The sequence below is a fragment of the Cyrtonyx montezumae genome, unplaced genomic scaffold, assembly GCF_038088225.1.
Source record: "Cyrtonyx montezumae isolate F1298 unplaced genomic scaffold, pur_monq_1.0 scaffold_7, whole genome shotgun sequence".
Taxonomy (NCBI): Eukaryota; Metazoa; Chordata; class Aves; order Galliformes; family Odontophoridae; genus Cyrtonyx; species Cyrtonyx montezumae.
Window position 1 is genome coordinate 14,968,298 of NW_027072078.1, and position 144,179 is coordinate 15,112,476.

General features: G+C 40.1%; 1 protein-coding gene across 2 annotated transcripts; it reads left to right on the plus strand.

The window, feature by feature from the left end:
* Positions 1–17,077: 17,077 nt before the first annotated feature.
* UBE2E3 (ubiquitin conjugating enzyme E2 E3) lies at positions 17,078–77,317 on the plus strand. 2 transcript variants are annotated; one of them, XM_065750489.1, is made up of 6 exons: positions 17,078–17,333; positions 18,411–18,613; positions 20,762–20,812; positions 71,231–71,363; positions 73,119–73,266; positions 74,884–77,317. In XM_065750489.1, exons 2-6 carry the CDS (start codon positions 18,420–18,422, stop codon positions 74,979–74,981), a joined length of 624 nt encoding a protein of 207 aa, XP_065606561.1. In that variant the 5' UTR covers positions 17,078–17,333; positions 18,411–18,419; the 3' UTR covers positions 74,982–77,317. The 2 variants fall into 2 exon arrangements, with proteins under 2 accessions (XP_065606561.1, XP_065606560.1); XM_065750488.1 differs by lacking the exon at positions 17,078–17,333 and adding an exon at positions 17,756–18,031.
* The last annotated feature ends 66,862 nt before the right edge of the window (positions 77,318–144,179 follow it).

A 144,179-nucleotide genomic window follows, 5' to 3' on the forward strand; every position in this document is an offset into this window, starting at 1 on the left:
ACAGAACTATTTAGGGAACACTTCATAGAAGAGGATGTGCAGAGCAGGGTAAATAGGTGTGGGTAAATAGGAAGTGAAGATAGAAATACCCTTTAAGGTTGTTTACAAAACTTATGTGTTGTATGACATCATTTCATGCTGGATTAAAGCAGCCTAAAACAAAGGGGCTAGTGTCTTCAGATTCTTAAGCTTGTTATTAGTACTGACATTATAAAACCATTGCACAAATTTGCACAGTTTTTCTAAGGCTAGGTACTTAGCTACTAATACAGTATCTAGTACAACATTGCTATAGCAACAAGAGTTATCACTGAGAAGACATTTTCTAAACCTTTCTACACAGGTGCAGGTAACTTCAAAATCTTTTGGAAAAGCTTTAAAATATTCTCTGGTTCAGCCGTGATCAATACAATAGCAAACAATTCAAAAAAGTTTTCTGGGAAAGGAAATATGCTTGGTGAATTAGGGCATATAAATATCATATTTCTTGCACTGAGAGAGAGATTCAAGTGATCAGACAGCATTCAGTGTAAAGAAAATGTTGATGAGTATGGCTGAAAGTTTACATAAATCTAACTTGGAAAATGAAAAATTAGGATATCCTCAAGACATGTAATGCTGCCCTGAGCACAAAGATTAACATACTAAGCAGTACAAGCATTAAACAATTAAACAGCATATACATACATATACAACAGCATATACAGCAATATAAAGCACTAGGTAAGCACAGAATAAGGGTATTTTGGGAAAAAACATCCTTTACTCGTGTTTATGAAACCTTATGCTAGCATAGAGCCAGATTTATTCTTTGGCAGAAATGCAGCAGAAATGACAAGAAAGTCCATAAGTCTGTCCTTGAGAAGTTTTTCCTCTACAGGTTACTATCACTCAAAAGACACAAGTGTTTTCAGTTACAGACCTATATGCAAGTCCATGGATTAGCTCTAGCTCTTCTTGGCCGCTATGGGTCTAACTGGGCTCTCTGGAATTCAGGACCAGAGAGGTCCTGAATGGAGAAAGCCTTGAAGGAAGTCTGAACAGAACTTTTCTATACTTCCAACTATGAAAGGCCCTCTAGAAAAGGTGAAGTATTCCATGAAGCCTTCAGTTTTTTCTTTCCTGTAAGTATCACCAAAAATTGTAAAACAAATCAGAAATTCTCATACCTGATGTTTTCATATATGGTTAAAAGAAAGAAGTCAAAATTTCCCTCAAAGTACGAATGCCTTACTTATTTTTCTTCTTCAGTGTTGAATAATGCTGTTCTGGTCATGATGAGACAATCGCGATTGAAATCACATGAATATATTTCCCTACTCCAGAACAGAATTAAACTATTTCTGATGGATATTTTCTCTAACCTCTACCCAGAAATCCTCAATTCACAATCTCACAAGACAACCTACCCTATTTTGTACCACACTTAGGGCAAGGAAGTTTCTCATGATGCCTGATATAAACCCCTCTTCTTGCAATTATGCTGAACTTATCTATTGAAGGTAAAGTATTATGTTCAGGAGGAGGAGATGTGTGAATGATGATGTGGTGACTTGTAAAGCTACATCATCACTTCTCACTGAGATACCTTGTAAGGACAGGCAGTTTATATTTTTACTTTAGTAAAAATTAGCTGAAATAGACACTTCCTCTCATGGGGAAGTCCAAATTTCAATGCAATCTCACTGTTACTATTTAGTTTTTCAGTTCTGTGCAGGAGACAATATATCTTGAGAAAGAGTTCTTAATGGAACATCTTTTTTCATATAACAGAAGTTAGATATTGAAAGAACTTCAGTTATTTCATTTGTGAACTTTTTTGTATGCATAGAACAACCGATAAAAAAGAAGTCCCTTACAAATAGCAGATATATGATAACTGACACTAAAGACCAGACAGTTCTTTAAAAAATTCATACTGCACAAGTGTCTTGATTCCTGCAGAACACACCTAGACAAGATGCTACTTTCATATCATTTGTTAGCAGAAAATAATGATTTCCTAGTTTAGGTTAGTTAGATACTTTCCATTTCTTAAAACTCGAAGCACAGCTGTTTCTTGCATAATTAGAGAATAAATACAAATGGAAAGTACACCAGCTGAGAAATTGTGATTCCTTCTTGTTAAGTGAATAGTAGAAGTCTTACTAGCTGTACTTTACACTTTTGGATACTGATTAAACATGACAAACAATATATAGAGAAGGATATACCAGCCAGCTCTGCTCAGTTGTCAATGAGAAAAGATTTCAAAAGTAAAGGGTTGAAAGGCATTCATACTAAAGCAAATTTTTACAGCAGAAACAGTGAGCTCAATTTGCACACTACTCTTCAAAGAAAAGAGTAATGTAGGTTTGGTTGGAATAGAGCGGATGTGATCAAAGACAACAACTTGTGTAGGATGAATATAGAAGTAATGATCACAATCTCATTTTTCATAAAGGTATTGAAGTTGCTACTCCTGAATTCTTCACTGTCACAACAGTCCAGAGGGATGATTAACAGTGTACAACACTGATATAGTTAAGTAAAATAAAGCTGGAAAATCCCAGGAACAGAGCTACATTTCCACATTGAGTCAAGTTGGAAATTTAGTGTCTCCAAAAGCTGACGAAATAGGAGACAGCTGCCACATGTCACACCAGAGAATCCTTGGATGTAAAATAGCTCCTTGGATGTACAATAGTTCATGGCATCATCATTACTTTCATTTCCTTGCTAAAATGAAAGAGGATAAGAATTCAGCTCATATTGTAGTCAGCCAGTAGCCCTATTAAAACAGTAATATACTGTGGCTTAGTTTTCTACATCAAACAGTTTACATAGCTCTTCCCACTGAAAACGAATTCTCAGAGGAAAAGCAACCCAGGGATTAACTGAAGTAAGGGGCTCACAATGTGGTGGGTGCGTATTAAAAAAATAATAAATAAATAAATAAATAAGATTATATTTGCAAACACCTGAATTAACTACTTAGTTAACACTGAATCAGAATGTGACATGTTTTTTCCCACTCAGAATCTAGTCAATCTCTTTTTCCCTGCAACCCTGTCCACAAATTTCTATGACATTCAAGAATTTTTTCTGATCTTTTGCTTTTTGGCAAAAAGTCAAAGACAGAGAATACTTAGGAATTAAATTTGATAACTAGTCACTTATTGTGAAGAGGGTTATACCGAAATATGTTTGCTGTCAAAAGTGCTCATTTATCATTTACATGACACCTAGGGGACAGAAGTATGCTGAAGCATGAAAATGATACACTCAAAACATTTGTTGCTTCTTCCATTTCTTCAAACCTTCACGTAAGATAGATGCTCTCGCTATTGAAAACCTATTCATATTTGAAACAAACTCAGGTCCCTAAACCATGTTTAACATATTCTAGGAAGGGGAAAAGATAATAAGTAAATAAGGAAAGTCATTTATTTACCAGTCCCCTGCAGCTACTGTATTATTTATCCCAATGCAAAGTGTTACTAAATAAGAATAGTGACATCCCACACAGGTGTAAATGATTAATTATACACAGGCACAGAGCATACAACAGATTGCATGGGATGCAAAAAAATGTTCCCATTCTTACTGAGAGTCATTTTTAACTGTCACTAAATCCACCGAAGGACAATTTTCAATTTTTTTTTTCACCTCTTGTTTTTGGGAGTTTTATCTCTGTGTAATTATTACTCTTCGAACATTCTAGGAAACATAGCATGGGTTACATAAGTGCACCAGGATTCCTTCATGAACAACCGCACAAAACTCTTTATAAATCCCCCTTCTTCTCCCACAAAACAAAAACCAATAAAACAATGAACAAAGAAACAAACACACACACACACACACACAAAACCAACCTTATAAGCACAACAATCCACCATTTAAAAAAAAGAAATGTTTTCAGATATTTTTATATAATATATATTTTTTCTTATAATAATATATAAATATTAATGATAATATTATAATATTAATAATATAATTAATGTTATAATATATATATATTTCTTATAATTATGTGCTGCATAGCTACTTCAGTGTGCATTTTGTCTTTTCAAATAACTTGTCTGTTCTCTGTTTTGATTTCAAAGTTCTGTATTTCTGATAAAAGTTTGTATTAAAAATTCCATAGCATCAAGTTAAAATGGGAATACTGCAAGGATGTGTTGAGGAATCTTCAATTTACCAATGTTAAAAAGCAGTGCAGCTAAACACAATTTTTTGTTTTTGTTTTTAGTTTTCCTAAAACATACTAACCACATAGAACTATTTAAATATTACAACAACATTTTGACTGTGATCACCGTTTACCATTCCAATAAAACATAGTAGTCAAAAAACAGAGGTGAACCCTATCCCGAATATTTATTATCTAAAGAGACAATTCACAGAAGTAGATTAAGAAACAAGTACTATAAAACAGTAATTCTGTGAATATCAGATTCCACGAGGTCTTCTTTTTGTTGATGTTTTACTTTGTGACTGATGGTTTTATTATTGAGTAATATTAATACACATGAGTTTACCTCTCATTGGAAAGCAAAGAATACACACAGGAAATAAAAATGTTCAGGGCTGTGCAACTTTGGAAAAAGCTGAATCAGATTTTACATGTGGAGAGAAACTTAGATTGAAGTTCTAACAGTTGGCTCTGACTGACACTCTAAATGCTCTAATAGTGTAATATCTAACACAACGAGAATACCACAGTCCTCTTTGTGATTTTTATATTGTCTAGTAAGAATAAGCTCCACCTTTGTTCTTTCTTTTACAGAGGCCATGGAACCCTTTTTCTTCTATGTGGTCACCTTCTTCAAAAAACAAGTCACTTTAAATCCCCCCACTCCTCTTCCAAATTTGCCAAAGGTTGTTTAGGGTGAAGGATAAATACATGCACTCATACAGTATAATTACAGACATTTTATTTTCTCTAGAAACCAGGTTGAAAACAGGATGAAGGAAGCACTAACAGGGATCAGTTGTTTCTCTAGGGTAACAGGTGACATGGTTGGACAGGCAGGCTTTCAAGAATGGGAAGAGAGGATCTAAAGTCAAGTGAGGCAGTGAAAAGAGAAGCCAGCCTATCCAATGAGAAGTTGTGGAGATGAAAACAGACAAATGAAAGGACTGGGAAAGATGAGAATTGAAATCAGAGGAGAGAGTGAGAAATGAATGAGAACAGGATAATGGATGAGAATACAGAAAGTAATTAATATCAGGTTTGTTGGTTTGAATAGCTTGACTTAACAACTAGTCCCCTCTGGAAGACATTTTCTCAAATTACTTGGAAGTACAAATTCATTCATCTTAATGCAAATGAATAATGCAAGCCATAGAACCTACAAGAGGAAAAATGTATATACTTCAGATGGCATGAGAGATGGCAATGATCAGAAGTTCTGGATTTCATTTATACTCCACAGTACGGAACAGAAGGAGCAAAAGAAAGAATGTTCCATGCTGCAACCCACAAGAATCAGAATTCATTCAGCACAGATATTTGAATGATATTTGAAAATAAACTTCAGCAAAAGAAGGCTTGTGCTCTAGGAAAAGAGGTCATGGTGAGAGAAGTTACAGAGCTATGACAGCTGAAAACTAGTAATGAGTAACTGTCTGTAGCCAATGATATGATAATGGGTTTGGAAATGTTATAAAAATGGGAATAATTTTAAAGATTAAAATTAATCTGGTTGGAAGATGAAAAGGTCTTCAGTTTTATTTAGTAATTTATTGAGGGTTTAAAGTTAATTTAAAGCCTAGAAATGCAACTGGATGATTTTAATCCTTTCTTGAAACAGGCTTAATGAAGGCCCAACTGTCTTATTGGCTCTGGTACTCTCCTTGGTAACAGAAGTGCTGTGTTGGCTGATGCTGAAGATAAAGCAAAGGGCAACAGTCTCCATAACTGCCCATGTCCACCACGCAGTTCAGAAGCACTTGACATTGGTGCAGATCACATCCTGCCTAACCATGGAAAGGCAGGCAGTTTTGTTTGCACCATCTAACCTTAAAGAAATGAGGCCTTTCCACTTCTCTCTATATGTTCTCTAGAAGGAATACCATAGTGTGATTTTCCCTATGACAGCAGGAGTGAACAGCCCTTCTACAGAGCTAAAAATTTCCATGATATGGATGGAAAAGACCAAGTTGGCACCTTATTTTCAGCTCTTGTAAAGAAATGGTCTCATGCTTTCAAAAGAATGTGCCAATTTTATTTCCAGAGAACAATTCCACAAGGAGTCTGAGCAGACTCTGAGGCCTGCTAGTGCTTGGCGGGAATGTATATGTGTGGGGCATGGGGAACAGGCAAAGAGCAAACAGGCAAGAGAGTGCATCAGCACTGCTCCTCTGTTTTAAAATTAGATTGGTTTTATTACACCTCTCACTTTTCTTTTTTAAAGTTAATCAATTTCTAAGAAACTCTGAATTTCCAATACTTGTCTATTAAATAAATTTGGCAAGAGTATAATGAGATGAAGTAGACAGCCCAGAAGAAGCAGGTTATTCTGTGTTTCCAAGTGGTGGTTTCAAAGAGCCTAAACAATAAGCAGCAATTACTGCTTTCAGGGGCTTGAATTGTAAATAAAAACAATTCTCATTTTACAGATGAGGAAATTCAGTCACACTGTAGCAATATTATCTATCTCATCTGTCAATCTCTGCTGCTCTTTCCCAGGGTATATGATCTTTTCTCAAGAAATTAATAACTAATATTACTATGGGCCACAAGCCTAAATTTGCTCTTTCCTTTGCCTAGACAGGGGCTTATCTAACTTATTTCCTCTTTTCACTCTTCATTCTGACCTTTTCTGCTTTTCTCTTTTCCTCATTGCTGCTTTGTGTACATGGCAAGGATAGCATGGCTAAAATGACATGTTACACTTTATCCTGAGGGCTGTGAAAGTTGTGATCATTCTTATCTATTTCAGCAAAGAGTTCAGAAGTCTTCTTTACTGCCAAGAAAACTTTATCTTCTACTGTCATGAGACCTACCCTTGAGGTTAGGGGAAGTGCTGTTCCTAAAGTAAAGTAGATGGCAGGAAAGAACATTGTCAGAAAAAGAGCTGCTTTAGGTAATAACTTGGAAAACAAAGCTTTTAAATTTAATAATGCTATTCTGATACTGACCCAAATTCCATGGAGAGACAGCCTACAGAGGGAAACAAACCCCTTAGATCCCAGGCAGCACGGTAACTATTAGTGAGCAAGATATACCTGAAGACAGAATAGAAATCTTCCCTTTCTGGTGCTAATGGAAAAATACTAATATTATTTCTTACCTGGAAGATCTGGTGTATGTAGAATTATTAGGACATATGGTCTAACATGAGCAAGGTACTGAACAGGCACTGTTTTGCCTCTTCAAATATGGTCCTAACAGCGTCACAGCTCCTTTGCCAAGGCCTGAAGCATCTTGCAACAGAGATGGACAGGCAACATAGAAAATTACAAGTAAGCATCAGTTTAATTCTACATTTCAGTGAAATGCCTTTTCCCAGAAATTCGCTGACATCTTTGCAGGATATCAAGGCCTGTGCTTGGCTGCATGACTACCACCTGCCAAAGATGATTGGAGTGTTATTTTAAGTATGCTCCAGTTTCTTGAGAGTGCAGTCCTTTTTCCACAGTTCACTATGTTTAGCCTCATGTTAGAAATTAATCTACCCCAAGATACCACAGAGAGACAATTTTTGTACTGTGAAAGTCTTAGTGAGAGAGTTTATCTGCAAGTATTATAATACCTCCAAACTACAGTGTGTTCCACTGTGCTTTATTCCTGATATATCTGACAATGCCAATAAGAAAATAAGAGAGAGACAGTACAAAAAGTGAAATAAAACTAAAATGGAAAAATGCAAGAAAGACCACATTATAAGAGAAAAAGAAACAAACAAACAAAACAAAACAAAGCAAAGCAAAACAGTAACAACCAAACAAAAAAACCCAGATCATTTTCTCTTCGGTGGAGATTGTAGAGCATCTGAGCTGAAAGATTTTCAGTTTGAAGTGCAGACACACCAGGGCAGGTGAGCAACTCTTTTTCAGGCCTTTCCTAAGTTTATAATTGACTTTGTGATGCAACCAACACACGCCAAGCTAGTTACGCAAATAATAATCATGTAACTGATTGGAAAGATAATTTGGGAATGTCTGAATGCAGTCTGTGTGCAAAATCTATAAGCATCAATTTGGAAACTCTCTCTTGTGTGAAGATCTGACAGCTGGCTTGATGGCAGATGCATTCAAATGATATTGCTGCCATTTTACAATGTGCGGCCGAATAGTATAACATACCTTTTCTCCCTGCCTTTTCAAACCTGGTGGACTGAGTTAGGTTGGCTGGCATCATCTGATCTAGTTTTCTCAGTGCAGGTCAGGGCAGAACAGAAGATCAGCACAGAGGTCAAAATTCAGTAGTTCTTGATTTTGCACTCAACGGCATGAATATTCTTTTAATATAGTACAAAAAGAAACATATAATCAATTCACAAATAATTACTTAAGAGAATGGTGCATTTTTTTGACTTCTGTAGGGTTTTTTACATCAAAGTATAGTAGAGGAAAATGCTAAAGGAGATACATCTAAATACTGTGGAAGAGAAGATAGATGCTTTCTCCCATTTGTTTCTCACTTTCTTTCTATTTCTTACATCAGAGCAGAAATTTGGCTTATCAACTGCTAGTCCCAAATATTAGCTGTCTTTTCTTATTCTAAGGGACAGTACTCATACAAAAGATGCTTGTTTGATTGATACCATTGATATAATCAGTGACCCCATCAATAACATATTAAAGGCACAGAAACAATGCAAAAGGAAAAAAAAGTTAATTTGCACTATGAAGTCTCTTTTCTGTAGGGTAGGATTCTCTGAAAGAGAAATTTTAGGATGTACTTTGCTACTTCCTCGTTAAAATAATAATAATAGTTTTATTGCACAGGTTTTTGTTTGCTTCAGGAACATTTTGAGTCATATATCCAGACTATCAAAGTTTAATAGCTATTAATTTGATAAAATGAATCTTAATGTCACTGTATTTCTTCAAAGAAGGAAGTATATATCACATCACAGTATATATCACACAGGCATTTCAGTTAGAATTGTGTTAGCACCATACTATTTCAAAGTTAATATTGAGAAAGATAATTAAATAGAAAAAGAATGTACTCTGGAGACATAAAATGCATACTGCAAAATGTCTGTTATTAAAATAGATATGCTTTAATCAATTCATACTACCAGAATCGCTCTGATTCTCTGTCTCCTTTCTCCTTGGTTTGATGCTGAGATAGTAAAGTATCGTATCAGAATATCAGATATCTCTACTAAATATTACAAGATTTCATAGGTGAAGTATTGGTAGGAGTTACTAGTTCGTTGTTTTTTTTCTAAAACAATCTGGCCACTTGTTTATGTACTGGGTATTAAACACTAGGATTTAGACACTTCACTTTAAATATCTGTGTCTCGATTAACAGTAAATTAGATGAATTTGATTTCATTGGCTAGGTTCCCTAAACAGAATTTCCTTTTTCATTAGCAGGATTACTAGAGTGTACTAGAGTACAGTGTACTAGAATTACTATTTAAAATCACAATCGAGCTGACAACAAAGGCCAAAAATTCATTTTCATACACAGCTGAAACAGGGACAAAAATAAGCAGAGCCCTGGAATGATGATCTCCATTTAGCAAATTAATTAAAACAACATTAGGTAACTTAGGAATAAGAATACCCCTGAGACAGTTTTTTTTTATGGCTTTCAAGATCATGGACACAGTACAAAGTAAAAAAATCTTTTGATGTTAGATGTGTGGAAGCAGCTTCACTGGTATATTTTTTCTGCTGTTTTGAAGTTAGCTCCACATTCTGATTTTTCCTGGCATAGCATGGTCACCTTTGTTTTTATTTAACCAGAAAGCACTCTTGATGACACAGTATATTAATATTCACACTAAACATAGTAAGAACATAGTAAAGAGAAAGTGAAAAATGACTGTTAGAAATTAAAGGATGAATAGGCAGTGCTACAGGTAGACAAATACTAGCTAAGGTGGCATGAGTTAAATTCACTTTTCCTAGTTCTTCTCACTAGTGTTTCACAAAACACAGAAGCATCATTTTAGCTTCACTCAGGTTGGAAACACTAAACACTTTAAAGCTGGGCTTTAACTGACCCTTTGGTTGTGCTAATTGTATTTCAAACTTGCATCTAAGGCTGCTGTCCCTCTAAACTGCAACTTCCTCATGAACAGCGTGCTCAGTGATAGAGAAGTGCAGGTATACAACTCCTCTACCTGAAGAGTGAGTTAATTTTCATATTTATTAAACATCATAAGTACAAGCCCACACTGTAGTGTCATGTTGCATTACAAAGGAGGGCTCCAGTAGCAGCTGGAATGACTGCTCTGGAAAACACACAACACTCAATCTGTTGACATATATGTGAATCAAGGTAGGGAAATGACACTGTGGGTCTCTGAGACAACAGCCACTTGAGGGATAACTGCATTTGGCAGTGCAGCTGTGCTCTGCAGGGCATGGAGAACATCCTTGATCTCTCACTCTCTGCTGGGAGTGCAGCACAGACAGTGCATGTGGCTGCCAGGATGGACACATGCCCATCAGACGCTACCTTGCCAGTTGAATGAGGCTGCAGAGGGAACCTGGTTCAGTTTTCACTTGAAAGTACAACATTGCTCCAAAGTGTAAAATAGAAATGCTGATTATAAAAAGAATCAAATGGTGAAACGAGAGTTTGCAGCTGGCACCATGGACAGAAATCAGACTGGCCTTACAACTGCAAAGCATAGCCCCTTTCCTGTACCAAGATTTCTGGAGAGTGTTGCTTGAGGAGCCTCTTGAAGACAGTTGCATCTTGACATCACACTGATAGGGGTGATAAAAAATGACTGTAACTCTAAAGTAGCTTATTTCAAAGTCTGCACCACTTAACTACTCATGGGCTTCTGAGGGAACTTTCAGCATACTCAATGACAAACATAAGCCCTTCCCTACCCTTGAAGGAGTCAATTAGTTATTGTTCTCGACTTTTCCCAGCGTTTCTTAGGACCTGAGTTTCCATGTCTGATGGCTTTAGCTACCAGTATTTGAGACAGCACCACCAAGCTCCCTGCTTGGGTGTGGCTGCTCCATCTGGGGAGGTTTAAGAAGCAAACAAAAGGAAGCTTTTCAGCTGTGGCTGCACTCTCAGCCCTCACCACCACACTGGGGATCCCTTCCTAACACATTTTTGTTCCTGCTATGATTGCTGCAGGAGCATCTTCCACCCACTTGGGCAAAAGGAGACTGTCGTATAGCAATACCTTCTCCTATTGCAGAGACTGTGAAGGAGATCAGAAATCCAGGCTGTGGAGGATCAGACCTGTCCAAATTGCAATGGTAATTCATGACAACAGGGCCTTGACTTGTCTTTCCTGTCTCTCTGCAGAAGGTTAGGGCTCCCATAGAAGAAAGGGAGTGATAAGTGCAAACAGTAATGCTCCTAGTCAAAAAACAAGATGCCACAATGCTATTCTACTGGAGTTTTCAGTAATCCTGATCTGTAGAGGCTTAAAAAGACATTGCTTCTTTACTGTACAACAGGTGATCAGCCAAGATGGCATTTTATCCATTGCAGATACTGGGAAATACATGTGGGCCATACCTCGTAAGTGTCCTAGGCTTTCTAAGCAGGCAGATGTAAGGCCCTATGACTCATTACTAAGGGGTGTGACTGCTCTCAAAGATTTGCAAGAATTTTTCAAAATGCTGACCAGTCTCTTCCTCTTTGATGGGATGGCAGAAACAAAAATAGAAGAGCCTGCTGAGGGCCAGTGTGTCAAACTGCTCTCTGGGTAAGCCATACAGAGCTGCTTGTGCTAAGTGTCACCAGTCTTAAAGGTGACAGAAAAAATCATTTATGCACCCACTCTCAGAAAATGATATTAACCAGACTGAAGGAGCTGTCCAGGATCCTTTTGATTTTAATCAGCCAATTTAGTCCTATAAATTTTATTATGCAAAAATAAATAAATAAAAATAATAATAATAAAAAAGAGAGAGAGAGAGAGAAGGGAAAAAAAAAAACAGCTATCAATCAGCTTACAAGTAATGCCCTGCTCCATGTGTATGTGTATGTTTCTTTCTGACCTCAACTCGGTCAGTGAGCTTGACTTTGTAATTATCTTGCCTTCTTCTGGCTGGCATGAAAGAGGATATTAGCTGTATTACTACCAGCCTATTAACTTTCTGCTTTCACTCACACAGCACAGGCTGGTCTTTTGGAGCCAAAGGTTTTATGAAGCCAAATGTCTCCAATCTGAGCAGTCTGTAGATAGCACTAATATCTAAGCTTGTGTATATAGTTAGAGATAATTTAATCTGAAATAGTTTAGGGGTGGAATATCTCTGTAATGGGGAAATGAGAACTTTATGAGGGCTTCAGCATTGTTTACTACAACAGCTACAACTTATGCAAAAAAATAACAAACACTGAAATGATGGCATAATTTTACGATGCCCCCTGTGCAGAAGAGGGGGAGATTCTCAAACAACATTATCTGAGAATGGTCGTCTGCCAGGGTTGTACCTGAAGAGCTATGTTCTTCCTAACTTACAATTTACACTTTACTCTTTCGAACCCAAGAAGAGTTTGCTGGAGTTAATGAAGTGGCTTGTAGATAAATCATTCACACACTTTGCTACACATAAATGTCTGACAACGCTTGCATCTTACTCTACTATAGTCAAACATTCGCAGTACTATACCAAAAACTGAGCCTGTGTTAAAGCAAGCTGAAACTATCAGCTGAAGTACACCAAAGCTTTTTAAAATAACAATTTCAAGGAAATAAAAATCATGATATTTCCCGTGGACAAACACTCACTGAAATTATGCCGATTTACAAAGAAAAAAAAATACCCTTATGAAGTGCAAATTACTACTGTACAGTTTACACACTAATCCCACCTGGATTTTCTTTCTCTTTAATCTTTCTCCATTTTCTCACAGCTTTCCAAGTAAAATAACAACTCTATAGGTTGGAAACTGTTTAACACAAGCTACTTGCAAGAATAAAAAGTATGGATTTTTTTTTTTAAAGTACTGATTATGATTTGACACGCACAAACACTGGATTATTATGAATGATTTCAGAAACTTTGAAAGGTCCATTACAGTTTTTTCTTGCATCAGTAGTACTCACACAAAGAGAGAATTTACACAACAGAATACAAGGATTAATGGGAACACTGAAATTAAGACATTTGTGCTACAAAAACACCCATGTACATTTTTAAAGTGCTTAATGTTAATCTGCCTATTAAAACCTAGTACCCAACAGACAGCAAAGTCTGAGTGTAAAAAATGTTTGCCAACTACAGTGCATTCCATGCAGGAGAACTTGCTAACTATTTCAGTGGGTTATAATGAAGATTAACTAACTCAAGGTTTTCCATGGATTTAAGTAGAGCAGTTAGCTAACCTGTTAATTCCCATGCTAAAATACAGTTGGTCACATTATTTTTCTCATGGCATTATTCAAGCATGTAAGGACCCAGAAATCTCCTTTAAGTGTCCCAAATGCTAGGCCATGCGGCAGTCTGCCTTACAGCAGTCTCAAGACTATTGCTGAACTACAAGAGAGCTTCCAAAAAGCCACTCTTCGAAGAGGAGCGACTGAAGCACAGCAGGGTTCTGGCTTTTGCCTTCATTTTTTCCGCTCTCCCTGCCTCCCTCCTTTTCCATCCATCCTCCACCACATTCTCATGTCATGATTTGGAAGATGGCAATGCAAAACCAACAGATGGGCTAAACACAGGCTGACAAAGAGACTGAGAAGTGGTTTCCGAACAGTTGGATCCTGCCTACATTACCTCTACTTGTTTTTTTGTTTTGTTTTGCTTTTGTAGATTCTTGAGAATCCAAATGAATTGAAACATAGTAGGAAGATTGTTCTTTAGGGGCTTATTTTTCATTCATAAACCCAAATAAACCCATAGCATCACAACATAAAATAATCCTATTTATTGTAGTGATTTTAATTTTAAGGCACCACAGGATGAACTGTAATTACTGACTTTGTAACAAGCTTCCCGCGCTCCATTCTGCAAGTTGTTAAATCTCTTCCTGGCTCAAGGTTTAACTTTTATTATATCCTATTCTACTAGCTCTACCTGATAAAGTTGTAAATTATTTGAGGAAAAGACACACTGGTTGTCACATGAGCTCCAACACAGAAGGGCCAATAGTTGCTAATACAGAAGTGATTAATAACAAAAAACACAATCTAAATTTTGACAAATCACATCCACTTAGAAAAAATAAATACTACATTTCTGTGCTCTACAGTTTATGCACATTCAGCTGTAGCACCACAGTAGAGCTCCAATATATACTTTAGCAACACAGCCCAGTATGAGAACACACACAGGACAGAAAGATGCACTGCTAGTTGGATATATATTTACAGTCAGGAAACAATGATTTTGTGATAAAGAAGATGTAGTATATGACTGTAAACATTAAGTAGTATTTTCAATTGATCTGCTCTTAATTACAAAAAATGTACGCTGCCTTTATTTTACCGTCTGTACACCCTTAAAATGGTAGGGGCAAGGAGATCAAGCAATGATTTTCCCATCCCTCATAGTTTACTTGTGACAAGCAGCAAATGCCTTCACCCTAGTTCTGGTGCCAGGCATTGAGTTGTCTGCTATCACAGCATTTCACATCAGACAGGGAACACTGAATTGTGAATTCTTCCTAAATCCAGAAAAATATTTTCATATGCCTGTGCAGCTCAAAGCAGCTGTTAAACCTCTGCATGCTAACAGCAACTTCATACCTATGCTCTGATAGAACAAAATTCAGGACATACCTAAGAGACACCAGGCTTCTGCAGAAACCACCAGTACTTGCGCTCAGGAAAAATAATAAATAAATAAATAAATAAAGGCACCTGACTGGGGTAAAAATAAAAAAATGGAGGCCTCACCCATTCCTGAGTGACCAGGACCATCCAGATGAATCTGAATGTTGGAAGGCTCAGCAAGGCTCTTTACCACACTGGTTGAACTTTCACATTTCAAGTACCCAAAAAACTGGCAGAGGGAAAAAAAAATAACTGATAGGTACACCAGTTAGAATTACACTGATGTTAAATCACAAGGAATACAAAAAGTCACAGAAGTTGTGATATGAAGCTTTGTTTCTATGGCTATTGAAATCAGCATTTTATCTGCTTCCAACTGTACTATATCTCTCAGTGCCTTAGTTTTCCGGCAGTTGACAAGACAACAAAGATACTTTAGGAAAATACAACCCTGTAAGATGGAAGTGTCATCCTTCGAGCCTTGATGTCAAACAAATGAATATTAATTCAGATAAACACCTGTCATACCCACAAGTTTCTGTAGTAGATCTGTTTTAATAAAATACAAAGGTCCAGGGGAAAAAAAAAATCAAATCTGGACTAGCTTTCAATTAGCCTCTGTAAAATGGGCTGTATTTCCATTTTGTTTCCTAAAAGCCACAGAAGCCACAACATGTAGCAGCTGATGTGGTGAGCAGTCCTTGACCAAACTACTTACATTCATTCTGTGGACGCATGCTCTGTTAATCATTTATTTTTTGGATAGTTGTGTTGATGTTCAGGTGAAACAAAACAAAAGTTGAACACTTAGTCCTGACCCCTCAAAGCACCTGCTAGTCCCATTTTGAGCATCAATAGGGGGGAAAAAAAAAATAAAAAAAGCTTTTACTGCTGGCTGATAGATTTTTGATACTGCCATACTTCCCTTTTACTAATTATGCCGAGATTGCTCATCATGCCAGATACTGTTTACACTAAGAATTTTCTGCAGCATACCTTAGGGGCAAATTGCCTGTAGAGGTGATCTGGGAATCCTCTGCAGCCTACTTCAACAAACAAACCTCCGGTCTTCCTCCACACCATGTCACTCAGTGCATCCCCCAAACCTTCAGCATACTTTTCAGCTGAGGTAACTCCAGCTAACAGTAGACCCGAATTCCCTGACACATTGTTCAGTTCCTCCAGAGCAGAGTGAGGACCCTGGGGCCTCTCGATCCTGCTAGACTTAAGAAAACAGAGACTTGAAGCCCTTAGGCTGCTGGTAACGAAAGTCCTCGAGGTGCACAATGCTGAGGTGAAGTCCTGCTGCTGGACAGCGGTTTGTGCCTGGCTCTAAAACAGAACTGAACAAGCATCGTTCATTCCCCCTGTGCCGAAGCCAGTTATCTGCAGCACATTATCACAAATAGTTACGCTCCTTTTACAAGTGGGATTTACTGCTGGCAGGACCACTTTGGAATACTTCCACTACTCCAATTTGTGGATGGCTTTCACTGCTCTGCACACTCCAGCGGTGTGAGGAGCTCCTCAGCTGCAGTTCTGATGGGGCAGGAAAGAAATCAGGCCTCCATCCTCCACCGCCTTCCCGTGGTACCTATTGCCACTGATCCTGATCATTCCCTTTTCTCCGTGAAACAGTCAAAACTTGACATTTAGATTCTTAGGAGCAACTCCTAATTCTGTTTTCGATCTGGAGTAAACCGCAGCGATGTGCTCCCGCACGCATTACTGGTCCTCGCTTGGAAAGGGGCCGCGAGGTGCGGCACAGGGTGTGAGGCACGAGGCGCGGGACACGAGGCGGCCGCGGTGATGCGGCTTTAAGGGCCCCAGCAACGCCGGCAGCCCCCGCGGGAGGCGAAGCGCAGCCGGGACAGCAGGCGGCGGGCACCGGGCTGCCGAGGCGGGCAGGAGCTGGGCGTGGATCGTGTGGTGCCGCCGTCCGCTCCCCCCCGACGCGCGCCCCCGCTTTGTCCTTGCCCGGCCCGGAGCACGCGCGCCCTCGGCCGCGGCGGGAGAGCGCCTGCGCGCACCCCAGCCCGGAGGGGGGCGCGCTCTGCCGGCCGCCAGGCGGGAGCGAGCGCCCCCTCCGCTCTCCCCTCCCATCCCCCGATCTCGGCAGCGCGGCGGCGGGCGGGGGCCGTCGGTCCCCAACTCCCCCGCCCCCGGCGGCGCGCGCCCGCCGCCCCCCGCCCCGGCCCCCCGGCCCGCCGCGGGAGCCCGCGCCGCAGAGCGGGGCCCGCCAGCGCCACCCGCCGGCCGCGGGACCGCACCGCGCCTCCCCCCGTCCCCCCCTGCTCCGGCTCTCAATGTTCCACACCGCCCGGCCACAGAGCCGCCGCCGCCGCCGTAGAGCCCCCCGGCCGCCTCCGTCCCCTCCTCGGGCGCCGCGGGCCCGGCCCGGCCCCCCGCCATCCCGCCCCTCCGACCCAGCAGCGGGACAGGACGCCGGCGAAGGTAAGCGAGAGGCGGGCGAGGCGGCTGCGGCGGCGGCGGCGGCTGGGCGAGCGCGGTGGGGGGAGGCGGGGAGGAGCGGGGGGGCCGCCGAGGAGCTTTGTTCTTGTTTTCGGCGCTCGCTGCCTGCCGGCGGCCGGGGGCGCGGGGCCGGCCGAGTTCACGCCTCACTTGGTGCACACACACGCGCGGCGCCGAGCGGGGCCGAGCCGAGCGGGGCCGGCCGAGCCGAGCCGCCGCCTGCCGCGCCGCACCGGGCTCTCCCCACAAAGCGCGGCCGCCCCCGGCCCCGCCGTGGCTCCCGATCGCCGGGCAGCCCCCTCCCCCCCGCCGCCACCATGTCGGAGCGGGGGGGGCGAAAGGGCGACGCGGAAGGTGCGGGAGGCGGCGGGCTGCCTCCCCCCCGGCGGCCCTGCGGGGGCCCAATGCGGCTCTGCCGGCGGGCAGCGGGGTTGCCGCTTCCCGAGTTGCTCCCGACGCATCTTCTGCGGGTTCTGCGGGGGTTTTCCTTTAAAAAAAACAACCCGCGTTCTCCCTTCCCCCCCCCGCCCAGCCCTTTAAATGCACAGAGCAAGTGTACGCTCCGGTCTGGGAGCAGCCTGAGTCTCATTGGCAATGGAGCTCCTCTGAAAGAGGGGTTGAGGGGGGATCTGGCGTTTGGACCCAATAAAACGCTCTGCTCCAGTGTAAATATTTACAGGGTATCGGTGACTCCTTAAAAAACATTCCCGGGGAGGTCTGTTATTTACAATGTGTCATAAGTTATTAATGCGCGTTTCCTAAGTGCCCTGCTCAATCTGTCTGTGCCTCAGAACCAAGCCGACAATTGGCATATTGTTTGAAGCATGACAAAAATGCGAGTGGGTTTAAGAATGGGAAATACCGGTGTTTTCCAAAGTGTAAACGTTGCGGTGTGGCTGTCAAGTTGCAGCCCTGGCGGATGAGACAAAGAAGGGGATCCTGGTGGATTTCTCCATGCAATAGAGTTGCTGCCAACCGAAGTGTTCTTTGGAGCTCGGGACGGCAAGGGGTGACCTGCGTGCTGTAGTAACTCTGCCTCTTCTCCTCCTTCCCCACAAGTTCCCCACGATGTCCAGTGACAGGCAGAGGTCGGATGATGAGAGCCCCAGTACCAGCAGTGGCAGCTCAGATGCTGACCAGAGGGATCCCCCGGCACCTGAACCCGAGGAGCAGGAGGAAAGGAAACCTTCTGCCACCCAACAGAAGAAGAACACCAAACTTTCCAGCAAAACTACTGCTAAGCTATCTACTAGTGCTAAAAGGTACTTGTGGCATCCAGCATCCTGTAGTGGCTTTGCACAGTGTGTGGACTCGCAGTTGGTGCACTGCACTTTCCGAGGCAGAGGGATTGCTGTAAAGCCACATGGAAAATAACGCAGTACAAACGTCTGTGGCCTGCGGGTCTGCTGGGAAAGACCTTCAGCAGTCCAAGTCCTCTGGGGCAGTAATATGCAGGCTGGCCACATTTCTCTGGAGTTGTTGGAGAACTTGGTAACTTACAGGCTGGTCAGGGGGCACCTGTGTGCCTTTCATATTTGTAGAAATGAGCAAGAAAGCATCAGCTCTAGTTGTCTGCTTTGCAGAGGGATTTTATGTCCTTCGTTGGTGTAGGGTGTATCCTCCTAGTGTATTTCAGTGCAGGCTGCAGGGCGATAACAAGCAGTGCGCAGTGCTCTTTAATTACAGAAGTCACAAAAGCCCCGTGGCTTCTGCAGGCCTCATGATTGCAGTAAATCCCAGCACACCTAAAAGTCACAGTTCTGTCCTGCAGTGCTTTCAGGAGAAAGACAGGCAAGTCTTCTCCCATGGGATCTGTGGATTCCAACTATAGGGTTCTTCAGGTGTAGCCTCCAAGTCTCAAAATCTCAAGAAACCTTGTCTGTTTTTATCTGCTGCATGTTTATTTACACACAAGGTTACTGGCAGTCCAGCTCTCAAGACATGCATGCTAATTATTTTCTGTAAGTTCAGCTGTATGAAATAAAGCAAACTTTAAATCCCTCAATCCCAGTTGTCTTCTGAGATGAAACACAACTTTCAGGCTTTTCCCTGGAGTTCCTTTTCTTTACAAACATTTACAAATACTCTGTAGCAAGAGGAGCTGTGCAATAGCCATGGTAGCTTTGAGTTTTGCTTATCCAGCCTGAACACAGTAGCTCTAACTTCTAGGAGTGTTTTAGTCATTTTGCATGGTACTTAAACTCAGTAAATACATTTTTGCAGTGTCTTAGAATTATTACAGAATACAACCAGGTAACTGATGACTTCTGTTTTCATTAAAGAAACTCTTTAGAATAGGTCTTGGCTGCAGAAGGAAAAGCTCTGGAAACAGTGTAGACTTCACCATTTATCATTAGGTTTTGGGGTTTTTTTTTTTTTGTTTTGTTTTAAATGCCCAACATGCATCACATAGAGGCTTATGACTGAGTTAGCCCCTCTTTCCTTTGTTTTGGTTAATCATTGTGAGCCCAGTTCCATACATCTCCAGTAGTTCAGTAGTGTGGTTGGACTTAATGAGAACGGTGCAAGAGTTTTCAGGGCAGACCCTGTTAGCTCATGCTCTAACACTTGCTATATGTGTGGAAAAGGAGACTTGCTCGTATGGGTTTTCTTGTGCAGATTTTTTTTTTCATTTTGAAGATCTGCCTTGAGTCTTTAAAAGTTACACCTCCTATTCATATGAACAAATGGTGAGATTAAGTTTTCAGTGTTGCTTTTCTGGACCGTAACATCTTGGGAGCGATTGTTACAATGTCAAGCTAAGCACAGATTATTTCAGGTTATTATGTTACTCTTTATGGTTTAAATGCAGTTCCTGCAAGGCTAGGGGAAGAAAGGCAGCAGAAGGTGAGGAGCAAAGTTGATGCAGAAAGATGATTCCAGCGTCAGAGGCAGCCAGGCAGATCTGCAAACCTACTTTTTAAACATCCTGCAAAGCAGGGAGTAGAATATTGCCAAAAGAATATATTTGCTGACAGCACAGCTCGCTTCTTCAGGCTCGATCACAGCTCTGTAGTGCTGGTTTAAAGTCATTGTCAAATGTGCTTGTACAGCCCCCCCTCCCCCCCCGGCTCATTTGCATATTAGCTTGAAAAGAAAATCTCCCTGGCAAAATGTGCTCGGATACAAAAAAGAGTTACTGTTCTGAGTACTTGTGGGAGATTCCTACCAAACTCGGCTGTGAGCGTTCTGTTTATACACAGGATTGAGCAGGAAAAAAGCTGCAAAGTTTCTCAGCTGTGGGATTTGGGTTATACCTCTGAGAACAAAGAGGAAGCAGCCATGTTAGCATTACTGAAGGCAAAGCCAATCTTGCATTTAACTGCATGGTGGTAGAGGGCAGTGTAATTCCCTGATTTATTCTATAGACTATCTCAAATGCTTTGTGTCTGTTCTCATTTCACCAACAGAATCCAGAAGGAGCTAGCTGAAATAACTCTTGATCCTCCTCCTAACTGCAGGTATGTAACAGCTTCTTAAATCGTGGACAGTGCTAGGAGATTAACGTGCTCAGGCTAATAAATGGGAAAGTTCATGTTTACAGCTGGTGACTATTAGACAACAATTGCGTGCAGCGGGTTGAACAAGCAAAGGGAGTGTTTGGTATTTCATCTGCATGCTGTAGGGGTAGTCATTAGTGGTTGATGTACATAGTGAAATGTATGCAGTTTGTTTTATGTAGCTGGTCACTGCCTTTGTGAAACATTGATTATATGAACTTCAAAATACACTGAAGCCTGTGATGTGATGTTTGCATGTAGGCTGAACTGTCTTTTGAGTGCTAGTTTAGAGTTACCACTTGATTCTGAGGCAAAAGTGAAGAACTGAATGTGATTTTTATATGCCTTCTTAGTGTGTTGCTTAACAGTTAGATGAGAAGTGTTGCCTTCACATTTATGTGCCTGTCAGTCAAAGCTACAGTCCCTTGATAAAGGATGTTTTTAAGGAGGTTCCCAGCTTGAGAGATGCTTCTGTTGGTTTTTAGAAAATGAAATTGTAAGCTTGGAACTCTGAGTGATACCATCTTAGATAAAGGAGAGGTATCTGGAGTGCTTGATCTGTAGGGAAGTTAAATAGTAACAGAGCTGGCTAATTTCTTTCAATCTTTATCATGCTTTACTTTTGTTTAAAAGATGCATAAAATTCTCATTAGCTGTGAGCATCCACTGATCAGACTTACACTAAAACAGCATTTAAATAATGTTGTTTCATTTGACACATCTCAGCATGCTTTCCGACTATAAGATTTCTTCCGATTAAAGCTCATGTGTAACAGCAAGCAGTGGGCACACTAAAAAGTGCTGGAAGTGCTTTCTGATTCTGTGTGAGAATTGCTGGGCATTTTGAACAGTTTGAAAGGTTGGTGCAGGTTTTGTGAATTTGGTAAGATGTGAGTTGCTCTTATTTTCTTAATAATCCTGGAGAGGCAGAGACTTATCTAGCAGTGTTTATTGAATTTATGGTAAAGGTGTCTCACCTTGAGAACGATGCTGTGGATTGCATCTGGCTGTCTGATATATCTGCATGCAGGGTTGGTGGTTCTCCCTTCTTCACACTGGCAAACTCTGTAGAAAGAGAGAAAATGGTTTGCTTTGTTTTGTTTGTAAATTGTTTAACAACTACCCTGTTACTGGGATCTAGTTCTATCTTTGTCATGTATTTTAAGCCTAACCCCCCTCTACACCTCCCCCCCCTCCAGATGGGGCATGGTAGGAGAGAAAGTATCTGAAGGAAATAAAACATTAATGCCCTGCCTTATAGTTAAATGCTGAAAATATTGCTGGAGCAGTTTCAAGTACACAAAGAGAAAACCCCCATGCTTCTCATGCTTACCAATAGCATCTGATCTTCAGCTCCTCGGGAAAGCATGCTTTTCTGGTATTGACACAAAAGCACTGCAGAGAACCCTTGTGAGCTGTACTACCAGATGTCCAGGAATGCCATTGAGAATGATGAAACCTCCCCACCCAAAGTCTCTAAAATTATTTAAGCTTCTCTCCTATGGAGTGCAAGGGAAAACATGATCATTTTTGTCAGTGAGGAAGTCAATGCTTCTTTTTCTATAGGCACTTTTGTACAGGAATTTACCCTTTAATCAAAAGCAACAGTACGATGACTGTATTTTTACCTTATGCAAAATAAAAAGTACTTAGAAAGCGGCATTGACATCTTCAACACAAATTATGGCTTTTCAGGATGGGCAGTTTGATTGCCCAAACCACAACATTCCAACCTCTTTTTCAAGAGGAGCCTTTCTGGTATAGGGAGGTAAATGCAGCTGTGCCTATTCGTGTGTGCTTTAAAAATGACAAACCCCTCACATCTTAAGTTCTCCCAGAGAGATTTCTTCATGCCAGGTTAAATTTCCCCTGGTTCAAGAGCTGGCCCTTATCAGTTGCAGAGTTCACAGCAATGAAGCCAATGGCCGATGCTCTCAGATCATGGCAATCCTTCCAGTTGCCCTCTTACTAATCTAATTAAGAAAACCCAGCATTTTTTAAAATAAAACAATGCACATGCAAGCAGTAAGTGTTAATTTCATGGGATGCCCTTTCCTGTGTTGTGGTAAACACTGCTGCTGCTTCTCACCTGCCAGTGAGTTGCTCCCTAACCCACTTACACCAGACAGATCTGAGTTTGGTTTAACAGCTTAAAAATGACAGCAACTTGTTGTGCTGCGATTCTTACACTAAAAGATGTGTATGTATCCTCAGCAGTGAAATTCCACACACTCACAGCTATTACTCTAACAACTGTTTTATAAAAATGCCTGAGTCCCAGGAGGGCCCCATTCTTGGGTGTGCTGAAGAGGCCTGGGCTGCACATTAAGTTCTATTTTAGGCACTGGAGCAGCCCAATAGCAGGCACATTAAAAATGTCTAAAAAGCAGGTTTTTTTGCTTGCTTATCTCAACAGTATAGTTTGCTTTATAATTCTGTTTGGCTAATTAGACAACGATCTATCAGAAAAGTCACGTCTGTGTTTGTGAGTGATAAAGGGGCATCCTAGGAGGTATCACACAGAAAATCTTAAGGCTGTTAGCCATCAACTTTAACATACATTAATATCCCACATTCTTTTGGGTTACAGTATGATTTCCAAGAAAGATAGAGCATCAAAAACAATGAAATTAGATTTGATCTTAAGCCATTAAAGATTATGGGAAAGAAGTTAAGCACTGCTTTCACCTCATGTTTTTTTCCCATCTGATAGAAGGGCCTGAAATGAGTTGGTTACTGTCCAGCTGTAACACCACAGCAAATAGGTAGGCTGAGGACACAGGTATCCAATCCTGTTTTTTCTTGCTTTTGCTAGCTTAACTCAAAGCTATACTACTTGATGCAGTGTGCAGTATTTAATTTCTTTTGTGCTTTTAATAGCATAAAGCACAGCTAAAAAGGTCTTGGCCCTATTGCTCCTAGGCAGCTCAATTTCAAACCACGGCCAAGTATTTCTAGAGGCTTCAAGGTACAGAAGTATGCCAAAACCCACTGTTCTACATTCTCAGAAAAATGTTGCAAAGTTCTTGCACATAATGCATGGTAAATTCATATGCAGAGATGCTTTTAAATAAGTTTAAGATATCTGGAATGGTTTTTCTCAGTTTGTGGTATAGAACTGTTCAGAACAGAAGTCAGCACACAGGAGCTGAGGCTAGATCTGAAGCTGCTGCATTGACCTGGGCAAATTGGAGGCTGAAGGGCACAGCAGGGCTCCCACCCTCAGTGTGCTTCCCAGCTTTTAGGGCTGGCACAAGAGAGGCCATCCATTCCCAAGGGTACTATGATTTATAACAGTTTCAATTAGTTGCTCCTAGCTGCTGTGCCGATCCCCAATAGCAAAAAGATGTGCCTCGGTGTCTTTCCTTGATCCTCCTCCTTTCTACTCTAAATTTAATTGTTCAACTTGATGAGAAAGTTTTTGAAGTTCACTCCCCTATTAAAAATAAAAGTTAGTAAAATCCATGCCAGGGTATTTTACAGTTTACATTGTTTTACAACAACTTCAATTTGGTGTAAACTTTGGAGGAAATAAAAGCAAACACTGAAATCAGTGTATCCACTGAGAGCTTAATCCATGTGGTTAAGAAAGGAGTGAGATAAGATAATGTGTCTTTCCCATGCAAGTGTGAGAATCGGAACATTTTATGGTCTAGTCTGTCAGTTGGACTTAATCACCTCTCTTTGTTAAATTGAAGACTGAAAACAAGCGCTTCTAAAGGCCAGACAAAGCCACGTGCCTTATAACCCCAGTAAGGGGCAGCTTTTCTCCTTCATTGCTAGTGGGAAATAGGATTTCTTACCAATACAGAGATTCTTGGATCACCCCAAAGACTCTCAGCTCTTTTTTTGTCTCCTTAGTGAGCATCTGAAGCTAAACCTGATCAGGCCACTGAGAAGATTTTTCTTAGAGATTACTATCTATTTATTTTCAGACCTTGTACACTAATAGATACTAATGTGAACTATTATTTTTTTTTCAAGCTGTGCTACAGGAGGTAGCAGTGGTGATTTTGCTATTAGCCTTTCCTTGATCCTCCTCCTTTCTACTCTAAATTAAAAGGTGGCAGGCACATTCATAATTTGAGTGATTTGCTTTAAAATTCCTGATTTTAAAATAACACTGCAAAATACATGTACTGAGCACAATGGGAAGAAGACAAGTTGTGGTTTTGTTTTAGTGCAAGATTCTTATGCTTCCAGAGGACTGTATTTGTCCCTTTTATTACAGCTACTTCTTAGGCTAGTTCAGAGCTGTGAAGTTTTGCAAACTCAACCCTACAGTGTATGATACAAAGAAGAATGCCTGCAAAACCCAGACAAATGCTTTCTCTGGTTTAGTTACAGAGCCATGAATCTAGATGTTTGTAACTGCTTCACTGTGGTTATTACCCCATCAGTGAGGAAGTACTGCAGTATGTATTTAAAGCAATATTCTACAGGTATTCTTCAGAGCAGCAATTTAAGCTTCTTCAATTGAGCTGTCTGAAGCAATGAGCAGCAGTGAATGATTGTGTTGGTCATGCAGGTTCCTTGGCATGCAGAGGTAGCTCTGGATTGAGTACCCTTCCACGTAGCCACGTGTTAGTGAGGAAGGTGCTACAGATAAGCTACTGGAATCTGTCCTTTTTGTTAACATTTTCTATATGCAGTAAGATTGTAGGCAAATGTTTACTCTGCAAACAGTCATGCCTATTGAAGATGTTACTACACAGCTGTGGTTTGCTCCAGTTGTTCTTTAGAGGTGGCAACTCCAATAAGCAAGTGAAGGAGGCTCATCAGCTAGCACTGTCCGTGGGTGGGGGGGGAGAGGGGAAAATATCCACATTTGCTTACATGGCTTTAAATAGATGACACAAATGAACTCCGCTGGACTTTTCCTCCCTTTCTTCAGAGTAGGCATTTTTCACGTAAAGCATTTTGTCAGATACATCAGGATATGAATGAGTCAATCCATTCCCTTGTCTCTCAAATTCCATTTCCCCTTTGTCAAAAATAGGCCTTTATTTTAGTACCTTCTCAAGATCAGCAGGAGAAAGAATATTCTGAAACTAGTCAAACACAGCAGCACAAGCGTGCGCCCAAGTCTTCACATGCACCAGGCATTTTAATTTCTTCCCTGTCAAGCTTCTGACTTTTTGATCACTGGCAGTCTCCCCGCTTTTGCATTTATTCAGTTCATTACTTATTGGGTAAGTGTCTTCATATTATTAAATGTTGAATTTCATTTAAAAAAACATCAGTTTGGCTTGTTTACACCTCTGCAATAGAAACCCCCAACTGTAAACATTAAATAGTTCAGTACAGAAGGAGCTGTTGATTAAGGTATGTATATATTAGGAATATGTGGAGAAGTGCCCATGCTAAAACTGAATGAGCAAAATTAAAAAAAAAAGTACAGCAGCACCTAATCCTGACTTGATAATGCACTTCTGACAGACATTTTACTTTTTATTCTGACTTCTCTTGCCCTAGCACTTGCTCTCTATTGAGTATAATAAATCCATTCAACAAAGAAAGAAAGCTGAGGTTTGCAGAATGGTTCTGAAAACACAAACCCGTGCAATTATTTCTAACACTTCACTTCCTGTACAAAATTTTGCTGTTGCAATTACAAAAGCACAATTAAGAGGGTTCAGAAATCCTGTAATACTGTGTTTGAAGTAGTTTTCAAGTGAACACTCAAATACTGCTTTCTAGTATTGTCCAGCTCTGTTCACTTGTTGTTAATCTCAGGACATAGATCAGTGGATCACAGAAAATTAGAGATATGTTTATCTAATGATAACCTCAATTTACCTAGAGTTATTTCTTCTGAGCAGTTTCTCCCATGCTCTTCCTCTTCCCTACAAGAAGGGCCTAGTCTAGGTCAGGCTAGCAAGGAGCAGTAGAACAGCAACCAGAAATCTCTGTTGCTTAGTCCCTTTGTAGTAAGGGTCTTATTCTGCAAACTTCACATGGACAGACTGGCTGTCACCTTGTTTGCCAGTAGTAAGTGAAGCTGCTTAAGGAGTAGGGGTGAAATACAGAAAGGTATTTTGGTAAAATGTTAAAGTGTCAATTTCCACTGGAGTGTCCTGTCATTTAACAGGCTTCTGTTAAAAAAAATGCAACAGTGGAAGACAGCACAACTCCTAAGTAGTTTTTTTAATTACTTTCTTTTCAGGTGAGCGTGGACAACAGATCCACTAACTCAAATTGCCTCAGGTTTGTGGTTTTTTCCACCCTGTGTTAGCATTGACCTCATTCAAGCTCAAAACCATGGATGAGTTTTTGGTTATAGGTTGGTTTTTCTTCTCCCTCCAAACCTCTACACAGTGGATTTCTCACATGAGTAATATGAGCAGTGTAGTTAAGACAAAGTTTTGTAGTACAAGTCAATATATACACTCATAGAAATAAGTTCCTCTGTCTACAAATTTGCAGCTTGGACCCAAAATGCAAAACTTTGTAACATAACAGAAAGTACACAGCAATGCCAGCAAGGTCCTAGGTTGCAGCAAGTAAGGATTTGATCAAATACAACAACCATAGATGCAGAAATAAAGGAAAGCAGCTGCTTACCTTCAGATAGCCTCAGATACACAGAGATGTCCAGCAAGCTACCCTTCTCTACTGTCAGCCCTTAAATGAGGTCTGGGAAGGGGTGGATCCTGGCTCACCCCTTCCGATCACTCAGGTGCATTGCATCACATGCACCTGAGTTCCCCTGTGTTGGCCCTGCCTTCCCACCAGGTGCTCAATCACTGCCAAGCTGTAATTTAGCATTGTTGCTACAGCCTGAAACTTGTAAAATCTACAGTGTGTCTTTAGACTGAGGACAAATTTGCTTTTTAAATATCCATTTGTATAGCTGAAAAAAGCTCTTTTCAGACTCTGTCATAAAACTAATTTAAGTATGCTATATATATGTGTGTGAGTGTGTGTATTTGTTTTCAAGCTGCATTGCTGACAACTGTCAACCTGTAATTTAGTTTGTAATAAGCAGTGTATGTGGCAGTCCTAGCACACTGAGCATCTCCCTATCAGATCAATTTGTCTGTGTGTATCAGTTACACATCTTTGACTTGATCTTTACTTTTATAGCCTTGGGATTCCTAATTTTAACTCAAATTAACAAAATGAAAATGGAAGATAATCAGCTAAATGATATTAAACCTTTTATTTAAAATGGGCCAACTACTTCATTTAAAATTGATGTGTGGAGGTTTCCTGCACCTTGTATAACTCAGATTTGCATGTATGTGGAACATTCTGAAACAAATAGTACAGGCATCTTGAAAAACATCTTGAGCTTGTTTCTGAGTTAAAGGCTAAGTAGGCAGTAGCAAGGATATTCAGCTGCCACCTAGGACAGGAGCATGCATTCCACTGAACTAGCCAAGATCTACGCTGAGGCTTTAAAATGGTGCTTAGTTTTGAGCCAGTAACCACAAGTGATAAACAAGTCCTAACCTACTTGTGTTAATTTGGATTAGCTCTCTGTAGTGTCCTCCTGCAGAGTGTACCATGTACTAGTATCAGGTTCAGAGCAGTGGTTGGAACAGTTGTTAATTTTATAATGCTTACTGTAAAACAGAATATTTTGGGAACTCAGATAAAGATTTACGTGACTGATGTAAACGTCACTTTCAGAAACAGTGGAGAGACTGCCTTGATGAAATGCCACTGAGATCTGTTAGCAGTAGCTCACTTTCATGTTGGGAATGTTTGTAGATAGGGTCTGTAGAGGACCATCCTGCAGTAGTTTATGACTGATGCTTTTTTTTTTAATTAGTGACTGATGGAGGTGTCCGAGAAACATGCAGATGTGGCACTGAAGGACATGGTTTAGTGGACATGGTGGTGATGGGTTGATGGTTGTACTAGATGACATTAGTGTCTTTTCCAAACTTAATGATTCTATGATCTTTAGTGTTTAGATTGATACAATGGTTAAAGTTGAGCATATAATATACAGTGCTTAAATGAATTGTTGTGAGCTCAACATGGTGTTGAGAAATGAGATTTCTGAGACCTGTGTGGAGCCAGGAGTTGGACTCGGTGATCCTTATGGGTCCCTTCCAACCTGAGATATTCTACGTTTTCATTATTGACCTGGATACAGGACTAGAGCATATAAATATTAAATTGCAATTAACAGCAAAGAGAAAAATGTTATAGGCACACTGGAGGACAGAATTAGTGTATTTGTCCATATCACTTTGGATTCAAAGTGACCTTAAATTACGTGCTCCTGCATGAAGTTAATGAGAAGTTTGCCTTGGCATAGTGAGCTTTCACAATACATGGGCAAAAAGGGTGTAAGGAGTGCTTCTTCAGAAAAGGTGTAGCAGATCTGAGGATTTTATACCTTCCAGGGATATACAATACAAGGCCAAAGAACAGAAATAAATAGAACAGCAGTCACAGTAGGGGGATATATTAAAGCATTGGAGACATGGTATGTAAATTCATCCCATTCAGTACAGTGCTAGTAAGGCCAGCTGGAGTACCTTATCCAGTTCGAAGTGCTACACTGCTAAGTTATATGGGCTAGCTGGAAGAGGAAGAATTAGAGGAAAGAAAGAACAATCTTTGGTTATAGAAGAAAGTTGCTGCCAAGGAAATATGACAATTACTCCCAGACCTGTTAGGTGGTTATGGAGAGCAACTTAAATTTCAGTTAAGGAAGGTCTGGGATAGATGTTTGGAGTACTGAGCTACAAAGACAGTAATATGTGTAAGGAGGTTACACAGAGATTTTTAAGAATAAAAGTTAGACAGATTACTGTCAGGAGCTGTTTGGGTATAACTGATCCTGTGTTGGAAAAAAAAAAAGCTGGAAGTGAGCTCAGTGACTGCTTGAGGACTAGTTTCACCAAGCAGTCCCTGGTACCAGATACAAATAACGATATTAAAGGAATACTCCTCAGGAAGCGATTTTTTTCCCTATTTAAAAACTCTATTTTAATAATGAGAGTTTTGTAGTATAATCACTCAATGAAAATATATAGGTTCTGTCATTCAAATAACAGAAGTAACATCAAATATTTAAGAGGTCACTAGCAGTGTACAGTTTTAGTCCTGTTGTCAGTTGAAAAAAAAGCAATTTTTGGTGTGTGCTTTTTGTGGTGTTTGGATTGTTTTTTTTTTGTTATTGGTTTTTTTTGTTGTTGTTGTTTGTTCATTTGTTTTCCCTTTTGACTTCTTATTTAGGGCCTAATTCTACTTTCCTTGCACAAAGTTGTTTCATTCTGCTGATAACTAGAAGTAAACTAGGCACGTGTCGTGTTCCCCAGAGGTGTATCATCCCTATGAGAAACTAACAGTGCTGTTGTATAGTAGATCTTAATTTGGCTACTCCATGCACTATGTGCTTGGATTCTCTGGTTTTGTACCTCTAACACACATAAATAAGAGCAGGGGAGATTTTTTTTTCCCTGCTAAGCAATTAGCAGTGGATAGGCAAGCCCCAGTGCATCTGTGCATGTGCATAAAGAATGGATCAAGTACATCAGAAAACTGACCAAGAGTCTGCAGTGGATTCTATCTCTAAGCACCCTCAGGAGTCAGGGCTCAGAAGTCTGTAGTGAAACTGTAAGCAGCCTGGCAGGTTTCCAACTGATGAGTTAATGCTGCTATAAACTTCAGTAGTTCCTCTCTGAGGCATGCAGAAGGGTGCAGACACTGGGAAAGTAGCCAAGAAAGGCAAAGAGCAGACAGCAAAGCTAAAGGCCAGCCTCAAGGATCCACAACACTATTGTCTTGAAGGTGCTTTCCTCCCATGCCAGAAACATTCTCTGTCACTCCAGTGGCAGCACTGGGAATCAGTAAGCAAATTAAGGTGCTGGTCGGCAGCACATGGTGCTGTGGAAGGCAGTGGATTCTTAGTCATGCCAGGGTAGTTCATTGAGCTTGGAGCTGCTGCCTGGAAGTTTAAGTTTTAAGTCGGGTTAGTGCTTCCATCTCAAGCCTAGACAGGAAGTCACTAAAGCACTGAAGACCAGGTAAGTCAGTAGAGCATCAGCAGGTCAGATCATGGAACAAATGGAAAACAAACAGCAAACAGAAACATTTGGTTTTTCTTTTTGCTTGTAGGGAAAGGTAGCAGCAGAAAGCTATTTTTTGTTTGCAATTTAAGTGAAGCATTTAGCTCATAAATATTTTGAGCAGAGTGAGTATAGGAAAAAAAAAAAGGCGTTGCAATGGATTATAACTACGCAATAGGAGATCTGTTCAGCTGATGATGGTTCTTGCTGAGAAGCAGCAGCTATTGTAGCAGACAATGGGCAGCTAGATTCCTCCCCATGCACATGCACCTCTGGTAACAAAGGAATTGGCTGCTGAGAAGTCCCTGCCAGGGCTGGGCTTGCAATTGAGCTGGCTTTTATCCTCCTTGGGGCTCAGCACCAGATGGGGCTGTGTGCACTGCAGGCTTGGCATGGGATGGTGACTTGGCATTGTGTGCCATGGTGCTTTTGTTACACGTGCTCAGCCTAACTTCTTCACAGGCAACCAGGCGTGTACCTGGGCCAACTGCAGTGATACAGCTATCAGGAGCTGTAGTGGGACATCCCAGCAGCACCTCCTTCAGCAGGAACCTAAGAGCCCCTTGAGCCATATACCAAAGTCCACTTAAACAGTTTTGTGTTCAGTTTTGAACTTCAGCATCTTGGGAAACAAATGAGATTCGGTTTAATTTCTAGTCCATAAAGCAAAAGCAAGGGGAATTCTTAAGAGACTAAAATCTACTTGTAATGAGCACTGTAACAAACACTGTATTCCCATGGAAGCAAATTTAAATGATCTAAGTTACCCAGTGCGACCTCCTGCATATTAAGCATAGTCTGACTGATTAAACAGAGTTCTTATGCCAAAAGAGGGAAACAGTGTACCAACTAAAGTTCTACAAGTACGATTAAACAGTAATCACATTTGAGAGGGTAATCTTCATGTGGTGACCTGTTTGAAGAGCAGCCTGTGGCAGCAGATGTGTTTGCCTGCCTGGAGCAGATCCCTTGTAGGAAAGTAAGATCCATCCAGATTTTATATGGTCAGGTAGTGCTGAGCTCCATGGGGCTTTCTCTTCTAGCAGAGTGCTGGGGTGCCTGTAGTTAGGAAGTGTTGAAATAGCAACCTTGTTGCCCCTTTTCCAAGTTTGGTTTGCTTTTATTTGTTTATTTATATGAAGTAACAGAAAGCCATAGTCACAGCTGGTGTACTTAATTTCACCAGAGCAAACATATAGTAACTCAAGTTACTTAAAGAAGAAAAAAGTTACTAAAGTAAAAGGGACATCAGAAAAGCAGGGCAGTAAGAGTGCAGTAATTCATTTGGTAATATAAAGTACCAAACCTTAAATAGATCATATGAAGAAAGATCAATTACTTTTCAATACAGTGAATATTATTTTTCCCAAAGTATTCCAATTGACTGTTCTTCATAAAAAGAATACAGAGTAGCTTTTTTGTTTGTTTGTTTTAGGAATAGCAGAAATTAAATAATTTCTTATCAGCCAGAAGGCAAGCTAATAGTAGCAGTTGTTGATACTAAACAGCCACTGGGGGCTGAGCACCACATGGTTCCCCTAGATATAAAGGGCATGCTGGGCAAAGTTCCCATAAAGTGGGTGTGCCTTATTAGAAATTAGTGCAAATGGGGGCAGAGGTGGAGAAAGTAGAGATGGGAATTGTATTAATTGTGTATGTTTTTTGTCATCACTTGATTTTCTTTATGTAAAACAAGCAAGCACTGTAAGAATAGGACTGCAGTTTGACGCTGACAATTCTCAACTGGGCAGAAGGAATTGAGAATGAGTATCTCTTAGGAACTACACGCGTCTTTTGTGTGAATGTTCTGTGCATTGCCTTAAATGTCACATGAAAGCTAGAAACAATGAGTTGCTGAATTTGGTCTGACATTGTGTGATGGTGATTTGCAGTGTTCTATGCAGTACTTTAAAGAAGGTAGAAAAGAGGAGCTGGTGCTGCAAGAAACACCTGAAGGACACATTGAGCTTTTCTGTGGAACTGTGGTATAGCACTGAGGATGTACATAACCTGACTATGTAAAGCTGCCTTTATTAGTAGATTCTTAATGAAGGTATTAAAATGCTGAAGAAAAAAAGATGTTGTTTTGTGTGTGTGTGTGTGTTTATTGTTGGTTTTTTTTGTTTTTGTTTGTTTGTTTGTTTGTTTTCTGGAGATGGTGGCAGATGAATCTTTGCTACCCTAGATATCATAAGCCAAAATCCACCTGTCCTCACACATTCCTAGGGTGTATATAACAATCAGAAACATCTTTGGACTTGGAACGCAGCTCGGAGACTATGCAAGGATCCTGATCTGGGCTCCCTGGCTGCCCACTGCCGTGGCTGTGGGCACGGTGCTGCTCCTAGTGCAGAGCTCTGGGCTGGGCTGCTAGGGAGGCAGCCTGAGTGCAGAGCTGAGTGCAGAGACAGAATGTGGCTCCTTGTCTTCTGGGGATTCCTTCAGCCATTTGTATCTCCTCTGTGCTGCTTTGTGTCCTTTCTCCTTGTTGAAATCTGAGGAGCAAGCAGTGTGATGCTTGTGCTCTACATGCTTCCTGCCTACTTTTCGCTCAAGCAGGAGTGTCTTCTAACAAAATCGGTTTTGAAATTCTACCAGAATAGCAGCATTACATACAGGTTTGGCAATACCTGATATTTCTTCACTCCTGTGTTCGGATTGAGACCTTTTAAGTGTATTAATAAAATCTCTGATATGAATTGTCAGACTCAGCTGTGGCTTGCACTTTCTTTTTGTTCGTCAACATGGGAGTAATCAGACAGGAGTGACGGTGAGCAACCTCTTACTGTGCCTGAGATAAGCTGCAGGCCTCCCCTTTCAAGTCCTCCAGCCAGGCAGGAAGCTTTCCAGGGAAGGTGGCACCTGCCCACCTCACAGCTAGCTTCAGAGGATAAGGAGGTAAGGCTGCTGTTCAAAAAATACTAGTGCACCAATGGAAATACCATTTTAGTCTTCTGCTTCTTAAATGTCTGTGAAAAAGAGCAGATACTCAGGGGAGATTGTATTGCCCCAGGTCTTGGCCCAGTCCAGTTCATGTCCAGAAGCATTTCAGATTTGTTAACTTTGAAAGATCCATGGACTTTTGAGGTCTGAAGGGAAAGGAGACAACAATTGATCACATAGAGAGCTATCCATGCAGTATAGCAAATGTTTCTGAAAGTAATTCTACTATTGTTTTCTGAATTTGGCCACTGATGACAGAATGGAGGAACCTGTACCAGGTAGTTCTGATTCAGGTGTCACTAGAGGTGTGTGCTTGGAGAGTGGTGGCTCTGAGATGCTGTGCTGGAGCTGGTTATGCCTTTCATATGCAGAATCTCTGTTAGGTACAACATAGGATGACTGAGTATCCAGCTCTGAGAGTCTTCCTGGCACTACTAGAGCATGTAGCCAGCTAGTAGAAGCCAGATCCTGGAACGTATTCACTTCATATCCAGAACAGGTCAGAGAAATACACCACTGTGCTCTTCAGTCCTAGTACTGTTGTGGGCTGTATAAAATTGTGCTATTTTGAGTGCTGCACCCATGATCCCAAATGACTTCAATCTTGAATAGGAGCAAATGTTTTACTAAGGGTGGCCAGTTGTGCTGCAGAGCCAACCTATTCTTGCTGGTGAAGAGCTCTGTTAAAACAGCATGCTCTGCTCAGAGTATTGCTCAGTGTGACCATGCTAGTTGGTGGTGTGCCTCAGACTAAGTCAATAGTTGCTGTGATTTTTCTAGCCTTGTGCTTTAGTTTTGGTGCTGGAGTCTGCAATGTCATTAAAATAGGTGTTTGGGGAAAAAAAATCTTCCAAAGTGAAGTTTGAAAGACATTAGCTTTACTTTAAAATCTTTCTGTTCTAATTTTTGGAGTCTGCAATAAGTTCTTCCCTGTATTATTAATCCTTCTGGCAGGTGGAGTTAATTTGTTTGTGTGCTAGTCTTCAAGCTGCTGGATGAATTATAGATTTAATTATGATCCAGGTGCTCAGAGCTTTGCTGTTCATCTAGAAGTGAAATATAAAGGAAAAGTAAATCGGAGTAACTTTTTCACTTGTTGATTAAATGTAAACATCAGGAAACCACGTCAGGGCATAAATAAAGAGATTTATTTCACAGAGAATGTTGTTATCTACTCCACTTGGTGGGAGGATTCATGCTCTACATTGCACTGGGCCACATCTTTTATGGCTACTGCTGTTCCCAGCAAAAGCTTAACAACTTTTACCGATGATTTCCTGTGCTTTTAGACAAAGTTTCTTCTGCGATTACAGCCAAAGACTCATGGCCAAAGGTTGAAGTGAGTGAGCATAGTCATGACAAGAAACTCTGCCTGGATTCCCTGACAGGTGGAGATAAGCCACCTACTACTTGTAATGTTCATCTCTACATTTTTGCTTGGCACAGTTTCATTTGCAGTCCTCGAATATTTTCATACTGCAACACAACTTATTTATTTATATTGCTTTCTTGTCCTAAAACAGTTTTCCAACATACTTTCCTTTAATGTGTATGAAAATTACCTTTTGGGGTGACATTTAATTCCATGAGAGCTCCTTTCATAACTTCCTGTTCACAGTCGGGGAGTAATATACAATCCATGGAAAAGTGTAATTTCTGCATTTCTGTAAATTCTGTGAAACATATGTTTTTCTGGCAGCTATGGAACTCCTTCAAAAACCTGAATTGATGCATTATCCCCACTAGCACCGGTCCTTTCACATAAGATTCTTGGATCCTGGCTGTCTGAAGTCTGTTTTCTGATTCAAGTTTTAAATCTTCTCTTTGGAAGGTAGCTAAATGCCAGGAGACCAGAGTTTTGCTCTCTGTGAAGGTGGAGCTGGGTGGCTGTTTCCTGCTCTGTACCTAAGGGCAGGGCTGCAGCAGCACACAGCTCCCTGTCCAAGTAGGGCAGTGCAGGCAGGGACACGGCACTGCAGCTTCTGTGTGTGTATGTGAATGCATGCATGCTTACAAATAAACTGTGTATTTATACTGTGAGGAGACATTTTCCTTTTACTGAGATTTCAAAGGATATTTGGTTGAAGGGCAGGTGTATGAGCTATGCTAATTCATTTGGGCTCACTCATTTTCCTCATGTTTCTACATTTTTAATTGCTCTGTGGCCTTCAGTCAGAGAAAGCACACCTCACCTTCCTCACCTTTTCTAGGAAAGCCCTTGTGCGTGTGAGTGCAAGTGCTTTTCTGAAGGGAGTATGAGTTGGCCCTGTGTCAGCTGCTGTGGGGCATCACTTGGCAGGGCTCGTGGAATAATGCACATGTATGTCTGCTGCAGTACACGGGGCAACAAACAAAAGCAATGTTTTTTTAATTTAACTAGCTGTTGTACTATGCCATTATGCTTGCAATAACATGAAATTTTCAGATGAAGATTGGGTGCTTTCACAAGATCAATTTATCCTTGCAATTGTCCCCTTATACTCCTTTTTATTTGGGGTATAGACAAATCCATATCGTGGTTCCATTTTTCTTTTTGGTTCTGCATAACATGTACCCTCAGGAGTCTGATGTTCCCCATAGAGAATTAATGTATTTGATGCGTCTCCCAAGGAAGCAGCCAAAAGTACACGCTCTGACCTCATCTTTCAGCTTTTTCATTTCCTTTACTGGCACTTAATGAAGTTACCAGCACAACCATTAGAGATGATTATGTAATTATTGCAGTTTCTTGTTCTTGTTTAAGCGTGAAGTACTGATGCTGACTCTTCATTTTGTCCTGGTATGGCCATGGCAGTTTGCTCTGGTTGTCAGTTGTGAAGTGCATTAGATATTGGAAATGATAAGGAGCTTGTTTTGGAGGGGGAAAATCTGCATGCTTTATAGCAACTTGATATTTTGCTTTGGCGCAAGAAGAAATTAGGTTAGTTTATAGGTATCACTTCTTAATGTCCTTGTATTTTCATCGCTTTCTGATGCTCAGTGCATTTCCAAAAGTTTTGCTACTGTTACTGGATTCATTTCTGCTTTGCACTCTCTGTGCAACTCTGTTTGTGATGCCAGTGCAGCTAGTGGCTTTTTGAGTAAAGCCTTACAGATTTTAAGTTTTCTTGGTATGTGGCAGCTTTTGATTGGGGAAGGTGTGCATTCTGTTTCTTAATTTGCATACATCTTTAATGTGGCTATGTTTAGAATAAGATTAGGAAGTAAACTTTGTAGGGATTTTCCTATTAGAGAGCCTAAATTTAGCTTCTCTTTTATGTAAGGATCGTTGTTAGATCATAAAATATCTGTGTTTTGTGGGAGGAGGTTTATGAATGAGTGGAATGGGCTTTGTCCACATATAGGCTTTTAAGTCCTTTACTAGAAAAGGAAATGCAGCTGGTAGCAGTATGTTGGTGTGATGGAGTGCTGCACAGGAGACTCTGTGTAACTGCTGTCTGATAGCTTAGAACCACGTCTTCATCTGGTACTTTTGTTCAGTGTCCTGTCCTTAGGTTATTTAATAAAACATGTAATGTAACAGTAGAAAAGCTCCTAGACTTTGTCTTCTGAACAGCTACTGCTGTCAGTGTTAAGGTTCTTCATGTCTTAAACAAAACAGTCCTCTTTTCTTGACAGCAAAAGTGGTTATGAAGAATTATTTACTGTTCATGTGATACTATATATTTTTATTTAAAAACTTAATTATATAGATCAGACCTTTTCCCTTGGTTGGAAGCCAAGTGGAGTGTACTGTAATTTCTGGAGATAATAGTGTTTCTGTATAAAATCCTTCTTGATATGTTTTTCTCTGCTTTTAACATTAAGATCATGCCACACTCTTCAAATTCCCCTTGTTCCTAGTACTGACTGTTCTTAGTGGGCTTGACACGTTAATTTCTGCATGTGGTTGTGAGTTGCTGCTTATAGTGGTGAGGTATGTTAAATGAGGTTGGCTTTGCACCACTGACTTGTGATCCTAAACAGTGCTTCACTGTAAGCACATTCTAGATGCCCTCTCCCTAGTGCTGAGGAAATCTTTCCTTGAAAATCGTGTGCCTTTTTAATGTGTCATGGCTCAATTATCACGTTGGGTTTTGGCTGCCAAAATAGCCGTATATATTGTCTAGCAAGTGACAGCCTGGGCCTTTCTCTCTCCCTGGCTGTTTGCCAGCTGTTTAATTGAAGCCCTGTGTTTGCTGTGTGTCACGTCTTATATTGGTCTATTATACCCAGCTAAAACAATATTTTGAAAATATTTCATATGTAAACTAATTCTGTGAGAGTTTGCATCCTGTTATTTACATGATCTGCTAAGGACACCATGTAGGTCATTTTTGGGGGGATGCAGAAGATGGGGATGCAGAAATGTTATCCCATCCTCATAAGAGAAGTAATTAATGATGTACGTTCTCCGCGTAATTTTTCATTTGTAGTTCCAGAGTCATTTTTAAAGCCAAATATTCTCTTTCTTCTGCCCTTTGGAAAAGAGCACCAACGTACAGCTGAGATCCCAATGGAGTAGCAAAGCCTACTTTGTTTGAAACTGTGTTTCTCCTCCAACAGATATACTCTGGGTGGAAGTGGCCCTGGGTTTTTAGTGAACAGTGCCAGAGGCAGGGAAGGATGAGGCTGCCAGCATCCAGCATGTTGGGTTCAACAGCCACCGGCTTCCAGTCAGCAAGGACTCAAGGTTTACATTGCTTATGGCAGAGCTGAACTCCAGAGCTATGTCCCAGCCCCACACAGCTGGGGGTAAAGCACATGATGTGACACTTCAGTGTTAGGAGAGAAGCACTCCATCGTGCCTGAGTAGGGGATCCTTGCAGTAAGTGTGGATCTTAGAGAATTTTCCCTGCTCATCTTTGCAGAACTATTAATCTCTGTCTCAGTCTCTCTCAAAAGAGCGTCTAGGGGAATTATTGCTCCTGGGTGAGATTCCTTTGCCTTAGCCTCAGAAGTCATGAATGTACATTAGCTGACATTCTTGACTATGTAGATATTTTTGGCAGAAACATTTCTGCTGCTTTAAGAAGAAATCGGGATTTGTTCTACTGCTTGTTCAGTAAGAAGACTGTCTGTTTAACAAGAAAAAAATGATAAAAGTCTAAGGAAACAGCTTTACAATTTTAGGTCAGAGGAGAACAGAGCAGAAAAGAGCTTAAGAACGGTTCCATTTTTCTGCAGAACAACAGAGTTATAATTGAGTAGTGAGTGCTGGCATTTTAAAAAAGGAGAGGAAAAGATAGCCTTTAGGCAGGCTTAGATCAACAACATTTTTTGTCTTCTTAATTAGAGGGGAAAACATCCCATCTGGATAAAGCCATCTAGCATTTGGAAAGAGACTTGTTTTTAAAATGCATCTGTATAAAGGGAAGTGATGTTGTTGGAGTTAACAATGTCAAGACTGTTTTGTGGAGAGTGGTATTGTGTGTGTGCATAATATACTTGAGTGTATGTTTTATTCTGGCAGATATACTCCCACCTTTGTCTGGCCTCTTTAGGTAGGGCAATGGCATTAGAAGACACCTGGGAGAGTGCTGTGGTATATGGGGCAGTGCGGGTGTGAATGATTGTGGCATTTCTGCTGCGCTGTATTGAGTGTATCTTATGTGTGAGTTTCTTGCATGTTTTAAATTGCAGTACTTTTTTGGGAGCCTAGAGACATCATCAACTAACTTTTATAATGTACAGATCAAGTTGGTGCTGAGATGTAGCTTGGCAGAAGTTCTTTCTGTGTATGTACCACCACATTTGATAAGGCAGGCATGTGTGCGTGCTGCCAAAACAGAGAATTTGGGCAGCCTCCTTATGCGTAGATTTAAAGGATTTGTTAAGAAGCTTTATTCTGAGTCTCTGACTTTTCACATCTTGTCCTTCCCTCTTCTATCTCCTCAGTTGCAAGGTGGAAATAACCAGGGCCGAGCACTGGCTCTTCAGGTGGTATACAGGCTGTGAGTTGGTAGTTGCTTTGAAGAAATTAGACTTTCTCTCCAGGAAGGTGCAATGTTCAGGGCTAAAGCTGGCCATGAAAGGGACACTTCCCTTTCTGTCAAATTGGCTTTGGTTTCTCGGATCCATTATGCTGGAATGCAGCCCTGAAACACCAATTTTCTTGTAAGGAGGAAGCAGATCCAATTGATTTAAACTTCGAGTTGCGTCTGCTGTCGATTTCCAGCAGCAGCTAATTGCAGCCAGCAGCTTACAGCAGCAGGTGACCGAGCTGTCCCTCCTCCTTTCTTTGGAAAACAGGGAGCTTAAATCTGCCCATGGATTTTTTCCTTTTTCCCCTTGAGATTGTAAGGCAGAGGTTAAATTCTTCAAGTGGGCATTTACACGTGTAAAGAGATATCTTCCAAAATTAGGTAAATAATTTATTGTGCAGTTTCTGTAGCTGTTCCCTTGAACTGGAAGATAACTTGCAGGGCTTTGCACTGTATCCCTGTATTGTTTCAAGCCTACATTATGTGTATGCTTAAGTTCTGATGTGAATACCCAGCTCTCTCCTACTGTTGGAAGTTCCACAAGTTACTCCAGGGCAAATAAAATGGTGGAGACCTTTCTTCTGAACTGAAGCAGTAGGTTTGAAAATGCTTGCAGGTACTGAAAATTTTACACTTCTCGAAATTGTAGTACCACTGACATGAATTTCCTTCTGCAAGAGCGAGCCTTTAATGAAGGGCAGGACACTTTTTTTCCAATTCCCATCACTAGATGGCGGTGCTTAGTAGCCTAACAGTTGGATGTTGTGAAAATAGCCAACGATAATGTATATCGACAGAGCAATTCCATAATATTTAAATCTTTCTGTGTGTTTGTCTTTGCTTTCTTCATTTCCAAATCCCACTTATAATTGCTCAGGAGAGACTGCCTCGTATACGAGTGTTATTTCTGCAAGTAGAGCTCTTGGGCAAGCGGTCTGCTGTAGTTCCTGATGTTCTGCTGCCTTCCTTGCCTCTCTTGGGAACTTGTGGAGGTCACTGCCTGAGGGACAGAGGCTCAGCAGGACCCCGTGCCTCAGGTGACATGTGCACCACTAACCTCTCCTTTCTGTGCACTGAAATGTTAACAGAATGGTTTCAGGGATGGGGTTAGCCTGGACAACAAGCCACGCCAGTGTTACTTCCTGCAAAGCTCCTTGGAAGATGTTTTTCTCAAGTATGATATCTACTGTTATTATGGGCAATGTGAAATCAGTGAAAGTTTTGTTTGGTTGGGCTTTTTTTCTGTCAATCGTGTGCGCTGGCTGCCAGGTGCTATTTTTCCAGCTGGTTTCCTGAGCTGTCCCAGTGGTCAGTCGTGTTTCTTGGCTGCATTGCTGGCATGGCAGCACTGTGCCATGTGTGGGTATGGCCCTGCCTTGTCTGGCTCTTGTGCAGCTTTTCCCCAGGCAAGGCAAGAGCAAGCCTGGCCATAATGCCAGCTGCCTCCTTTAGCAGAGAGGCATCAGGAAGGTGGGCTCCTTCAGGGAAGACATTAAGGGGAAAGATAAACCCAAGCAGCTTTTGTGCAGTGCTTTCTGTGCAGCTTCATCATCTGCCTCTTCTAAAATGTAAGTGGAAATTCGGCATCATCTGCTCCCTTTTTTTTTTTGTTGTTCACCAGCACTTAATTTAAATTCACAGTTATCTTAAATATTTAAAACTAGAATTATTTTTAATTATTTCGTAACTCATTGCAGTCGCCTGCATTAGTCTACTACAAACTGAAGAATTGTTATTAGCTGGAATTGGTATAACTTGCTAGCTTTTTTTTTTAGCTAAATAATAGTTCTTACCACTTTGTCAGAAATCTCACGTTTAAATGTAGAGAGCATCCACGACCCTGGTTACTCTAACACCTGTAATTACAAAATGGTGTATTAAAATGTTTATAGTGGAGCTTCAGTTGTAGGATGATGTTGCTGATTTGCCCAAGCAGCTTGGAGACCTATAGAACAAAGAAGTACTGTTTACTTCACAGATGTGAGGCTGACTACCAGACCTTACTTGCACAACTTCCTGAGCACCCCTGCCATTCATTTCTGGAGATTAAGCTGACATCTCACAGTAGAGCAACGGCAAATAAGTCTGGGGGAGAGCAAAGCTGCTGGAGAGCTCTGCAGAGTGGTGGCTGAGCCTCCTCATGTGGTGTGAGGGTGGTGTATGAGTGCCCAACAATGCAACCTGTAATCTCCTCATACTTATCAATATGTTTAGAAGTAGGAAAGAATGGGAGTCTCGCTTTGAAGTAACTATCATTTGTGGGTGGTTTTTCATTACTTTACATGGGGTGATTGGTAATAAAGGTACAAAAGTTACATCAGTAGCAGAGGTCTACATTCATTTGAAGACCCTGTTCAGAATTGTATAGAGGCCTGTGCATATCTCCTTTTGAAGCAGTGAGCACATGAAGAATTGCTTCCCTGAACTGGGGTCAAAGGGAAAGAAGTCAGCAGAATGGGGCACCAGGAGAAGGCAGCACAGAGAGCATCAGCTGGGAGCAGCTGCAGTGTTCCAGTGCCTGTGGGAAGTATTTCATAAGAGAAAGCTCTCACTCTGTATCTGCAATGCACTGTTAATATTTTTTAACAGATCTTAAAGCCTTACATTCAAAGATGCCTGATCCACCAGGCACTCCAAATGCAGCTTTGCATTTGACAAACAACCCTCTGTCTGAGTCTGACCAGGGCTGGGAAAGGAAAGGGAGAGCAGAGCAAGGGGGACCTGCCTGCTTATCTGCCCCACACCAGTACATTGCTTTGCCCAATTTCTTGTGGCTGTTTCATACATATGCCATTCAATGGAACAATGTTCCTGCTACACTTCCATTGAGGTATGCTTTCTTGAAGCATCGAGAGGCAGAAATCTGAAGCCAACAACCAAGAATGTAATGGGAATCAGAGAACTCAATTGGTACCAGTTTTTCCTCCTAATTTTTACTTGAGGGCTGAATGCTAACCTAACCCTCTTTATTTGGGGGCATTCAGCACATCATACTAAATGTGCTTGATCTTTTTTTTTATTTGCAGGTCACCTTTTAATGGAGCTGTAAAAGTAAGTGTAAACTGCACCTTCTTTTGTCATCAGTAAGTGCTGAAGGGCATAGCACCCAGAGTAGGAGTGCCTCTGGGCTCAGATATGGGAGAAGGGAGGGCAGCCCACAGTGCTAACCGGTGACTAAGGGGGTTGAGAGGTAGCTGGGCTCTTATTCGCTTTCCCCATCTACTTGCACAGGCCTCAACACTGCAAAGACCTCTTTTTTCTTCTTGTTTTTTTTTTTTTTTCTGTTAAAAAGTTGTTACTTATGCTCTGCTAGCACGTGAAAATGATTGCCAGGAGTTCCTGATGTGCTAATTCCAGTGCAAACACATTCAGAGGAACAGGTTGCATTCTGCCAGCTGTAACTTGTAGTTTTGCTGCGTGGTGGAAAAAGGTGGATGATGTATCTTGATAACCCCCAGGGCAGACATAATTAGGAAATGGAGCTCAGGCAGTTGTCCTGCTTAGGGAAGTAGCACTAACCCCTTGCAAAGAGTCTTAAAGATCTTGGTCCTTGGCAGAAGTCAGTCAAGCACACTTCCATAAAATTTAGGTGATTCCAGTGTTTTCTATCTAAGGTGGAGAAAGTGTGATTTGGAAGCATTTTGCACATTAGACAGAAATGCATATGTAAGCCAGATGATGCACTCAGATCTCAGGCCTTCTGCCTCTGTGATGTCTGATTTGCATCTGTTGCATCTGTTAGCAGTGCACATAAACAAGTAACGACCCAAACTGGGGAGGAGCAGTTGCTGCAAAGGTTTTGGGGCTGCAGTCTGCATGGGTTGGTGGTGAAATAAAATGTCAGCTCTCAAGTCAGTGTCTTTCTGAGCTGTGTTCTATTGCAAGAGTAGCTTCAAGCCTCTAGCAACAGCTGCTGATTATTATCCTCATTTGTTTTATTCCTTGGCAGCTCTGGTTTGAATAGGAGATGGATGCATATCCACAGTGAGACTTAAGATTATCTGTTTTGCCCTCTGTGCTTTTTACTGGTTGTGAGAAGAAAGTTTGAGGATTGGTTGTCTAAGTGGCTGACATCCTTGCAGAAGTCATCTTCCTCTTTGCAGAGCCAAGCTTTATGGAATAATGTCACCATTCCAGGAGCTCATACAGAACATAGCCAATGTCTTCCTGGAGCCTGGCATGGGAATTTCTCTGCTTTAAGTCAGTTCTAATCCAAACATCCTTTGGCTTGCCCTCAGCATCTGCAACACATTTTTATGAAATTGCTGTTGATTTCATCCCACTTGTGTTGTTTCAGAGAAAAATAGCTGGAATAACAATACATGTTTACTCTGCATGTGGAAAAAAAGCCACGTTAAATGCCAGAGCCCAGTAGCTGAGAATTGAGGACAGGACTACAGAAAAGTGTGAGGTCATGCATGAAATACTGGGCATATTTACAAAGCACAGACAAGGTTTGTGGCATAGCAGAGCAGAGCACAGTTCTGTGCTGTTTCTCTTGGGATCTGCTGTCTGGAGCATCAAGCTCTGTCTCCCATCAGTAGGAAGAACAGGAGGCCAAGCGTGGCTGGGAGCCCCTGCTCTGCAGGAATGTTGAGCCAACAAAAAACGTGCTTCAGGAACCATCAAAAGGTAGAATTTCACAGAGGAGCAAATAGTGTAAAGAAAAACCAGTGAACATCTCTTCATCTAGAGGTCTGCCTGCTCTGTGAAGAATTGTCACTGGATCACAAGAGATCCAGAGAGTGGCATGCCTGAGACAGGTCAGTGTGTGGTGGGTGGGAGATCAACTCTGTCCACTCCCATTACTGCTTTTGTGGAGAAGGCAACAGGGCAATAGAAAAAGCAAAAGATCAGACTGGAGCTTGCTGGCAGAAAACAGGATTTTTGAGGGGACAGCAGTTCAATGAGACATTCTTTGTGTAAAGCTGTCAAACATGGCTTGCAAGAGTGGCTTGTGTCCCTATGTGTCTCTCCACCTCTGGGGGCGAAGTTCTGTGCTGTTTTTAAGACGCGTCATGAATCAACTCAGGAGAAGGAGGCTGAAGCAGGGAGACAGCTGTTATCCTTTCCTTAGAGGGTGGAAAGTGTCAGCATGCCACCAGGCCTGCTTATATTACATGTACTAAAACACATCCAGTTCCTTTATCCTGTCTATTATTCATCAAAAGGTTGATGCATAGACTTGAGGGAGAGGGACTTTGAAGGGCAGGGCCCCCTTACTAATTACATGTCAGACACCTTATAACAAACAAATAAGCCAAGGCAGCCTCTTAAGTGCTCTAATTTCTGTTGTCCAAATCCACAAGGGAGTGCTGGTGGTCACTTTTCACTTTCTCTCCATGGGGCCATTTGCAGGTGCTTCACTTCTAAGTGTCCCTACTCCCTGGGCAATGCTGGTGTTGTGGGGTGTGAGAATCAGGGTTGCTGTTTCCAGGGCAAGTACCTCCCCAGGTACCAGTGAACGTTTAAGAACTGACACGGTGACAAGTAAGGCACACTGAGGATGTGGAGAAATGTGCCCAAAAGACATGTTTATCCAGCTGCATCTTCTGGGAGCCCCAAGCATGCTGTGGCCCGAGCACTGCATTTCACCTGCCAGGTGCACCCGGAAAGCAGCAATCTCCAGCAGAAGGGCAGGGCAGGCAGCATTCTGCAGTGGGCACACGGAGGTTTATTGTGGCTGTTGTCTCTAAACTTAGACGTGTTCCCTCTGACAGCTTCCATTTCATGCCTGTTGGCCTAGGAGAACATCTTGTGATCCCAATGCTGGCAGCAAAGGCCTGGTGCAGACAGCAGGGCCTTGTGGACAGCTGTCACTGCCAGAGCCTCCCTTGCTCTGGCTCCTTCTCTGCCTCATTCTCCAGACAACTTTTCTGCAACACCCCAGTCTTTCTGGGATCTCTCTTATAACCCCTGACTTTCAGCTGCAGATGCCAGGGTTTTTCTTTAAATGATGTTTTTGGATGCTTTTCCCATTGTCCAGAGGTATTTCTGGCATTTTTGTCTGGCTTCCAGGCCAAGCATGACAATGACTGAAAATTTCCCTCTCCTCCTTCTGCTGCTGGACAGAGTGTTGCCTGCCTGAAAATCTCTCTTTATCCATGAGAGAGCCCAGGGATATGTGGGGAGGGCTGAGTGAGGACTGTACAAGCAGAGTGGGAAGTAGTGCAAGCAGCTGCCCAGCTGGACACAGCAATGAGCCGGGGGAAAAGAGCCTTCTGTGTGCAGATACAGGAGAACAAGAGGCATTTACAGAGAGAAAGAAGATTAAAATAGGCTTAAAAAAAAAAAAAGGCTTAAGCCTATTCAATATATGTATAGTTTGAGTTTGAAAGCATATATTAATATGTTTATAAATAAATAGTGCCAAGCCAAGAGCGTGTGGTTGTTGCATTGATGGAGGAGTAGGGACTTGAGTAGGCTGTGTTTGCTGGCAGGGCAGGTGATCCTGTCTGGTCTCAGACAAGATGAAAAAGAAAGCAAGGTAAAATGAGGGAAGTTAAGCAACTAGTTTCAGTTAGGTTGGATGTGTAGTCTCAGACAGGCCCACTGATATTGTAGCTTTAAAGGTAACTGAATATATAAGACTGAAAAAGATTTCATTCAGTAGACAGGATAGTGGCAGCCATGAGAATTAGTTTACATTTTTATTAGGTATTCCCATTAAGGAAATGGGAGAGTAGAATTTATACTTATGTCATAAGGTTTATATGGGATGCTTCACTGTTGGAACACTTAAGTACCTCAGACTAATGAAAAGATTCTTTCAAGGCTCATGAACTGTTTTATAGCTTCTAATAACTGGAAAGTTATGTTTATTTCAAGAAACATTACTTAACTGATAGAGAAATGTGTGCTTGAGTGCTGCAGAGATGGTCATGTGTACGTAACGCAGTGGCTGCGTATGTGGATGCAACCTTGTTTACAACAAGACTCAAATTTAAGATTGTGGTTTTTCCCATTGTTAAAAGAACAATGAATTCATATGAAGAGATTTTGTAACTTGTAGTAACATATTGTAGAGATTCAGGGGGAGATTTTTCTGTAAAGCAAATATTAAATCCAAAGGATCTAGAAATCGGTTCTTACTGAAACTACTGGGGGTCTGTTTTATTTTCAGTTTTGTCACTTCTTTTTACACTGTTTATTACTTCATTAGGTATAGTAATTTTTAGCTGTGCATTATTAATGTTAATTACTGCTAATTGTTTAATATTAATTATTAATGTTACTTCACTGGCTATACATTAAAAGATCCTTTATTTTTATGTATGTAGTTTTGAATCAAAACACAAGGTGCTGCTTTACTGAATTTTAAGATATGTAAGATAGATTCTGCTAACACTTTTCAATGTCTGTGATATAGTGGTGCAATGGTAGAAAGCACCTGCTAGCAGAAGTCCAGCCTCAGCCTGTGCTGAGAACAGAGTTCAGTCAGGGAAACTCGACTGTAACGCTTGTATATATAAGCAATGCTCTGCATCACAAATGCTAGCTTAATATTTCCTGTATCAGCCAAGAATACTGCTAACTTGCATACGTCCTGTGAAAAGCTACAGGTCAAATCATTGTCATAAAATTTAATGATAGAAGTAGAAAAAATATAAAGGTGAGCATCTACCCAGTAGAAAAATGTCTATAGAGTTTTGGGTCATCACTCATCTCTGTTGCTTCCCTGTTTCCTTCCTTGTTGCACATTAATGGGATTGGCAACAGAAAGCTGTCACCAGCTCAAGAGCTGAACCTACTCTCTGGCTCCTGCTGCCCTGAATCACTGGGAGCAGGGGCTGTGCTGAAATAGGTGAAGACAGTAGCACAGCTGAGGTTCTGGGGGATTTCCAGGATGGTTTCCTGTTGCAGAAGCTGAACTCAGTTTGTGAGTTCCTTGCTGTACTGGAACGCATAGGAATTCTTTCTACAGAATTACCCCACATAGATTACATGTTAGGTGCTTTTCTGTCAGGCTTTATTGCGGTGCATAAAGTCAGAGTAAATCTTCAGAGAAGGGGAGAATAGAAAGCCTTCCTGTAATGCATTTCCTGCAGGATATTTCTAAAGTTATTTCAGAACATGAAATATATCTCTTTAAGAACAGAAGGTAATACTGAGTTTTACAGTGATCTCATTTATCACGTTAGGGCTCATGTTAGTTGACCCCTTGCTGCTGACACTTGTAACATTTCCCAGATAACAGAGTAGAACTGCTGTCTGACTGTCTATAATCACAGGAAGGTGATCCTTCCCACTCTGCTCCTCTCCTCCAAGAGCCACTGCTGACAGCTTAGCAGCAGTAATGTGAATTCCCTTTTTGGATTGGGTCCTGAACACATTGCTTTTCAGTCATTTTTGGACATGCTTTTGAACACTGCCCTCCTAAGTGGGAAGCAAGATTGCATCCAGCTGCTCCAGATTATTTAAATTTTTGTGAATGTGTGTTTGTTCTGGAAGAACCCCTCTGAAATGAAAGAAAAGTGTCAAGTGCCAAGTGTATCCTTGGCTGCATTGAACAAATCCCTGTATGATAGCATCTTTCAGTTTGTTTTTCAACAGTGGAGTGATTTTATTGAAATTTCAATGATCATAATTAGCCTTCAGAAGTTAACATAGCATCAGTGTGCAGAAAAGAAGTCAAAAGAGGTTGTTATTTGAGGTTGCTACTGCAGACTGTGTTCACTTGTTCCCGTGTTTGAGGGATTTCTGCCAGAACAAAGATATCTGTGTCCTCTTTTCCAAAAAGGCATTTCCAGTCTAAAATCAGTTCCAGTGTAGGACACACTGTCAGCCCTTTTGATGCAGACGATGAGGCAGAAGCCAGAGCCCTTTTACAGCCAGATTTCTCTTTCTCTCTAACCCTTTGCAAGCACCTTCATGGGATTATAATTATTTTTCCAGGAGTGAGTTTGCACACAAAGTCAAGTTTAGTTTTTCTATTAAACAAATTACTTCCTGCATCAGTGCAATTTTTTTTTGTCATTTCTGAGGAAAGCATGATATAAAGGAAGCCTATAGAGTCTGAGGTTTTCATTTGTAGGGGCTCAAGCCTTTCTGGTTTGTTGTTGAGTTTTTGGTTTTATCTTCACAGTGCACGCTGGACCTGTTGAAGTCTGAAGGAGGTGTTTGAAGCTCCTCAGAGTTACAGAGTAGCACAGCTGACAGAGATCTGAATTATGTGTATCAGCAACTCACTGCAGCTAAGCAAGGAGCTGCTTATTCCTTTGACTACATGATAACTGTCCACAAGAACAGTCTCTGAAACACTCATGGTTCTTTGTGGAAAACATCTACTGTCTCACCTCCCCTCTTGAACATCAGTGTGATTAAAGTCAAGATGCCTCAACTGTCACGAGAAAAAAAAAATACACTCCAGAAAAGTGTTCATGTTTATGCAGTTTACTCTGGCAAGTAAATGTTGCCACATCAACTCATAACTTGTGGCTTGTGGCTCGTGGCTAGCAGCATTTGTGGCATGTGACTTGCTTGTGGCTAATGACTAGATTAATAATCATATAATACATTATTTCCTGAAGTAGTGGAATTGTTTTCCCAGTGGTCATTTTGTGGGTGACGTTAACGGTGAGCCCGGCTCAGCCTATGAGCCAAAGTCATTGCTAAAATTTGGGTATTTCTGGCTGGCAGGACATTGGGTGAGGACAATCTGCTCTGTGGGTTAGAGATACAAAATACCTGTCTTACTAAAAATTGACATCTCTAGAATTGTATAGGTATATTTAAGATAAAGACATATAGTTATGTAGATAAATATAATGTTAGAAACGTGGGAAAGATTAGAATTAAGGTTGTGACATCTAACTTCAGATTAGTGTTTCCTAGCTTATGAATATTTAATTAAATTTCTCTAATATTTCTTTATCATTTTTCTTTTTTTATTTCTATTCCTGACTCTTGTAATATTTCTGAATTTAAAAGAAAGATTTCTAAGGTGAAATAAATGTTGACTGTAGACATACAAGCTCTATGTCAGATGAAAGTATTTCAGGTAATGATAACAGATTTGCATTGGTATGCTTGTTTGAGATTAAGATGAAAACAGATAGAGGCAGTGTCATCATCTTCAGACTTAGTTTACAGTAAAAACAGGACAGCTTCTAGCTATATTATTATGCAACAGACAAAATAATTAAGAAGTGTTATACTGTGCACAAAGAGGATCTTTGCCTTCAAAATACTAAAAATCCAGTAGTAAAACATTTTCTGGTTTTCAATAGTTTCTGGTTGTTACGCGATTATCACAACATAATGAGCAGAAAAGTTCTATAGATGAAACTTCTCCAGTTTGAGTAACAGACTAAAGAGAGTAATTAAAGTGTTGAAGAATGTTAGTCAGGCATTGCTCTCTGTCTATTTGATGAATATTTTCATTAGATATGGAGCAGGTAACTGTCATTTGTAATTAAAACAGGTATTTTCTTCCTTGAGTTGGATTTTCAAGGAAAATGACTTCATTGAAAGGAGATTGTCTTCTCTGCAAGAAAAGAAATAGTTTAAGGGAGAACTAGGGACATGTTCAAGATCAGAGGAAGAAGACACTGGAAACTGGAGGGGAGGCTTTCAGCTGGGCTGTGTAGAGGGAGAGAGGTAGAGGCAGTACAGAGCAGTCTCCAGTAGGTGAGGTTTTAGAGGGAGATGCTCACCTTTCATTGCTGAAGGAGGTTGAAAGGGATGAGAAAGTGAGAAGGTGCAGAACAGCATGAAAACTTGTACTTCTAGGAGGCTAGAAATGTACAGTCCATAGAAGTACATTACTTTTGTGGACCTAACTTGTCAAAATTAATCAAACAGCACATAGATAAAGGTGGGGAGAGCCAGTATTTGAAATTTGGGATTATATTTTCTTTTAGATGCTTTCTGCTGTGAAACGGACAATTATATTTCATTTGTGCTTGGCACACTGAGGGGGGTACCTTGTTGTTTTGAGTGTAGCCCTTATCTGTACCTGCTTTACCTTGTGACTTGACTTGGTGATATACTCTGCTTGGAGCTGTGCCTGCAGGCGATTCAGAAACTGAAATCCAGCCTATTCGTGCTTGTTAGGCTGTGCTTTGTTGGGACAACAAAATTGATTCCTGGCATTTGGTGGATTTGAGATGGTGCTTGATCTTTAGAGCATTAGAGATTTTTAAGGCCCAGATATTTGAGACATGGCTTTTCTCTGCTCCATACCAGCTGTCTGAGGAGGATGCTTGAGTTCCTGTGGTGCATCTCTATGGCGCCCACTCTTTCTAGCATGGCAAATTCTCTTTTCTGCACTCAACAAAGTTATCTCTTCATCACATTGCAGGTCAGGATTTGTAGCTACAGTGTAAGTGAGTTTATGACAATGCATTGTTGATTTTTAAGCAACTGATGCAATTCTTATTTGTAGGAAGGCTTGGCATACCCACTGAGCTGAATCCCATAGAACAGAAATGCCAGTCTGCAGAGGAAAGAAAAACACTAGGATTTATCTTCATGGTGCACTACACTTCAGATTATAAATCACCATCTTTACATCAGTGGTGTAATGCCTGTTGCTAAGGGTGGGCTGCTGCAACTTTCATAATCCAGGTGAGCCAGCAGTTAATGAGGTTGGGCTGAATGCTGGAAGGCTCTCTGGGGCTGATCTTTAATAGGAGGTACACTGCTCTCAAGTGTTTCAGAGACATGTTCTAGACCAGCTGCTCTAGAGCACCTCTAGAGTTAGGGGAAGTGGCTTTTCACCAAGCTGCTCTTGAAAGTGCCATAGTCTGAATATTCTCTTCCGTTTTTATTGCAGTCAGGATATCATGGATAAAGGCCTTGTAAGAAGATTATGTAAATAATTGTTACTTTTGATAGACAAGACTTTGGATGGGTTCTTCATAACTGATAACAGCAATTATTCCACTAAATATAAGTAAAGTGTATGGAAAAAGTCATATAGGGTTTACTGGCATCATCACTTCAGCATTGATTGTCAGCAGCAGAGTAGTACCAGATTTTGCAATACTTCTCTTCCTAAAATATGTTTTGAACAGTTTACTGCTTTCAATCTGATTGGAAAAAAACACTGCTGCTGCCTTAGCATTACTTTTTTGGCTCACATATGGTGTATCCAAGTTAGGCCTCCAGTTCGTCACATTTTTGTAGTTCAGGAATGTGATTCTACATCTACAAAGGAGATCAACTATTCTACGTTGTTACAGTGAATTCTTTCTAATAAATAAAACCTCTTTCTTCCTTTCCTGTCAAGGCACGACTAATGTAATGTGGTAGGAACATGTAGTAGAAGGGTCAGGTCTTCTCTCACTGAGTTTTGCATGAGTTTGTAGTTTGAAACTAGTATTCAGCTGGTGACTGTGGAGCTATGCGATTGTTATTCTGTAATGGTGTTAATTTACTGTCCATAAGTAGTGGGATTGGTCTCACTTGTGTGTAGTAGTAGATCTGTTCAGAGACATTGGAAGTTGCAGACAGAAGGCTGAACAGGGCAGGGGTACTGTGCACTGAGTGATGTTAGGCACGGACGAGCATTGTGAAAGCTTCCAGGGATCTGGGTTTGTGCTGCAGAGGCATCTTAGGGGCACCTGGGATTCCCAAGGAAATATTTAATAAAATGGAAATGAGGTTTTAAAATAGACTTTGCCTTCTCTTGCAAAGGTCAAAATAAAGTAATTAAGCAAATGTTTCTTCTGAAGAGAAATAAATAAAAGATTCTCCTTAGCAGCAACCGGTCACTTCTTTGATAAGCTGGATGTGAATCTTGACTTCAGACTGTAACTGGTTTCACGTGTGACATTGATTTATACAGAAACAGTGCCTGTCTCAGAAGATGCCTGGAATTGTGCATTGTTGTAGAGCTGATGTACTCATTGAGCTTTTTATGTTTGGGTACTTTGTCAGCTGAGCAGCAAGGCAGATGTCAGCAGCACTTTGTCACCATAGTCACTGACAGTCTGGTTTTAGATCCAACAAAAGAAGTCATATTCATGGGGCAATGCAGTTTGAGAACAGTTGAGAGGGGAAAAGAAAACCTTCCTCCTGTACTCAAAGAGGGCAAGCAGCTAATGTTCCTTCATTTAAGACATGGAACATTTCAGTGCAGAGCTCTGTATGGTGTGGGGAAGGGATTGCTCAGACCAGGCAGAGGTAAGGTGCCCAGCAGCAGAGGAGAACCAGTGGACAGAGCAGAGGGAACAGGCGAAGGAGACACCAGGGCTGTCACAAGGGTGGAACATATCCAAGTACATTACGTGGGTGTGAGTGGGCAGCTCTAACTGTAGAAACGTTTCCCTGTAGGCTTCCTGTCAAAAAATCAGTTCTGTGACTTTATTTTGGGATCTGTTCTTCTTCTCTCTTTAAGGTGGAAATTCTCAAAGTGTGCCTGGAAGCAAGATATACTTACTTCTTAATTGTCAAAGTTCTTCCTCTTTTCCCTACAAAAGAGTGGAGAAGGAAGGAAGGAAAAGTGTAATTCCATTCTCCTTTCACATATTTCTTTCTCTTTCCCTCTGTCACTCTCCATATTTCTTCTTGTTTAGTTGTTTCGATTTTTTTTTTTTTGTGGGTGAAGTTTGTTTTTGTTTGTGTGTGCATTCTGGTGTTTAAAGGGGTAAACTTAGTGAAAGGAAGCTATGTTGTGAAGTCTCAGAAAGATTTGCTGTTTAACCATGGGACTTTCTGTCTAAAAGCAAACACTCCTTGTTTGTAATACTTCTGCTACGCAATCCTTTTTTTTAAGCTGCTTCTGGGCTTTGCATGTTCATGTGGTTTAGGGTAGTAAAGCCTCCCTTACGGGTGAACAGTAAACCTTTAAAGATGAATTCAACCAATGTGTGAACTTTTTTGGTTGTTCTTTTTGGTGTTTGTTTTGCTTTTCATTACACATAAATTATTTGTGTAGCTAAATGCAGTCTTAATCTCTGTTATTTAAAAAAAGAATATAACAACAGCAAAAAGAAGCAAAGGCTTAAAATAATACAAAACCCATACATAATCACACCTTTCCTGAGAGGCATAGAATTTCCAGTATGTTTCTTCTTTCACTAGCTCTATGTTTTATACTTCTCATTTTAGCGAGAATTTTTGGCTAGTGTGAGTGTTTGCTAGCAACAGCAGCTGAAATGAAGATGGTGACTGAAGTGTCACTTGGTCTGGAGTGTAGCTTCTCCTTCTATTGTGACAACCCTGAAAAGTTGTTATTTCATGAGTTCTTCTGTATTTTTGCTACTTTAGTTAGTATTTTGGTGGGAAATATGCTATTTATAGTAGACAATTTTAATCTTGCAAGAAGGGCGCTGTGTGCTAGCTTTCTGATCCAGTGCATCTAAATAAATGTAATAGTGAATAATAAAAAGGACATTTGTTTTCACATAGCCAAATCTGCAGCACTACTCTCATAGAATTTGTGCAAAATAAAGTTCCAGTTTTACTAATGACAAAATCTTTCCAGCGCCTGTGGAATCCAGCAGTCTGGGTATTTTTTCCTTGGTGAAGGTTGTTGCTTTGTTTCTTTTGGCCAAAGAGATTTAAATAAGGCACTTTTGATGTTAAAGGGGACTTTCCTGCTATAGAGCTCACAAAAAGCCATATGTCACCAGTTCCTCATAGCCCTGAGCATAGGACACATCCCAGGGAAACAGCAGTGTGCAGCACAATGTCAGTCTTAGTGGAGGAAGCAGTGTTAGATGTAAGCTGGAGCAGTTCTTTGGCCTCGGAAGGCTTTGCTGTGGAGTTGTTCGGCCCCAGCTGAACAGAACGTTTACGAAACTCCATTGCATCAGAGGAAACATCTGATTTGGTCCATTTCTCTTTTCGGCCCCATGTAAGATTTTTACTGAAGTTATCCTCAGTAAGCATAATATTCTCGTGACCATATGTTTGGCAAACCATGTAAATAATTTACATCCATTGTTTGTATTATTTTTGTCATTCTGAAGTTATTTTAAAGAAAAAGAGAAACAGCCCAAAGCACTGTTTCCAGAATGAAAAAATTTTCACATAAATCTGGGTAGGCCTGTACTTCTGCTCAGATCTCCATAAAAGTGTGTTTAATTCATTAGTTTCATGCTGAACTGTTAACATTTCAGGATGTTTTATTAGGAGAGAACAAAGAACTCCCTGCTTGTTGAAAATTTGTTACACAAAAATAAGGATGAAAAGGTTCCAGAAGAGCTGATGTTAGGCATTGTGGAGTGGATGAAGTTGTGCAGATTGGAAAGATTTACAAGACATCTAGTAATTAGTTCCCAGCTCCTGTGGAGCTTTGCCCCATGCAAGTTACTGCTGCTGCTGGAAAGGGAGGGGAGCAGGAAGGAGATCATTAGTTCTACTACTACTACTTTTGTTACTTATGAACGCCAGTTTTTAAATTCCCTGAAGGAAGATTTAAACAAGAAAGAAGATTTTCTTGTTTTGGAATCATTTTATCAATTATCTTTTGGGAGCACCACGGTAACAAGATAAGCTGTGTTTATGTGGTTTCTGAAATTCAAGTGTACAAATGTTGAAAGCTCACTGCAGAGTCCTAGTGCCTGGTTACCCTCAGAGCCTCTGGAGGCTTTGCTTCTGTGCCTACCTCTGCTCCTCACCTACACAATCACTTTGAGCAAGTTGTTGCCCTGGCATCTCTATTTTTCCTGTCTGTAAAACAGATCTTGACTTACAGTAAAAACTGAAGTAAAAATGCAAAATAACATATTTGCTTGTTTGTTTGTTTGCAAATGTTTAACATCTAAACATCAGGAATCAACTCCAGTAGGCTAACTACTTGTTAAAAAATTTATATGATCTCTGCTTAACTGATTAATCAGTTAAGTACAAAAGAGGGCAGTCTGTCTGAAGATAATTTTCCTAGAAATGCTGTACTTTAAAGCGTAAGATTAGGCATTTTCAGAAAAAAAAAAAGAGAGAGAGATTTATTGAGATGAGTTGACAGAAATGTTATTTTTCCTGGGCTGCAGATGTCAGCAAAAACTAAATTATGTGAGTGACTGAAAATATTTCAGAAGTCGGTTTATAAATTAATACGTTAATATATATCAATATATTGTATTAAGACATGTTGGAAGATATTATATTTGTTTAAAACTCAATTAATTTTGCAAGGATAGTGAGAAATTTTATTCTTTGTACCAATATATTGTACTTTCAGTATCAAATGTACAAATGTAGACAGCGTAAGGCTTTATTGTTGAGCTGACACTACTGCATGGTCTGTAATTCCTGAATGTAGTGCAGCTGGTGTTGGAACCATATCCATGGAAAAGATGGATTTAGCACTCCCACAAAGAGTTTGGTGCTGTCTGTGTGCTTTTGCCCTAGTCTTCAGTTGCTACATCCCAGTGCTGCTGTGTTCATAAGTTCATAAGTTCATAAGTTCATAAGGTTGGAAAGGACCTATAAGATCATCTAGTCCAACCACCTCCTATCACTATCTCTACCCAACTACTAAATTAAGTCCTTAAGCACCTCATCTAAACGCTTCTTGAACAGCGCTAGGGATGGTGCCTCAACCACCTCCCTAGGCAGGCCATTCCAGTGCCTGACCACTCTTTCAGAAAAGAAATGCTTCCTGAGGTCTAATCTAAATCTTCCCTGGCGCAACTTGTGGCCATTCCCTCTCGTCCTGTCATTACTTATCAGGGAGAAGAGGCCTACCCCCTCCTCACCACAACCCCCCTTCAGGAAGTGGTAGAGTGCTATAAGGTCTCCTCTGAGCCTCCTCTTCTCCAGACTAAACAATCCCAGCTCCCTCAGCCGCTCCTCATAAGACTTGTGCTCCAGGCCCCTCACCAGTTTTGTTGCCCTTCTCTGAACACGCTCCAGGGCCTCAATGTCCTTCTTGTAGTGAGGGGCCCAAAACTGAACACAGTACTCGAGGTGCGGCCGTACCAGAGCTGAGTACAGGGGGATGATCACCTCCCTGCTCCTGCTGGCTACACTATTTCTAATACAGGCCAGGATGCTGTTGGCCTTCTTAGCCACCTGTGCACACTGCCGGCTCATGTTGAGCCGAGCATCAACCAACACCCCCAGGTCCTTTTCCTCTCTACATTCTTCAAGCCATTCTGCCCCAAGCCTATAGCATTGCATGGGGTTATTGTGGCCAAAGTGCAGGACCCGGCACTTGGTCTTATTGAACCTCATCCCATTTTGCTCAGCCCAGCTGTTCAGCCTATCCAAATCCCTCTGAAGGGCCTCCCTACCCTCAGGCAGTTTGACACATCCTCCCAGCTTTGTGTCATCTGCAAACTTACTGAGGGTACACTCAATTCCCTCATCTAGGTCATCAATAAAGATATTAAACAAGATGGGCCCCAAAACTGACCCTTGGGGGACACCACTCGTTACAGGACGCCAGCTGGACTTAACTCCATTAACCACTACCCTCTGGGCACGGCCCTCCAGCCAGTTCTCCACCCAGAGAAGAGTGAACCTGTCCACACCACGGGCTGCCAGTTTCCTTAGGAGAATACTGTGGGAGACCGTGTCAAAGGCCTTGCTGAAGTCCAGGTAGACTACATCAACAGCCTTTCCCTCATCTACCTGTCTGGTCACCCAGTCATAGAAGGAGATGAGGTTGGACAAGCACGACCTGCCCCTGGTGAACCCGTGCTGGCTGGGTCTGATCCCTTTATTGCCATGCACGTGTCGTGTGATCTCCCTCAATATCATCTGTTCCATAACTTTCCCTGATACCGAGGTCAGGCTGACAGGCCTGTAGTTCCCCGGGTCTTCCTTACGGCCTTTCTTGAAGATGGGAGTCACATCAGCAAGCCTCCAATCTTGTGGGACCTCTCCAGATAACCAGGAATGCTGATAGATGGCAGAAAGTGGCTCGGCAATCACCTCTGCTAGCTCCCTCAGCACCCTTGGGTGGATCCCATCTGGCCCCATGGACTTGTGGCAGTTCAGATGGAGGAGAAGATCTCTGACCGTCTCTGCTTGAATCACAGGGGGTGCATTATGCACCCCGTCCCGGACTTCCAGGTCAGGGCAAGTACCATGTGGACAACTGTCCTGTCTATTAAAGACAGATGTGAAGAAGGCATTGAGAACCTCAGCCTTTTCCTTATCATCTGTGGTTATATTGCCTGCCTCGTTGAGTAAAGGAGGGAAATTTTCCTTAGTTTTTCTCCTGCTGTTAATATATTTGTAAAAGGGTTTCCTGTTCTCCTTTACAGCAGTAGCCAGCCTAATTTCAAGCTGGGCTTTAGCATTTCTAATTTTCTGCCTGCAGATCTTGGCCAGTTCTCTGTAGTCACCCCAAGTAGCCTGACCCATCTTCCAGAGGACATAGACTCTCCTTTTCTCTCGGAGTCTCAACAAAAGATCCCGGTTCATCCACACTGGTCTTTTGCTCCTCCGGCTTGACTTACAGGACTCCGGGACTGCCTGCTCCTGTGCCTTTAAGATTTCCATCTTGAAGAGCATCCAGGCTTCCTGGACCCCTTTACCCTTCAGGAGCAAGTCCCAAGGGACCCTTGCAACAAGTGTCCTGAACAGGTCAAAGTCTGCCCTCCGGAAGTCCAAGGTAATAGTTTTGCTAGTCACCCTCTTGACGGCACCCAGAATAGCAAACTCCACCATTTCATGGTCACTCTGGCCAAGACAATCTCCAACCTTCACATCCCCTACTAGTCCTTCCCTGTTAGTGAAAAGTAGGTCAAGCAAGGCATCTCCCCTGGTAGGCTCTTGCACCAGCTGAGTCAGGAAGCAATCATCCACACATTCTAGAAATCTCAAGGACTGCTTCCTCTGCGCAGTATTGTATTTCCAGCATATATCAGGGAAGTTGAAGTCCCCCATGAGAACGAGTGCTGGCCATCGTGCAACATCTACGAGTTGTTTATAGAACATCTCATCTATTTCTTCATCCTGACTAGGTGGTCTGTAACAGACCCCCACCACGATGTCACTCCTAAGGACTATCCCCCTGATCCTTATCCATAGATACTCTACTTTGTCATTTCCAACCACTAGTTCTTCAACATCAAAACACTCTTTGATATAGAGAGCTATGCCACCACCCTTTCTTCCCTGTCTATCCCTTCTGAAGAGCTTGTAGCCATCAATCCCAGTATTCCAGTCATGGGAGAGGTCCCACCATGTTTCTGTAATAGCTACAAGGTCATAGTTAGCCTGCCTCACAATGGCTTCAAGCTCTTCTTGTTTATTGCCCATGCTGCGTGCATTGGTATAGATGCACTTCAGCTGAGATATCTGCCTCACCCCTTTTTTCAGCACAGCCTCCTTAGGCTCTTTACTGGAGAGCCCTGTTTTATCCCCTTCCCCCGTCACAGCTAGTTTAAAGCTCTCTCAATGAGTCCGGCTAGCTCCTGTGCTAGGATTCGTTTCCCCCTTTGGGATAGGTGTGTCCCATCAACAGATAACAGGCCAGGAGCCGAGTAAACTGTCCCATGGTCAAAAAACCCAAAGTGTCTATCTCTACACCAACCTCTCAGCCAGTTATTCATCACTTGTGTTTTCCTAGCCCATTCTGTGTCCTTCACCGCCCCAGAAGGTATGGAAGCAAACACCACTTGTGCTCCCACCCCTTGAACTAATCGCCCTAATCCCCTAAAATCTCTTTTCATAGTTCGCAGACTTCTCTGAGATATTTCATTGCAGTCTGCCTGAACTACTAGTAATGGGTAGTAGTCAGTGGGGCGTATCAAGTCCGGGAGTCTTCTAGTAATGTCCCTGATTCGAGCCCCAGGGAGACAGCACACTTCCCTGCGGTTTGGGTCTGGTCTGCAAATGGGGCCCTCAGTTCCCTTTAGAAGTGAGCCACCCACTACGATCACCTTCCTTTCTTTCTTAGTAGCAGCAGTCTCAATGCACGGAGGTGACTGCCTTGCCATTGGTGACCTCCTGCGGGAATCTTCCTGCACTTCACCCCTTATCACCTCTTCAACTTCCAATGCTGCAAATCTATTGCTTAGGGGTATCTGGGGGCACTGGGGAGGCAGAGGGGGAGATCGCCCACGGCACCGAGTAGGGACTCTCTGCCAGCCCTCCCTATCCCTCAGATATCCCCCTTCTGCCCTACGGGGACAGGTCAGGGAGTCCACCAGAAACTGTGGGGGATCTCCCTGGTACCTTTCTCTCTGGCACTCTAGGGAGTTACTCCACCAGTCAATCTCCCTCTCACAGTCCCTGATAGCCCTCAGTCTCTCAACCTCCTCCTTCAATTCAACCACCATGTTAAGCAGATCTTCCACCTGCTCGCACCTTGCACAGGAGAAGTAAAGAACACAGCTGTTCTTTACAGCTGCCTTGGTCAGCCTGAATCTCAGCACTGGGGGAAAAGTTAGGATCATAGAATCACAGAATCACCAAGTTGGAAAAGACCTACAAGATCATCCAGTCCAACTGTACACCTATCACCAATTGTTCTCACTAAGCCATGTTCCTCAACAGAAAGTCTAAACATTCCTTGAATACTTCCATGATCTGTGACTCTACAACCTCCATGGGTGGTTACATTTCTTTCTAAAGGTAGTGCTGAACAAAAAGATGAAGGTCTCACTTTGTTCCATCCTTTTACACATCTTCATCCTTGTGTACCAGTGATTTAAGCTCTCTGGCAAAGCTCTGAGTGGGTTGCTGATTTCTCAGCTCATCCTTACAACTGTCATCTGTCTTAGAGCAGGTGTATAAATGCTCATCAGGAGGAGAGACTCATTAAATTAACATTGATGGGGATGAAGGGGGACAACTACACTTGGGATGAAGCTATTCCTTTTTTTTTTTTTTTCAATAAATTGATTTTACCAAGTGAGATGTGTTTCACTTAGATGTTTATTGAGTGTTTTCTGGTCTGGTTATTATTTTTGTATTTTTCTTTGATGTAGTATCCCTTCAGTAGAGTAAATAAGTTTTCTTATCTGAAACCAATTTCTGTATATCATGGTGCTTTCTCAGTCTCATTGAATTGCTATGCTTTTGGAGTTAAAACTGCTACTCATGTGGCTTTTTAATGCTTTTATTACATATTACACTTCTGTCTATACTAAATGTTGTTTCAGTTGTCTATTTATCTCTCATTCTGTTTTATATAAAGCATGTTCTTTTTCTCAACTGCTTTTAGTCTGAAACTCCATCAGCTTCTCTGCCTGGCTAGTGAAAGGTGCGTTGCTGGGCTCATGTGCCTGGCAGAGGCACAGCTCACAGCTTTGGCCACCCTGAGTGGTGTGTGCTGAACAGCCAAGGAACAGAATGGGAAAGAGACAATGAGTGGATGCTGAGCCTATGCTTGTATAAAAAGAGAGAGTATAGGGTTGTAAAAGCTGTGAAAGAATGTAAACAATATATAAGTAATCCTTAATATTGAAAATCTAGTGAAATAGTGAAATGAAATAGCTAGTGATAAAGGCCACGTAGCAATCACAGCCATGACCTGAAAGGAGCCAGATTTGAGGAGTCATCCTTATTGACATGAACTAAAGGTTGTGTTGCCTACGGCAGTATGCTGAATAAGTGGAAGTGATAGCAGCTCTATTTCTTTGCCCTTTTGAAGGTCCTTTGGAGACTACATACCTACAGTGTAAGAGCAGCCTGACTGCCGACGAGACTGCCTGCCACACTCATGCTGCATGTCTTCAATGGAGAAACAGAGTACTTGCTCTTCAAGCACTGCTGATCTGCCCACATTAAGCACTAAGTTTGCTTCAAAACGTATTGCTGCTTTGACAGTATATGAGCACTCCATCTTGTGCTTTTTTGAGAGGAAGAACATTTTTTAAAAAGGTGTTGAAGTGACAAAGGACACTCCAAAGAGCATACGTCTGTATCTTCTGCTTTAGGCTCTTGTTAAGTGTCTTGTCTCGGATTTGAGGGCATTTCTTTCAGTAGATAGTTTCAGCCCTAAAAAAATCAGAGCTTAAAAGCCAAGAAGCTGCTCTTAGCCTAGACTTCATGTAGCACAGAATTTGACTTGACATGACATTTCTGCATCTGCTTTTGATGGTAATGGATTTCAGGAAACAGGGAGGTAATCTGGAAGCTGTGAGTTACAGCAGCATCACTTAAAGGTGATCATGTAGCCACTGCCAGCTTCCACTTCCGAGTGCAGCTACAGCTCTCCAGTTCCAACTACAGGCTCCTACCTTGCTCATTTTGGAAGTCTGAGCTGCAAACAGACACATAATTCTTGCAGTTCTTTAAAGCAGGACTGTTCTTTCTTCTTGTTAGCAAGGATTACATGCTGGTTTTGGAGAACTTCCTCTAGTCAGTCATACTGGTGTCTCTGGAATTAAAAGTGCAGTGGAGCTGGGAGCTGACCATGTGGGTGTGGGCTCTATGAGATGCTTAAAATAATTTGAGACACTTTGTAAACTATATCCATCCAAGTAGCATGTGTAAAGTAAATAGCAAAGTTGTTTTTATGATTAAACCAGAATGCAAACATATTACAGGTGTGTTTGCCAGGCTTCAGCACTTCTGTCATCACATTTCATGCTCTTTTTCTCATCAAGTTAGTCACCTGTAGCAGTGGAGTCTCAACTTCTGGACATAATTAGATCTGATTTCAAGCGCATTTTATTGTGTGTTCCCACAGAGACATTTGTATGGCTGTGTTTTTCTGGGATAGTTGAGGAAGGCTTCACTTTTCCTGAAGTAGTTGCAGGAAGTTTGAGTTCCCCTCTGTGGTTTTCCATCTTCTGAATGTCAGTGCATACATCTGGAGGGTCTGGTGAGGGTCTGCTAAGTCAGTCATCTTCCAGAGTATCAGAAGGAGATCAAGCTTCAAGAAGAAGAAGAAAGAATTATCTTGATATTGTAGTGCTATTTAGTCTTCCATTTTCCTCGATGGAGAAACAAAATTGAATAGCGACTGAGATCTGGAAAGGAAAGCTCCATTCTGTCACAAAACAGACACTACATTCTAGATATGGATTTGTGGGATTCAGAGCTGAACTTTCAGCAGTGCTGCAGAACTGTGACACAGCAATTCCTGAGGGATATGGAGAAGGGCAAGCTTTGTGTGCAGTTCACCACATTTTGCTTATCAGCTACAGTAGCTGACTTGGATGTGGATTCAGAAGAGGTGAAAAACTCTTCTTCAGAATTCCTACACTACTGCCTGCTTTAATCAACTGTTGAGGGTTGTGCTGTAAAACTGTGAGCTTTTCCCCACTAAAAAAAAAAAAATAATAATAATACAAACAAAAACCAAACCAAACCAACCAAACAAACAAACAAAAACAAGAAAAGATATCCTGTCAAAAACAATGACGTAAGCTGGTTTTACTGCTTATGAAGATTGAATTACACTGAGGCATAGGTGGAAATGGGGAATGTCTTTGTGTATGAACGGGGAAGGGTCAATTTTACTTTTGAGAAATACAGCTTTTTACTAGTTACAAAGGCTTTCATCAGACTTCTGTGATTTTAAGTTAGCTATCTGACACAGGGAGCTACAGCAATACCTTTTCTGTTTTGTTGAACTGTACAGTCTTCGATGTACAAATAAATGGAGGAAGTATTTAAAAGGAATAATAGAATTACATTTGGAAGCATGTGTGTTCTGGATGATTAGAAAGACTGCACTGTGAACTGACTTCGATGATGACAACACAGGCTTCTTTTGAGGGAGAATGTTTGGTGCTTGCTATTTAAGAGCATGGCTATTGAGCAGCATTCAGGAAGGCAGTAAGAAACATCTAACAGCATGAAACTAATATTAATGTGTTAAAAGGTCATTAAATACCCAAGTGGATGCTTCTTACTTGGTATTAATGTGATTCAGTGTAAGCAGACTACCCAACTGTCTTTTTTTGCCCTCTCTTTCATCTGTGTGTGGGCAAGCTGTAACTTTGTTGCTGAATATGAAAGCTGATTTTTAATAATACTGTTCACTAAATTGCATTTTCTTGCTTTGTGATATTAGAAGAAAGCTTTCCCATGACACTAACATCATTCAATAGTTTAATCAAGTTTGCCTTTAGACTTAAATCGTTGGACTTTGATGATTTTCTAATAAATTATTGTGCTTTCTGTGTTGAAAAACACTGATTATAGGTAGAGTTCTTTGGAATTTTTGGTCAAATATGTTTTTCTTAAAAAGAAGGTTTTTAATATATTGATCAGCATTTCTAATAGCTTAATAATACAGTATTTTGGATAGACAGTAGGGGACAATTTTGACAGCTTTAATTGACTTGCAGGCTTTGTCTGTTGAAAACTTTCAGTAATTATTCGTAGGCATAAATCTTTGTAAGTTGACTATATATTTGAAGCCAGTTGTATTTTTAGATCAATTAGATCCGGTGAAGTGGTGAATTTGATTGTTTTAACTGTCCTCTTCCTCTGAAGTATGTGTGTAAAGGATGTTGAGAATAATGTTGGTTTTTTTTTAATAACATTAGAAGTGTCATTAGGAATGATATTTAGGAATCCTAAACTAGATGTATCAGCATCACTTAACTTCTTGACTTGAAAATTTTTGCAATGAATGATGGAATTAATCAATTCAGAAACAACGCGTGCACCATTCCCCAGGTACTATGTGTTTCTGTAAGTATGGATTGCTGGCATCAGTAAGGATGAAGGCTCTAATACATAAAAGAAAAAACAAGTTCGTATCCCAGATAAGTTTTGTTTGTGTTAGTTGAGAAGCATCCTGTGTCATGGAAGACAAGCAAAATTTGCCGTGTTTCCTAAATATAGATTCATCAGTAAGAAATTTTGAGTGGAGGGAAAATTTGAACTATATACCTGTAGGCTAATTTATTTGGCAAAGACCTTAGTACAAATTGAGGTTTGTACACATAAGGAGAAGGCAGCATACTAGTGCTACTAGTTTCTCAGTTGTTATGACAGGGAGCTGATCTTTTAATTTATCCTAAATTAGGACTTGGTTGTTACAAACACATGTTGAAATAGTAGAGAATGTTCCCCTTTACTGACTGTCCTCTGTGTTTAATGGGGAGCATAGATAAAAGCTGTAGTGCATTTGTGTGAAAGAGTTCTGTGCAGACATCAAGATATTTACAATGAGCCTAATATTCAGCATGAACTTCCTTCATGCCAGTGAGCCCTGTGATTTTTCATTTTTTTTCAGGAACAGCTTGTATTTGGTAAGCCTTCTATATATTACCTGAATAGTAGATGGTTGTTTACAACTCCTCTCTCAAGAGCACAGACAGAAACAAACCGATATTTTTTGTTACCCGATTTAAATCCAGTATTTATATTATAATTTATCAAATTACATTCTGGGGATAGTTATTTTTTGAAACCAAAGTTACAGGAATTTGTCCTGTAGAATTGGCTATGTTTGTTCTGGAAAATGGGGAGAACCTGAGCAGTCTTCTAAGAGCATCAGGAAAGGTCGTAGGGACCATCAGGAATACAAATAGGAAAGTAATGCTATGCTATTGTAGCAATGAACTAATTTGATGGGGCTTTTGGCAGTGGGAAAAACTATCTGCTTTCCAAAATACTTTACTTGGGGTATCACTATATTACAGACGTGATGTAATTATCAAATGATTTGTTATCCAGCTTTATTTATTATCAGCACTGTATATTCTTCTACTAATAGCAAGTTTAGTGCTGGAAGTTTTAATTGCCTAAAACCTCAAAAAATCATCAGTCAGGCACCCTTCTCTTTAGGGTAATTAATAGCCATTCTGTACTCTATTATATTTCCCTAGTGGTACAATCTGACCTGAATCCAGTATGACCACATGATTACATTTCTGTGCAATCTGAAATTTATGCCCTTTTATGCTGCCCACAGGAGGACAGTTGATACCTGAATAAGCATGAAGCCTGGTGTTACAGAGCTAAGCTATTGACATTTTGGAACGCATATGGTTTGGCAAAGTTGGTTTATGGTGGATCAGTTCTTTTCTTTGAGTAACCACACTGCTTTTGATCTGGTAGTATGAGCTCTAAAGTTGGATTTACTGCTGCATCAAACCATGGCCTTGGGCACAAGTCCTATTTCACAACAAGCAGAATTAGCAGGGGATCCCTAAGTTAAAAATAGCCTTTTTTTTTAGCAGTAATTTCTAGACTTCAGTCTTAAGGGCATGATACTCTTTTAAGGAAGTGACAGAAGCAAAGTTTGTACAATGAACTCAATTCCATATAACTTAAGTTACAAAGAGTCTCTATGGATCTGCTAGAAGCAGTAAATAACCTTTTTCAGCAGACAGATGTAACAGATAGTTCGGTGGCAGATAAAATAATAACAGTTATAGCTATATAAATAACACAATAGACTGAAACTTTTTCTTTGTAAAAAATTGCACATAACCTAGAAACCGTATAATATTGAGTACTTTATCAAAAAGCATTTTCAATGTGAATTTGATATAATGCCATAGACAACTCACTTGTGTCCTACCACAGCAAAATGCTATTATCAAAAAATCATTGCCACACTTGAGGCTCATGCTAATGAAAAGAGTACACTTTCTGTGCATAGAGGGTGTATTGTTCAGTTGCTATAAGAATAAGTTCTTAGGCTCTGGCACTGATTATATGAATGCTGAGCACAGGTAATCCAGAAAGCCCTGGAAACTAGGCTCTGAAAAATAAAGCAAATGGAAATCGTTGTCCATGCTTTAATGTTAATTTCTAATAGTCACAGTACTGGAAGTCACAAAAGTGGCTTTCAGTTAATGTTCATTTCATTAATCTTCATTTCATTCTTTGTGCATTGTAACTAATAATATAGAAGAGAATCTTCAAACTTGAGAAGATTAAGAAAAAAGGCAATGGATACATTTTCTTCAAAATGTTAAAAATAGTAAAGCAGAAAAATAATCTGAGCAACAAGAAAATGACATATTTCCATTCCCATCTTTAAAATATAAAACTAGTAGCATGGGATTTGTGCTCTCCAGGCTTCACAGGGTAATGCAGACCCTACTACAGACCCAAATAGTTTCTCATAATAAAGCATAACATGGAGTCAGCATCAAATCTAGCTAACTTTTCATTTTCCTTCATCCTTTTTCTTTGTAATTATCACAGCCTCAGTACTATGAAGTTCTATCACCCTGTTTGTAGCACTGTGTTTTGGAAGAGTGCTGTTGACAGTCAAAGTGTATTTAGTGAGTGCAGGGAGCAGCATGCTGCTAGCATTGTGCATATCAGAAATGTCTTGTCCTAGATTCTCACTCTGTAGCTGGTTCTAGATGGGCAGCTTTAATGCACTTTCATATAGTGAATGGTAGCAAATGCAGAATTCTCATTTCTGTAACCACTATGATGGGAGTCTCACAGCCTCCTTGCTGGTGTAAAAGCTGCTGCATCCAGCTGAATGTTCACAGCACTGTGCTGGAAAAGCCATTCTTCATCAGTGTGAAACCTGAGAGTCAGGGTTCAGTAGTGTTAGGTTTAAAGGACCTGGTGTCACCCTGTAGGTTCTCAGCGTTTAACCTCACATCTCAAATTCACCATCTGAAGGCACACTTATAAATTAAATCTGTTCAGCTGACTAGCTTGGATAGAGCACCATTATAAATCCTCTGTCTTATCTCAATCAGGTATAGATCCCTTAATGAAGTATGCAGTGAATATTTGCTTAGGAAGCAGATGTAGCCAGTTAACTTCATTCTGTCAATTTATCAATGCAGCTTTTATGTATTAAGTAAGAGCCCTTAATTTTGTAAAGAATATTTTTTCATTTCATTTGCTGCACTATTCTGGATTTTTTTAGCCTGTATTTAAAAAGAAAACAAAATACTCAAGTGCTTCTTTTATTAAGAATATGTTGATTGTGACTTTACAGAATTTGTGATTGATGTTCTGCAGCTAATTCAGGAGGGTAGCAGGCTGGTAGCAATGAATGCGTGTTGTAGCCAAGTCTTGTAAGTCATTATCAGATATGTTGCTCCACCAACATTTGAAAGGCCGACTAGAAGAGGAGATTAACAGCAGGGTGATGCTTCCTCATTCCCAGCTTTTAGCCCTGGACTGTAGCTGTCTTCTATGGGAACAGATGAGTTGGGCATGCACCAAGGTGTGGTGGTTCCTTCCATCCATCTTCCTGCAAGGGAAAAGCTGAGGCAGTGGCCTCAGTGGTTCTCTGGCACTGGGTATGCAACTGGGGCATCCATTCTGCTCTGTAGTCCTCCAGGGCAGTGTAACCCTGCCATCTTATCCAGGTAGAAATGGAAATGGCTGCAGGGGCTGAGCTGCTATGAGTGGCTCTGCTGTGATAAAGCCTTAGAGAGGTTCTGAGAGAAACAAGTGCTGCTTTGTTTGCTTCCCAAAGAGATTACCTTGGTATGTATACAAAACACAAAACAGTCTGTGTCTGTCTGGATGTTGTCTGAGTAGAAATATACAACTGGTAAAGGCAAGTGTGATGTCTTGTCTCAGCTCCAATCTCATCTCCTCACACTAGTAACATAGTAATAGCTGGAGTTCAGGGGTTGTCAACTAATGTTTTACACCACTGAAAGTGAGATGCTTCTTCAGCAGTTAAATAGAAATTTCACAAACCTCTATCAATTGTAATGAAATGGTTAAATTTAACAATTTTCTCCTTTATCCGAGTACGTTTATTATTGCTTTAGACATTGCAGCGATGTTTTCTCAGCAGCAAGTTGAACAAGGTGTTTTCTTCCTCTTACAAGGATAAGAATCCCCTCTCACGTTATAGCCTGATCTGTTTATATGTTGCTAGCCACAGCACAGGAGAGGACAGCAGCGAATAACAGGCAGTTATTGCACTTTGCTTCTGGCTATTAACTGATAGATGCCCTTGTTCTGACTTGGTGAGTGATTGCCAGATAGTTGGGCACCAGCCTGGATGCTATAGCCACACTTAATTGTGACTGATTTGTTGGGCTGAAATATGTCACTGATTTAATTTATCTATTTCATTAATCTGATTGAACTGCATCCAGCCATTAGAGGTGTATGAAAGAAAGGTATCTGACACACGAGGCAAGAACACTAACCTCTGCATTAAACTATAAAACAGCCATTAGGATACCTAATGCCCAGATTGAATTGCTCCATAGAAACTTGGTTTCCAAGCATAATACTAATTAGCTATAAGCTTGATGAACGTCAAGAATTAATTAAAACATTTCACTGGCCTGTGTGGGTTTTAAATATCTTAACTAATGCCCCCAATATTTTCAGTTCATACACTAATTGCTTTTTAGAGAGCACGTATGGAATTATCTTTTGGAGAGACTGAGGGGACAAAGTGGTTCACTATGTCACTGAATGTGCCCCTCATTGCTTCTGGATTTCCCTTTTTCCTAATACGTACCTGCAGCTTTTCTTCCACTTCTGTGCACACATTGCAAATAGAAAGGTAAGATCTGTGATTTCAGACCCAAATTTCATTTTGACAGCACTTTTAGTCTTTCTTAGCTGTACTCCAGAGGCTAGCGCAGTGTTGTTACCTACTTTCATTTTGGCAACAGGCAAATAGCTACAGTTCCATCAAATGACCTTTTTGTTTTAAATTAAATAGGATGTTAGCTGAAATCCTTGATTACTTATGTCCTGTTAATAAAAGGCCTGAAAACAGTTTAGATATTTAAGACATGAAGTAGACATAGAATAAAAAACATGTGGGGAAATTAATAATTGAAAGGCAACTCATAATTGGGATCAGCTTTTGGTTATTTCTTGAATACAATCTACGTGTAAAAATAGCCAAGATTTTGATACAGGAATTGTAGATCCAGAGTGTAGACTGCTCATATTCCTTCTGCCTGATGAATGTTTTCACATATTTGGCTGCCTAGTAAGGATGAGTGTCCAACATGTCATGTTATAGACTGCAGTAATGTGTATAACAAATGCATGAGATGACAGGATACGGGAAGAGCCGTATCACCAGGAAGGCTTGTAAGAAGGCCACCGAGTGTTGAGCAGTGCCAGAAAACACAAACTCCCTGCCAACAATTTATTGCCCTAGCCCTTGCTTCATATGCCTGATGTTCCTGTTCCATGGACCACAGAGGGAGGAAGGATGTAGGTAGTGCCTGGGAGGCTGCTGAATGGGGAGAACTGAAAGGGTCTTTGCAGTGCCATGTTGTTGCCCTGACTGCGGGAATGTGATGGACCCACAGTGCCTCCGTGAGCACAGTGTTGTTGTTCACAGCAGTCTGTCTGGATCTCATCAGTTTGGACTCAAGGACTTCTTGTGGGACCTTAGTTTAGTTTCTGCACTGAGATTGGCTTCAGGAAACAACATTCTACTTTGATTTATTTTATGTGTTTATTTTGTGAGGACATACAGATGGTTACTGCGTTATAATAGCATGAAGTATGGTGTCAAAGCAGTCAAGAAATTGCTTGTTCGTAATTCCTACTTTCAAAAATTTAATTAAATAGATATGTAACAGCTCTTGCCCTAGTGAGAAATGTGTTCAGTATTGTACTTCTTAAACACGTACTGGTTAGTTGTCTAAATGCCAATTGCTTGGAGGCATAAAATACACAAGTCCTCAAGAAAACTTTTTGATTTGACAGTGCTGTAAGAAACTCAGTTCCAGGTTATTTAATCCTACCCTACCCATCCTCAGTTTTCCTACTCTAGGGTGCTAAATTTCACCCTGTAGTACATGAAAAAAGTCTACCAGTATATTTGTAGGTAACATTTTTTATGAAAGTATGAACAATATAATGCTCTGAGAAGATGAGTGTGGTTAAGATACACAATTCCTTCTGTGCAAGGATATCATGTTATTGGAAAAGCACTATATAGAAGCTCAAAGTAAGCATGTACTTGAGAGAACAGATCTAGAGGCAGCTTCAGACTAGTAGTCATAGAAACAAAGAATCACCAAGGTTGGGAAAGACTTCTAAGATAATCCAGTCCAACCGTCCACCTATCACTGATACTTCCCACTAAACCACATCCCTCAGTAGAAGATCTACATGCTTCTTGAATACCTTCAGGGTCAGTGACTCTTCCACCTCCCTGGGTAGCCCATTCCAATCCTGACCACTCTCAGAGAAGTATTTCCTAACGTCCAACCTGAATCTCCCCTGGTGCAACTTGAGGCCATTCCCTCTCGTCCTATCACAAATTACATGGGAGAAGAGGCCAATCGTCATCTCACCACAACTTCCCTTCAGGTAGCTGTAGAGATCGATATGGTCACCCCCGAGCTTCCTCTTCTTCAGACTGAACAATGCTAGTTCCCTCATCCACTCTTAATAAGCCCTGTGCTCCAGAACTGTCACCAGTTTTGTCTAGCCACTCATGGGCATCCATTGCAGTGCTCTATCTTCAGAGGCATGAGAGCCCAGGGACGGCAGAGGGCTCAGCTACCATGTTCATTTAAAACACTGAGCCCATTGAAATTAGTTGGGAATCAAACGTGTTGGAGATGTATCAGTGGTTAGTATTAAAAGAAAATGAGTATAGAAGGAAATTTGTACAGTACCTCTCTCAAGGGTGTTTCTGACGCTCTTTTTTTCTCTCCTCTCTCTCTGTCTCTCCTCTTCACTTTTTTTTAATGCAGTGCCGGCCCTAAAGGAGATAACATTTATGAATGGAGATCAACTATACTTGGACCTCCAGGTTCTGTATATGAGGGGGGCGTTTTTTTCCTGGATATCACATTTTCATCTGACTATCCATTCAAGCCACCAAAGGTAAGGGTAAGGTTTTTATTGTGCTCTTTGCTATTTATTTTTTTTTAACATACAAAAATATAACTTGTGGTGAGTGCTCAGCACCTGCTGGCAGTCAGACTTGTTTATGGTCTTAAAAACTAAATGGTCCAAAATCTTGGCTTGCAATTCTAGGAAGTCCTGTGTCTAATTTATTTCCTGATTACTACAATCAATACTGATTTCCTAGCTTTACCAGCCATAAATGACATGATCCTTCTGATCAAGAGTTAACATGCAGTACACTGATTGTAATAGAAGACAACACAAAACCTTCTTATGCTTCCTTCATCTCATTTGAGCTACTATATGTAAAATAAACTCCTGTATTATGAACCAGATTGTATTTTGTACCTTTTTACATTACCATTAGAAAAAAAAAGCAAAACAGCTAAAAACAAGTAATATTATACAGGCAGCTGAAGTGTGGTATTGTGACTTGGAGTTGGGTAAATTACTGTGATGACTTCCATTATTGTAAAATGTCAAAATATTTACTACTAATTAGATCAGCAGACTGATTTGATAATATTTTTCTGCAAAAGTTATTTTTATAATATAAAACCAGTATTAACTTCAATTAAAGTTTCGTTTCCTTGCTTAGAAATAGTATGCACATTTAAGGAATCATTAGTTCCTAACAGGTGTCAAGGAAGTTAAAGGTTGTTCTCTTTTCACTTAATGCCAAACTACAAAGCTTGACAATGACAGCAGAAAGGATGCTGCCAGCATGCACAAATGGCAAATACATTCTACCACGCAACATTTCTACAACTTGTGGCTCTTGTGGATATTACATGGTTAATGTAATATAATGTAATTTTTTTTCATTCTCAGAAGAATTACAGCATAAAGAATAACACAGACTTCATTTATTTCACACTCTTCCAAAACTCTCAAAATTCAGTGTTCTATGAGTTAAGACTGTTATAATGAAGTTATGCTGAGATTTAGACAAATTCCTCATGAAAATCATTTGGATTTATTTTCAAGAGCATGATCATTTTTGAATAGACATTAGTTTCAAAAACAGTTGTGGATTCCCCCCCTACCCCACATCAGTGTGAATATTTTCCTCTTTTCGTCCTGTATATATTTAAGATGCTTAAACGTTTCTAACTTCTTATCTCCATAAAATAATACATATTTTAACAATACCAGTGTATAATATATAATAACATGGATGATGTCAGTTTGGGGTGTTTTGTTTTAGAAGTATGTTAGATCCTACTGGAAGGTATTGAAAAGATTTCAGTGCTACTGTGGACATGAATAATAGAACATTCCCGTTTTAAATATTAATTTTCATGGTTTGTAATTGGATTTTGAAATAAAGGAAAAGATCAACTAATGCTTCACATGCAGCCAAGTTCTACTTCTTCAGCCTCAGTAGCTGTAAGAAAGTTTTGTTTGTGATTAGACAGTTCCTGACATGCAATGTGTTTGTGAACTAGCATACAGGACTACAGAGTAGATCCTAATTTTTGTGGGAATCAGACAAAGGGCTTGTGTGAGAGCAGACCACACACCAAAGACCTCCTTGATAGGTTTCTTAAAAGTAGCTGTGACTACAATAAATACGGACTTTTCTGTTGCAGAATGTTGCTTTAGAAAGTGAGCTGAGAGTAGCTGCCTCCCTTGAAGCTCAGCAGAATGGAGAGGGGCCCTCAGGGGTTAGGGGCAACATTCCTACACAACACTGAATGACTTTTTCTGTCTCTTGTGATGCAATTCTAGGTTACTTTCCGCACCAGAATTTATCACTGCAACATCAACAGTCAGGGAGTCATCTGTCTGGATATCCTGAAGGACAACTGGAGCCCTGCTTTGACTATTTCAAAGGTCCTGCTGTCTATTTGTTCTCTTTTGACAGACTGCAACCCGGGTAAGGAGCTGATAGTTTACTAGGCATCAACTCTTAGCCATTTTAACCACTTTCTGTGAAATATAAATTGTATATTTGATTGTATTTACAGAAAGCATAGGTTAATATAATAATAATATGTAATCAAAGTTTATATTTTTAAAATCAAGGCTGAAACACTCCTGGTTGGATATGATGCTTTTCAGTCCTGTGGCCCAACAGAAAATAGCATTAAGCCCATTTATTTCAAAGGTGTGCTGGAGAAAACAGAATCATGTCTTTGGAGGTCTGTATCCCAAAAGCTGTAGCAAATGAAAGGTAGATCTAGCAGTGTGGCAAAGTTCCCCGAGTTACAAATTCATAAATGATTCAGGTTGGAAGGGACTGCAGAAGCCTCCTCCTCTTAGAAAAGCAATTGAAATGTGCAGGTGACAATGTTTAGAGAGATTTTGCCTTTTTCAAAGAGAGTTCCTTACTCCTGTTGGGAAGAAGGGAACTTAACTAGAAGCAGCAAAATTCTCAGCAACAACTGCATGGAGAGTGTTGTTGTGTAATGAGTGCTAATTGTGTTTGGTCAGCAGAGAAACTGAGAGGTAGTGCCAAGATGACAGGTCATTCACAGGAGATCAGTAATGAGCTGGAGGAATTGGATTAGCTCCTTTGATACAAAAGTCTGATGACTCTTGAGACACTACAACTGGATCCCTTGGTGTATGTCTTGCCATCCTGATACCTAACATACTCCAGCCTTGTCCCAGCACTGTAACGAGAGGAAGCCAGCCTGCACTCACCGAGTGTAGCAGCCCCTCCAAAGGAAAGCAAGGTGCCTGGCTGGGAAAAGCAGTGATGGTGCAATTCATTATGAGCTCCACAGGGACAGTGGTAAGGCAGACTTCAGATGATGTCCCTCACAGGTAAGTTTCCATCAAGGAAGAAGGTGGCTGCTGGATGATGCATCCTGGAGTCAGTACATGGAGGTTTTCAGCCCTAGAGCATAGGCTCTACTTACAAGAATCTTTACCTCTTTGAAGTTAAGAAGTTAAACCACTTTTGTTTTTTAATTTTTTTTTGTGGCTCACAAGGAAATAGTTGTACCGGTCTGTTGTTTCACCACCTCCACCTGACAGCATAGCCGTCTGTACAGGAGTTATCTACCCTCCTCTAGCACATTAGGTCTTTTGAAGAGTAGAAGGTTTTCTAGGATGGTTTTTATTTTCAAAACATCAGTTGTTAAAAAAATATTGACAAGTTGCACCTGACGAAATGGTAGCTGGATTGCTGGTGTTCTTACAAAACTTCCCACCACACCTTCTGTTGGGTTTAGGCTAAAAGGAGCAGCTGTAACAGGTGTCTGCCTGCCACTTGACACACTGACTAGGTAACCAAAACAATTTGTTGTGTGCTATGTCTTGAAAGAGTCTTGTATGATAAGAGCCCCACTACATCTCATAGCATTTCCGGCCTTAACAAAGATTTTATTTTGGAACAGATTATGTATTTTAAATGACAATTGGATTGAGTTTTGTGGGGGGCTTTTTTTGGATGTGTGTTTTATGTATTTATTTTCTCTGTTGTTTTTGTTTGCTTGTTAGTTTATTGTGGAATAATTTCTAATGCATCTTCTTCTGTGCTTTACAGCTGATCCTCTGGTTGGAAGCATAGCCACTCAGTATCTGACCAACAGAGCAGAACATGACAGGATAGCCAGACAGTGGACCAAGAGATATGCAACATAAACGACAAACTACTTGTGCAGTGTGAAGGTGCAGAAGGCAACTTTACAGTGTGCAACAAATCTTTATAGCCTTTACAATACGGACTTCTGTGTATATGTTATACTGATTCTACTCTGCTTTTATCCTTTTGAAGACTGGGATACTGCCTCCCAAAAAGGTAAATGCTATCAAGAGTAGAAATTTGTAGCTGTAGATTAGTTATGTTTAAAATGCCTACTTGCAAGTCTTGCTTCTTTGGGATATCAAAATGTATTTTGTGATGTACTAAGGATACTGTTCCTGAAGTCAACCAAATATTATAGTGCATTTTAGCCTAATTCATTATCTGTATGAAGTTATTAAAGGTAGCTGTAGATTACTAGGAATTATGTCATTTGTATTAAACCCAGATCTATTTCCAATATGTGGTACATGCTGTTGTGAAAACTGTTTTAACTTTTACCTTTGTCAGTTTGTAATGAAAGGGTTTCCTTTTTCCCTTTGTAGCTCAGAGAGCACCCAGTGTATCATCTCAAACACAATAAACATGTTCCCCAAGGAGTAGTTTCTTTGTTTTCCTATTTTAAATTAATATTTGAAAAAATTTAATTATAGTAACAAGGCAGGGCTAGTGTATCACAGATCCCTGTGGGTAATCTTTAAATTAATATACATAAGCAAAGGCTTGCTGTTAAATGTTTAATGCGCACCTGTGGATTGTTTAAGATTTCCCTGGGTTTTTTGGTTTGGTTTGGTTTGGTTTTATTTTTGCAGAACAAATGTCTTTTCCATAATTTCCTTAACTGCTCAGCTCTTGTTGCAAGTTGCAACGAGAGCATTGCATACGCTTCCTCCAAAAGCTAATGTAGCTGGTTGCTTCAGGGCCAGACCTGTTCTTGTAATAGATGGCCTGGTCTTGCTACAAACTCTTTTTTGCAGGACCAGAGTCCAGTTACAGACAGTCTGGTGCTTTTGTGACAGAGTAAAGCAAGTCAGGCTTGCTAATCTGGAGAACCAGAGCTGTCCATTGAAAATGGTCTTCCAAAGCATGGTTAAACACTAGCGTGTCCAGAAGAGAAAGGAGTAGAATAAAGTTAATCAGATTTATATGACAGAAAAAAACAGTTGTGGGGGAAATTAACTTTTGTTAGTGAAAATGAAAGATGTAAATCTTTTAGACTACTGTCCCTCTCCCCTCTTCACTTTCTGGCTTGGAAATTTTGTAACATCTGTAAGTAATGAAGATACAGCTTTATAGTACATACAGTAGAGTCACCAATAGTTTTCTAATTTAGCTTTTGTAGGTTGCCAGTCACACTATCGATTAAACAAAAAGAGATTTGATCCCTTTAAATGGTTTTTCAAATTACACCTGATTTTAAAGTTTACTGTCCCCTTTACTACCTGGTGTTTTTGAAGATAATGTAGCACTTCCATCAGTAGGATGCTCTGCTCACTTAATATATGAAAAAAATGAATGTTAAGTTTAAATACTAAAGCAATAGAAAAAATGTTAAAGATTAGATCTAAAGTTAACCATCACTATATAGATCCCTGGTTTTTTGTATCACAACCTTTGATCATGAATTGTCCACCCTACTTTAAATATTTCTACAGATTCCTGAAGGTGGCTTGAAGAACTGCGTATCCCAAATATCTCAACCTAGAAGCCAGTCTCTCTTGATAGCTACAAGATAGCTTTAGACTTCAGGTTATAAAGTGCAAAAGGGAATGAGAAACAGGGGATCTGGCAGGTGAATATGCCTAAGTCAGATAACAGACTAATGCCAGGAGATGAAGTGCTGGAAATCACTGCTGATGGTGACCAGAGTTTCTCATTGTGTCGTTGAACATGTGAGAAATAGCACAGATTGGCAAAGCAACAAGGGGCAATCGCATCCGGGTTGGACATCTACGATCTGCTCACTGCTGTCCACCAGGGCACTCGTACACCACTCCAGTGACTTTCCAGTGAAGAGTAAACTATGTATTTCATGTGTTAATTATGTTGCCTACAGAATATACAGATATTTATATCATGAAATAATATGGGATAAAAAAATACAGGTTTTAATTCTAATTTTAATGTATTTTGTTTTTGTATTGTACTGACAACTTCAATTACCGAGGTGTACAAGTGTGATGCCTCATCAGTGTTGCCCCATCTTGCCTTCCTTGCAATTGGATCCTTTACACTGAATTCTCATCCTTTTTTTTTTCTTTTTTTTCTTTTTTTGTTGTTTTGTCATGATTCTGTTCTTTTTTAATGTAGTTTTTTTTGTGTGTAAATTTTATATTTACTGAAGTAAAGGTTGTTTTTGTGTAAACATTTAAACTTTAAAAAAGAAAAAAGAAAAGCTAATTTTGTTTCTCAAGTTCTCTCTGCTAAAACATGCAGTAGAAAGAAATTTGTATTGTTAAATAAATCAATTAGTTGTTAAATGCGAATGTGTGTCTGTTTTCATGGGGAGGGGAGAAAGCCCTGCTGGAAATGTATCTGAAATCCCAGTTGCAGAGAGCATCTGGTGTTTGCAAACTGTTTCCTGGCCATGTCAGGGTGAAGTTCAGACGCTACTGAATCAGCACTGGTCCTGTTTTGCAGTTTAATTTTTCAGTTCCATCTTTTCATTACCTGTCACACAGCTTATGAGGCTACATGTTCGGGAAGATGTGACTTTAGATGATGCTATGAAAAGGCCAGCTAACGGCCACAGGTCACCACTTCCCCTCCATTCTGCAAGATCTCTGCTCTCCAGTCCTCGAGGTTGGAGTCGGAAGTGCAGAAGTTGCCTGTCCCAGGGGACCCATGGGAAGCAGCTGCCCCAGCTCAGGGCTGGGAGGCTGCAGGGAGTGGAGCTCTTCAGCATTTTGCATGTGTAGGGATAGGTGAATTGAACTCACATGACACAGTGTATTAAATACAACTTTACACCTTAATAAACTCTTTCTACAGTCTGGAGACTCCTCTTTATTTAATCTCTCCCTGTACCAAAGGTTTTCTGCCCATCTCAGTCACCCTCATCTGCTGCAGCCTCCTCAAGGCAACAAGAACCATGCATTGTACAAGGAAGATGAACTACCAGCTAATCTGGAATCATGTTGCTGACTTGCTCTGCTTGCTGAATAATCCATAATGCTGCTTGCCTGTTTGACCACTGCTTATTGTTAGGTTAAAGTTTCCAATAAGCCATATCCAGAAATGCTGGAAGCTCTTTTCTAAGCAATAGTAATGCATCCTTCAGTGTAGGCCAGACGAAAGTGTCTTTTCCAATATCCACTACTCTGTATCATCACTGGATTCACCTGGATCTCATCTCCCTATTCTCTGCATCACAGAATCCTTCATAATACTTTGCAGCCAGCTTCACTTGAGCCTGCCCTGAGTGCTGCTGCTGTGTTCACAGTGCTCACACTGGGGCCAGAGGTAGGCAGGGAAGGGCCAATGCAGCAGCACCATGCTGGACAGGTCTGCCTGCCAAGAAGTGATGGGTCCCTGCGGACAAATTATCATCTGGCTTCTGAATGGCACAAATGAAAGCAGCTGCCAACCATTTTCATCAGGCTGGGCTTTGTCTCCCTCTACAGAACAAATGTCAGGTCATTATTTAAAGAGGAGCTCGGGGCGGGTAAATTTTCCAGAGCGCTGAATGAGCTGTCATGACAGAGATTAGTTTTCTGGGATATCATCTTGGTAGACAGAGGTGAATCCTGAGTCCTGTGGGAGACTGTCCTTCTGAATGCAGCAACTGGATGTGTCTCCAAGGGGTGGGCTTGGGTTTATTCAAGGATACAAGCAGCAGGGGAGGGGCTGGGTATACAGGGGCAGCAGGTGGTAGCAGGATGGAGCTGCTGCAGTACAGCAGTGGGGGATGGCAGTGCCACTATAAGTTTCTGAAGGCAAATATACACATGCCATGTGTGGTAGCTGTGGAACAAAGATGCCATCTCCTTACTGCTGGGATTTGTTACATGTAAGCAGCATTCATCATCCCATTCACTTCAGGCTGCATCATTTCTTAAGTACATATTTAGAGAACTTAAAATGTTAGGGTATTGCTGAAGCTTCATGAAGATGTAATCGATATTTTACTATAAAGTGCCCCGAATTATCTTTCTTAAGCTCCAAGAATTAAACTAAACGTCAGCTCCGGAAGACCACTCTACCAGCACATCTATTACCTGGGCATCACGTACCTCACCACAGTTTTCTTTTGCCTGCTGCATAATATTTGCTCCAAAGATTCCTTAAGTAGTGGGTGGAAACAAAAAGACAAAGTACCGAGAGAGGGGCTTTGCTGGAGCGAGAACAGAGACGGAAACCGGCACGGCGCTCTGCTTTCGGGACAAGACAGACGGGGCCAAACGCATCTTTTATGGCTGATGGACTCCCGGGGGCCGAGCGCGGCCAGAAGAGCCCGCAGCATTCGAGGAGCCGGGCCGGGCCGAGGGGAGCGAGTCGGGCGGCAGTGCAGCGCTGCGCGGGGCGGGGAGCCCCGCTAGGTGTCAGTGCAGCCCCGGCTAGAGCGGAGGGATCGGCTGCAGCGGGCCGGGCCGCTCCGAGCCCTGCCGCCCGAGCGCGGCCCCTGGCTCCGAGGTTCCTTCAGATCCCGGTTGCTGGAAGTGAGAGACTGCAACAGCTCGTTGGAAACCACTTGCAACAGGTTATCGGAAATAGCCCCGCGCTTTGAAGGCGCTGCTTTGAAAGAAGAGGCAGTTAAAAGAAGTTAAATATGCGAGTGAGAGAACTTCAGCTCGCTTTCAAAGTTAAGATGCTGCAGATGGATGGATTTCATCCAGATGGAGTGAAATATCATGTTTAATTTCTATTTTCTTCATTAGAATAAATATTAGGATCCTGGCATTAGAAAGCACTTCTTCCTTTTATAGAACGTATTAATTCACAAGTCCCACTCTGAAATCTAGCCTAGCAGACAGCTGGTTTTGTCTAAGTAACAAGGAGTTCGGCAGTAGCTGCTTTGCTTTCCCTTCTGTGTGCTCTGTTCTGCCCCTCAGGCCGGGGGAGATGTCCCCTAACCCAAACGAAGGCCTGGGGCAATGCTGCAGTGGCTTGAGCAGCACTTCTCCCAGACATTCTGCTTACAGGCAGACACTTGGTTTACAGGAGGACTCAGGCAGGCTGAGCTCAGGTGAACACTATATATCAGGAGATGTGGACAGAGGCAACAGATAAACATTTGAAACCCACCCAACTGGCAGTGTTTCTCTAAGGTTTTCACTGAGCAATTGAAGTAGCCACTGATCTTTCAGGCCTCAACCCATGCTATAATTCCAACACTCTGCAAAGAAAGTCATGTGCAGTGTGAGTCAGATGACGCTCAAAGCAAGGCCTGTGTAATTACCATTGCAAATGTCAAGCATTGTGCTTGCCCTATTAACTTACATTAGGAACCTGTAGTGAAGCTACAGAATAGCAGTCGTCCTAAGACATTTCCCATGGCAGTGTTTTATCCAAGACATTTACAGAGCCGTGAACTGCAAAGCCTGATGGTTCATACAGATTGTAGTCATTTGTGCTTTGAACACGGTGTAGGACTGCAAATGTGCTAAGCATCCCATAACATTATTGCCAGCTCCTGTGGACTGTACCAGGAAATACTGATGCTTCCTGGCTGAACAATTTAAGTGTTCCTCAGTGGTACCTGAAGAGATGTCTTAAAAAGGCCAGCACTTAACTTCCTTTTGCAGTAGGTGTATTTTGTAGCCCAAACCCTTGTATTTGTGTAACAGCATTTATACAGAGCAGAGGACCATTTGATGCATAGGTGAATAAAGACATTCACGAAACGAAAATCAGCCTAGAGACTCATCTAAAACCACCACAGAATTTAGAGGTACAGTGACAATCTTTGGAATTTGACCCCAGGCTCTTCAGAGAAGGGGGTTGATGAGGACTTTGCAGTGCACCGAAGCTCCAGCATTTGAGAGCACTAAGCTCTGGAGAAAGGAAGATACAATGGTTCCTGGTGATGCCACCTACTCTGCCCTGCTTGAGCTGACTTTTACTGTGAGGACCTGTCCATCTCTTGGAATCTAAGAATTAAGATTTTTTTGTTTTCATTGCAGATAACTAAGGGATCTTACTTAGCTTTTTTTCAGGCTTCATTTATTCTTCTATCTTAAGCTTAGGGTAGTTTTACTGTGTGCTCTTGCTGCCACACAGCCGACCCCCATTCTGTGCCATGGTTCAGGACACAGAGACAGCCACTTTGGGAGCTGCCCCTGCAGTGTAAGAACAACCAAGGGGCTGCAGTGAGTGCCAAGCAGGCTGAGAGTGCCAGGTGAGCACAAACAGCTCATGGCATACATACTGTACCCCAGCTCTGATTTTCTCTCTGCACCACCCTTCCAAACTTTGCAATTACTTTCTTTTTCTTCCACTGTAAGGGTTTGAAAAGAAGCAATTTCCCTCAATTTGTTACTATGAAAGACTGACTAATATGAATCTAGGGGTTCCACCTTGAATTAATACAAGGTTAATGCTGATGGCAGCTGAGTGATGGGGAAGCAGAAGTGGCTCTGGCTTATGCTGGCATACAGAAGGCCTCTGGAGGCCATAGCACTGGCAAGAATTATTGCCTGAAGGGCAATTACATTGGCAAGCCTCAGCTGGAGCACTGTGCACCCTACTTTCTCACCTCATCATGCCAATTCCTGCCGCCAGCTTTGTTCTGACACCCATCCTCTGTCACAGGAGCAGGTGGTGAGGAGCCAGCCCCACACAGTGTGAGGGCTGCTCCTGGAGTGCCAACAGCTCAGAGAGCTCATACAATGCACAAGGCAGAGACAAAGCTGGGAAGAGGAAAGCCAAAAGCTTGGACTGGCCTAGAGGACCTGTCTGGTGAACAAGAGGAGCAAGGCAGTGGGAGAGGAGGAAACAAAACCAATGTGCTGGAGCAAGGCCTGACTGGTGGCAAATGAGCAGATGGACAGCACTCCTTACCTCCTCACAGGGCCAGAGATGGTAAGTTGGCTGCCAGACACAGCCCTGGGCATAAAGTCCTGACCTCCTGGCCCTGGCTGCCTCCTGAGACAGCCTCCTTTGCTCCTTCCTCGCTGGCTCAGGGACAGCTAGGGACAGTGACAGAGCCTGGCGCTGAAAAGCAGCAATACCACAGTCCTGCCTGTTGCAGTCTAATTCTGCCTCCATGGAGCTGCTCACAGGGACCAGCTACACTTCTGCTCAGCATCCAGGCTAGAGCACCAGAAGTTAAGGCATGTTTGGGAAAAAAAAAAAAAAAAAAAAAGCAAAAAACAACATGAAAATGTAGGAGTGTGTTCACAGTATGCTAGGAGTACATTACAAGGAATAAAATTGTAAGCAGATTGGATAATTTTTAAAGAAGTCTGTTTTTGTAGAGAAAGTGCATCAGGGCAGACAGCAAAGCTCTTATCAGAAAATATTTTTAAAAATACGAAGAATGAAGCCAGCTACAGGATAAAGGAAGCTAAGAAAAGCAAGCAAGCAATGGAGGGCAGAACACTAAGGGGACAAAGTTTGCTGCAGATTTGTAGTTGTTCAAAGTGGTTAAGGGGAATGGTAATAGTGAAGAACTATCAAAATAACTTACAGTGACTAGGGCTTAAAGCAACTGATAAAATTCAATATAGTGAAATGTAAAGTGATAAGCAGGAGGAGGAGTCTGGCTTTACACACACAATAGGATCTGAGCTGCTACATGCCATTCAAGAGTGATGTCTGAGGCTAGTTTTTCACTATAACTTCCAATGACAGAACAAACTAGGACAACAGGGATTCAGAATGAACAAAAGGCAATAAATAATCCCCTAAGCTATGAGGACACATACTAAGAAACCCCTTTTCTCAGTGACATAGTTGGGAATGATGGAAATTTACGTTGGACTTTGAAAGGTATTAATCAAAGGATAAAAGCAACAAAATATTCCCTGATTTTTATCTATGGTTATGGCAGCTTTGACTAGAGGTGGAGCTTTGAATCGGAGGTTGTTTTTTTTTTTCAGTGAGGGTGTTCCTGTGAGATATGGCTGCATGCCTGACTTTTCCTCATAGTTAATGCAGGGTGACTGCCACCAACTGCAGCCATATGACCCATGTTAGTTCAGAGGAGTCCCGCTTGTGTTTCCATGAGCCAGTCCATTGCAAAACCTACAGGTGGAGCAGTGACAGACTGGACCCAAGACTTGAGATTCACGACCCTTAAGCTGCTATTGCAAATCTAAGAATTACACTTCTGTCTTCATCTCTCTGAATTCATCAAAAGACACAACAGAGATAAAGGGCTTTTAATTGTGTACCACCTACTGAAGATAAATGCAGGTCTTCATATCAGCATCAACCAAAAATCATAGAATGGCTTGGGTTGATGGACCATGAAGCCACTCAGCTCCAACCTCCTGTGTGGGTCCCACCCAATCTGGCCTTAAGCACCTCCAGGGATGGGACACACACAGCTTCTCTAGGTAGCAGTGCCAGTGCCTCACCATCCTCTGCGTAAAGAATCTCCTCCTAATACCTAATCTAAATCTTCCTGCTTCTGTTTTAAATCCATTTCTCCTTGTCCTATCACTACCAGGCCACATAAAAAGTCAGTCTCCCTCCTGATCGTAAGTTCTCTGTACGTACTGTAAGATCACATCTGAGAAGCATATTATGCTGTGACTCCTGACACCTGGTGCAGGCAGGGCTGCTCTGCACCACCCTTGAAAATGGAAATGCCAAACACAGATCTTTCGGTGCCAGCAGCTGCAGGCTGATGCAAAGAGCAGCTCCATGGCTGCAAGCAGGCTAGGTTTCCTAAAGACAAATTCCCAAGAGAGTGCTTGCTGCTTGACAGAAAAGTGAATACCACAGTTTTAACCGAATTTGAAATCTTTTGTGTGGGCAAAACTTCTGTCAACAGCAGGAGTTCTTCTCAAGTAGCATTCCCCAAAGAAGGCTTTTATTTACTGAGATTTATCAGTGCTACAGTTTAGTTTGCCTCCCCACACGGAGACACACCACTTACTGGCAGTTTGCTTGCTCTCCACTTCTTTTCTAGATGCCTCCAGCGTTAAGAAATGAATGCGCTTTTTTGGAGGAACTGGAATTATAGAGAAAAAAAAAAAGAATTGTAGAAATAAAGAAAGTGCAAGAAAAATAAGAGGTTTTTCCATTTTACATATATGTAAAGTGAATTGCCCATATGTTCCACTAAAGGCTAAGAAAGTTTCAGTCATCACCAGTCTAATTTTTTGCTGGCCCTGCACCAGCTGCACTGAAACCAACAGAAGTTGCATTGGTGCAGATGTGGGGAATCACTCTACTAAAAAAAAAAAAAGTGTACATTGAAAGCATGTAAGAAATCACATGGTTAAACCACTTTACAAGCCCAAGCTCACCCCAAGAGCAGCAGGTCCTTCAAGATGCTGCACGACTACACAGCGTGGGATTTAGGGCACTGCAGCCAGTTCTCCTCCCTATTTTCCATTGGCTGTAGCATCTTTCTTGAGTATTAGATTCACTCACAGAAGACAGTGGATTAATAGCATGTTTTAGTGAATTCAGTACTGCTGGCAGCTGCTAAGTTTCACTGAATCCCACATATACAACATGGATATGCTGGGACAAGCTCACCAGACATTGTTCTGTGTAGCTGTGGCCTGCACTGAGGACCAAGAAATTGGACTTGGAACTATAACCATCCTCTGATGGCTGAGAACTGAAGTAGAGACCATAGAAAGAAAGAAAACCTTACAGCTTTGGGCAGCTGTACTGAGGCATATCAGCTCAGTTTAGGGTTGAGGTGTGGGTGAGAGCAGGAACACAGATGGGGTGGGGAGAGACTGCCCTGCTCAGCGACAGCAGAGTGAGCTGCCTGCTCATCACTGTGTGCTTTCCTGCCTGCTGAGAGCAGAACAGATCCTCCTGGGGGGCCATAAGCTGCGTGGGATGGAGATGTTATCTCCAGACCTGGTACTGCTCTATGCCTAACAGATTACAGGAGGCTTTTTTCTCTTGGCTTTGCTTTCTGGTGTTACTCAGTGCGTGTGATAACAAATAACCTTGGAAATCTGGCACAGGTAGATCCTCCCGACTAGTTACCAGGAATGTCATGTGAAATATTATATTATCTCCCCTCCCCTAATAGGTAAGTCTACTGTCTTCCATCAGTGGCCAGCCAATTTTCCTCTCTGGTGAATGTTTTCATTTCATGATGGACTAACAGATGCCAAACCGTGCACCTCTGGGGCTTTATTTATTACTTGTCTGCAGTGCTTGCACTTCTTACATATTGATATAAGCAAATTTTCTCTGCAAATATAAATCTCGTTGTATGTCATTATTTCCATATTCGTAATGTTTTGTTTATTCTTATTCAGACACAGAATGACTCCAGCAGTGCTTACTACTGACTGCACAAATTGCGCACATTTTTCTTTCAGGTCTTTAGTGAGTTCAGATGAAAACACAGCTACACTGTTTTCTTTAGGCTGTGAGCTGCATATACGTTGACAAGAACCAATGTCTGTTTGTGTTATACCTCTAGCCTAGAGAAAGACCAGCAGCATTATCTCCCATCTGCAGTCATAGGAGAGATATCTCCCATCTTCACTCATGTCTCTCTCATTTAAAAGTGGATTTGGGTCTGTACCTGCAGTACACATTCAGGCATGAGCTCTTGCTCATGTTGACTCTTGTTTAGGCAGCATTTTCCTTGTCAGTTCTCCTCATCACTTCTAGCTCCTGGCAGCAGGTTCCAGTAGACAGAGATCAGAGTAATGCACTTCAGCTACCTGGATTTCACACTGTCTGTGCTTCTTTTCTCTCCTGAGGACCAGCAGCAGGCCCCAGCCCAGGGCTGTGCTGCCACGTGCAGTCATGATGCACACAAATGTGGGTGAGGGGAAGTTTCCTCAGACCGTGCTATTAACATTTAGTTGGCACTTTGTGAACCATTCATACTGAGGTTAGTGTGCTCAGCTCATGGAGGGTATGCTTGTAGGAGCTGGGCAGCAGTGGGTGCAAATGAGGTTACCAGCTGCTGGGGGGCCAGAGGAGCAGCCATCAGTGTGGTTCCAACATGTGAACACTTCAGGTCCAAGTATGGCTTCATACTAAATGTGGTATGGATAAGCAAGCATCAAACAGAAAGAAGTAAAGGCTTCCTCACATCCACTAATACTTTTTCTCAGTTCCTCATAATCTGGGTCTAAACAACTGACCTCGTGAGAGGTCCTGCTCCAGCCTATTTTTCATCACACAGCTCATGTGGGGAGTGCTCTGGTGAATTTTAGTTTTTAATACCGAAACTCTGAAAATGCTTGTGATCTTTCTTCCTGTCCCAGTGGCAGCTCACTGCTGGCCAGTCTGGAGCACAGGGACAGATCCTCTCAGGAAGTGCTATGGTGCAGAGAGCAGTTCACAACTGCATGTAGCCCTGCTGTGTGATCTGTGGAGAGCATTACGGTGAACATTCATTTCATAAGAAAAGCATGAAAACTTCATCCAATCTTGCTTTATGGTACTTGCCATATTAAATGTATTAACTACTATCATACAGGATCCAGATGTAAGCATGCCATCGGTTCTAACTGTATACTAATTTTATATGTAAATTTAAAGCCTACAGCTGACATATCCTTTCCGTTTTCTCTTCCCCATGTTAGATTAACACATCAGCAGCAGTGAATAACCAACAGCCTTAACCATGACACCATTTCCAGCAGTAGTGAATTGTAAGCCTTGGTTGTTCTCTGCCTCAGCTGCACCCTTGTTAACAGACAGCAGCCCTCACATTTCAGAATTTTCTTTCATCCCATGAATGAATAAAGAGATGAAATTTTGGAAGCTTTGAAATGGAAAGAACAGTGTGATTTGAGAATACCAAAGGGAGTTGTTTGGGCATATTGCTTTGGTAAAATCAGAGCCCTCCATGTGGATGTTGCCGTCACAAATGTGCGTTCCCAATTGCAGCAAGCACCCCTGGCATGGACAGCCACAATGCAGAGGCTCCACCTGACCAAAAACACAGAGAAGACTTCTAAAAAAATTATATGAAAAATAACATAGCTGAAAATCACGTGTTCTTGCAGAACTTTGGATTACATCAAGCCTGTGTCTCCTTGGCGAGGAAACAAGAATTAAAATTTGTGTGGTTGTAGTTCAAGGCAAAAGGCTTTGTGAATCTTGAAAAAAATGCAAAATTAGACCTATGCTAAGCCCCATAATATTGTGAAACTTTTTCAGTAAGTGCACGTGTCACCTTGTAGGGCGTTCCCCTCCACTGCTCTTTTGTTCTCATCCACACCTATGTGAAACTAGAATCACTTCCCCTGAGTTGTTCTGCTTTAGGTATTTTCATTTTTCCCTGCTTGAATTTCTTATTTCCTCTCTACATTTTGCATAATCCACTTTATTTACACTTACAGAGTCCCCCTTTCTATCCTGATTTAACTGCACTGGAGATTTTCTCATCCTGATATTGCACTAAAGAAAAAACAACACAAAAGGGAAAAAAAAAAACCAGAAAAAACAGCCTTTCTCATATTGTATTGCATTCTAATGCTGAACTGAGAACTACACTTCAGAATAAGTGTGCTTTGCAGTTCTCTTCAGCCAAAAGAGAGGATATGTCCACTTCAAGCAGTAAGCAGCGGCCATCCCTGTGGACTATGCTGCATGAGAGGTTTCTCTTGGGGTCAGCTGGCATTACCTGCCCTGCAATGTTTCAAATAACATTACCAGAATGTGCTCTCCTCAGTATCTGCAGTATCGACAACCAGCAGCACCCAAGGAGCACTGCAGGGCCTCCCTCTGAGGCTGTTCAGTAGTTTGTAGCAAGGACAGCCTGCACTCTGTGGCGATAGGCCAAGCCAAGAAGCCCTTATGCTGACAGGTCAAGCAGAGGACAATGTATGTAGGGGTTTCCTAGCCTTCAGACAATTCCCTGTGCTTCCCAGCAGCTCAAAGTGACACTGAGGTGAGCTGTGCCGTCATCAGCCCATGACTGTGTTTTTCTGCCACCAGGGCTACCAAGTAACTAGCAGTGCAGTTACAAGGATAATGTTTCATAACATCAGTGTCCAACACTACAAGTGCACCACTTCTGTGACATTTGTCTTCTTTTTTTCCCACAAGAATTTCATAAAATGATGAGAAAGAAAACATATTATTTTCCTCAGCCAAACAGGCAGAAGTTACCTGGCCTACTGCTAAATAAACGCAAGTGACCTGAAGTACTGAGTTCTCCTTTTTTGTCTTTCATCAGTCCTTTGAAGCAAAGGCTGCTCATCCTGCCCTGACATAGGGATGGGAGATCAGGGCCCCTGTGAGACCCAAGTGGCAGTGACACAATCACATCCCTCCATAGGTGTCCCAGCTCCAAGTGAAGCCAATTCCCTGGTTTTACTGGGAAGGACAACAAAGCTTTCCTGAGCATCAGTATTTAAAGCAAGTGAACTATGTGAAATCTCTCCCCTCGACTGCTATTACACAGCTTGCAACCTTTCGTTCAGGAGATTAAGTTTGCATCTCTTCACATTATCTCTTTGTAATTGGAAAACTTTCATTTTGACAGGGAAAATGTGCCAGCCTCCCCATGAGCCTCGCTGCGAGCCAGTGCTGAGTGCCATCTGGAGAGCTGCTGCCGGAGTCAGGCAACAACATCCTGTCATATTTTATCTGGGACTTTGCAACAGAACAACTAATAATGTCTTAAGCTTCATTTATCTGTTCTCTGGTGCTCTTGGCAGAGGTCATAACCAGCAGTGGCTTTGCTGATTTTCTGCATCAGAACTAATTAGGTTCCAGTGCTCAGTGACAGAGCCTCTGATAATGGCATCAAAGCCTCCGGCTTTAACTTCACTCATTATTTCAAAATAAAGATGAAAACTCATAAGGCTTGCACTCATACCATCTTCCTAGGTGTAAACATTGTTATTAAAGGTGCTTACCCAGTGTGGCTGAGCCCCTCCTGTAACGTCATTTTTCCTCTTCCCCTTTCAAACTTCCCAATGGAAAGGGGCTTTGCGGCGTACACATGTGCCTACCATTGCTGAGGAGGATTTCCAACCCCAGCCGTTTGGGTTTTCACCTTTTTGTGGTGATGAGGTTGTCTGGAACTTGCTCATTTCTGAACAAACAGAAGCTGCCCACCTCCTGCCTCTGAAGTAACCTCAGTGTTGGTGACCTTTTTACCGTGCTTTTTGGAAATATGTTCTACAAGACACGATCACAGTCTGTCTTACTGAATGAGTCACCTTTAAAAATCTGAGTAAAATGAAGATAACCGTTGCAGAAGGTTAAGATTAGGGCAATGCTCGGAGTAGAAGACAGGGCACTTCTTAACGGTCCTTGCTACAAGGGACAAAGCAGCAGGAAAGAAGATTTCTGTCTGCACAGAGGGAAAAAAAGAGAAGTAAGGTTTAACAGTTTCCTGCTTAAATGTTGTAAAACAAGTCAGCAGGGGGCTGTGGCAGCAGGAAGAGTTGTGCTTTCTCACAGCAGGAAAGTGGCACTGCATGAGACGGGCTACATTGATTATCACGATGAGGCCATCTTAAAGAGCTAGCACAGCACTAAATGTAGCCTCGTGTGCAGAAGAGTCATGATTATGAAAGACTGCATTGTGTATTTGCCCTAAGACTTTCCACTTGCAACAGTTTGCAGGGTCTGTGCTGTTGCTGAGAGCTCAAGCAAGTTTTGGTTTTGCTCATCTGGTGAAAATTTCAGCTGACCCTTAGCAATGGCTGTGAATTTCACACTGTGGTTTGGAGAGAACTTGGGTGTTACTGGATTTTAATATTGAGTCAACTGTGCTAGAGAAAGATACTAGGAGTATGTGAGAATGAGTATTTACAAGAAATAAGTATCTGTTTGAGTACTGAATTACTCCTATGTTCAAGGTGATCATTCTGCTGGTATTAATTGTTCTTATACTTCCCACTTTATTTATTCACCACCCTTTTTGCATAATGAAAATACCATGAAGCTCTGCAACTTCTAGTCCTTTTATAAAGCACTAGAATTTTGAATTACATTAGATTAGAAGTTCCAGTTAAGAGCACTGCAAATGACACTGCTCGTTTAGACTTGCCTGACTCCACTTGATTGATAATGCTGTTGTACCAAATTACTTTACCCTTTCTGTCTTATTTAGTGCATTTCTTGCATTAAAAAAAAAAAGAGGAAATTTTTTGAGCAATGCACATCTATGCCAGTGTCATGGCAGGCAGAACATATGCTGTTTACCCTCAGGAACATTTCTAACTTGGAGTGCTATCTTTCTGAATGTGAAGGTACATCAAGGAGCCTTTATGACAGTGGACATGCTTGTAGGAATCAGACCTGGAATAACACATTCATATTGGGATACTTCATTAACATAAGAGACTGGATATTTAACAGGGAATTGTCACTAAGTGATTTCACTGTCTGGATGAACTACTTTCAGAAGTGAGACTAACCTAGGCAAAATATCTATGTTGACAGTGCAGCATCAAAGGAGATTAGAACTGAGTTAACTGATATATAGGTGAGTGTGAATACTGAGGAGCAGCTCCCCACTATGCACGTGGACACATTTATTGCTTTACCGTCTTCATTTCAGATTCCTTGTGATAATAAAGTCAACCATGTGCATAAATATGTGCAGGACCGAAGCCTAACGATAAAGGGAAATTACTGAGTATGTCATACACTTGTCCAATTAAGGAGCAGAAATTAAAGGAGAGAAAATTGAGACTGAGAATCAAGAGAGCCTGTGTCACAGAGGGTGTCAGGCTCCAAACTATTTTCCTTATCTGATAAGCAAGTTTTGTTGTTTGAGTCTTGAAACCAAAACAATGCTGCCAAACTACTGACAAAAACAAAGGCACAAACAACACACCCTAAACATGTTAGGCATTCTCTGACTGTAATGCCTGTACCCAGATGTGTGACCCCACGGCAGAAAAATGCAGTAACTTACTGAGTGCTTGAAAAGAACTGCAGGAGATGAAGGACTGACGTCTCAGTGTGAGCACTAAGAGCAGCGCAGTGGTTAGCACTGCTGGTCTAGGAACTTAGCTCAAGCCATAGCCCTCACTGCACCTGCCCTGAAGTGGTTTTCTGTATGTCTTTGATTTAGGATACTTAACATTCTGAGGCTGCTCTCTTGATATAGAAAATGAGCTGGGAGAGAGCACTGTGGACAAATAAATATCCCCTTATTTCCATACATGTAGTGATATCACTGAAGAGTCAGCACAAAAAAGACTTGGTTACTGACTACTTATTTTGTGGGTTTTTTAAAGCTGAGTTTTAAACAGGAATGATCACACAAACTAAACCTGTGCATACAGCTCAAATTTTGAAAATACGCTTTCAGAAGATATGCATATTACATTTCCTATTTTCTTATAATGCTCAGCTGACACATGAGCTTCAAAGCTGCTTACATCAGGGAAAAGGGTGCTGACTAAATTTCCTTGCTGCATTAGAGTGGTCTGTTTAACAGAATAGAGCAGAGCCTGCACTGTGCTGCTGCCCATCACTCACTCCCACTTCCAGTGTGGGAGTGCTGTGAGGACCATGTGTTACAGCTGCTTTGTCCTACGAGGTAGCTTAAAGAGGGATATAATCCAGCCATAAATTCACAACAAAGAATCCCCTGCTGTAGAGGAACGCTGCTGGATATAAATGTGTCACAGTCAATCTGTGCAGAGACATAAAAGCATGCTGGAGGAGAGGGAGTGGGCTGGAGGCGGAAGCCGGGGGGAGGAGGGGAAGGAAGGGGATGTGAGTGGGGTGGTAGGGGGCATACTGTGCACCTCCTGCACTGCAGCTGTGCACCAGGTTGCGCTGCTGACCGAAGCAAGTCCCTGCCTCCAGCTCCTCCGGCTCTCCAGGGTGCAGAAAGGGTGGACTAAGGGAATGGCTTCCTGCCTGCCCAGAGGTCTGGGAACTTGGGGCTCCTCCTCCGCTTGCCTTTTCCCTCGAGTCCTTGTGCTCTGTAAGAATAGGTTCTTCCCAACATTCATGGCTTATATGCTAATGATGTGTGTGCCAAGTTGGTCCTATTTCAGTGACGTCTTTGCAATTCCCAAGTTTTCAGTAACATTGTCAATAAAAGGGGAAATAGATTCAAGCAGTGTAAATCAGTTGCTAAGCTGAGTTAGTGCAGCTTCATGTTCCTCCATGGCAGAGGCTCAGGTATTGATCCACTTGTCACAACTCTCTTCAGATAAAGAAATTCTGAGCCATCAACAAGCTGGTGGTGGTTATGGCTGGGATGCCACATAGATGGTCCAGGGAGCAGGAATAATTACAGATTGGCCAGCACAAGACAACCAGAACAGACCTGCTGAGCAGAAGTGTGGTGCAGGCTTCAGGATCTGGGAATGGAGACCACTGGGCTCACTCAGAGACAGCTGGAGCCACCGTCTGCTTCTTATTTTGCTAAGTTGCTTCACCACAGTTGGAGATGGATCTCAAGTAGACACCACTAGTACCCAGCCTCTCTGTCAAAAGTATGACTGCTGCCAGCATTTTGCAAGCTTGATTTGGTCTCCTCTGAGTACACTAAATCATGTTTGCTCTACATAGATAATTTTCAGTGTGCATATCTACCTTCCAAACTCAGTGTAGATTGCATTTGATTGGAGGATATTTCTGACAGTGGGAGTGGTAAAGAGTTACTTGACAATGAAGGGGTCAGCACCGGATCAAGAGGCACTCATGGTCCTGGCACAAGCTCATGGCACAAATATAGAAGTTAAATTAAAACTGAAGGTTCACACTTCTTATCAGGTCCTACTGCAGTCAGTAGTCTAAGCCCACACATCGAACAACTTTATACACTAAAGAACATAACAAACTGTGTAAATGCAACAGGATTTTTGCACATTTTGTTCTGAAGACCATTGACACAGTTTAGCATTTTGTCAGCAGTGTTCAGAGCTCAGTATTTTCCCTCATTCGGAGAGAACAAGCTTTGAGTTCAGCTAACATGCCTCTAAGGTACTCTGTGATAAGAGGGACCATGTTCCCATGGCCTGAGCAGGGAAGGCACTTCAGGTTGCTGACACTGACAGAACTGCAGAGGAACATCTGCCACATATCTTCTCTTACAGGATTTATAAAGAGATCTAAAACAAGCCCCACAAAGGCAGACTATCTCTCCTGCTTTGAGGAAATATGATTCCTCATCTGCTTTTATGTTCCAAACCAAGTGCAACAGCCCATAAGACTTATCCAGCTTAGATTCTGCAGCTTACAAAGGAGAGTCAGGCACTTGGTGGAAGGAGGTGGTTTTTTTAGCTCTTGGCACTTCTAATAAAGACCCCATCATTTCAAAAGCTCATGCTGAGGTGTCTTTGGAGGAGGATTTTTTTTTTACCTCTGCTTTAGATAAGCTGCTACCCTGCAACTATATGTGTGAAGAGGCACAGGTCAATTGGGCTGTCAGACATAGGAAAGTCACAAAGGAGTCATGGACAAGGTAGAGGCACTGAGGCTGCTGCTGGGAGCTGGGGCACACCTCCTCCTTCTATCCATACAACAACCACTACTCTTATCAGGTACCAGCATTAGTTCCCATATTTTGTGGCAGAACACATTACATTTGCAAAGACCTTCCTCTAGGCAGATGAGGGCAAAGGAAAGTTGTTTTTTTTTTTTTTTTTTATTCCTTGCTTATGCCTCCTGATTCATTTATAGTATAGCTTGCTGCCATTTTCAGTGCTTTTTTCCCTTGAGATGCTCTCCCTCTCTGGAAGTGGTTGCCAAGTCCTAGCAGCAAAGACCACTCTGGGTGGTGGTGATCTTTTCTCACTGTGACTCTCTTTTTCTCTTGCACTGAGGAAGAAGATTCATAACACTAAACTGAATTAAACTCTCTTAGGAGTACACTGAGGAATTTATGACAGGTAAATACATACTAGACCCAAATAAATGCCCTTTCTGTTAAGAACAAAAGTTGCAGCCTGCTGTGTAAAGCTTTATCTGTGTTTGCCTTCATTTCCCTGTGTGTTCCTCTAACATAAGAATATGCTGACAAAAATATGGAAGGAAGCCACATATTTTGCCTTCAAAAGGCAAGTGTAAATGTTGTCATAGCAACACAGGAAAGCAGAATGATACTTTATAAAGTTGGTAGTGGGGAAATAAGGGAGGGAGGGAGAATGAGGGTTTTACAGAACAGGCGAAAAATGGCAGTGCACAAACAGAATATGACACGTGACTTCTTCAGCTAGTTGCAAAGAAGCTTGCTTGTGTCTTTCAAGCAGTTCCAGTGAAGTGGGTAGCATATCTAAACAAACCAGAATATGTTCATCTCTTGCATTGCGACAGACACCCAATAAGCCAGGGCCAGACAGACCCTGAGCTTACACAGCACTATTCCTGGAAAAAAGAGGCTGATCAATCACAGCCCCTTTATTTGTTATAAGCAGCTTGTGTCATCCCACAGCTCTATCAAGACTTGTAAGGTTCCACTGAAACTTCTACATACTACATGGATAATCTGAAGGGAGAGAGAGAGAGGGGCAGATATTAGTGTCAGTCTCACACCTTCATTCTGACGCCTTTTTTCTGATCAGTTTCCTTCTCTGCTGTAAGAGGTGCCCTGTTCTGGTGTACAAAGCTGAGGTTTTAGTCATTTCATCAAATAATTGAATAAAAATGGTTTCAGTATTAAAACCAGGAAGGAAAAATTGAATAATTACCTGTATAGCATTATTACAGGTATTCCTCAACAGTTTTGCTCTCATTAAGAAAGTGCTGTGTTTATTTTGTTTTAAAAATGTGGTTCAAAGACCTTGACTTCTTTGCCTGCCCAATATGTGTTGGCCACAGAGCTGCTACTGGCCACACCTAGGACACAGCAAGGACCCTGGCCCCTGCCAAATGCAGTCCCTGGAACACTGAGTGCAGGCCCAACTTCACAGGGCTGTTTGAATGCCATAGGAAATGCCATTCTAGCTTGTTGTTTAAATATATCATCCATCTGAGGACAACTCATTCCCAGGACTTTATATAACCTGTGAATACTATGAAGGGAATATTTTTAATGTCGCTGCAGTTTGCTTGAGTATCACGGAGCAAGAGGAATGTCATAATCAGCTGCTCTCCCTGCTCCTGCAGTCTCTATCACAGACACAGATAATACTACTCAAGAGGGAAAGAAAATTGTGTCTTCATTTGGAACTGGCAAATGGCACATCCATTTCAAATTTACAAAAGTGAAAAGCTGTACAAATATAGCTAATTTTTTTTATCAGCCACATATACATGAATAAAAAGCTGCTGCTAAATGCCTTGAAAACAAAGAGAGAAATATCTTTCCAAATAAATCACTCAGGATGCTTTCGTACCTAACTGTACTTCTGCCTTCCTAGTGAATTTCTGCAGGACATAGGTCCCTGTTCAAGGGTCATGAAAGGACCTGGCAGACCCACCATGAACTCTCTAGTTGCATATGCCGGCACAGACACCCACACAAGAATGAAGATGAAGCTGCAGCAATCAAGAGGCTATGGATGTCTTGGCTACAACAACTTGCCATTTCCCTTCTCACTCTTTGCAGATAATAAAAAGTAATACTGAAGCAGAACCAACACAATGAAAGTCAAGTGCAAAAATTAATAGCACAGTGATCCTGTTGGACTATGCCTCCCTTTTGCAAACATAACAACACAGCTGTAAAACAACACATAGTGTAGGAAGTTTAGAAACACTGTTAGTTTTGTTCACCTAACAAACCTAACAAAACTGTTAAGTCTTCACCTAACAGAAAAAGACTGTTATCAGATCACCCAGAAATTCAATAATTTGAATTTGAAAAAAGGGAGTAGCACCCTTTTTTAAATGTAAACAAATTCATTTTTCATTAGCACTAAAATAGATTGTGGAAATTAATTTTTACTGAAATATTTTCTGGTGTGATCAAGATCTGGTGCCAGTTTACAGTCATGGCATGGATCACAGGCACAAATCAGCATCTGTCACACGGAAGACCAAGGCTGTGACAAATAAGCACGAATTCATCTCAGAGCACTTGTCTCCTGGTTTTGGGGGATATGGAGGAGACAGATGTGTGCAGAGGGTGTACCAGCAGCTCAGGAGTGCTGCAAGGTTGAACTAATGCATGGACAAGAGCAAGGAGCCCGCTGATGGAAAGCCAGATGGGGGCAAGCAGATGGAACATCCCTAACAAATCTTATTTACTAGCACAACCACACTCATCCAACACAGTTCTAATGATGCACTCCTCTAAGTGGTTTGTTTGCCATGTTAAATCACAGTTCATGCAAACAGTTGTTTCCCAGAGAACACGCACCCGTAGCGACTGGGCAGGCTGTCTACCCTCAGCTGGTGCCACAGTGGGGCACTGCAGAGGCCCTGTCCCTAAGGCATCCTCCCACAGAGTGCTCAATGCTGACTAAATTCCTGCATGCACAAACAAGTTGTAAGCAGTGCTCGGGGTGTGCACAACAGCATCAGGCCTGCTGGTAAGAAACTTGCTCACTTGCTAAGTGCTTTCCAGTCTCTCTGAGTCAGAGCAGATCTGGAGCATCTGGGCTGGGTCCCAACTCAGGTGAGCTACGAATGATGTCTCTCAGCCATGGGGGGTCTCTTTCTTACTGTAGTCCAAAACACACCAACAGCAACAACAGAACAAAACAAAAAGAGAAGTGAAAACCAAAATAACTCTCTACTCCTCCCTCTGTCTTGGCCTCACATTGTCCTACTTGGTTTCCACGTAAACACTGGGCAAGGCTGTGGGCAAATGTTTATCAGGAGCTATTTAATCCCCCAGATGTTAGAATTCTAAGCTTTGCACTAATCAATTTCAAGCAGGGTTCTGTTGTCAATTCATGTGTAATTCTGAATCTTGCTCAGAAAATTAGAATAAAAAGGTGCTTTCTTGTAAAAGCTATGGAAATGGAATCAGATAAGCCTTTTTTAAACTTCACCTTGAGTTCCCAAACTAGAGACACACACAGAGGGGTCTCTGACAGATAGACAGAGGTTGCTGCCACAGGCCATAGCTTTGTGTATGTTTGGCTATGACTTTGAAAACCTGATCATGTTGAGGAAGTGTGTCTTTTCCATAAATTCAATTTGAAACTGTTTCTAAAATTGCTATGAAATCCAATTTACAGCCAAAACGGCAAGGCTGAAACAGAGGGCAGAGAGCAAGCTCCTTGTTTACACCCTCCTGAATGAAGGGGGTCAAGCAATGTAAGCGAACACCTTTTAATGCTACTTGTTGCTTGTGGCACGAGTGCTTTGCCCTCTGGAACTGCCATTCAGGTGCCACTGTTTGCACAGCCAGCAAGAGGTGGCCCAGAGAAGTCAGGGCCTCAGGCTGCAGCGATGCAGCCCTACCTGCAGCTCGGCAGCCACTACACCAGGCAGAATGAGACAGAGCAAACCTGCTCCCACCCCATTAACCATGTGAGACTTAACTGGTTTTTCTTGTAGCACTACCAAATATCTTTGTAAACAGCATGTACATCCTGTTACGTGCAAACGTACATGATGCCTTTATGAAACATGCAAAATATGATGTGCTGGGCTATGACTTGATCTATGTGTGCATTTGAAAGCCTTTTCCACGCTTTGGTTCGGGTACTGAACATTTCTGACAGTTTGTTTGAGGTAAACAGATCCAATCTGTCAGTATGATTCACAACCAGCACATCTGACAAGTATGACTTAGTTGCAGCAGGCTGGTGTGTTTTCAGAGCACTTGCCTCCTTTGCAGTTAGCAAATTACTGCAGGGCAAAGCAAACACAAAAGGAAATAACAAAAGGGATGATGGATTTGATCACATTACGGAGGAAGTGGTGTGATGAAGAGAATGCTTTACCTAGCCCAGACACCTGGAAATCAGAGAGCTTGTCTCAGCAGCATCAGAAGTGTGATCCATAAGCCCCATGCTGTGTACAGACTCTGTAACAAGACGCTGTCATCACATACTGTCCCACATTCCCTTTTATATGGATTTCCCTGATTAAGTTTCTGTTTTGACAGCTTTTGAACAGTAACACCCTTCTCTGTATTCCTCTGAACTTCCTCCCTCAAAAGGTGCAAATTACGGTTTTACTGTGGCTTGTTAGAGGTGCAAATAAGCACAACATAGCCAAATTGGGACAGTCTTAAAGCAGTAAAATATCGGGGCTGAATCCTGTTGAAAGATATACACATATATTTGATGAGTTGAGGCTGAAGGGTGTAAAATGTGTGTGCGAATTTTCCGTGCAGTGTGAAGCACTGCATTTGCAGAGCCTGTGAATTTGGCAAGGCTGAGGATGGGGACAGCAGAAGCAAGCTAACGATGGGTTCCATTGGAGAACTAACCCGCTTTTGGTGGTAATTGCTACAAGCAAATAATCGCTCTTTCCTTACTTCACTTGGCTAGGACCAAGTAAAGTCCTCACAGAGTAAAAATGAAAGTCTGGGTACTTGCTTCTGAACTCACTTTGACTTCTCATTCTCAGTATTGTAGAAACTGTGCCTGATTCAAGTGGCACCACTTGTACCTGCTGTTATATGGAACAGTTAACCACTTCCTTGACCACAACTTATCACTAGCTGTTTATCACAAGCACACACAGAATTATCAGTACTGTATTGCAACTTCTTGGTGCTAAAAGGCCAAAGAAGTAGAGAAATATTTTCTTCTGTATTTTCTTTAGAGACAGTTTTAGAAATAGGTTAAAAGAAACTGATGAGTTTCTGAGGCTTTCTTTCTATATCTTTATGTTATCTGGTTTTGATTATCAAAACTATGTCAACACGGGTTAGATTATAAGAATCCAATAAGAACCCATGTGTCCTGGTCTGCATTTCTGATGGAACAAACTGTGCAACACATTCAGTTACACGCTATACACGCAATTTTCACTTACATGGAAACAGATAAAACATCCCTTTTCAGGGTCAAATTCTTGATGTTTAGTGCAAGTGAAAGGGAACATCTGCTTTGGTTTGAAAGAAACAGGTTCTCATCCAACCTTTTCCACTGCAAGGCTTTCTTTTCTTTAAGAGCATTGGAAAGGGCTGTCTCACTCACACTGTGAAACACAGGGCCCTGCTGCAAGGTGCCTACTGATAAAGCTGGAGGGAACCTGGCTGGAAGGAAAAGGTAACCAAGAGGTTTTCTGATGTTTTCAAGTGATTGCATTATGCTACTTTTGCTCTGCTTTGTACTCAAAAATTTATCATAGGATTAGAACACCTCATAGAAAAGTTAAAAAACTGGACAAAACTGCAGGCGTATGAACCTTTCTTTGGGTTAAGTTTAACACCGCACTTGCGTGCTTAAATGTGTGTGTTTTCACTTGTTGGTTTAGGTTGGCCTTACAAAAGGTGCTGGCTCTGCCTGCAAAATCCACTTGTCCTGTGTTACTGTACTCTCTTGGCTAACTAAAACAGCAGTGCTGCTACTGAAGCCTTATTCCAGGGCCAAGAGTCTCTTTTGTGGCACCGCGCTGCCCTGTGCCCTGCTCAGATAGAAGTCGTGGTGCTGCAGTTGAGCTCATTGCCCACAGGAGCCAGTCAGGCCTCCACTGCATGGCATGGAGTGTGAGAGAGCTCATACGGAAATGCTGCCGTGTGAAACCCAACAAAATAAAGTTGAGTGGAGAAAAAAATCGACACTGTGCTCTTCAAGAGTTCCTTCCCATTTTTGGTGCATACATGGAGCTTGAAGATAGATTAGGTTTTCCTTCAACAGAAGGGCTTGGTTAACAATTTTCACTTACAAACACAACCTTACCACAATATGTTACTATTTACTTTCAACATTTAATTCAGCCTTCTGCAGCGGTTGTGGGTACTCCCAATTAGTGATGTGGCTGGGCTTCCTCAGGCATTTTTAAGGCCTCACCATTTTCCTTTTCAAAATTCAGAGTGGAAAACAAAGCACTGGGCTGTGCTTAATGGTAAAGTATTACAATCCAGTTTACACAAAGGAAATTAAAAGTCAGTATGTAACCACTGAATATTTGATTGTTATTTATTTGACATTATTATCATGGCAGTGAAGTATGAAGGTATAACTACCTTTGAAAAAATGTACATTTATTCATACATGTGCAGTGCACCCAAACAAATTATTTGCCGCAGAAAGCCACAAATGCCTTGTCTTTTGAATTAAAAGGCATCACTTTTGTTTAACTGTATTTCTTTTTCCTCCCCTCCATAATGAATCTCTGCTTCTTGATTCATAGAAATAAGAGATGAGCAGAGCAAAATGGATGTTCTGCTAAGGCAGCATTTCTGCGAGCAGAGCTGTTCCCACTTTTACAGACAATACAGAAAATTCTGCTGCCTTCCATAGCCTAGTAGCTATTCTTTTCTTTTGTTCACTGTAAGTGTGTCTTGAGGAAGCTACATCTGCAGCCTGACACCAAGTTACGAAGCATCACGTGACATGATCCATTTTGACACATCCAGATGTAGCACGATGCACATGTCACAAAACATAATGCAAAGCAGAGACATTTAATTTTTCAGCTCATAAATATCCACAGGTGGCTGAGGCCTTCCTTGCACACAACCCATTGCCACCAAGGCAAGAAGGCAGGATGAGGATTCACTGTGTACCTCTGGGGTCTTACAACAGTAGCAGCAGCACAGCCAGGAGCCCAGCCCTCCCCAGCATGGTGTGTGCGGCTCAGTGCCAGGAGGCTGTGTGCACTGCATTACAGCAAGGTGAGGTCACAGCAGCTATCAGCACCCAGCAGCCAGGTTGTCACTGTCCTTGTTGGGCACAGCAATGCCACTGGGCACATGTATGCACCTCAGTCCTGGGGCTGTGAGGTCAGGCAGGCAGGGATGGGGTAGGCTGCTATGGAGGCAGGCAGGAGCAAGTACAATTTGGCTGCTCCAGTCCTTGCTGCTTCAAACAACACAGAATCTCAGCACCTTACTTACACTGCTTTCCACCACAAAGCAAAATCAATAAGAGTGTGTGAAAAATCTCTATGCATTTTTTTCCTTCAGGTAACAAGCTTAAAGCTGAGAGCTAGAAGTGGAAACTTCCAGATGGGCACACTGCAGTTATTCTCTTTAATAGAGAAAGTAAGGCTAAGGAAACCCTTGTAAGAATTTGTTATAGGTTACCAACTGTACAAGCGGTAACAATATAAACAAAAACATTATGCAGAGCGAATTGGTGGTATTTATTTCTTACCGAGTACACCAACATTCTGAGGGGAGGGAGGAGTTTTGAAGACAGACAGCTTAACCAACAGCATGAACTGTAGTCAATGCTTTACTCCACTTTCCTTTCCCCCTGTGGGTGCTGAGATACAAGGCTGCACTTAGCAGCACATGAAACTGGCAATTCCTGTTTGTAGCCAGGCCACTGGCTGAAGCAGAACACAGCTGGAAAAGTGTCCCGCATGCAGCACTGTGCCTACCTTGGTTCCTTCCGGCCATCTCAAAATTCCTCTTCCCTGCAAAACCCAACTGTAACACTTTATTAACCGACCTTTGTTATGCATAGAAGGAACAGTTGAGTTGTTACACTTTTCAGACTTGAGGGTTTGCCAGGTAATGCAGCCTGAGCACTGCCAGCCTACAGCTTCCTGATGCTGCAAGTTGCACAGACCATGGCAGCTCCATTTGAGAGCTTGGTACCAGGCCTGGATCTTATGGAAAGTACATCTGAAGCCATTTCTGTAGAGATGTTAAACCAGACAAAAACAGAACATTGTACTTAGCCGGAAGAAATACAGATTCCGCTTGCATGAGATACTGAATGTGACTCAATCCAAATTAAAAGTAGACTAAATATTACAGTGGATGATCGGTTATTTTGAAGGAGCATTATGTTTATACAGTATTGGCTTCCAGTAAAATTAGAGAAAAAGTGTATTTTTTTAAGTCCCTGGACTACTAGAATGACTTAGATGGCTCTGTAATACTCAGTCAAGAATTCCATGATTTAGCGTAGAAACATCCTTTCAGCAGCTGGAAACAGAACTAGTCTTAGCTGAACTGGAACCAAACCAGTAGATTTGAGCCCATCTCAGAATAGAGCTGAACAGATGATACGAACACTACCCTTTGCTTTCCATTTGAGTTGAGTTGAACCAATAAGCTTATTGGTTAGTACAGCAGAAAATGGAAGTTAGTGAAACATGCTATCCACACAGCGAGTGCAGTATGTTGGGAGAGAGAGATTTAAGAATGATTAATTCAGTTTTTAATTTGTCAGATTTTGCAGGAATTGAAAGGGGGCTCCAAAAGGTCATGGAGCACATTCTATCAGCCTCCAATTTAAAACATTTCCTTTGGAAATAAACGATCATTTGTTAAGGAAAGATCCATCTTAACTCTGGTACATTCAGCAGGCTTTCTGTTGCGAGCATCCCTTCATTTCTGTTAGTGGACAGCATCAGAAACACTTGTTTCCCTGCTCCCAGATGTTTATTCACATGACCCTACAAGCATGCTCTTCCTGGAAATTTTAGCAGATCAAAGCCAATACACCCAGAACTAGGACAAGTCCTGTAGAAAGGATTTTTCTTTTATGCAGGAAGTAACATTCATTTGTAAATCTCTGTTGTCAGAGACATTTCCTATGTACGTCTGAGGACATTTTCATTTCCATATCTCTTGAAATAATTTGTCACGGCATCTGATACAATACAACCAAATGTTAGATGGGATGTTTATACATTTCTGTCTTGTGAAATGCTTCAAGTGCACTTTTATCTAAGAATGCAAATGATTTACTTTGCTTACAACACAATTCGATTTAGCTTAGAATACCACCTTCATTCTGGATTAAAGTCTTTTCTACATTACTCAAGGAAACATTTCAAAGCTCATAAGTGACTTTGTACTTCCAAAGGTATTTCAACCTTGGAGTTTTGGAAGGAAATTTATCATATTAAATACTCTTAGAACATTTTTGTAGGAAACTGCATTTTGAATGATGATAAGTGAATACCAACACAACCATTTCAGTCATAAGGAACATGATCTTCACAGAGCTTTAAAAGAAACAAATGCCTGTCAAATTTTAAATGAAGCTACTAATACACTGCTTACATATTACATCTACAGATTTGTAGATGAATTACAGAATTGGTAAATTATTTTGAGCAACCCTTCAAAAATGCTGAGGAAAGAAAATCTGCAAAACAAATACAAAAAATGCACAGTTGCAGTTCATAACATGAAAAAGCCTTCTCTCTTTTTTTAAAAGATATTCTAGGCTGATATCAGATTTGTTGATTTGTTAACAGATCTGAACTATTCCTGGGACTATGTTTTAAGAAAAGACCTGTGTTTTGCTGGAAAGTGTCACAGCTGTTGAGAGGGAAAAAAAATGTCAAGATCCTGCTTCGGAAGTTTGTCCAATGGGAATCAATAGGAAACAGAAGATCATACAATCCCAGGACATGTGTCATGATCATAATGTGAGACCTCTTGACAGTCCCATAAGAGAATTTGTATGGAAAGGACACTGTGATGGCATTTGAACAAATGGAGATGAACAGTAGAAAGTTGCAGAAATATAGTTGGTGGCATATGGTGTAAAAAGATTAATTTGGATTTTGAATATCCAAAATAAAAGCAAACCCAGAGACAAGAACTAGCATTAGACAGCGCAGGTCTTACTTTTACTAGAGCTCTTTTCAAGAATGTAAGAATCATCTTCATGCAGTAAAATATTCACAGCCATAAACAAGTCAGCACAAAATATAATCATTATGGATACAATTCATACACAGAAACTGAGTGGTAATAAAAGTACTCACTAGCTAAGAAGTGACCTTCTTGGCAATCTGTGCTCTTTTAAAAAGAACCAGAGCATGTCCAAATGTTTTCTAGAAACTTTACCTGCTTTATATGCTGCTCTGCATTTTGAAAGGTACCTGTCATCTCCATCATCTTTTTATTTAACTAGTCACTAGAATAGTAACTCAAAAAACAATAATTTTATCTTTCAGTTATTGATTTATTTTCTGCTTCTGAACTTGATATGTCTTTTAATAATTTGTGTTTTTAAAGAAGGAATGCATTGGCCCCAGTGCACCTATCTTCCAAGCACAGAGAAGGCTGGTGGCATAAATAGCAAAGGCTTCTCCTGTGTGTAGACTCATCTGGTTTCTCCATGGATTCCTGAGGCAGTTCTCTTGGTGGTTCTGGAGATGCCCTCGGGCCTGGTAATGATGAAGCCACAGATGTTTGTCTGGGCTTCTTTAGCCTCCCAGCTCCAATTTCTGTTAGTGTATCCCAATTCTGAGCAATTTGAACACTTTTGAAAAGAAGATATGGTTCATATTGCATCAAGATGCAAATCTTTTTTTTTTAAAGCCATATAAAGGCTGAAGTTAACAGGATTTTGGGAGCTGACTCACCGAGGCTGAAGAACATACAGCCATAGGTAGGACATGGAAGAGGTGACACCAATATGAAAAGTAGAGCCTGTTCATTTTCCAGCTATGCATATTTTTTCTTTTTGGGTCACATAAATGAAATACCCTGTCCAAACTGTGCCATGCAAAAATTGAGAGTACCTGTAGCTACTGTTAATTCTGTAGTTCCAGAGTCTTACAGTCTTCAGCAAGACTGTGGCAGACTGGAGAAAAGGAGCAGTTCAGCTTCATAAAAGACAGCTTGACTTTTTCAGAACCTCATGAAATGTTTGTTTTGAGTTTTTTGTCATGCTTCAAGTTGCAGCACCAGGGCGTCTGTTCAAAAAGAAGCTCCACATATTCATTATGCCATTGTGCACCCTGACAATAAATATGCAGAGAAATGCTATCTGTTTAATCTTTGCAGACATTCAAACCTTGTGTAATACTCTGTAGAAATAAGAGGGCTGAATAAAGATTTTTTTTATTATTATTTTTTGTACTGCAGGAAAATAAAAGAATTCTCACAGCAGCTGCTGTAATCTTGGTAGTAAAAGCAGGAGAGTTTTTGCAGATGCTCCAGTCTTGGGAGTCACAGAGACAGATGTATCAGAGGAAATGCCAGTACATGGCTTTGCATATTTTCTTCTTAATAATCACAGCTGCAGTAGCACCTAATTTTCTCTTCATCACACTTTTCTTTCACCATAACTTCCTGTAGCATATCAAAACCAGCCAATTTCTCTGTACAGTAATGCAGCAGTGCTGACACACATCCACATCATTCAAATGACTTTTTTTTTTGCCAGTGAAGTACAAAATGGACATGCGAAGTTCATATACCTTCTGTACTTCACTGCGCAGCTAAGGAAACAGGTTGGGGTTGTGTTAGAATTTCCCATACCAAACAAGACAGAAGCAGTTTTTATGTGATGAAAAGGAAAAAAAGAAAGAAAGAAAAAAGACCTACTTGGAATGATATAGATTTAAATTGTTTTACAGGTCTGGGTCAATGGTCTTGGTATCAATGTCAGGAACCTGCTAATGGTGCCCTGTGTTACTCTAGAAATGTGTGTGAATGACTTTATTTCTTTAACATAGGATGTGTATTGTTATCCTTTTATGGAAAGATGAGACAGTAAAACAATCAGCAAAACTGGATCCAGATTAAATTAATTCTTCTTTTCTTATTTATAGAAATAGACAACTCAGAAAAATGACATTCAGCCCACTAATTCTGATACAAATTCCTGCAATTTGTCACTTATAGGCACCTCAAAAAAAGTGGATTTCAGGAAAAGAGTTTTGAAGATGATGATCTAAATTAACTCCAATCTCCAGAAGGAGGAATTGTAAAAACAAAAAGCATATGGAAGAATTCACTACAAGAGAACAGTAGAAGAGTAGGAAGTGGGATAGGAGGAGCAGCAAGGAAAAGATAAGAGGAGGTGGGACAGATGATCCTTGCCAGTGGGTAGAAGCGACTACCATATTCTCATCATGGTCCAAATTCCCATTTAACCCCTTTGATGACTTTTCACACACTTTATGTTTCACTCACACAATTAGTAAATAGAAACCTTGTTTTAACTCACTTATGGGAAAATGTTAAAGAAAAAATAACTGAACCTTGCTTTCTTTTTTGAGGTGAATTTTCAGAACAGGTTATACAAGTTTTAACACCATGCCTGCCAGTGTAGTATATAAAGATGCCAACATAGTGTACTAAGTAACATGACTAATATCTACCACATGCTGCTCTTTTTGTTGTTGTTTTTCTTCTCCCTAATGGAAAAAATGAGTGTTTGGAAGGGTTTTTTTTTTTTTTCCTGTTTAAATAAAACATGTCTGTCCTACTGTGTCTGTGTTAGAGGAGACAGGTCACAGAGCTGCACATTTCCCTTGAGAGGAGGACAGCAATGTCTGCAGTAGCTGTTCTGCTCAACGTGGATTTGTTCTGTAATCTGGGATTACTCAGAGCAGTTCTGTTTTCTGCATAAGTGAACTTTTGCCCTGTGGTTGGGATTTCTGTTGTCATCCTCTGTCCTTTTCCTGAGTTTTCCAGAGAGAAAGGGAAGGTGGAGAGAGGGGACTGGGGGATTCTTGGGAGATGAGTGCTTAGGGGACCATAATCCTCTTCTCTTTATCACTGTTTCCTAAAAACTCATATTTTGTGCCCAGATGTGATTGCTGTTTTCCATGCAGTTAAAGAAGACACTTATCCAAGATGAGGCCAGAGTTGAACACATTCCTCTACCAACTAGAAACAGCAGAAAGTTTTCCTTGAGTGACTTCTACAACCACTAACACATACACGGCATTAAAAAAAGTGGACTGCACTGTGTCTACAAATTCTTTGTCTATCTCCTTCATAGATTAACATCATCCCTTTTTCTGAGGTTTTTTTCAACTAGGCATTTTTGGCTCATCTGCAAGCATTGAGGTCAACCTGGATTGTTGGTGTATTAAGATATCATATGTTTACATAATATTGCCAGTGCTTGCCCTCATGGCATCTCATGAGATTACTCATGGGCTGCCTGAAGATGTGATTTGAACTTGAGAATACACTAATCACTGTAAAACTGTAAAAATACTCATGACACATGCAGTTAGTGGTGGGTGATCAGTACGCTGAGCAAAGCAACACCTAAATCACCTGCAGTCATCTAAAACTGTTTTGCTTATTGACTACATTTAGATAAAAGATTATTCAGAGTGAAATGGAAGGTAGAAGTAAAATTTAGATCTACAATTGCCTTGGAAAACTATTACCTGTGAATTATTGGTGGATGTGAACGAGTTCTCAGCAGAATGGGGGGAGATTTCACTTGAAAACCAGTTAGGTCTATGTAATTCAGTACAGAAGATTCATCGCCAGACTGCCATGGTCTGATTAACCTGGAGCAAAACTCAGGCAATCGTCTCTAATTGAAAGTTTTACAGGAAAGTTAACAATTACTACGTTGAATAGCATTTGCTGAAAATTTTATGCTAATTTCATTGGAAAAATAGTGTCAGCCTGCTTGATCACATTCCTGGGTAATGCCACTTTCACCTGGGAGATGCCCAGATTTCCCAGAAAAGCAAAAAAGCTGGATGGGATGGAAAATAGTATTTCCATGTGTCTCAGCTGGATAAACTTGCCCAGTATCATCATTTCTACATAAGAGAACATGAACCTCTTCTACTTACTTTGTTGAAATTATCTCTCAAACAAAATTACTCATGATACGTAAGTAATTCTCAGGGTTTTTTTTTCTACTATCTTATTGCACTGCCCAGTGCTGAATCTACAGGGAAAAGCACACACCTGAACTGCTATATCATTATGTGAAATGACTTCAAGAAATCAGTGCTTCCAAGTACAAGAATAACCAGCATGCCAGTTTTTCATCTGTTTGGTTGTATTTTCTGTGATGTCTTGGCTAGTCACCAATGGAAGAGTAGTACTACAAGAAATATAAATTTTTGAAAGACGGACCATTAAAGGCATTTTAGTACACCAGAAAATATTGTGCTTTTTCTTCCTTTCAAATGCCTTCTTAAATAAAGTGCCTCTAATTAGATAAACTAATGTAATGCAATGCAACGCAATAATGAGATGATGATAGTCTCAGGCTCATAGCCAAAGTCTATAGTCAGAGACTATATCTATTTTTATTTCAGAAATGACTAACAGCTCAGTTCATGTCTTTCCCAGCTGTAGCTGTGCAGCTCACTGGGGATAAATCAGATGTTTATAATTAAAAAATCTTCCTATGATAGTTCATGAGCTCACAAATGTGGATGGCAGGAGAATAGCCTGTTCCTATCACAAATGAGAAATACCACCATCAAATGCAATTTGAGATTCAGGTTAGAAATTATTTTACTGCAGAACTGTTCTAGGGGCACTTCTCAGGTTAAAAGCAAATCTCAAAATATAGGATCATACATTTTCACTGACACTGAAGTCAGTATGATTTTGCTTTACAAAAGTGCATGTGTAAATGCTATTTGCTCTTACATGGATCGTTGAAAGGTCTGTGATGGGTTGTTTTCTTCTAAACTCAATTGGATCGTACAGTTATTCTAGTTATTAGTGTTGTAGTTCAGGTTCAGAAAAGAAAGAATTAAAATGAATTTCCTTCCAATTCTTAAACTTACACAACCTTTTGGATACTGCGGTCACTTGCATATTAAACTCTGATGTGAGACATCACAAAAGCAAGCTGTTAACAGTAGCACACTAAGTAACATCAGCCCAGGCTCAGATATACAATTGATAAGCACTGAATGGGTTACTATTCCTACAGCACTTCCTTACTTTGATTTGAAAATCAGAAAAAAACGTCAGAGGTGATTTCTGTTTCAGTGAAGTGTTTACGACAAAAAATTTACAACAGTAAAATCTGGATGATTCCACCAGGATTGTCTGTCTGTGCCCAGCCGCATTTTCATGTGGCTTCCAGAGCCATCCGCATTAGGCATCCCCACATCTGCCATCACAGGCAGACAGTCTTTTAGAAGTGTGAGGATATTGCCTAAGATGCTGCACTCTCTTAGGGGCATGCCAGTCTCCAGGTCACACAGTCATTGCTCTGCCAGTCTCCTCAGAGAAGCCCCATGCCGCTTTAATTTTCCTAGGTCAGATACCACACATACTGTTTTTCTGTTTCCTTTAACATGTTCACCTTAGTTCCAATTTTGGGTCACATTTTCCTTCCATTCCCATGTTATTACAACCCAACTGATTATTTTCCTCTTAGATGGAACTTTGCTGTGGGCAAGTGACCATACATCCAACAAATCCTTGAAATCTTTGACTGAAGAGAAACTGAAGAATATAGACAAAGACAAGCTGGTATTGGACCCACAAAGTGGTTCAAATTCTTTCTGTAATTCTTTTGTAAGTTTAAGTTTTCAAGAGAGTCGAGTGAAAGTTCTTTTCTTTTTTTTTTTCACTGCAATATTTTTTTCAGTTTTCCTTACTTATTCTAAGTGGTTTGAAATCCCTTCACTCTTGCAGAAGTCTCAGCTTACTTCAACCCAAAAAGTTGAGGAGGTCTATGCATTTAAAGCACTGACTCAGGGTCTATCCAGTTCTCCAGTCTCCCTGCACCAAAGGCAGGGCAGAACTGCTCAGAGTATGACTGAGCTACCAATGTTTTTCAGTCAAGCATATGAAACTTCCTGCTCATTTGTGTGTCTTTAATTATTGTTCACCACATCTGCCACCCTCACCAGTTTCAGCATTATCAACAATTTAATGATCTCTCTTTAACAGGGAATATGCTTGCTACTGAAACTGACGTATTTATAGCCTAATATTGTATAACATGGAAAAAAAAAAAAGATCAACACACTAGTAACATTCTTGCTTACTCAGTTTAAAATCTGCCTTCTGGAAAGATTACTCTGACCTCACATAGCAATAAGCCACTGATAATTCTGGCTACATTTCCATACCTCCAAGTTGAGTTAAAAATGACATTTCACAGTGGCATCAACTGGTAAGATGGATTTACATTAGTGTAAATTAGAATGAACTTGAAATTAAATGGATAAAATAAGAGTTTCCAACACAAGCTAACATCTGTTGTTGTTTAATATTACTACAGAAAATGCAGAAAATGGAGACAGCCTGGTTTTAAGCTTATGTTTTGCGAATTGCTTGCGGATAAATTTTGGTTTAGGAACAGCAAGAGTGATGGTTCCATAATTGCAAGACTGACCAGACTTTTGATCTATTATATACCTAATACTGGTCTTCAAAATTTGTGTAATCAGGTAATTGCTAGTTTATCTAGAAGACAATGTAGATTTAAAAGGTCTCTAATTACATCATTATCAGGGGGCTATAAATGACCTATTATGGAATGAAGAGTCAAAGTTTCAACCTAAGCATCTAGGGTCGTTCCTTTATTTATGGAGAATAAAAGGAAAAAAAAAAGAGAGAGAAAGAGGCTTTAAAGTTTACTTTCACTAAAGGGATTCAAATGGGCATCAATTTACAAGAACCCTAGGATAGAGGACATTGGTTTCCCTCTCACAAATGTTTTCCAATCACTGGGAATTTTATTTCTTTTTCTCAGTGTGAATTAGGTTTCTGTTCTCCACTCACAGTCAGAATAAGAAATATTAAAAATTAAAGGAACAAAAGCCTACACCAAGTCAAAACTCAATCAAAAGCCTACTAAATCACACAATGAAACCCTCTAAATTATGAAGCATGGATTTTATGTCTATGTAGAAAATCATTCTCTGTCTAATCTCACAATTAATGCCTCTTCATCTTCTTGTTAAATTGGAAGTCCAGAGGATAGAACTTCTAGTATAGAGAATAACTTTGGGAAATTTTTGGTTAAGAGAACAGTACTAATTAATTTGGTATGCAGCTATTTGGATTTACCATAACTGTATATGTAAATGTGGTTTCTAATACAGAATAAAAGCACTACTCTGACTGTTTAAGCTTATAGTGGACTGATTTCTGCTAAATAAAATCCTCATTAAAAAGTATTATTATTTAATCAGTTTAGGAATTAATATCTTTATTCATATGTACATGTTTACAAGCTTTAACTGTTCATTTTTAACAGTATTTCACTTTTTACTATTTGTGGTTAGAATTGAAATCTCCAGATGGATGAGTGAATGGATGATCACATTGTGTTTCCTGTATATCCTGAGCCAAGATACACAGAGATCTTGAAATAAAGCTTGTATTTTGTGACAGTTTTGAACGGTCTTATACACCACAGAAGGTAGAGATTTACCTTAAATTTGATCTGAAATGCCTGCAATCAGACACCTAAAACTTTCAAGGTTCATTTGTTACCAGAAAAGACCTATGATGTCTCTTCTCAAAAGCTGATCCCTGAGAAGTATTTTTTTTTTTCATGGCATTTATCTTGCATGAAACATGTATCAACTTCTGGGTGAAAAGCAAAAGTCAGATATGATTTCTGCTGGTTCAGGCTGAAAGAAAATGTGGACAGGTTCTGCAGGAATTTTACTTCATTAATTCTAGAGATACAAAAATGTGAGGATGGAAGAAAATCCTACAAAATAATTATTGAGGCAGATGCTCAGTCCTGTATTTGTCTTTGGATTGCTTACAGACCTGTGGTGCTTATCCATGTAAATTGACCTAACTAATCTCAGAAAAATGGTTAGGTCAGAAAAAAAAGATTTATGGAATATGAAAGCATGGTGCAAGAATCTAGGGAGTTCGCAAGCTGGAAAATGTTGAAAGTAGCAAAACTAAGAATAATCCTAGGAGCCCCATGCAACATTACTCAAACTTAGTAACTATGACTCAGGAAAGGTAGAGTTTGACAAGTACCTCCTTCTGTATTAGGCAGTATTTCTAACCCTTTGACAGGTAAGGGAAATCTTCGATATAACCATAACATCAAATTCAAATAACCTCTGGCAAAGTTTCTTCCGGGGAGGGGCAGTTGAGCTGCCCACAACAGAGGTGGCATGTAGGAAGGAGCTGCATTATTTTTTTCGGCTCTGCAGTGCTCAGGACTACAGCCCAGAGCTGCATGGGGACGTCTGGTATCTGGCAGCCTCTGAGGAAAGTCCCACCACTTTCCCTTTGTGCTTTGCTGTTCCCCTCCTGTGCCTCTTCTCCTGATCCTCCTGCTCTGCTCAGCCTCTGGCACTCACAACAACCTTCTGCAGGCCGTTTCCAGCAGTATTTCAGAAAACTGTCTGCTTTGCCTTTTTGCAGGGTTGGATTTATACCAGATTAGTGAGCTGCAGCATCTTAGGGCAGTTCAGATGGATACCAGAGCTGGTACCAGGTGAATAATTAAACAGCTAGGGTTGTGCAGGAAAGAGATTTTGAGGGGGAAGATTAAGATTTCCATCTTTCAGCACTGGTGGCCAGTAGTATTGAACTTTTATTTCCCCTTCTTATGCAGCTTCATCATCCAGCTACCCAAGGTACACTGCTGCAGGGAGTGGAGAGAAATACATGGAATGTATGTGTCTCACACTGCTTGCACACACTGATTTACAAAAATTATTCAGCCAGTATCCCTAAAGGAATAAACCAAACAATTCATCAAGATGAGGTTCAATGGAAAAGGTTCCCAAGCACAGTGCTCATATGCTTCTGTGCTTGGACTGTGCCCTTCAGGCACTGCTTTCACTGAGAGGGAGTCAGACACTGTAGCTGGGAAGAAAGGGGACTTCAGCAAAACAGCTTGTGGACCTCTAGTGGGCTTCCCATGCCTTTTCTTATTGCTCGTTATATTTAATCAAGGCTTATTTCTCAAATCTACTCCGACAATTACTGATGCTGATTAAATTCAGGAAGTGTTAGCAAACATGCGAGTCATGCTGTCTCCACTGAAGGATGTTCAGTTCTTCCCTTTCTTTCCCTCCTCCTCCGATCTGCTACCTAACCTTTGCAGATGGCTTTTTCTCATCAATTACACAGAACTTTTTTTCACTTTCAGTAACCCACTGATTTCATAACAGCTTTAAGAGCAAAATATTGAGATCACATAGCCACAAGTAGAAGTGTTATCATACACATGGACTGAGACTGAAAGTGAAAAAAAGAATCCATCTTCAGCTCTCTGGAAAACATCCGTACTGTCCTCTTACTTCAAGAAAACTGATTTCAGTTTCTAACAAACTTAAAGATATGGTGGGTAAAAGTAAGTACATAAACATAATAAACTTCAGTCAGATACATGCCATATCATTCATACTGACAGCTATTTGTTTAGAGTTGTCTAATAAAACATGTAATTTGAGTTTTATTGATATAGTGGAGCATCAACTTCTTGGCTGGGACCTAAGCAGGAGGTGATTTTTTTTTAATTCTTTTTTTCAGGATTTACAAGGATTTGTACAATTCCTATCAGGACTAAATATCCACATCAACAAACTGGAAAGTACACATCAAACCACTCCTATCAAATTTCACAGACGATACAAAGATGAGCAGAATGGTGAATCTCAAAAAAAAACGGAGTTGGCCAGTAGAAGCTAATATTCAAGTACAGATAAATGCAAATGCATCTAGGGACAATGAATTCAAACCACATATGTAGGACAAAGAACTAACACCCATAGAATGTACAGTAATTTTCAAGAAGAATTAAGGTTGAAGTGGAAAAGGAGACAAGCTCCCGTATCAATGTTCTGGTTAAATGAACCTTTCAGCTGTCACCAAATACATGCAAGTGCAAGAAAATGAGAGAAATAAATTTAACTGTGAAACTGGTGTTGACATGATTGATACTGAAATGATTCATTTCTTTCCAGTATCCACATTTTAAAAGGATATTGAAAACACAAAACAAAAAAACAACAACAACAACAAAGTCACAACATTTGGTGGAAGAAGAGTTCATGTTAAAGGGTCTTTTCACTACTGTACGCAAGTAATGCCATGTAAAAACCAAGACATACGTATTAGAGGTATTTTAACCTTGCAGAAAAATCCATAACAAGAACCAGTGCCTGGAAGCAAATTTAAATGAGGCATGCTAGATGAACCTTAGGTGAACATTAGATGTTATCTGATGAATCACCAACTGAATTGCATTTGGAGGTCATGTACTCATAGTCATACATTTCCTTCAGATAAAGAATGAAAGATATTCAGTAGGATAGGCTTTAATTAAATGTAAGTTACATGTTAGTTCATCCCCAAGCACTGAGTAAAACCAGGTATTTAACAGGTTGTGAGACAGCGGTATCTGATGGTCCTTTCTGCTTCAGCCTCTATAAATACATGGACAGACTGGAACTCAGAGACTTTCTTTTTTAAAGTCCACTTTAGTATCATTTTAATTGGAACCTTTTAAAATATTTTCCACACGGTGTCCAAACTCACATGGCAATGTATCTTTGAAGGTGTTGCAGTGGTATGCAGAAACTTGAGTATCTAGCAAATGAGTTAGTGGAGGAAAAAAAAAATCTTGCGTGTCTCAAGATCCAGACATTGATAATTCTTTTCAGAGGCAGTGATAGACAAAGTGTGACTCTGTAGTCATTACTACTGCATTTTTTCTGACTTTCCACACAGAAATGTACAGCATACAGAAATACTTAAGGTAAGGACCTCTACAGAGTGGTTCATCAGCTGAGCCCTTATCTGCATTTTTATATTGCTTCTGAAAGAAAAAAAATATGAATTTGTGAAGCTTAGTGAAACAGCCACTGCATTCAACAGTTCAAGTGCTGTAATACTTGTTCTCACAAGGCAGCAGGATTTATGGGTGTAATTTATGAAGAACAGCAGAAGAAAGGCCACTTATCAGATGAGCTTATCAGAATGTCCAGGAGATGGCTGACTGAAAGGACAGTCTAGCACTATCCTCTTTCTGAATTGCCTTGTATTTCATAGATAGATCTGCTTTGCAGCTTACACCCCACCTTTTGTTTCCCTTTGACCCTCTAGGTATTGAAAAAGAGAAATCAATCTTAGTCTGTAACTACTACCAGAAATGGTCAGCATTTGGTTATCTGAAAATCCCTTTAGTTTTGTTTCCATGCATTTCAGAACTTATTTTCACCATTGCAAAAATGATTTGAAAATCCACTGCTACCTTGTTATTACAGTACGTTTGTACTCTGGTCTCCCATACAAGAAAATACATTTATCTGCAGGAGAAGACACTACCAAGCTGCAGAGATCATGGATCTAAGGTGGTACCACAACAATTTCAAGTCACACTGAACTGTAGGGAGACTTTATTCACTCTGTGCAAACTTCACAGCTGATCAGCTGTTTGTGAGTGTTGGTTTCTTATTTTCTTTCCTATTGTCTAAGTCTTTAATTTCAGAGCAAGTCAATTCTATTTGCGACTGTCTGGTTCTTCTATGGGACTGGGGCAATACTGCTGCCCCTCTCCAGCACCAGCAAAATTCTCCCTTCTGGGCAGTGCTGGGCTCCCAGAGGCAATGTCACTGCTTCCCAATTTGTCCACAAGATCCATAATCATCCACAGGTTCCCCCTTCATGTGGGTTTTGAATTCTTCTTTATGGGATCGCTGCTTTTCCCTAATCTATTCTGTCTGCATTTAATACAGGCTGACTCATGCTCGCCTATTTGAAGTCAGTGTTCTGCCATGACCATCTGTTTTAGTATTACTTTATTCTGTTTCATAATAAATGAAAGAGAAAAAATAACTCAAAAATAACTCTAAATGCAAAAGGAGAGGTTGCTCCAGAGTTGTCTATAAGTTTGATCATGACACATTTATTTAAAATAGAAAGATATGGCTACTCTAACTTACTATATACAAACATTTTCAGGACAGTGCCTGAACACATTTGATAATAGAACTCACTGTACTGGTATTAGACTCATATGTATCTTAAGATGTAGCTTACTGTCTTGATAACCTATATTGTCTGCACTATGTCTATACTGCCTTGATAAGAATAGACTTTCTGTTCCCTAGGTGCATGTTAATGCAATATAAGTGTACTTGAGTTTCAAACATGTCTCAGGGGATTTATTTATTTAGGTCATGGATTTCCTCGGGACCTGAATCTCACTTGCTGTTAGTAAGAGCTTCACATCTGGCATTACCGCTGGACAGTTGTTAATGTGGAGGTTTCCCTGTCCCCCTGCTTCTTGACAGGGGAAGGACTCTGGTGTCAGCAGCCCAAAGTTTTGCAGCAGGGTTCTGGAAGTACTAGAGACTGCTCAACTGAGCAGCAGACCTGTGGCCACAGTGATGTGCCTGTGGTTTTTGAATCAAGATTGAAATGTCATAGGTTGCTTTTCCTCATCACTTCAAAATCAGAGCAGCTGTGGAAATCATCACCAAGGGATTCCTTATCATATAGGAGAATTGGATTTTCTACTTATAAAACAGGAAAACATGCAAGTGTGGTCATATTACTGATTTCCAGAAGGCTCTGCAAGTATTTCTGTTCAGGATGGGAAAAGATTAAAATGCCATTTACATGACTGATGCTAAACCTTCTGTCTTGTAGTCTTCTAAATGAATTGCTACCTCACAGGCATCTCATGTCAGAAAAACATTTTACATTCATCTAGAATAACTGTACATTCAATTTCAAAGTTACAGCCTGCTTCCGGTCTTAATTTGTCAGGTCTGCATTAGAACTGTAGAAATGGCAAAAAAAATAGCACAGGACCGAGCTGTTACACTACAAACTATTCCATCTTCTCTGAATTCTACTTCAGAAGTTGTATAAACCTTTCTCACAGTTCAGGAAAACACAGTACTTGACAGCCATTGAAGAACATATAGTAAACCCCTTAAGCTAAACTCCTGGGTAATTTTATAAGATGAGGAGCTATTAGAGAGTACCATTGCCAGCTTGTCCTATTACTTTTAAATTGGTTTTCTTTGCACAAATAGCTATGGAACTAGGATGTATTCCTCATACAGATAGTTATTTAATATCTTTTAAATTAGGAGAACCTGCAAAGTCAGTTTTATTTTTGAATCATTGAAGTAATGAATGCTAGCAAAAAGATAACAGCCCTGGTAATACAAGCATAAGTAATGCCCAAGTGATTTCATTCACTGGCTCTACAACATTCCAACATTCCTGCTAATTATTGCACCATTTGGCATTGAGATTGTCAGTGCTCCATAGGGTCTACTGAGAAAAGTGATAAAGTATATTAGAATTTCTGGCAGGTTCAAATGTCTGCAAGTCAGAATCAGTGAAAAAGTGAAAATGTCACTATTTTCTTTGTTGCTGTTATTATACCAACAATCAGAATAAGATGATAACATGTGGACAAAAGAAAAACAGTTAATTCAAGTAAAGTTACATGGCATGTCAGGACAATTGCTGGACAGCTTTTCTGTTCATAAGGTTAAAGTAACTGTTGGTTTGGCAGCAACTATTTCACAAAGACAAGGACTGTACAAATAAAACACATCAACTCAAGTGATGATTTAGTTTATACAATACTGAGTTGTTCAATCATGACAGAAACTTGATTTTGCATAATGTGTTATTCAGTTGAAATAATTTGCCTGAATAAAATACATGCAGAGAACTGATTTGAAAATCAGTGGGGAAGTAGTAGTTTATTCTTTATATTTAACTGAATAGTGTTCTTGGAATTTGATAGTGTATCATTTGAGATATATAAGATGATCCTTAAAAATTATGGTGACATGATAGTTAAATGTGGCTCACAGGTAATCTCTTATGTTAAACTATTAGTGTGTTTTATTCTTTTTAATATCATTATTTCATATGTTTCTTTTCATTTTCCAACTATATTTATGTTTAATGTCTAATAAAATGAACATTTATTTAACTTCCCAACCTAGATTCAAGGAGAAAAAGATGTATTTTTAATTTAAATCTAGCATTTTTTTATTATTTCTGCGTAGCTAATACATAAAAACTTGGAATTATGCTTGAGACAGTTCTGAAATATTTGTGGATTAAATATCTTTGAAAACACACATAAAACAGGAAACTGGTGCTATCACCATTACTGAAGTAAAACGTTCTTGTTAAATCTTTCCAATAAATCAGTCAATGAGGCGGTTATTTCATTTCTACGATCTAATGTCTTCTGCTACTTTTAATTAAAAATGTATCTAATCATGTAGACATTATTAGGAGCAAAACAGTTTCTACTTATGAGTTTTTAAGTGTCAGCAAACACGTCTGGAACTTTGCTTAACCGATAACAGAAAAAGTGTAGAATTTTGCCAAAACCAAAAATATTGACAGCAAATTTCAGGAGAAGGATGGGGTCCTGTGTACATTTGAAGCAGAAGTAATAGATAACATAATGAAGGCTTCATTTAACCACCACCAGTAGGCCATTAATTTAACAAGGTAAATGCTTTTAAGTATGACAAATCATGCTGGAGTTTCAAATGACCCATTTTCAATGTTTTTGTACCTTTCTATAAAAAAGTGCGTAACAAAAACTTGCTGTATATGATGGTATGCAATGACTGCATTTGCAGTGAATTGCAGAGTAATCACTCAGTGCACTATATGATACCAAGTCAGAGGACAGCGCTGATTCCTCACAAGGCTGGCTAACCACTGTTGCTTCTATTCAGTCACATAGACGTGCTGAAACGTATTAAGACGGGAGTATGTTCCATTGGGACATTAATCATTCAAATGCAGGGAAAGAAACATTTTTGCCACAATGGATGTGTATCAGGGGCTCTGCAACCTGTGGTTTCCCAGAGTAGGGATGAGCATGGTGAAATGGAGGGGCGGAGGCTGCCTATTGTGAAGCAAGCGGCAGCGTGTTTAAATCAAAATGGCCTTTCATTTGGCAGTACTTCTCCTGAAAGGCTGACCTCAGCCATGTACAGAGGCATGGATCAGCCCCATTCAGAATCAGGCTTTTGCAGGAAGCAAATGAGAAGCCGAGTTGCCTCAGGCTCTCTGTACTGCTAAAAGATGAGCAGCGCCGCCAGAGTGTGATTGAGTTAATCCAAATCTCAGCAGCTCTCCCGTCCAGCAAAATTGAAAAAATTGAATTCATGTGGGTCACAAAGAAGATGGGATTTGAAAAACAAATACATCGAATTAGGTTCTTAAATTTTTTACAAATTTTGTTCCAACTATTTTTAAAATAAAATCTCACCAAAATCACTGTTTTATATGTAATGTTTTCATCACCTAAGGGGAACAGCTTTGATGCCATTGTCATAAAATAGGGGCTCAATTAGGGTCTTTAATACAGTGAGAAATATTTTGAATGGGCTACTCGTGATTATTCTGTTATTATATTCCATGTCAGTCATTCTTTCACTATCCAGCATAGGAAATCTTACACTATTAGGTAATGTCAGTTATTCAAAATTGCTGCATTCTTGGTCTCTGTCAGACAAGAAATTAGAGGGGAGTAGCAAGAACAGTAATGAGCCAGACCTACCAGACATAATAACACTTATTCAGACTGCCTATCTGTAATAGCGGTGCTGTATAAATGGTGCTTAACAGTTAATTATGAATTAACTTTTATGAAATCTCAAATTTGGAGCCTATAACTCAGTGTCTGAGAAGATCTTCTAAATTGCCATTTGATTACCTACAAATATATTCCTGAATTCATAATGTACCAGCAGTGTTTTCTAGTGAAAAAGGAGCTTTGTTCAATGTACTGAGGGGCAGAAATGTTCCATGGACGTTGTCAGACTTAAAGCATTCAACCTTATCAAACAGAAAGCAAAACTATGTTGTTTCTGCCTTGTACTAGAATGTCAAGATGGGAACATTTGTTGAAAGGCATCTCAAGGGCACCAAGACGGCTTTATACACCAGCATCAAAGTAAAGCTGCCTTTAATTTAGAGACTTGTTTGGGTTCTTGGAACATCTGCTAATTCCTTTCTGTGGGATTGATTGCTGGTACACTGCAGTGTTTTCTGCTTACACTAACATGTTTCATTTATGTTCACAATCACGACTGAAAGAAAAGTGCTAGGAAAGTTTAAGTTTTGCTGATGTCAAAACAAAACAAAACAAAGTTGTTGGGTTCAACTAGCTGGACATTGGCATCAATTTTTTAATATGAAATTTCAGCTTCTCTGCAGTTCCTGTGGAGTGCTTTTCTACCTAGTGATGACAGTCCTGGCCCTGCTGCATGTCTGTAACGGGAACCACCAGTGCTGTCTTCTCATTTACATGGTTTGTGCTTGTGCTTCTATAAACCTCAGAATTAGCATCATTTTCGCTAGGTGCTGTTATTTGCTGTGACCTTTTAAACCTTGAAGTTCCATTTCAGCAAGGAGTTTAATGCAAGCAGTGAACACCTCCCTCAAAAACGAGTCTGTAATTTGACAGTCACCTATGTAATCATTCCCTTACAATAGAAAATCATTAAGTTTACTCAGAAAGTTTGGATAATTATCACATGATCCTTTGTGGAGAGAAGAACTGAGGGAATGGGGCACCTGAGCAACTAAAAATCTCATTGAGTTACTCCTATTTGCCATGCAGGTTTTGTGCACAAGTAAAGAATGATGGCAAATTTAATCTGCTTCAACAGCAAGAAGAGACAACAGAAACACATGCAGTACTGGATTCCTTCCAAGTTTAAATATAATTGCAACTACAATTATTATAAAATCATACTTGTATAATTATATTCACAACTACTAACTAAAAATTATGTGTATGATTGTTTTCAGCTGTTTGCTTCATCTAATAGAGAATGGTATACTGATAAGTAGCCATGACTTGATCAGTTGAAGAGGAACATCATAGTTTTTATTTTTGTGTCATGCTACTAGTGTTCTCCTCAAGGTTAGCTTATAAGTGCCTGGCAGTGTATACTCCTAATTGGTAATTGTGCATTCATTGCTTTCAGCTGATGATATATGGATTTTCTAGGAACTTTTACTGAAGTAAATTGCCATATTTAGAAGCCTTATCCTCTACAATACTTTTTGAAGCCATGGGAATTATTTCTTGCTGTGCTAAGACAGCAAGACTTTCTCTCTTAATTTTTTATCATTCCATTAAGTAAATCCACTCAGCAAATAGCTGTTATTATGGTAGTATAGATTTTCCTCTGCTCCGTTAGAGTGAAAATAAAGTTGATGATTGACCAATATCTTACAGCGTTTACCCCATGTCTTAATTTCAATTTAGTATCTATTCAGGTATTTTGTTTGTGGCATATAAATACCACAAAGAGATCAAATACATATCAGTACTAAATTCTGATTGAGTAGGACTGAACCACACAGGTTTTGAGTTAACAGTAAGCGCAGAACAGCCTTCCGTGAAAAAAGAGGCTGACTCTTACTCTCAGAATTTTAATTTTTGGTTTCATCTTTAGTCTGTTTAATTTATTTTTTTGTGTTTTTTGCATTGCTGATAATTTCATGAGTTTAAGATGGGCTTTTCAGAAGTAAAGTGCAAGTGCCTAAATCTATTGAATTTTACACTGCATATGTGACGAGTTAAAACTCTTGAAAACTCAGTCAGGTTTAGCTTCTAACAGGTTCATTTAATCTTGAACACTTGACATTTCAAGCACTGATATTTTTTGTTTCTCCTTGAGTCGCCAAGAAATGTTGCCTTGTTAGAGTAAAAGCTAGCTTGAATGAATTTCAATATCCAGACACCAGAAGCAGGAAGAAATCCAGCTTATTCTGAAAAGAAGAGCATTTTTCACATTGCATTCTATTCTTCCAGTGAAGAGTCACTGCAATGCAGAATAAAATTGCTTGTCAGAATTATTCAATGAAGAGTAGGCTCTGTAAGAGATTTTCCTACCACAGAGGTTGTTTCCCTATATAAAACAAGCTGTTAGGAAAGATTAACATTTGTAACGGCAGCATTTGCACCAAATTTTCTGTACAAAACTGAGGATAAAAACCCCTTTTCTTAGGAGTTGTCAGGACAAGTTTCTGTAAAGATAGTATTTCCAAAGTCTATCCTTCATCCAAATAACATCCTGTAAAAAGGAGGAGGATGCTCTCCTCTGACTCAGGTGTTCCTTTGTGATAGACCCTTTAAAAATTCAAAGATAATCAGCATGGAAGAAGAGGCATGCACATTAGACAATTAGAGAAAGTTTAAAACAAAAGAAAACCCTGAGCCCTATCTAAATCTTTTATAAAGTTGATAATCTTTTTTACTAACGTATTTTTTCAAAGGCTTTGTGTTTAGATACTTGAAGGAAAAAACAGCACAACTGTGAGAATTTAACATTAAGAAATGGACAAATTTTCAAAACAAGAGTAAAAAAAATGAGCTAATTGCAGAGCAAAATACAGACAAGCCCCAGAAATGCAAGAGGCATTACTTTTTTATTGCATATCCAGAGGACATGGACATTTTTTTCTATAGTTACTGGTCGCTTCCTGAAATATACATTTCAATTTGTCTGAGAAGAGATTGAGCTCACCTAGCCACTCTAAGAAGCCAAGGGTGGGAATGTGGTTTGCATGTTAACTTCCTGTGAATTGTTTGGGGTTGTCTCATTCCTGCTGTAGCTTTTTTTAGATCAGATCAGGTGCTGAAAACCTCAGAATCCTGATGAAAAGTTCCTATTCATTTTCCAAAAAGCAGTTTTAGGGTAATGAGTTCATGTCCATGGTGTAAGTAAATCAGAGAAAAAGAAACAAGTTAGAAGAATCACGAGAGTAGTTTAGTTTTTCCTTTACATGTCTTGGCTCTGATTTTTTCTCAGTGATCAAAGTAGCTCCTCTCAAAAGGACAGAGTAAGTGAAGATATAAAGCCCTTTTTCATTCCCTGATCAAGTTCTGCTCTTGTATACCATTTCTTTCTTTTTGCTCTTTCCTACTTTAAGTACTTCAGTATATTTACTATCTATAGTTCCCACACTCAGATATGGGAAGAAGCTGAAGCTACATCCTTTTTCTACTCTACAAGGACTTCAAAGTTTTTCTCAAAACAGAGTAGCTTATGGTTTTCCAGTTAACATTTTCCTTTTATAACAGGACTTCCTGTTACAAAAAAAAAATGTCTTGTAGAAGGAAACACCAAAGCAAATGTTCAGCTCATTAAGTCTGTGGGACTAAGTTGATTTTGCTGTGGTTTACTGTCCTATGGGACATTACTGACTTATCCATAAGAAGTGAAAAAAAACAATATTCACATCTGGATAAGACAAACAGAGAGTCACACATTGAAATAACAATAGCAGTTTTTACATTCACCCCATTTCCCAACCTTACAATGTATTCTTAACACAATAAACGTATAAAAATTGTATTATATTTGCAACTCATTTAATTCTGACCTCTTAGCAGTGCGTACAGTGGCACACACTGCTGTGATAGTGCTTGTCTGTTCCCAGACAACACTGTTGATAGCATGAATACATATATTATGTGAGTCTAATTTCTCAAGGAAGAAATAGATCCAGAAATGTGGCCCAGACATTATGCTGACATCTCTTGGCTTTGGGGGTGCTTTTTTTCCTTTGGTTGAGTTTTTTCATAACCTCCTCTCCCCAGCAGAACATACTAGGGCATATTTTAGAACTTCAGAAAAGACAGTGCTGGAGGATGAGTCTGCAAGGTTGCTTGAAAGAGAATTCTCAAAATCACGTGCAGATTTTCTTCTCTTCTTCCTCAGGAACTGATCTAACCAATCAGCTGATCCAGAGGTATCACCCTAGATCCCCATGGTGATATAGAAGAGGCTATGTGTTCCAAACATTTGAAAAACACTGATCTAGTGCAATCTTGTCTGGCTGCCTCAGAAAGCTTGCCAGTGCTTTTCTGCCTTTATTCCAGTTAAGGTTTCTATTCAGAAATATTTGTATTAGACAAGGAAGGTGAGATCAATCACAGTTTTTCTAACATGGCAAACTCAGAGAAAGGCTGCTGAGGTCTGTGAGCTCTTTGTTAGACACCACATGAACTAAAAGTAGAAAAAGCTTCTTCTAAGTGTTCTATTGAAAATCTGATATTCAAAAATCCATTTTTTTTCAAGTGTGAATAGTTTACATAGCTTGTGGGTCATCAGTTTTTGGGACAATAAATGTCTGTTTCTATAGATCTTTTATCTTATTTCTGCCTCTTCTGAAAGCACTAATAAAACACAGAAATGCTAAAAAATTGACTGCTAGAACCAGTGAAATAACTAACTGACTTATGTTTGATGCTACATCCGAGGATTTTTTCTGCAGCACGCAGTGTGTAGCACGCACTATCATGTCTTCTTCCTCTCAGTGGTAGAAACATGTCTGAACTAACTCAAACAGATCATCAGTTAACTATTTTTAAGATTGGCATTGTTTTCACATGGACAGCATTGAAAACATATGGTCTCTCCTTTTCCTGTCTTGTGCTTTCATCTAACAGATAATTATGCTTGAAAGTACTGGAAAGCATTTAGCTTCAAAATCTATCCCTACCTTCTGGTGCTCTGCTTAATTTCCAAGTTTCATCATCAATGGAACAGTATTTCAGCACAAAAGGTTTTTCTTTCTCCTCTCCTCCTACCAAATGAAGTGATCTACACTGTTGAAGAATTAGACAGCTGAGGACTTGCTAAAAATGCACAACACGGGCATTTTTTTCTCAAAAAAAAAAAAAAAAGCATGCATTATTTTAATAAGAGTTATGAAGAAAAAAATAGATGAAATGAACATGTGTATTAGATGGTAAAAGATGTATAAATTAAATTTGTTTATCTGGATTATTCTGCACTTGTAATAACTGAAAATATGCTTTATGAATAAGAATATGACCGAACCTGACATACAGCAGACTACTACAGAACATGTATGTGATCAACTGCAATTCCTCAGTAGAATGAGAGTTAGACAGGTCTTGTTTACTCGCAAATTTGATGTGTTATAAGTGCTTTCTAAGGCTGGAACAGGGCTGCTCACCCTCCTTTCTCTGGGCCAGCAGTTCCTTGAGTGATCTGTCCCAGGGATGTGGTGATTCATGCCTTATGTCACATGAGGATGAAGTAGGGCCCTGTGCCTAAACAGAAGTTAATCTCAGCTCCAGCTGCCTCTGTGCCAGTGTACAGGTTACAAAAAGTTCAGTGCGTGGGCAGTGAATGAATTCATTTAGGGAAACATCAGTTGAACCATGATCCTCTTTGTGTAGATGAATGCTTAGCTATACCTTCTTCAGTCTGCCTCTGATAATCATGGTCATGCATCATTAAGGATCTATGAAGGGGCAATCATGCAAGAGTAAGTTAGTTCCTGCCTTCTTATCCCATTCATTATATTTTCCTTGTTGAAATGTACACAATAACCCCCCTTCCTGCTCTGCAGAATCAAGCTCTTTCTCTACCAGGTATTTATTTGTCATTGGAAACTTTTTTTTAATTTTTGCACATGGGTCACTGTGCATGCTGGTGGCTTAATTTTGGGTGCTGAATACAAGAAATCTGGTACACAGTGTTGCATCCCGGATCTGAAGATGCTGTGGGCCACCCAGGAGAAGGATGGGAATTTGCAGGGGAAGTGAGGCACACCAGCCAAACTGACCAAGAAGAACTGGCAAGTAAGCTAAGACACTCAAGAAATGACTCCGCTTCAAGGAGAGACTGAATAACTGAAAAGCTATATAGAATGAAGACTATGATTATTTCCAGATTCAAAAGGATTCAGGAAGATTTTTTTTTATATTTTCTATCCACACAATTCTTCAATTCTGATTTTTGCCTTTTTAAGACGCTTAAAGACTGTCAATAATTTTTATTTTTATTTTTTACACCAGATGAAGCTGATTTCTTTCCTCTGAGAGACAACAGTAGAAATAACTTTTATCCAGAGAAATTTCAGCTCAGATATATTGTTTTTGTACTGTCACCATCTTCCCATGTAACTGGCATGATGAACCCAGCCAGTGCTCAGAGAATTTTGAGCTGAAGCTGGTGGCATGAAACAGGACCGCTACACTGAAGTTGGCGCAGCTTTGTGAGGACTCCTGTCTCAGCCTATGCAATTGGTTAGTTTCATGTAAATGCAAAATGAGGGTATTTAAATAAAATGAAGATCTACTGTATTTGGAAGTGTTGCATTCTGACCCCCAGAGAAAGAGATGAACAGTAAAGAATCAAGCTGTAGAGAAACTTCTCTTCAAAGATTTGGCTGTAAAATAACTATATTGAACTCAGTAATGTTGGAATACAACAATGAATGAAAATAATATACTGCTAGCCTTATGATATGCTTAGATATGAGCAATGCTAGTAAGGTGGAAAAGTACTTCCAACAGTCTGTTGGAAGTAAGTATATCCCTATACAGAAGTTGAGCTGCTAAGACTGTGAGCATCTTTACACCTGCAGAATAATCTAAACATGAGCACAAAGTCAGTGTCAGAATACACAGCCCTATTAGCCGTCTGTCTTCAGAGAGATTATGTCTGAGATACAGCCTATCATTTTTCCTCAGGGGTTACCTGAATCACGTGGGCTCTTTCCCTGAGGACAACTTTAACTGTACATGATTACAAATTCCGCAGTCTTAGATCTATGTCTTTGCTTCCTTTCCCTTCAAAATATTTCTTGATTATTTTTTATTTCTTTATTATTATTATTTGAAGTGTCTAAATCTGGATTCTACAGACAGAATAACAGGAACTATGTAAAGACATGACTGAAAGTTTGCCCATTCCCTTTCTGGGGTCCCTTCCTGGAGCTTGCCTGAATAGTTGCTAGAGCTTCCCTGCAGAGCCAAATGGCCTCACCCGGGCTGACTGGTTTCAGTGAAAGATGCTACCTTGAAAAACAGAGACAGAATATTTCCACAGTAAAGAGGAAAAAAAAATTGTTAACAGTTTGGGAAGATTTATGAAACTCTTTCTATATAAAGCTGTTTTTCAATCTGTCATCAATCTACAGTAACCCAGTATAGAAAAACAGAGCTGTGGTATCAGTTTGGATGTCAGATCCAGTTGTAAAAAGCTGCTAAAAAAATGCAAAGCCAAATTTGGGAGGTCTCAATTTCACATTCCTGGAAAAGGATGCATTGGCAGAGATACAGGCAGAATTTTTAAGTCCTACAAAGAGAATCCCCTAAAACATATTTATGCTCCTTATTCAACTAACCTTTGGGGTTTGTATTATTATCCTATCTCTCTGACTGAGTGGCAAAGTTTGCTCTCACAGCCTGAGAGATCCTAATCTGCTATTGGCATGGTTAAATTCAGACAGCATTTGCACATCTTGGTTCATCGTATCCTAACCAATCCCTGCAACTACAGAAAGACATTTCACAAAGTAAATACTGCAAAACTCTTAAGACTCGTGATTTAAAAACTTCAAAAGTTTTAAAACCTCATCTTGAAGCCTGCTGTTATGGATACATTTCAAAGGCTACCATAAAAGCTTTTATAGACTCTTTGCACAGTGATCTTGTGTTCATCTTGCCTGCCCACAGTTTTTTCTTCTGAAATAAAATTGATTTTTCGTTCTGTTTCTTTGTTTTCCTACAGAATATTGTTTTTCTTGGAGGTCATAAAAACTGGAGCTCAAAGGAAAAAAGATTCTTGTCACATGAAATAGATAATTAGAAAATGCCAATGATTTTCAACCCAGCCCCAGTAATTTCAGTGGCAGAAGAGGCTAGGAGTTCCCCTCCTTTTCTGAGGTACCACCTTTTTCCCCAGATATTCCTCAGACTATACCTCTGACCTGGGTGACATCTCAGCCACAGACATGTGGTGAAGAAGGAAAGAGTAGGAGAATGCCTCTGCACTGTTATACAGGCTCCTGTTGATCACTTGGCCCTCAGTTACTATGCAGAACCCACTAATAGGCTTTTTTGTTTGTCTGTTTGTCTGTGCAGGTAGCTACCTAACATATCCTCAGCTAGGGATCCTGTAGAGATCTTAAACTAGGCTTCTGTAAGCATGAACATAAGAATGTGACTATGCTTATTTTGTATAGAGAGACCTTACAAAACACTTACATAAACTGCTATTTACTTGTGAATAACAAATTAAGATTGTTCCCTTACTTGTGAACCTTTTCCAGGTAAGTTAGAAGTTGAACAACAATATTCTAACATGATACTACTTAGACTTTATCATAGGGAACTTATAGAACATCAAATTCAGTGTTAAAAGATTAGGCCAAACTCATCCTTTGGTATTCCCATTAACACATTGAGTTTCACACTCAGATGTGAACCTTGGGGTATCATAAAAGTTTCACAGCTGCTGTTTGACTTTAAAGCTTAACTTTAACATCTGGAGAATTACAAGGACTACTGTAAGACGATGGACAAAAGTTTTGATGCTTTGGTCAGACAGAAGGTATGTTTATTTTCTTTCATACTGTCCGAAATACACCATCTATTTCAAAAGCCAAGATGACATCAGAACAGTTTCTAAAAAGAATGAGATTAAAATATTCTTCTGATTGCTCTTGGCTCTTTGAAAATGTACAGTAGGTTCTTGGCTAAAAGCACTTTTTAAATGTTTACACGTTATATTTCAGATTCAAATCTGGTAACTCTATCTCCTGTTCAATTTATAATTAAAGGATTATGTTTATATTCTATCACAAAAGGAGTAACAAAAGGGTATATCTGACAAATCTTTTTGATCATATAGCTTTCAAAAGCTGAAAATTTATTCTACAAATTGACTTCTATAGCCTGCTCTAAAGAAAAATACAAGTTTCTGCATCTAAGTGAGAAGGCCAAATCCAGCAGCTCTGGGCTGCTGAACCTGTCTGAAGGCTGACTTCCACTCACCTCCACCTTGTAAGCTGCCCAGAAGTGGAGTGTTCACAACAGAAACAGTACCCTTTCATATCTCAAAACTGTTCTCGTGCAAAACAGCATTAGCCAACGGATCTTGTATTCAACAACATCATGAAGAGCTGGACAAGGTTTGAGATATTTCTACAGATATCTAAATTTGTAATGTAAAGAAACATAATATTCAAAAGTTTTGGAAGGAATATAAATCCTCATGCTTGCATTTCAGAGTGCAGAAGAATTGCCAAACAGCAGGAATGGGAAAAATGTTTCTAGATAACCTTACAGATACAACAATTTTTCCCACGCATTTTCCTAAAGCAAGTATCATTCTAATATTGAAATTATTTCTATTTTCATAGAATTTTCATTTAATTTTTCATATTGCATTAATAATATTTTATAAGAATTAGCATTAATAATTATACAGAGAAGACAAGATAATTTCAGTAGAGTGCAAGACTTCGCAGTCTGCAGAATGACACCACCATTTCTGGCTCATTGTAGTCGGAAAACAGTGGAACTGAAGAATCATAACAGATTGGATTTCTTCCCAGTTCCTAATTTCCCGTTTCTGCTGAGTCTGTGGGAACTGATCTCCATCCAATTCCCATGGTATTTGAAGAACTATCTTAAATAGAGATATATTTGTGACTGCATATTATAATGAACATGCACAGATTGAAAAAGGTGCCCCATAGAACACTAACAAAAAACAGACTTTCTGTGCCCCTCTGCAGATCAGAATAAAAATCTTGGATAGCCTAAATATTCTGCAGTTTCTCTTCACATTCCTAATCCGTGGAAGTCTAATGCCGGGCATTACAACAGATTAAAATAAATTCTGAGAAACTCCCTACCTATACCCAAAGAATAAGCACAGCTAAAGAGAACAGCAACTCTCTGTAATACAGACAGCCAGAGAGCAGGGGAATGCCCATTGTGCACGTTTGGACTTCAAAATACTATAGCCTAACCATGTAGTGTATTTCTGTCATGATTTTCTGGTAACAGAATCATCAAAGATTCTTTGTAATATCAACAGGCTGGACATTCAGTCCTGCTCTGCAAGCTATGCTTACATCCACTATTGTCTTTATTTGTATGGAATCACAGAGACGACAGTGCTTTCAGGATCAGAAAGTGTTAAAAATCTGGGAGATGCTAGGGCACAAATCCTCCTCCTTTCACAGGCATCACCATGCTAAAATCATGGAAGAGTAATATAAGGGTCCTTTTAAGTACTGTGTAAGGAAGTATTTAATTACTGTAGAAATAAAAATGGAGAAAATACAAAACTTCTCCCTTTTTTAGCTGCAAAGAAACCAGAAATTTGAATATGAAATTCTTGAATGAATTCTGAATTTCCTCTATACACAATTGGCCAAAAGAACAACCATGAAACAGAACACTCTTACAGATGCTGAAATTCAGGAATAATTCAATATTGCAACCTTATAGGCTTTCTTTTGTCACCGCATGCACAAAACAATGGTTAGGATAAAACACAAATCCAAGAAATAATGTCACACTTACCAACTTAACTTGATTATATGATATACATATATATTTGAATAAGCAACAGCAAATTGAGTATGAGATGAGGGCCTCAATGATATGCCTGAAATCAGGGCTTGAGAACAATAGAGTTTAAAAGCAGCTTCTTCTGTGTATCCAAAATGGGGAGGCAGACTCTGGGAGCTCTGCTCTTCCTTACCAGAGATATTTATCATGAGAACCGTGAGCTGCAAATACAGCACGCCAAATAGAAGAAAGGAGAAAAGAAGTTGTGTGAAGATCTGACTGCTTTTCTGAACACTTCCTCCTGTCTCAAGCATCTCTTATTTTTACATTGGTATATAAGCTCCGACTGTATGAGTCAAAGTGTCTAGCAGCTCCCATGCCAAAAGAATTACAATAGACTTCATGCAAAGAAAGAGATGCCAATTCTGTTCCCTCTCCATTGATACCTTTTATATTTAATAGTAAAAGTAGCACCAAAAATATTATGAAACACTTCATACAAGAGAATTTCAAAGTAGTAATGAAATGCAGAGGGCCCTGAACACACAGTCCTGAGTGGCAAAATTCGCAGCCCAAATGAACAATACCTGCTTTAAAAGGATGGCAGAAGGTGCCAGCACCATCCTCACTGTGTCACCTCAGCTCTGACCACAGACAAGGAGTAGAGTGTTTGGGAAGCACCTGTTTTCATAAGGAGGCATGGCCCACAGTGACGGAGCTGTGTTTGGGCTGATAGTAATCCACATGATTTATAGATATCCTGCATGGTGGTGGTATCTGTCAATGGCAACAGAGGAGTACCTGCAGTTCCAAGCAATTTACTGTAATAGAAGGAACCTGTTTCTTGTAAGTACTCACCGCCCTTCCATCTGCTGACCATTTGCTACAGATACTTCCCATCCAAATTGGATCAGACACTAACTACACTGGGCACAAAAGAAAGGTTATTCCTGCCTTGCAAAATTTGTCCCAGACAAAGCTTGAAACCTTCCTCCACTTGCACCATTTGACATGCTCTGTTTGTTCTAGCAAAATAGGTCCCATGTAATGAAATGGAGAATTTCATAATGGCTATTTTTAACACCATTCAAAACCCACAGCTCTGATTTCTCGAAGCTAAAAAGATCAGGAAATTTCAAATACCTCCAGTGAGACAAGAATGTAGAATTTATGATATCAACAATATTATTAATAATAACAAGGAAATATTTACAGGATTGTTAAAGAAGCATTTTAGCCTTCAACAAATTTATCTGCGTTCTGCAGAAATTTTCAACTCTCCCACCATATTTAATCCTCTGAGACTGACCAACCACCGTACAGACCTTACAGTAACCCCTGATTTAAAATACAGGTTTTGCAGAGTTGAAATTGTGAGATGTTTCTCTATGCAGCCTTGTTCGTGTATCTCTTTCACAGTTTACAACAGTGAACTTCAATTCATGAACTTCTAGGTCTCTCAGTTACTTAATAACTCCATAAGCCTCCTCTGACAATGCAAAGTTATCATATAAAAATACAGCATGATGGTTTTCTAAAAGAGCTGAGCCCTCATTTATTTATTTATTTTAATTTCTGTACTATAAAATGTAGCCCTGAGAGCTATGTGTAAGGTGCAGTCCATCATGCTCTTACCTCAGGGTAAGACTCCCACCTCTTAAAATACATTTTGACTTTTAGTTTCTTGTATAAGTAAAGATTAAGTGATAGCATATGTTTTGATTAGGCACCACTGCGAATGAAGATTAAAGCCTTCTGTTTTTCCTGACAAAAATGTTTATTTACATTTTTTCCTTCACCAACAGCCTTTTATTTTCTAGTCTCTTGCTCTTCGTTAAAACTTCATAGAGATGTCATCCTGTCCTTAACCATTCACACACGTTTTAGCATTTGTCCAAGCACAGTTCTGGATTGGTTCTCATAAGCTGATGCAGGCCCTTCAAAAGAGAACTGCATATTTTACTCCAGTATAGACCTGATATATTTTTGCTCTTTCATTTAGTTTTAATGCAAAACATAAGATTTTGAGCATTGATACTGGATGTTGCTTGTATGTCAGCTGGCATATATCTGTTGAAACATAACTATTGTCTACAATGTTTATATACTTCCTCACAACTCAGCATCACAAGCTATCAAAATGTGGTACTTTCTGAAACTGGGAACTATCTGTACATTGGAAGGAAAGAGGTACTTTTTTGTTCCATACTGCTTCTTGATAATACAAAGTGGAATGATAAGGTTTAGATTGGTTTGTTTTTAATAAAAATTGACAATGCAATACCAACGTGGCAAGCAGTTTTCTTTTCACTTTAATTTCTTTCATTGTTGTCTTAGAGCAGATGGCAGTAACAGTGTCTAATTCCAGATGACTTTCTGAATGCATCTTACTGCAAAGACCAAAGAGAACATATTTTGCTACTAACAACTCAGTGCACAAATGAAGCTCTGCATTTCCACTTTTTGCAACCCTGTAGCACTCACACTGATCTCGTGATTTTTTTTAAGTGTATTATGAACCTTGTCCCTGCTCTGCTTCTGAACAGAAATTCTGAACACAAAACTTAAGTCCTCCAGAAAAAGAAAAAATAAAATAAATAAATAAATGAAAGAAGGCTTTGAAGGGAGCTAAAAATCAATTTAGACATCTACAGCTCACTCACTTCATTCAGCAGCATTTGGTGATATAACACTATAGCTCCATAATTACTCCTCAAAGATTAAGATTTTAGATGATTAATAAATTTTGTTTCATCTACTTTACTCATTAGTATTTTGAAAGGTTCAATAAATTCACAAATTATATGAAGAGGATCTTGTTTGTTAGTCTCAAGAGATTACAAGAAGGTGGAAGTTTAAAATTAACTCTTCGAAAGGACGCAGATAAGAGACAAAACTCTTGATAACTTGTGTCACACACCAACCAGCACTGAAACACCATTACTTTCTAATAAGTATTTCTCCAACAACATCAGGACTTTGTTAAGTATTTCAGGTTAAGAACGGACCCTAAGGAGGATGCTTTGTTTCAGTTCAAGATGTTTTCTAATGACCCACAGCTGTCTGAAGAGTGATGGTAGTGACAGCAGCAGGGACCTGTTCTGAAGGAGCATTACAGCTGGCTTCTATTGTTTCCTTACAGGTTAAGCAGCCTGGTCTGTCAGCTTAGGTGCAGAGGTCTGGTCCTCTTTTCTTCCTAGTTCCTGGCTGCAAATTTTTCCATTAGTTACATGAAGAAAGATCTTCGCATGGAAAGAGGGATGAGTGGCATGTGTATTGTCAGAATTTGATACAGACACAAAGCTCTGAAAAAGAGCTCTGTGAAATCAAATAGTTAATAACTTCTCTCTGTGGGTCACATCTGAGATAGAACAACTGCTTGATACTGTTACACTTTCTTTTAACTAACTAACATAGGTAATGAAAAGAGTGGAATGAGGGCTGCTAGAATGGTTCTTATATCAAGCTAGGGATTTAGTTGCTGCATACAGTCTATAAAGAAACCATAAGGAGCATGAAACAAAGGTATGAAGAATGAGGTTAGAGATATGAATGTTTTCTTATCAATGTTTTAATGGAGGTGTTTAAAAATTTGTACTTGGTTACTGTATCATAAAAATGTTACAGGAGGAAAACAGTAATCTTCCAATATAATTTTTATGTGAGAATAAGAACATGAACAATATGGCTTATCCTACAGAAACAGTATTAACAACTCACAGATAAGCATGGTAGTGGAAGAGAAGTGGTGCTTAGTTCATATTTCTGCACAAAACTGTATATATAAGCACACTTAAAACCATATGCTATATAGAGAGCTATAGAAGAAAAAGGCTCAAATTCTAAAGTGGCCTCTTGCTCTATAGTATGCTTAACCTGATAGTTAATTTCTTTGGTTTGTTTCTAAACTGGCACAAAAGTCTGGGCTATGGAAAGTATACAAGTTCTTGGTCTTCAGCTAACTGTTACTATGCAACATTCCCATGCTGTTGCTAGGAAATGACATAGTCACATCAACATTCTCACATCCATTCATTGTCAGTCCAACGACATTCTAAATAAACTTAATAAACTGATTGTGTGACATAAAAAGCTAAAAAGCTGTCCTTTATTTGTATTTTTGATTAAGTTATTAGATAGCTTATATATCAACTTTGAGTGACTTCAAATCCAGCCTCTATTGCAATTAACATAACTTGAGTTAGACCAAAATTTCACATTTATTCTAGTTCTTGTATTTCACTTGCACTATAAGTTATGAAGGCTGACAGGAGGCATGGTCCAGATATGCTTCAGGTTTGCCTCAAAAAACACCATCAGAAACTCTCCACAAGTTTCCATGTTGCTAAAGGACAAACTGGGGCCAAAAACATTTTTTCCTCACATTTTCTTTAATCTACATAAATAAACTTGCTTCTGAAAGTAAACTAATGATTTCTTTTGCCCCAAATTACCAATTTGAGTTGAACAAAGCATTTCCTAAATTCATTTTGATTGTTTGCAACAAAGAAAAACAAAACTCCAAAAATCACCAGATGTTTGCAACATCTTGTTGCAAAACTGAAAGCAAAGTATTTCCATTACCAAAAAATTTTTTCTTATAAGAATTGAATTTCTATGTAAAATCAGTTCTGCACTGCTAACTTTTAGAGAAATAAAAAATATGAAACAAAGCATTCAGTTTAGACATGAGTGAAATATTTTGCGATGTATAAAACTGAATTTCCTTTTTTTATATATAATATATATATATATTTAATTCCAGCTTGTCTTAAAACTAATCTTCCAGATTCACTAAACCAAATATGTACTCAGTTATTCACAAGGTTCTGACCGCAATCATTTCCAATTGTTTCTCATGTTGTTTGCAAGCAAGGGATGGAAGCCAAATGACAGAAAAACAGAGTAAGATAGGAAAAGTGGTTATTAAATGGAAAAGGCAGATTGGTGTGATGGAAGAAGCAGTCTAGGGAATTCTCTTCTTAGCTGATATGCAAATGTTACTGGAAAGCCTGAGGAAAAATTGCCCTGTTGGTTGAGCAGCCCATTGCCTAGATTACAGGTGCAATGTCTTCATGAAGAGCTTTCTATAGACAGTTTGCAATGTGCCACTCCTTTATCAGCCATCTGTACCATACAACTCCAACACCGAGGCAGACAGAGAAAGACTTTTTTGGCTATAATACAGGCTAGACTAGCAACCAATACATATTTAATTCCAAGATGCTATAATGTGGAGATAAAAACAGCTATATATAAGCAACAATTATGTCCCAATCCACTGATTTTGAGCGGCAAACAGCTTGGCTGTTGCAGGGCTTTTCTAAAGAGCCTGGCACCTCCGGCTTCTAGGCAAGCAGTGTAAGGAGAGATACCACCAACAGGTGAGTAGCAGCTTCTCTCCTTCATCACTTCCTCTAGTCCTGCTAGTTTTCCGAGACTAGTGCGGGAATAAGATCTTATAGCAAACGCCTCACCTGTTATATAGTTGCTATTGCCCTCAGATAGAGCAGGATTCACAATCTCCTGAAGGTCTGCTGCCCATTTGAGTTGCTCTAATTCCAGTCCTTGTTGCCCTGCTCTTCCCTGGGGAGCGTGTCTACTCAACATGATATAGCTATTTAAAAAACGAAGAGTGGCAGGGCTAGGACCTTGCTGCTTTTATAAAGCTTTGACTAAGATGGTGTCAGAATTTACGTTTTCCTTAAGTCAGACATAAGGAAGTGGCCTTTCATAGTTTATTCAGCTGGAGAAAAGGAGAAACAATAGCATGACATTTTCTAATCAGATTTTTTTCCCACTTTTCTGAAAGACAGTGTCCATCTGTTTTAGAATCTGCTCAGTGCAGTTAAAATCCTCAAAAAAAAAAACCCTCAACAAATAAATGAAATGGCTTCACTGCCTTCAAACGTCAACATCTAAGGATTTCCTGAGGGGAAAAAAGTTGCACATGTTGTTATTATTACTGCAATAAAATGTTTCTGACCCCTGCCATATCTTTAAATAGGGTATACAATCTCCATGTGTTCCAGCAAGCCAGGGAGAGATTCTTGACTCAATTTCAAACAGAAGTGATTTCAAAAGGAAAAAATGAGAAAGGCAAAAACTTTCCCTGATCTAGATTTCCATGCTAAAGTCACTGACTGTTCATGGTACTTTCATTTTGCAGGAATTACAGCAATGATGAAGAAGCAGATTATGTCCTTGAAATGAAATATCACTTATAACACATAACATTTGATAGACAACAAATCTGAAGCAATAAATTGATCTGCACAGGCTTTGTTTCCAGATATCTTTAACAGAAGAACATTAGAGAGAATTATTTGCAAAAGATTGTCACAAGTCACCCTTCTCTCTCACTTTCTCTCAGTGTCCACTTGCCGTACCCATTCTAGCAAGTTCTAGTTTCACAGCTATGCAAAGCAAATGTCTATTCCCCTGCCTAACACCTGAAAACATTAAATTTTCCTGTCTCATCTACTAATACTACTTGAATGGCGCTTTCTAGGTTACTCTTATCTCAACATTCATAAAATACTTGAAGTTGAAAGGGCTCTTTGGATGTTGTTCAGCATCTCTGCCTCATTATTCAACTATGTATACACTGTTCATAAAAGAATCTTATCTCAGTGGTCAGAACAGATGCACTAGAATTTCTTATTGTATCCTACATTACACAGCCTCTTTCCTATGTGTACTGACTCTCCCTCAGCCTCGCACATTATGCTTTCAAAAAAGGACCTTCTAGCATGTGTTTCCACTGTTCCACATTGTCAATACCTGCTTGAATGAGGAAGAGTGGCTGGGCCTGGCTTTCCTGCAAGCTTCAGCCAATTCCTAACAGGTATTACCAGGATGAGCTGAGCTGTAAACTATCAAGAGAACTGAAGGATCCTGTGGGATTCAGTTGAACTTTCTTCCATGTGGGATTGGGGATGGGGGAAGGAAAAAAAAAAGAGAACTTACACTCAAAAAGTACAGCAAATAGGTTTCCAATTGGAATAATCCTTATATCCATGTTACCTGGGGAGTTCAACCATAAGGAGTGAGATATTGCTCCACTAGCTCTGTTGACACTGTCCATTTTAATGAATAGCAGTGGTCCATACCTAGCACACTGTAGCAGAAAATACTCGTTTTGCTAATGTTTTTGCCATTTGAACAGAATGAAAAGACTGCAAGCAGGGAAAGTCATTCACGCACATGTACTGACATTACTGAGCAATGAAGCCTGATTTATCCCACATATTTCTGTTCCTTCCTTTCTCTTTTATCCAACAGTTAAAGTTCTTGCTGAATCTAGTTAGTATTTCCATGAAAATTGATACATTATTAAAAAAAGAGATTTGTAAATAGCAAGAGATGAAGTGGTGACTGATAAATGAATCCTGTTGACATAGCTAGCAAGTATCAGGATGGACAGTAAAGCACAGATAGAAGCATCAAGGTATCTTAAGAGATGAAATACAGTGTAGAGGGTTTAAAAAATAGTTACAGTAATTTCCTATCAAAACAAATACATGTCAATGGATGGCCTTATAGAAAGAACATCACTTATATGGCAAAAGCCATGGAATTCAAATTATTACTTGTAAAGAGCAATAATTGATGAGTACAAGACTACAGCAGTCTACTGTAGAAATAGATTAATATCTGATCATATGACTTAGTGATGGAAAAGCTTCTATTCAGTACCTAATTCTCATTAGATTTTCTTCATCTGAAAACAGTGCTATAGCTTTAACATTGGAGTGACTAAAATGGAATGAATTTAAATGTCATCTGAAATTAAGTCAATCCTTTTGTCACTATTTATCTTATCACTGGAATCTGTACACCAGGAGGGAAAAGATACGTTTATCTGATAAAATTAACATTACTAGCAATTTCAACCTTAAATGATTATTATTTTCAGTGCATTTCAGTACTCACTGAATCAATGGGATTATATTGCCTTTTCAATGTTTACAAAAGCTGATCTACTCATGTGTTTTGGTGACAAAATACAAGCAACACAGCTACAGATTTGGGTGCATATTTTTTTAGTATTTTGGAGTGCTTATATACTGTTGGTATAGTAAGTATTTTTCTCTCTCTTTTTGTGTGGTAAATTAAGTGGAAGCTGTGTTCCTAGATTGGTTGCTTCGAGTCTAATTGTGACTGAATAATGAATTTGGGAGAACAGTCCAAGGAAAAAGGAAATGTGTTTTACAGATTATTGAAGTCTTAGTATCAAACAGGGAAAGTGGGCAACAGCTGAAGCTGTGTGCATGAAACTTTCTTATGCTCATAGCAGAAAGAATAAATCCATAAATCAGAGGTTCATATATATGTATTCATATATATTATTCTTATAAAAAGTCTCATTTCTAAAAATTTGTGAATATAGGGATACCTCCTTTCTTTTTAGAACAATTTAATGATAGTGAAAATATGACAAATGCCCTTTGCTCAGGTGATTGAACTGAAGAAGTGGCTAAAAGCTTTCTGTGTAAGGAAAGTTCTAAAGCAGCTTTTAAATTAAACTACAAATCTCCAATGTGTTTAGCTAATATTTTAAGAGGAAAGAAGAATAAAAGTGGGGAATATGTTTGAATTTAAATTTTACTTTCCCACTAATAATATTAATAAATCAAGAAAATTACAACAGGGTGATATGTTTGTATATCCTGAAGCACTGCGGAATGTTTGATAGCATCTGGGAGCTTCTTCTTCTAGATCCCAAGTATGCAATCCTAAATATTCTATGAGACATTATATACGTGAAAAGTACGTTAGTATATTTAAATCTAAGCATAGATGAAGTATAATGAACAATCTGTTAACTGTTAATACAATTTATCCTTTCTTAATTTATGAACATGACATATTGCATGCATTTAGTGTTAATCTCTTTTAGACACTCATTTGTTTTGACCTATGCCCATAATATATTATGTACCTTGAGATATTTATCTTGTCACTTTGAAACAAGATTACAATTAATATGACACACGAGTTTAAATTAGTACTCCAACTAGAGATGTGTGAGTAATGAATTAGTCACAGCCTTGAACTGTTGGCAGACAATTTAAATTGCCTGCCTCTTTCTGATGCATGATCTGGAATTGCTAAATATGTACATTTTAGATCAGTGCTTGAGCAATCATATTTAAAGACTTCTTCTAGCGGGAATCAACAACAACACAAAGTTAGTTTGGGACTGCATTGTCAGATGTCTGCCTGTAAACAATTCTTCCACAGATTTATTTTGTCACACCACATTTGGTTTGCTATTGTAAGGTCAAGGCTAAAAAGTTAAGTGTCTGCCTATAGGAAGGAGGAATGTAATTGTGATATCATTAGAAATACTGAATTGTGGATAATACTTTATATTTGTACTTGTCACTTGTCTGGTTTTTGACAAGAGGAGGCAGTTTTGATGGGCTTCCTGTGGTCCTTGTGTTTTTTATCCTGTTATCCAATTTTCTGCTGCACTGCTTTCCTTCTGTCACACTGACTGCTAGCCAGCCTCGCCTCCTTTGCTGGAAGGGCATACAAAGCTTTTCACTATAGTGGACAGAAATAAAGGGGGAGGCAATAATAGGGCTGAATTTTGATAAGTACCTTATGTCCCCTGTCCAGGGTAAGTCATGCATGATCTATGTATCACCTGAAGGTCTTTCAAATACCATCAAAAAAGTAACATTTATGCAATTTGCATATATAGATACATACTTTCTGAAATCGAATAAATTGTGAGGAGTGGAAAAACAGTATATAACTTGAACGACAATTTGTAGATGATGGAAATACTCAAATTGATTCATTCTGTATTATTTGAAAGAATCAAACGAACAAAAAAAAAAAACAAAAAAAACCCAACAATTATAAACCACAGCGTAAGTCTTAAAAATGTAACAAAGTGAATGCTACCTGCTAAACCTTTACTCTCTATTCAGTTTATAATGTCCACTGGTCTTTTGGATATGAATTTCTACTGACTTTCCACTTCTTTTCATTTGGATTTTGGCACAAACAAGACTCAACTTCTTCAAGGTTTTTACTCTATTCACACTTATATGCTGATTTAATCTGCTTTAGATATATCTTATGTAAAACTGGCTTAGTCTCTGCTAATACCCACATTTGCTCCTATTCACAGCAAACAAGCTCTCTAACATTATGTTGTTCCAGGCTCAGCAGCTGATGTCACTTGAATGCTTTCAGCTGTCCCTCAGAAAGATCATGCACACGCATGTTTGTATCCAGCCAAACAGCCACCTCCTGAGTGTCCTTATTTATGGCCCTAACATTAAATGACCCCCTGCCTTTTTGTTTTCTGACAGTATTTTAACATTCCTATACATTTTGGGACACAGGCGTAATGAAATGAGTAAGACAGCAAGACTGCGTCTGACCTGGCAAAGCACTCTGGATTCCTGCACTTGAAGTCATGCTTAGTTTGGACTTTGTCATGAGCTGAAGCATATGAAAATTATGGAAAAAAAAAACAAACCTATTTTTATTCTAACAAAGATATAAGAGCAAAGTCGTATGGCTCTTAAAACACAACATGATAGAGTGTCAGAAGCTATAGGAACATTTTCATCCTTTAGAAATGTGATTAAGCAAATAACTGTAGACTGGGATGTTAATACATGGAGAAAAGATCAGTAAATTGTAGGCAGAAAGAGGAGTAAAGGAAGTGCAACTAGTAGAGCAGAGAGCCCCACCTGGAACTCATTTCCCAGACAGAAGAGCATTTCAGCATGTTACATTGTCATCACTATTCTCAGTAATGTTCATGCATTAGATGAGTCTGAAAATATACATGTGTGCCTTGGATATGTAATAGCAGTGATCTTTGAATGCCATTATTTGTTTGTATCTATTGTTCAGTTTTGTAATCAACAGTTATTCAGTAGCTCTAGGTGACTGCAGTTGAATATAAAATTCACCTAAGGAAAGCCATCTATGATTTAACAAAGATAAGAATTGTGACGCACTAGAATGACAAAATTTTCCACATTTACCTTGAAAGAAACAACAATCACCATTGTTGCTGGACAAGCTATGGAAGCTTGAAATGTATGCTACCATTTGCAAAGCTCATGCATTTGAACGTTGAGTTATGTGGTCAAACTTCCTTCATTCTGCCTGCTGTGGGTGATACTTGCTGAGAAATAAGACATTAAATGGAAAAATCTGGTTCTAAAATAAAGGACATCTAATGTGCTCTCATCATCGTTGATATGTGTTGAAAGAGTACTTTTCTCATACACTCGGATCATTAAAACATATTTTAAGCACAGGAAATTTCTGGCTTATGTACAACGTTTTTATGTAACATTTTATCTGTTATTCCTCTTGCTAGACTCAATACAAAAGTACCATGTGAAGGAAGAAATAATTGCCCTGAACATTTGCGAAATCTTGACAGTACTATTTTTGGAAAATGAGGCAGTGTCCCAAAGAAACACCTGAAACCTTGTTAGTCAGTACTTGTAAAACTAATTTGAATGATGTAATAAGTTATGGGATTATAGATGAAAGTCAAGGGTTGAGCTGTGCATTAGTAGATCTCTTTTTACAATTTTTTTAAAAAACCATTTTGTTGTGTGCCATATGGAGTGTAGGATGGAGCTGGAGCAGATCAGTGTTCATTAATCAGTAACTTGTATTTTGTATAGAGTAAAATTAGTGTTCAAAGTAACAAATTCTCCAAGCTAACATTCTCAGTCAGGGATAGCAAGTGCTTATAAGGATAATGATAATGATAATGTCCTTTCAGGTCTTCTTCAGTTGCCTCCTTCGTTACCTTGCACTCCCATTCAGTGAACAGGAATGAGTGCCTGCTGAAGTCAGCATTCACAATGAACTACTGAGGCAAAGGTGGTACAAGCTGATGTTAGTTATTCACACCCTGAGCAAATCTGGGGTGATACCACAGGAGTTACATGGTATCACAAGAAACTGGAAAGTGTCTGAATTCTCAATTACTTCTGTGACTTTCTCCTGTAGTGGTTTGATTCTTACATATTATATGGCCCTATCTTGCTGACCTGTTTGTAACAGTACATCTCTTCTACTTTTATTCTGTTCTCTCTGATACATTTTGTGTAATTCTTTCCATGAGAAATGAGAATTAGGATCTTTTAATGTTTGAATTTATTTCTTTTATTTTACTCCAGGAATAAATTAGTATGCATGCCTGTGATAACGTGTGTTCTTTCAGTTCAAGTAGAGTGGCACAAAACCTTAAAAATGGAAGAGCAAAATAGATTAACTGAAGCCCAAATAGGTGCTCTTGCCCTTACTGTGCTGTAGAACACATATGCATGCGTAAGAGATCTTATAAGTTTTAAGACTCAATTAAGTATATGCTGGATGTCTCATATTTGCTTGTTTTTGAATCAGAGAACAGGCAATATGAAGACCTATTCTACTCAAAAACTCACCTGCATTAAGATCCTTCTTGCTCTTTTAATGCTCCTTGTTTTAAGGTAGCTTTTATAGTTCTCTCCTGGTTTACTACTGGTAAGACAAATGTGGCTGTGGAACACATTTGAACTTCTAGATGTTCATTCATACTGAAATTCCAGATATCTTGCAGTTTTTGTGACACAGTGAAATGGTACAGTGTTGTCACAGCTTACCTGGGATGCAAGAAAAACATTACATACCTGGATTTGAACAACACAATTCAGAAATAACAGGGTGGGTTTTTTTTTTTTTGACACACTGACTCAGGTCTGATAATGTCAGTAGCTTTCTAATTGTATGCTCTCTGGATTCAACCACAGTAATAAGGTTTCGAGTTTCTTTAGGAGTAAACGATTGCAAGAGAATATTACTCTTCTAAACAACAATTAGAGCATTAGCTGAACAAAGAGCTTCATCTGGCAATTAGTATTCCTGTGGTGAACAGGGAGAGAATTAGTCAAAGATGCACGAGGCTCAGGCTGCAAGAGCTGGAGCAAAAGGGTCCGTGTGCAAGCTTTCTGATGCTCCAATGCCTTTTCTCCTCCCAGTTTGAGAATCTCTTGCATTTATTTTTCACAATAAGTTAATGCTCTCATGTTGAAAGAATACATTATGGCTCAAACATTCATCTATGCTTCAAAAGATAGGCAACAGCTACTGGAAACAGCAGGGCTTTCTGCTGTGTTTTCAGTACTGAGGCTGATCAATAAACTTTGGTGACACAAGGGAGGAAGGGGTAACACACTCACACACTGTTTCGCCCCAGGAATGCAGAAAGGATGAATAGAAAGCTAAATGTTTCTTTAAGGAATGAGACCCAAGCACAGATGGCACTCTGTATTCATGGAAGGCTCCCACATGGTGCAAAGAATTAGAGCCTGCAGGGCCTCATAAAAATAATGGAATCACCTATATTTAAAATCTTCAGCCTGATTCACTCTCAGCTACATGGCTGTAAGACAGTAGGTGTAAAGGTACTAAAGGCACCAGATTAACTCAGTGGAATACTGTCCTTAGAGTTGAAGCTCACACCCACTGTGCAAAGTGGTTATCCAAAGGGCTTGTAAAGTCTTCATCATGAATAAACCAGCCAATAACCTAAAATTTCATCTTTAACCACTCTGAATCAGATCTTGGATATTATCAGGGGCCTTTGATACTTCCTGTTGAGGTGGAAATGACCCAGAAATCTAGTTTAGCAGAGCAGCTGGGGATTTCACAGCAGTGGGAATTAGCTGTTGTATTAGCCACTTTGACAGTGCTGTGTCTATATTTCTTTTCTTCGGCTTGAGTAATAGGAAGTCATGAGGTATAAAAGAAAGCCTAGCCTATCCATCTAGTAATCTTCAGATGCCTGAAGCTCCTTTAAGAGAAAAATAGACTAATATCATGCTCTACTTTTCAATTTTCAAGTTCAGAATAATAAATTTCCAGATATTTCAGAATTTCAGATGTCCTGGAACAGATTAAAACCTCGCTGCTAAAGAAACATGGCCAATTCCAGGAATCTGTACCTTAAATGAAAACAAGCAGAATTACTTTGGTGCATATATGTAATGGATACAAGTAATCTATGCCACATAGACACAATTATTTTTATTACTTGCAGCCAATTAAGTCTTTTTACAGTTTATTGATCACTAAATTCATTTGAGTTACTTAGTTTAGAACTACAAAAGATGTAAGAAGAAAATGAAATGATTTTGCTTCAGTGAAAAGACTAGAAGTTTA

What these genes read in the sequence shown, in the direction of transcription:
- UBE2E3 (XM_065750488.1), top strand. Translation starts at nt 17,756, where the DNA reads ATGCGGCTCTGCCGGCGGGCAGCGGGGTTGCCGCTTCCCGAGTTGCTC. An exon ending in CTATCTACTAGTGCTAAAAG is followed by an intron (nt 18,614 to 20,761) that starts GTACTTGTGGCA and finishes TTTCACCAACAG; the next exon opens with AATCCAGAAGGAGCTAGCTG. An exon ending in ATCCATTCAAGCCACCAAAG is followed by an intron (nt 71,364 to 73,118) that starts GTAAGGGTAAGG and finishes ATGCAATTCTAG; the next exon opens with GTTACTTTCCGCACCAGAAT.